A 102,767-nucleotide genomic window follows, 5' to 3' on the forward strand; every position below is an offset into this window, starting at 1 on the left:
AACACAAAAAGCATGACACAAATACCATGTCTACTCTCAATTGGCTATTAATAATGTAATTCAAATTCGTCATTAGCGAGAATTAAACCGAATACCTTTCACTTACAAATTTTATGTTCTATTCCACGTAATAATTATTTTGTTATTCTTCCTCCTTAATTTGGATAAATATTTTAGGACAAGTTGATAACAAATTTTGTTTATGGTCCGCTTGATAACTAATTATATCTATAATCCTTTGATAACAATTTATTTATTTTTAGTTGTTTAATTTTTATATTTTGTTATCAAAGATCGAGATGAGAGTGAAGGAAAAAAATGAAAATAATTCTAAATTGTTCTTTGTATATATATGATTAACACAAATATCAATGTTCCAACTAATATTATACAAAACGAGTTAGTGGTTATTGTTAGTTGTTAAGAGGGAGTTAGTGGGTTAATTGTTAGTTGTTAGGAGGGAGGAATTGATGAGAATCGAACCCGCACCTAGGGGTGAGTTCGAAAAACCGAAAATTGGACCAAGACCGAAACTGCCAAATCGAACTGAACCGAAATATATTTTAATAATAAAAAACACAAAAAAAAATGTAGTCAAGGGGTTTCAAACCCATTCCTGCTTAGTTGAGTGTCTTTCCCTTAAACCATTTTGACAGCAAATACTTTTCTTTAACCTTAGCCGCTTCGTTCCCAATTCCTATCTTTCATCATCCTCTTCTCCCCCCCCTTCTCTTTATCCCCCTCTATCTCTCCCTCTCTCTCTCTCTCTCCAACCAAATACAACCAAAACCCATAAATCCCACCTCAGAAATCAAGCTCACCCACTTCCCCAACCTCCATTTCCCATCTCCCCTCAATTTTCGAGTCAAATCGGCGAAACTCAATCGCCGAGGTAAGTGCTCCAGTGCTATCTATCATTGTGTCTCTTTCCATGCATCTACGATACCTATGTTTTTTTTTTCTTGCTGGTCTAGTCAAATTAGTAAATTTCTGTGATTTATTAGCTTGAAATGTTGAAGCGATGTTATACAATGGGCATGTAAGGATTTGGTTTGGTGCACATTTAATGGTTATGGCTAGTGTGTAAAATGTAAATTCTTCATGTTTCAATATTTACTCATGAAGAACTGATTGAGACCATCTTTTGGTGTGGGGTAATCTGTTAATGTCAATTACTTGTACGTTTATCTTATGTTGGTGATTTTTATATTGGCTGTTGTCGTGATATTGGACATGTGTCTTTGTTGACGATGAGCACACTCTTGATCCTACACTGGCTCAGTCTATCGGGGTAAACACTGATAATCTACTCTCACAACTTGATTTTGGCAAGCAAGCCCTCAGTCTTGCAGAGACTTTAATATCCAGATAAAAAAAAAAAAAAAAAAAACAATTTTCATGAAAAAAACCGAACCGGACCGAAATCGAACCGAAAAAAACTAAAAGGGAAAAAAAAAAACCAAAGAAAAACCGAACCGAACCCACCCCTACCCGCACCAAGGTGCAAATGCATTGTTGTTGTCTGTCATTGCAATAAAGTGTCATCTGCCTCATTTTTTAATTGAATAGTATGAGTTATTAACACTTAGTATTACGATTATTTCTCTCTCTCCAACTCTTGGATTAAAACATAAAATTTTAAAACTTAAAAAATTTAAGTTTAACTCAGAAACAGTCTTTTTGTTCCAATAGTTAAGGGTTAAAATTTTAATCCGAAATTAATAAAGAATAAATTTAGGCCAAATTTTTTTTTTTCAATAACTATTTTCAAAATCAATTTTATGTAAATTATCATATAAAATCACAAATTTAAAACCAACATGTCCTAATATTAATAACGATGACTTTTCACTAATCTCACTATATACGTGTATTTGCTCGTCCAAACTTTAATGATCTAGTCCGCTCAAAGTCAAAAAATTTAGATGAAAAAATGGACGGAAATCTCAGGCGTGCAATCCAAAAGGCGAAGATGCTGGTATTTTACTCCACAACATTACCTGTAAAGATTATACTTTTTTAAAACTGGAAAAAGCATCGTCTGTTTCCACAAACAGATAATAACCTATAATCTATTTTTTCTTTAAAAAAGAAGAAGAAGAAATTAACTAAAGATTTCGCTAAAGCAGTCTATCATTTCAGAAGTCGAAAAAACACATAAAAGTATTTCAATCTCTTCTGATCACCATTGTGTAATTTACAAATACAAAAAATCAAATTCATAACGTACCGTATAAAATACAAGTACGTAACTCATACATTTTGTTTATTTTTTGACCATTAATGTTTTACCCAATCAAGCAAACAAACCAACCACATCGCAGCACGTTGAAAAAAAGTAGAAATAAAAAGTGAAAAAGTAAATCAGAATCAGTCTGGTTTTAATTTTAACCCCTTTTTCTTTTACCTAGAGAGAGGCAAAAGGCAGAAAAGCATAAGAAGCCGCTGAACAATTTACATGGCGAGTTACACGTTACAACCTCACAACACCGACACATCACCCACATACGCCCACTTGAAAGCAGAAATTAATTAAAAACGGTATTTAAACCATCAATTAGCCGAAAGCTAGATTCTAACCACACTAATTAAAAATTAATTAAAAAAAAAAATTAAAAAAAAAAAAAACCTAGCACTCTCTCTCTCTCTCGCTGTCTGAGCTAAGCTCAACAGCCAACTGGCGCCACGGCGGTCTGCTTGACCTTAGGCGGCCTGCCTCTGCCTCTCGGCGCACCGGTAGCCGAAGCGGGAGCTGGAGCAGAAGACGGTGTCGTTTTGGCCTTCTTGGGAGGGCGGCCACGTGGCCTTCCAGTTCCGGAATGGCTCTTGGGCTGCGGTGGGGGAGCGAAAGGGTCCCTGGGCTTCGGGGGCCTGCCGCGTGGCCTGGGCGGCGAGGAGACAGTACCAGGAGGGAGAGGGGTCTTGGCCTTGGGCGGACGGCCTCGGCCCCTCTTGGGCGGCGCGTTGGGGTCGGGCTTCATGTAGTTGTTCTTGACCAGAACGAGCTCGCCGGTGTCCTTCATCATGTTGAGGTGGTGCGCGAGGAGCGCAGCGTGAGTTTCCGGCAGATCGCCGTACGTTGACTCGATGTGCTTCGCGATTGCCGACTTGCTCGACCCGTTGCTGTCGTTCAGGGCCTCGATGGCCGCCATGATCAGCTGAAGGACAGAAAAATCAGTACAATTAGCAAAACCCAGCTGAAATTAAGCGAAGATTAAAAAGGAAAACCTGTTTGGATGCCAAGAAAAGAAAATGAAGGAAAATTGTGGGTACCTCTGGGTACTGGGGGAGGGAGGGAGCTGGCGGCGGTACCAGTGGGTTGTTGGAGCTCTCCATCGCCATGAGAACTTCCTCTAAAGAATCCGACTGAGAGATGGGGACTGAAACCGTTTTCTAGAGAGAGAAACTGAAACCGTTTTCTAGAGAGAGAGAGACTGTTGGTGTTGGTTTGGTGGGAAGTTCAGTCAGGCAGAGGGGATAAGGAAAGAAGTGAGGATTTAAAAGGTTGGTTTTCCCTTGATGATCGGACCGAGGGAAAAAGGAAGGAGGATGAAGAAGAGAGATCCGACGGTTAGGGCTTGCGAGTTTGTGTTACAATCCAACGGTACAAGACCCTATAGCACTGGTCACATGGCTCGATGACGTGGACGAAGGACTCAACTGGGCGAAATGACGTAAGAGTCCCTCAATTTAAAATCGTGCCTTGTCCCAAGCGCTTCGAATAATTTGAGTTAGGATTAGATGGGGCTCTGATGTCCTCACCTTCGCTAGGCTCAGAGGCTGATTGGCCAAAACGGTGAAGGAGGGCAAAATGGTAAAAAGACTTGGCCAGTAGGATGTTGACATCACATCGAAGGCTACGGAGCGGCAACCTTTGATTCTTCCGGGATTCAAAAATGGGTCTTCTCTCAGATCCAGCATCCAGTGCAGAGTGGCCCGCTTTAGGACTCCGGGCTGTGGTCCCTACACCAGATATACTTATCATAATTCCTGGATCAGGATCCTCTCCTAAGCCTGCTGAGTAGGCGATCGTGGTCGTTAAAATTTAATCAAACGGCTATAAATAGAGGGATTCTCTAAAAATTATAATAATTATAACTGTTGGATCAAATTTCAACGGCCACAATTGTCTGCTCAGCAGGCTCAGATTTTAAGGCTCAAGAGAGGATCCTGATCCATATTTCTTGTACCATATTTGTATCACCATTCTCATAGAGATAAAGTCCATAACAAATATCATATAAAATTGTTTGGATTTTTTTTTAAATATCCAACCAATTGTTTATCACACTTAATATATAGGGTTGTGATTCTGACACAGTGAAAAATCCCTCCTTAGCGTTGACTGGTGGGACTAGATGGTAGCACTGGCATATAATTATCATGGTAATATACTAATATTAATCACAACATTTTTATTTTAATATAACAATTTATTTATATTAAAAGCAAGCGAATAAGTTGGTTACAAAATAGCCATTTATGAAATTTGAACTTAAAACTTTATACTCACAAATAAAAAAAATATTACTAAATCGCAGTACTAAAGACAACAGTCATGTTAATATGTGTGGATGCAAATTTCTTCCTCTTTGATCTTGAACAATTTTGCACCTACAAAACAATTAACACCTTAGGTTAAGGCCAAGAGCCTCATGCGCCTACGATGAATAGGGGGCTTTGGCCGAAGAACCTCCGATGCCAAAGTTAAAATTTAGAGAGAAATAGTGTTTAGAGAATTTTGAGATTTTTGCCAAAGTGTTTGAATTGCTTTTTGGTGAAAATGGGAGACTATATATAGGGATAGGAGGTGGCCGGCCTAGCTAGGGTTTTTGGGTTTAATTTAGGTTTAATTAGCCAATTTATTATGATTAATTGGCTAATTAAACATAAAATGAATGTTTTGGTGGTTTATGGGATTAATTGGCTAGTTAATTAGGGTAATTAAAAGGGGGAAATGGTGGAAAAGGTTGAGAATAAGATGGATTACTTTTTGATGAGATTGGCCGGACCCTAGCATGATTTTGGGATGATTTGTTTGCCAATTAGGGGATTAATTAGGCAATTAATATCTTAATTGGTCAATTATTATGGTTTTAAAAAAGGGTTTTAGGAAATATGGAATAAGTATATTTATTTAGCTAATTGATTAGCTAAATAATGAAATAGAAAATATATGAATAAATTAGATTTTAAGTTTATACCTATTTTGGGCACTTTTGACTTGGTTGAGGGATAATTGTTTGCTGCTTGCGCATAGGAATCTCGGTATGCCCCAAGAGTAGTTTTGTCTTATTTTGTCAAAAATTCACGTGTCGCCTTGTGATTATTTTTTGCTCCACAATATGATTAAAATTTTATACACATATATGACCCAATGTTATTGAAAAGCTATCATTTTACTGCATTCAACACTGTATGTTGAGGAGAGCTATAATAATATGCCTCGTTTAAGACTTATTGGCAAAATGGTCTATAAGATTGACATAATTCCTCACTTTAGTCTTTCATATTTGAAATCAATAAAAGTGGTCCATGAGTTTGTTCACCATTAATTATTTTGGTCATTGCGTGAATAATCTCGGTTAAGTAACCAAAATAATTTGACCAAAATAGGGTTATTTTTGTCATTTAATTATTTTCTAACGAATATTTTTCACAAAGTGACCAAATTGATTGAAGACTGACAAACTAAAGAACATATCTATTGATTTTAAATTTCAAATACTAAAATGATAAATTATGCTAATCTCAAAAATTATTTTAGCTAAAAAGTGTTCGTTTAATGACTGTGATTAGACTAAAATGCTTGCTAGAGTCGGTGCATGCTAGAGAAAAAATGAATGATAATTTTTAAAGGCAAAATTAGGTTCACATCCTTATTTTTGTTACTCCATTGATTAAAATCCTATTCATTTTCAATTTTTGATCAAGTTTCTTGGGTATTAATAACATCATTATTTATTTTAAATATATTTCTTTAATGTTAAAAATGTTACAATTAGTATATTTATATTTATGACTAAATTTTTTATCATATATTTTTATTTTTAGTTTGCACCTATTTTTAATTTGCAAATATTTTTTAATTTGTACCAATTTTCTTTTCATTTTTAATTTGTACCCATATATTAGTTTCTTTTTGTGCCTATATTTTTTAAAGTTTTATTTGTGTTTGCACTCATGTGTATATCGTCACGTGACATTGTATATTTAATCAATGATAGAAAATTTTCATATGGTATATTTATGTTTTATGCCTAAACTTTGTGTCATATATTTATATTTTTAGTTTGTACCCACTTTTAATTTGCAACATTTTTTTTAATTTGTAGTATTTTCTTTTTAGTTTTATTTTGTACCCATGTATTAATTTCTTTTAGTGCCTATATTTTTAAAAACTCATTTGTATTCATAATTTTTAATCTTTTATTTGTACCCTAATTTATTTCTAATGTACCCATTCTTTTTTTGTAAAATGTACCAATTTTTTGTAACACTATGAATACATTCTTTTGCCATTTATTATTTATTATTTTTACATAGTTTTTATCCATTTATTCAATCAAAATGTTTGAATTTTTTTTATTGTAACCGTTTATAATAGTATTATAATGAGGGATTTTAAATTTATAGGATTATTGTCACAGCCCGTTCCAAAATATTACATTCGTGGCTGTGAATGGACGAAATTGCCCTTAAGAAATACTAAGTATGTGAAGCTCAAGTTGATAATTATCTAGGTTCCTAAGTTTTGAAAATAAAATGGAATTTAATAAGGATGGAACTTAGATTTTTAGGTTAAAATTTTGTGGTTTAGAGTTGGGGATTGGAAAAGGACCACGTGGGATCCCCATTCCTTATTTCCCTCCCCATTTCCCGTATACTGTCCTTCATACTCTCTTTCTCTTCCTCAGACCTCACTCTCTCTCTCTCTCTCACCCTCTCGAACACACGGGCAACCATCAAAACCACCTAAAACTATTACCAACGCCGGATTTAAAACCACCATTGCACTCCTGAGGACTCCACGATCACGTAGGTACCAGTTTAAGGTAAGTTTCACTTCGAAAACCCTAGTTTCTAAAGTTGCCGTGAATGTGTACTGTTCATGAGCTTTGAATTGGTTGATTTTTAGGACAATCCAAGCTCATAGTGAGCTTAGTGAGGTCCCAAGGAAGCTCGGAGTGCTTCGTTGGAAGGATTTGGACGTCGGGATCACGAGGGTTAAGTTTGGCCGGTTTTGCTTGGATTTTTCCGGTGAGATTTAGTTGTTTTTGAAGCTTAAAAGTAGTATATTGTGATTCTACATGTTGAGGGCTTTAAATTGATATATTATACGAAGAAAATGGTTGAGAAACGAAGGAGAACGAAGCATTTGAAAATTACCCAGTTTCCGGCGACCTCCGAGGCTTTCGAGGCAGTTTCCGGCCAAACCACGGCGAACTAGGTGTTTTGCAAGGTACCATTATCTTTGTCTCTTCAAGGGCTACAACTTTCGTTTTTGAATCACTTGATTTCGTTGAGAAATGACAAAGTTATGGCAATTTGAAAAACTGCCCAGAAAACGGCCGCCGGAAAAACCAGTCCGGCGACCCAAGGAAGAAGAAGGTACTACAGTAAAAATAAAAAATAAAAATAAAATTATTTTAAAAATATGTCGACGTCCGTGACGTCGAGTAGATCACTGTGGTATATTCATATACCTAAATTGAACACCGTATGAGAAAGTTATTGAAGATTGTTGGTTAGGTGTTCAAATAACGTTTTATAGTTTTCACATTTAGGTGAAAATGTGAATTGATGATCCGACCGTTGGATCGTCACCAAACTTTGATACGTTGTAATACGTAATATTTGAGGATTATTGAAACTTACGGATTGGGAATCCGAGTTACGGATCTTCCGGAATTGGAATTGTAAGTCCATAATATAAAATGTTAACCGTCACTTAGTTTTGGAAATTGACGGAGATCCGACCGTTGGATGGTAATGAAATTTTAGGATGTTATCCTAGAGATATATTGTGGACCTCTGGAAGTTATGGATTTAAAATCTGAGTGGCAGATCTTCCGGATCGAACTACGTAGTGACGTATTTTATATAAGTTATATATTCTATCGATATGAATTCTGAGGTTGGATTTGATTACTATTCTAGGCGGCGATCGTCGTGACGCCTTGATGTGTGGTGCTAGGGAGTTGTTGGACGAACTCCAGGTGAGTGGGCAGTTTTGTTTTCCGTATATATATATATACTTAACGTTTTCCCAGAAATTGAAAATGCATGAAATTATGTTTAAAATGAAATGCATATGAGTTATGTGGAAAAACGGGAAGTGAAATACCATGCATAGAATTGATATGAAAAGTATATAGAAATGTGAGTTGAAATGCCATGCATGAATTGATTTATGATGCATATGTATGAAATGGTGCGGTGGACGCACAGATGAGTATTTAATTACTGTTATGATGATGATGATATATATTGAGCTCAAATCCTGCACCATGGTTTAGTGCTTATAGTATTCACCGCATCGCACGCTCGCCTTGGATCCAAGTAGATGCTAGTCGTACAGTCCACGCGGAGTGGGTACGACAGACCAGTCGCGAGAGTGTTAGTGAGATTCCGACTGGTGGGTGACCTTAGATTATGTGCACAGATGATTTATGAGAAGCACTAGAGCGTAACTTGTGTGCAGAAGGCCGGACGGGTCACAGAGGTGACTCCGGTAGAGTGATAATGATAGATTTTGAGCTCTAGGTTCAACCGTATAGGGCTATTAGAGGGCCTACGGTTGATTACTTTCTTGCACCTGATATGATTATGTTGATGCATTCATACCTTATTACTGTTGAGATGATGTGGCATGGCATAATTAATATGAGAAATGTTGAGATGACATGGCATGGCATGATTGATAAAGAGATAATGTTGAGATAGTAAAAATGAAGTTTTGAGAATATATATGTATATTTATATTTTACATTTCTGGGAAAGTATACAGGTTTTACGGAGAGGGGTTACAACGTTTTGAGAAATGTTTGGATTTGGAAAAGAATTGTTTTACTGACCCACTCAATTTTGGTTTTGCGCCCCTCCAGGTTCAGGAATCACAAAGGTGTGGTGACTACGAGGAATTCGACGGTGTTCTGACAGATTGGACAAAATTAGGACTCACCTTCGGGTGTATCAACTTATAAATTGTATCTTAAAGCTTCCGTACTGTGCAAATGGTTACGTCACTCTCACGTGACGGCCAGCATGCCCTCCTTCGGGACGGGGTGTGTTAGTTGGTATCAGAGCATGGTTGCAATCTTGGACATCTTGAGAAGTTCTAGTGAATTCTGTCAGAACTACACCGCCTCGTAGCAAGCCACGTAGTTAGAGGAACTTAGTCTCCCTGATTTAGCGGTTTAGGGGGAAACTATTACTATGGTGATTCAGTCTATTGTCTAAAGGGACATTTTAAGATGGGTAATGAGTTGAACTTGAATCACCTTATGAAATGATGAACCTGAGAGAGCGAAGTAACGGTTTAACCATTTGGAAAAGATGTTTCAGATTATGCAAGTCAAAGGAAATTTCCTTCTGACAAGGGGTCGAGATGACTACCTGGTTTTGGTTATGAATTTGTATCCTGGTGGAAACAGGAGTATGATTTGTTGTCACCGGAGGAACAGTCGATTGAGAATTGTTTAAGGACTTGTTTAAGGAAAAGTTTATCCCTCCGGCATTTATCGATGGTAGTAAACAAGAGTTTACAAATATGAGACAAGGAAGGTGATGATCGAGGGATATTATAGAAAGTTTTCAGACTAGCCTCGTTCCATCCAGATATTGTTGTTAATTTGGTGGAGGTGTTATGTTGTTTTAAGCTGGGTGACAAAAGGGAAGTGGTATTTTGGGTGACCACTATCCATTGTAGTTCTTATCAGGAGTATGCTAGATGTTGTTGAATCTTGAGGACTCTGAGAACATGAGCAACGAGAATAAAGAAGAATAAGAAATGAATGGGAATTAAAAGAAGACGATAAAGTTAATGATTCGTCATATCAAGGATATAGAAAGATTCAGAGCTTCGAAAGAAGTGAAGCTAGAGTTAATTCTTCCAGCTGAGGTTTTAATGTCGCTGGTCAGAGTAAAAGTGATGGATATACAGGTAATCCCAGATATTTGAGACAAGGTGTCTCGAGTAAAGGAAATGTACTTTGTGCAGCAGGTACAAAATTAACACTTTGGGAAGTGTGAAATTAATGAATGTGTTTATGTGAACAGAGGGGACACAGAATTGTGAATCGTCCCTAGAATCAGTTGTACCCAACAGTTTTCTATGACATCGTAGTGTCGATTCAGCAAGTTTATGAACTTAGTAGTTTGGTCGGATTGACCGTGGGTACAGAGAGATTTGATGAGTTATATGTTCAGCCGTACAGACCATGAGAGGTGGATCTGGCTGACGCATGAGAAATTGGTGAGTTATAGGCTCGGCCGTACCGACCACGCGGAGTGGATCCGGCCGACGTATTATTGAGATAAGAGTTGAATCAGCCGTATTGGTCATTTTAGTTGACTTCGGCTGATATATATATATTTTTTTATTATTATGATTGATATTGCCTAGAAAGTAGTAAATAAATGCGGTTGAGACGAGTGTATGTATTTTGCATTGAGTGGCAAAATAGTATTATTATATCTTTGAGAGTGGTTGCCTACTTATCGAGACAACGATGATTTATCAGTATTACGGGCTGCAGACCGTAATATTAATAACTCATTCGTGGATTCGTTAAGCAAGCAAACCGGTAGGTTATTTTATGTTAGTGTTGTACTTATTCAGAATGCTTAGTAGTAATAGAGTATGTGTTGTATCAGTTAATTCTGTTCCATTAGATTGGTTGGTTATAATTGTGACAAGACGGAATGTTATGGGAAACCAGTACTTTCCATCGATCTGGATGACCAGAGATTACTTTTGTAAGTATGCAAAGTGAAGTGAGTTCAGCCATTATTTATGCTGTGAAAGCAAAGAGATTGTTTTGAAAGGCTGTCAAAAATACTTAGCTCATGTGGTACTAAATGATGTTGTTTGGAGTAGTGTGAATAATGTCGAAAGAGTTAGACATTTCTTGATGTCTTCCTTGAAAGTATACCTGGATTGCCTTCAGGCAGAGATATGAGGTTCATTATTGATTTGTTGCCAGGTATAAATTTATATTGGAGATTGGTTCAGGATGAGTTAAGGGAATTGGAAATTCAGTTGAAAGAATTGGTTGATAAAAGTTTTATTCAACCTAGTACAACACTTTTGAGGAGCACCAGTTCGTTGGTGAGGAAGAAAATGGATTTTTAAGGCTATCCATTGATTATAGACAATGGAGTCGGGTAACGATTGAGAACCGTTATCCATGGTGATGTACTGATGTTTATTTAACCAGCTCAGAAGTAAATTGCGAAGATTCAAAGATTGAATTGAGATCTGGTTACTACCAATTGAATATTATAAGTGACGTTGATCATAAGATGATTTCTGGACTTGTTATGGTCCTTATAAAGTTTGGTGATGCTATGTGGATACTCATGCGGTTTTATGAGTTGATGGATGAAGTATTCCAATAATGCCTTGATAATTGATATCATTTTCATTGAAGATATTCTGGCATATTCTGAGCCAGAGCAGAGCATGTAAACGTATTAAGTCGGTGAAGCAAAGATTGAGAGAACGTTGGTTGTATGCTAAATAGCAAATGCTAAAGTTAGATGAATCAGGTGGCATTATGAGATTTGTTATATATTCTTAAGGTATTCAAGTGAATCCTTAAAGGATAGCAGAAATTGAGGAATTGGAACAACCACGAGCTGTAATTGAGATTCGGAATTTCTTAGCTTACCAGGCTATTTTGGATGGTTGTGAAAGAGTTTTTAGTCATTGCTTTGTCATTGACGAGACTGTTGAGAAAAGAGGTTATGTATGAGTGGGAAGGAAATTGTGAGCAAAGGATTCAACAACTGAAGTATTTCCTCACTCATGCACGTATTTTGGTATTCCCAGAGAATAATGGTAATCATAAATTTTTAGTGATGTTTCTTGAATGGTATTGGAGGCATGTTGATGCAAATGTTAGGGTGATTGTATATGTTTCACGACAAATGGAACCTCATGAGATGAATTACCCTACTGGTGATTTGGAAGTCACGATTATCATCCTTGCTGTGAAGTTATGGAGACATTATATGTTGATAAGAATGCAAGATTTTACAAATCAAAAGAGTCTCCAATATTTGTTTACTCGGAAGGATTTTGATATGAGGCAACAAAGGTGGATTGAATTACTTAGTGATTATGATTGTACGATCAGGGTGATCGTGAATTGTTGTAGCTGAAGCACTTGATGAGAAGACTCCAGTAAGAATTAATGCTTGGTACGCTTGCCAAGATTATCTTCTTGTGGATTGGAAATCAACTGAAGTAAAGTTGAGAATTGGAGATTGAGAAGAAGCTCTACTTGCTAATTTTAAAGTTAGGCATTTTTGGTAAGGTCGTACTCGAGACTCAAATGCTTGACGAAGAAATTTAAGAATTAACCAAGGCAGAGAAAGAAGGGAAAAAGAATGAGTACATGATTCGTGAATCAAATGGTATGTGGATACAAGAAAACAAAAAGTATGTGCCTAATGCTGAGGATTTGAAGCAAGCAAATATTGGACGAAGTTCACTGTTCAACTTCTGCAATATTCCAAAAGTAATAAGATTTATCATACCATTCGACAGTTTTATTTGGTCAGCAGATTGAGGCAGAAAGAGATAAACCTTTGGATTGAGATAATTATTTTATGTTTCGCAGTGGAAATGGAAAGATATTACTTTGGATTATGTGTACAAGCTTCCTTGTACACAAGATGGTTATGATCGAATTTGAAGTGATAGTTGGTCAATGTACCAAGTTAGTACAATTACTCCAGTGCTGAGTAATAACTTTTTCCCAGACAGGGCAACGGTACTTAATGTATTTTGTGTTCGATGCGTTGTCGCTAGGTGGCAGAGTCGTCACATGAGATTCTGGTGCAACTATTGAGAATTAAATTGGATTCGACTTGTTAAGGAACCAAGGACGACTTTGGATTGGAAAAAGAAGGTCCTGAGAATTAAGACAAAGTAAGTGGTAAAAGCTTTGTAAAGGAAATCATTCAGTAGAAAATTATGTGGGAGAAAGAGAATCGGATGAGAGAGATTTACCCGAAGCTATTGTTGGAGTATGGTTGATTTAGTTGGTAGCTGGAATTTCGGGGACGAAATTCTATAAGGAGGGGAGATTGTCACAGCCCGTTCCAAAATATTACATTCGTGGCTGTGAATGGACGAAATTGCCCTTAAGAAATACTAAGTATGTGAAGCTCAAGTTGATAATTATCTAGGTTCCTAAGTTTTGAAAATAAAATGGAATTTAATAAGGATGGAACTTAGATTTTTAGGTTAAAATTTTGTGGTTTAGAGTTGGGGATTGGAAAAGGACCACGTGGGATCCCCATTCCTTATTTCCCTCCCCATTTCCCGTATACTGTCCTTCATACTCTCTTTCTCTTCCTCAGACCTCACTCTCTCTCTCTCTCTCACCCTCTCGAACACACGGGCAACCATCAAAACCACCTAAAACTATTACCAACGCCGGATTTAAAACCACCATTGCACTCCTGAGGACTCCACGATCACGTAGGTACCAGTTTAAGGTAAGTTTCACTTCGAAAACCCTAGTTTCTAAAGTTGCCGTGAATGTGTACTGTTCATGAGCTTTGAATTGGTTGATTTTTAGGACAATCCAAGCTCATAGTGAGCTTAGTGAGGTCCCAAGGAAGCTCGGAGTGCTTCGTTGGAAGGATTTGGACGTCGGGATCACGAGGGTTAAGTTTGGCCGGTTTTGCTTGGATTTTTCCGGTGAGATTTAGTTGTTTTTGAAGCTTAAAAGTAGTATATTGTGATTCTACATGTTGAGGGCTTTAAATTGATATATTATACGAAGAAAATGGTTGAGAAACGAAGGAGAACGAAGCATTTGAAAATTACCCAGTTTCCGGCGACCTCCGAGGCTTTCGAGGCAGTTTCCGGCCAAACCACGGCGAACTAGGTGTTTTGCAAGGTACCATTATCTTTGTCTCTTCAAGGGCTACAACTTTCGTTTTTGAATCACTTGATTTCGTTGAGAAATGACAAAGTTATGGCAATTTGAAAAACTGCCCAGAAAACGGCCGCCGGAAAAACCAGTCCGGCGACCCAAGGAAGAAGAAGGTGCTACAGTAAAAATAAAAAATAAAAATAAAATTATTTTAAAAATATGTCGACGTCCGTGACGTCGAGTAGATCACTGTGGTATATTCATATACCTAAATTGAACACCGTATGAGAAAGTTATTGAAGATTGTTGGTTAGGTGTTCAAATAACGTTTTATAGTTTTCACATTTAGGTGAAAATGTGAATTGATGATCCGACCGTTGGATCGTCACCAAACTTTGATACGTTGTAATACGTAATATTTGAGGATTATTGAAACTTACGGATTGGGAATCCGAGTTACGGATCTTCCGGAATTGGAATTGTAAGTCCATAATATAAAATGTTAACCGTCACTTAGTTTTGGAAATTGACGGAGATCCGACCGTTGGATGGTAATGAAATTTTAGGATGTTATCCTAGAGATATATTGTGGACCTCTGGAAGTTATGGATTTAAAATCTGAGTGGCAGATCTTCCGGATCGAACTACGTAGTGACGTATTTTATATAAGTTATATATTCTATCGATATGAATTCTGAGGTTGGATTTGATTACTATTCTAGGCGGCGATCGTCGTGACGCCTTGATGTGTGGTGCTAGGGAGTTGTTGGACGAACTCCAGGTGAGTGGGCAGTTTTGTTTTCCGTATATATATATATACTTAACGTTTTCCCAGAAATTGAAAATGCATGAAATTATGTTTAAAATGAAATGCATATGAGTTATGTGGAAAAACGGGAAGTGAAATACCATGCATAGAATTGATATGAAAAGTATATAGAAATGTGAGTTGAAATGCCATGCATGAATTGATTTATGATGCATATGTATGAAATGGTGCGGTGGACGCACAGATGAGTATTTAATTACTGTTATGATGATGATGATATATATTGAGCTCAAATCCTGCACCATGGTTTAGTGCTTATAGTATTCACCGCATCGCACGCTCGCCTTGGATCCAAGTAGATGCTAGTCGTACAGTCCACGCGGAGTGGGTACGACAGACCAGTCGCGAGAGTGTTAGTGAGATTCCGACTGGTGGGTGACCTTAGATTATGTGCACAGATGATTTATGAGAAGCACTAGAGCGTAACTTGTGTGCAGAAGGCCGGACGGGTCACAGAGGTGACTCCGGTAGAGTGATAATGATAGATTTTGAGCTCTAGGTTCAACCGTATAGGGCTATTAGAGGGCCTACGGTTGATTACTTTCTTGCACCTGATATGATTATGTTGATGCATTCATACCTTATTACTGTTGAGATGATGTGGCATGGCATAATTAATATGAGAAATGTTGAGATGACATGGCATGGCATGATTGATAAAGAGATAATGTTGAGATAGTAAAAATGAAGTTTTGAGAATATATATGTATATTTATATTTTACATTTCTGGGAAAGTATACAGGTTTTACGGAGAGGGGTTACAACGTTTTGAGAAATGTTTGGATTTGGAAAAGAATTGTTTTACTGACCCACTCAATTTTGGTTTTGCGCCCCTCCAGGTTCAGGAATCACAAAGGTGTGGTGACTACGAGGAATTCGACGGTGTTCTGACAGATTGGACAAAATTAGGACTCACCTTCGGGTGTATCAACTTATAAATTGTATCTTAAAGCTTACGTACTGTGCAAATGGTTACGTCACTCTCACGTGACGGCCAGCATGCCCTCCTTCGGGACGGGGTGTGTCAATTATAAATTTCATAAAATATCAAACAATTAATGTCAAAACTATAAAAATAAAAATATTAATAGTAATATAATGAGGTGTACAAAGTCAAGGGACCTTGATGAAACTTTAAATATTATTAAAGTTTTAATCAAAGAATGTTAAGGATTAGAGATCGGATCCAAAATATCCCATTTTAAAATTTATTTATGACGTATGTAATCCCTCTTACACCAATTTACAAAAATTGTGAATTAACATCTTTTTTTAGGCTAAATTATATTTTACCTCATCAGATTTGAGGTTGATTTCAATTCCTTACAATATCTTTAAAACATTTCAATTTCATACATCTATTTATCATTTTATTTCAATTTCATACATATGTTAGAAAATTTGTTAAGTAAAACTGTTAAGTGATGATGTAGCAAATATGTGATCCACATTTGTGCTGACGTGGCTACTACATTTGTGTCACGTGACAAATTTTTTTATTCATTTAAAATATAATAATATTTACCCTATTGAAAAAAAAAAAACCATACAAACCCAAAAACCCCCCGACCCACTTCTCCATCTCCTCCCTCTTCACCTCTCATCCCTTCTCTTTCCCCAGACCCACTCCTCCCTCTTCACCCCCTGACCCCAATGAACTCAACCCACCACCACCCTAGCCCAACCGGAAAAAAAAAAATCACACTCTCTTCTTCCCACCCTAAATCCACCACCATGAACTCGAGCCGAGCTCTCCGACCTCGTGCACCGGAAGCTCAACCATGCAAATGCCTACCATTGTTGTTGCCATTTGAAACTCTGAACATCTTTTGAACCCCCCACCTCTCGATCCATTCATGGTGAAATTTGATAAATTAGGGGTTTCAGCTTGTTGGGGTTTCTGAATTTTTTGTAAAGATGTGAAATTAGTGTTGCTTTTGCTTTGTTTGATGGATTTGGATAAACAAAGCATATTGCCTTCATATTTTGATAAATTGCTTCGTATGGGATTTTTGTTTTTGTTGCTTCATTATGTTTGAGCTGAGGAGGAAGAGGAGTATGACGACGTCGTTGGGTAGTAATGGTGGTGGTTGCTGCTGGGGGTTTGAGGAGGAAGACAGCGGCGGCGGGATGCGGGTGAACTAGAAAAGAAGGTTGAGGGTGATGGTTTGTAAGGGATGGGGGTGAAGAGGGAGGAGTGGGTCTGGGGAGAGAGAAGGGATGGGAGGTGAAGAGGGAGGAGATGGAGAAGTGGGTCGGGGGTTTCTAGGTTCTTATGGCAGCCATGTTAATACAAATGTAGATCCCATATCACTTAACGGTTTATTTAGCAAATTTTTTAACGGATTAATGAAATTGAAATAAAATGATAAGTATATGTATGAAATTGAAATGTTTTAAAAATGTTGTAAGGAATTAAAATCAACATCAAACCTGAGGGGGTAAAATGTAATTTACCCTATACTTTACTTCAACACACGTAAAATTAGGACCTTTGACTTGTTGGGTCTCACCATCCTCCATTGCCGTGCTTGAGTAAAATTACGAATGGATACATTCTTCATTTCTGTCTGGTCAAAAATGCATATGCGTTAATGATCATCGCCGGATCCTTTTCTTAAGGATCCCGTGATCTTACCTGTTCATCGTATATCGTACGGTTAGTTTTCATTAGGTATTATTTGTATTTAATTTTAAAATTTAAATTTTGAAATGATTTCTTACCGCACGATATATGATGAACGAATGAGATCATGGAATCCCTAGGATCTCTAAGAAAATGATCCGGCAATGATCCTTTTCCTTATATATTGAGTTTGGTGTGGACACGTGTCAAATGTCAAAGTGCCTCTCTGGTACATAGCTGACACGTCACCATTTCACTTGTTATTGCCAACTAGCATTGTTATCGGAGATGAAAATTTGAGCTCAGAAGCATAAGAGGAAGCACATCCACTCTAGCTAATGCGGTTAATAGATGGATTGGATGGTAAGCCGGGCCCTTCTTTTGAATAGTTCATTTGAAAGAATTGGAGTTCAATCAAAATTGCAACGGTTAGTAGCATCACTTACCTAATTCATTTCCCTCTTTCAACTTTTTACATGATATTCGAAAAATTTTTACATTTCTATCATGCAAAAATGAGAGTAATCAAAACCTCTTATAAAGAATATAAATATATATACACTCACACACACATATATATACCTATCTTTCCACCGGACGTTTACCACGGGTATCTTGTTCTGGGGCTGCTGCTGAAATGGTTCCGGCTACTGAACTGGTTCCGGCTACTGAACTGGTTCCGGTTGCAGAAAAGCTCGAATCTGAATAACGGGAATTTGATTCACCAGAAGTTCCGGCAGTGGATGAAATCCCTGCTGGCAGGCGAGATCTTCTATATCTTGATCCAGGTACTCCCGGCCTCATTGGCTCTTCCAATTGGCTTGGTTTCTTGGATAGGATCACAACCACACGATGCATTGTGGGGCGGATTGTGGGATCACCTTGTATGCAGAGCAATCCCATCTGAATACACATCGCTACTTGCTCGGGGACTGCTGATGATGCTAATGTCGGGTCCATAAACTCCATGCTTCTCTCCTTCTTGTAAAGCTTGTACGCCTGCAACAACAGTGGACAACGTTTAGGCTTAGCAGTCCCAAAAATCAATCAATTTATCAACCATTCCTTTGATCACGTCACCTACTACATTGACCAAGAACAAAATATTTGGTGACATAAAATTTGACCCAAATGGTGGGCCTAAATCATTGTGATTTATACGGAAGTATCTTCCTGATGCTTGCCATTCAAGAAATGTTCATAGCTCGCCACAGAATTTTCACACCTGGCTCATCAAATGATAGTTTAATCTACAATCTTACCCAATCAAGCAGATTCTGCGCATCAACATTTCCGTTGAACGATGAATTTCTTTGGCCACTAATCAGCTCCAAAACCACAACTCCGAAGCTAAACACGTCCGCCTTCGCTGATAAATGCCCATGCATAACATACTCCGGAGCCATATAACCACTGTTTCAAGCAAATTATAAAGGTCTATGTTAAAATCAAGTAAACAAGGGAGGTCCTGAGTACTTCGACCCCACACACTTGAAATAAAATTCAGGGCACAAGACACCATACTTGGTACCAGCAACGCGGGTATTGACGTGCGTTTCGTCTTCGGGAAAGAGGCGGGCCATGCCAAAATCAGCAATCTTGGGGATCCATTTATCATCAAGTAGAATATTGCTGGCCTTGATGTCGCGATGTATAATACAATTATGCGAATCTTCATGAAGGTAAAGCAAGCCCCTTGCAATGCCACATATTATATCAAACCTCCGCTTCCAGTCAAGCTCCTTCCTTCCATTCGAATCTGTACAGAGACCGTAAAAATCGCTGTCAGTACATTATTTAAAAGTCTGTTGACAATCATTTAACCAAATTAAAACGAGGACAATACGCATCACATAATATATCTATTTTTGCCAATTAGGTGTTAAAGTCATGGGGGTTAACCAAATGGTGTAGATTGTTCTCCATCATGAGCTGGCAAGGTTGTGTCAACAACTCAGAAACTTCTGTTCGTTGCTTGGCTGAAAGAATGTCGATAAGGTGAAGGTCTTAAGATCCACCTCCTTCACAAGTTTTAAATCAAAACTTGAAAACTATGCTTATGATGTCATAATTAACAGGTGTCAAAGTACCTATCAAAGATGTTACTGTAATTGCCTACAGCTAATATAGAAAGAAATTGTGGTCAACAAGTACTTTTAAGAATCAACGAATAAATTAGGATTCAAAGAGCCTTCAAGTTTGACTAAATTTCGGATACAATTCTGGCAAACATATCAGGAAATATGATGGAGTTGGGGGGTAGAGTATGTATGATCTTCAGAACTAAAGCGAATTGATCCAAAATCAAGAAATCTGTACAACTTAAGTTTCTGCTAAATTCACCTAACCAGCGTTTAAGATCAAAATATGGAGTGAGGAAAATGAGGAAAATCTTAGTAGATATGATACTGCAAAAGACTCGTATAGAATCAAATATCAAATATCAAATTATTTGTGCTGATCTATAAACAAAACACCGAACATGGTTGCATTATCTATTGTGCAGGATGCAGTTGCCAAATAATAATCTGATCGTAAAGTGTAGAAGGATTAACGAGTGCTTACTGAAGAGAAGCTTGTCGAGGCTCTCATTTGAGACATACTCATAAACGAGTAGTTTCTCTACCCCGTGTGCACAATAGCCCAACAAATTCACAACATTACGGTGCTGCACACGAGCTAGCAACTTGGCCTCGTTCAAGAACTCTCTCTTTCCTTGATTTGAACTCCCTGACAACTTCTTCACTGCAATTTCTCTCCCATCCTCCAACCTCCCCTGAGAAAGACGCACCACACAAGTTTTAAGACACATTAACAGCCCCGTTTACTTTGTCTCTTGGGAATTTAAGGATCTAGTCAACAAGGCAAAAACTCGGTGGTATGTCAGGTCGCAAGATACATATGTAATCAGGGAGACAAATGTGCTTAAAGTTTATAGTTTAGCAAGATACCTAGTTTAGAACATTACATAAACACTACATTGGCAGTGAAGTCATTTGCGACTTCACCTTTGGTGTAACTTCCTAATGAAGCAAAAGACATACACGTTCAAGACACGTGAGAATCAGGATAACATTCTTCCGTTATATTGTTAACATAATCCTTCAATCTCCGTAGAAATGCACTAAATCCTTAACACCCAAGAAAGCTGCGGATTAGAAGAAAGTAGCAGGTGGTGGTGGTGCATACAAGTGCATGATTAAGTCGATAACTAATCTAAGTTTGTGTTTCTTATTAACTAATAACCATCATCATTATCTAATTAAGCTAAGGAACAATCTTCTACACACTACTTGCAACAATTCTGACATTTTACAAAACAATTTGTTTCACTAAATGCCAACAAAAATATAAATAAATAAAAAGATAATAATTTACTTCACTAAATAATTCGTATCATTAACTATGAAATTATAAAATAACTAGAGAGACGAATTTGAGAAACAAGTTCAGCAGAAAGAAAAAAAATGTGAGCTTGAAAAAACTTTTTTTCCCAAAAATTTCTCAGCAACCAAACAGATTAGTCAAACGAAAACATTAGCAGATCTACCTTATAAACGGGTCCGAAACCGCCTTGTCCGAGCTTATGAGTGGAGTGGAAATTCCTCGTGGCAGCAACCAAAGTTTCGAAAGGAAAAACCTTCTGTTCCTGCTGAGCAATCTTCTCCAAGTCCTCTTCGTTCCGTCCGTCTGATCAAATAAAAACAGAGCAAAAAACACACAAAAACATAAATCATCTGATACAAGCACAAAACGAATGAATTTCACGAAATTGCAAACTGGGTTTTTGAAATGAACGAAATTGAAAAATGGGTTTCTGAAATTCACGAAATTGCGAACTGGGTATCGATTTTCACCTCTTCTGGAGCCGAACCCACAAGTTTTCATAAGATTGTTGAAGAAATTCCTGGACTTGGTCATGGTTTTCTGAGACTTTTAGAACAGCCCACACCCCATAAATGAACACAGAAGAAGAAGAAGAAGAAGAAGAAGAGCAGGTGGGGCTTGTGGAATTTCGTTTTCTGCGAATTAGAAATCATGAACCGTGGGATTTGGAGGTGTTGGAGAAAATGATTAATTGTGTGGATTTTTATGAATCCTGTGGGAATGAAACAGAGAGAGTTTGCGGAGAACGGAACGTGTTGACTTAGATAACCCCACGTGTTGACTTGTTGTAGATTAAGGAGTGCAGTCAAATTTAAATTTGAATTTGAGAGGATTTTAGAAGATTTTAAAATTTAGTTCGTGTCAATTAAAAGATTTTAAAGGATTTTATGATTCATTCAAATCTAAGTGTATTAAAAAAATTAAGATTTTAGAGAATTTTAATAAATTGTAGATTTTGTGGGATTTGAGAGCTCAAAGTATATATAATCAAGACTAAAAAGAATCCAATCTCACCCTAGGATTTCAAATCCTTCCACCAATCCATTCAAATTCTTTTAAAATCCATATGAATTTTGTAGGAGTCTTTAATCCTCTTAAATCCTATAAAATCTATCACTTTTAAAATCCTTTAAATCTCAGTTTGCCTACAACCTCCTAAATAATATTATTTTATTTTTTTTAAGGAAAGGGAAGAAGTCAAGAACGCATGTCCTCCAGAATTAAATAAGGGAACGACTCCTTCATCCATGTGACGGAAGCAGTGAACTGGGAAATGACCAATTTTTGCCTCAAGGGTAAGGGCAGTAAAAGATTAAATTTAGAAAATAAAAGATTTAAAAAATTATTGTTAATTTCACCGCAGTTGATCTAACAATATAAAAACAAAAACAAAAAAAACCCAAAATACTATCAGAACCGTTGATTTCCCATCCCTTGAGTGTCCCATCATGTGGAGAGATTTTTCAGTGTGACCGGTACATGGGGTGGTACACCACGTGTTACTAAATAAATAGTGGGATATGTGTGCTAAAAAGTTAATAATTTAAAAAATAAAATTTACCACCATTCCTATTAAATCACGTGGTGTACCATTTGTGTTCCCGTCACAACTAAAAATTTCTCCATCATGTGCTCGAACTCCACAAACTCAAAATGAACATGGCCCTCACCCCATTTGAGAGTCCTGACGTAGTCCTCAATCATGAGGAAATTCAGTCCCTTTACAATAGGGATTGGAATTCTAGCCTATTGGAAGCCACCGAGTCATTAGACTTAGGAGTGGTTTGGGAGTGAGGTGCTTAAAAAAAAAACACTCATGAAAAAAAGCTGTGAGGGTTTTAGGTGTTTGGTAAACTGAAAAAAAAAGGGCTTATTTTGGAAGCTGCTGTGAGAATAAGCTGAAATCAAAGGAGAAAGCTGAAGCTGCTATTTGTAGCTTTGGAAAACTGGTTTTTTTTCAAAGCACACGGAGCTACAGTGCTCCTTTAATGAAAAGACCCACTATCAGACTGCTTTTTTTTCCAAAAGCACTTTTACAAAAAAGTTTACCAAACACTCTGCTGATTTATTTCACAGCCGCTTATTCTCACAGCAGCTTTTTTTCAAAGCACAGCAATACCAAACCAGTCCTTAAAGATGTGCGGTGGTGAGAACATGTACAAATATAGAAGATGCTCTAAATAACTACACAATTGACAATTAAAAAGTAACTGCATAATTTCACCATTTGAAATGTCCGATTACGTTATCTATAGGGCATTTTTTTTCATAAGATCACATATATTTTGATGTCATTTTGATGTTAACTCTTAGTCTTAACCTAACAGCCTTGCTGAAATTTTCATTGGTCTGAAAACAAAGTAGGTCGGTCCCAAATGGCATTTTCCCCTCCTTGAAAATTCCTTATTTTGTTATAAGTTTCTCTACAGATTTGGTTATTGCCGCCTTCCCTTTTACTTCTTTCAATTTCAGTTGTGTTTTGCTTCGAGTTTGTTGTTGCTCACCCCTAACTCAAAGTAATCGTTACCTTAAGTTAGTCAATTGAAAATTGAACTAACTTTTTGCTTTGCTTGTGTCACATTAATATTTTAAACATTTCAAAATCCCTTGTTTGGTATGTGTTAGCGGTGCTTAAGAGATAATGGAGTTGATCGTAATTGAGAGTAAATTTGAAGTTAGGGTTATATGATTGTGAGTTTTGACTAGAAATCCTTAATAAATCATTGTGAGTTTTGACTAGAAATCCTTAATAAATCAAATCAACTTTCCTAGGAACATCCATGTACGTGTACTTAAAATTGCAGACAGTTCAACAATGATATAATGTATAAAATACTTTGAATCTTTGGATTGCTAAAAATGGCTTAACGTTTGATCGTGAATGCGTTTGGTTTCTCCATCATAATTTTACGAATTTATCGATAAAATATATTTAGTTATGCAAGCATGTATTATTTTTTCTCTGATCAGGTTGAAAATTTCAGTAAGGTTTTAATAAGGCCACATTGCATACTTATCTTGTTGTATAATTTCAACCATCCACACAAACATTTTTACTTCTTACATACCCCTTTCAATTTTCGGTCGTCGAATTGATGAATTGAAGAAGATCAATAACAAAAATTAATAAAGATGTGTATGAGGTAAATATTAGTATGTGAACAACACTACTCAAGAAAAATGAGTTACTTTTGCACACATATCAAATTGTTATTTACAAATTGTAAGTAAGCAAGGAAAATGACTTCTTACACTTATTAATGCTTTTTTTTTTGGGCTTTATGGTCCCAAGATCAAGACTAAGTAATGGGCTGGAGTGTGTACAGGATCGTGTGTGAATAGGACATTGTGATTCATAAGTCCGTGGATTATGACGTCTCATGTGGTGGTATTTATTTATTTATTTTTGGGTGATCAATCGTTAAATTTGTTAGACTAAATGTTAGATTAGAGAGTTGATGGAGTTTGAACTCACACAGTGATGCAAGGACAACACTCATCTCCACCGTTGTGATAAAGGGTCACTTGCCAAGTGGTGGTAATGTTTATCATTTTGTTTGTTGTCGTTTAATGAGTTTAAATTATGAGATTTGTGTTTATTCACTAAACACATCTCGATATTTAAACTTATCTAACGCTGATAAATAGGATAGTGAGTATCACCATCACTTGAAGGTGGTGAACACATATATTCCCATATTAATTACTTTCAAAGTACAAGATTAAACTAGTTTAATACTAAATTAATCGTTGAATATTGGTAGCCATGGATGTGATGATATGCCATTGTTGGGTGGCTGAGAAGATATCATCTTTCTCCTGAAACAGAAGGATGATGTTTTTCGGTCATAGATGTGAAATCATGATTACAACATGCCCTGACCTAATAGCACCGCCGAAAGTCAAGACTCAAAACCACATGTCCGTACAATTACGGCAAGCTCAAATAAGCATCTTCCACACCATAAAATGTGAACACAATTTTATAAGGAAAAGAAAGGCTGTGCAAATATCCAAATTTAATAAGGATTTTCACGGTCCTGTAGCTATATTCTAATCGCGCGTTGTTATGTGTTTTAATTTTTTTACTTGCTATTACATGATTGATTGAGATATTGTCACAATGACGTACTGGTGGCATGAATTATTATTATTATTTTTTTGATAAACTGAGGGGGAGGGGCTGAACGCCGCAAAAACATTAAACTATCTGAAAAGTACAAACTAGACGATTCTTAGCAACCTTAAAATATCATCCAACAAAAGATCACCAATCAAATAAGAGGTTCTTCAAGAAAACAAAACCCCAGATCAAGGTTGTAACTCCGATGAAACTGGCATGGATGTCAGTCTTTTGTGATGCAGAACATGTTCATTTGGATCTATATGCTCTCTTCTTCTAGCCAACCCTAACAAATCTAACAAAAACTCGGCAGTCGAGCAGCAAACTACACACAATGTTATTCCTCACTGAGTATGAATGCAGCTTAATTGGGAACCAAATCACATATATTTAGTTTATGATTTAGTTAAACACCCCTTAATTATGCCTCTGTCCAAAAATAGTATTAGCTGTGATTAGACGACCGACTTTTGTCCTTAGCAATTATCTTGTTGTATTGGTTTCTATATGCCAACCAACCAGTTTTATATCAAAGAAACATCCATGTGATATTGAAAGCGATGTTTCTTCACATTTTCAAATTACAAACGATATTTTATCTTAAACTAATTTAAACAGCAAGGAAGGAACGAATTAAGCGCCCGTGAAAAAGCACATCCGGTCTAGCTAGTATAAACAAACACTCACTTTTATATACTTACAGATGGATACATATAGTATACAAGTAGTAACTCAACTTTGACCCTCAAATAACAATAAACAAATCCCATATGATCAAATGATGCAAACTAAAGATGGTGACAGAGAAAAAGGGGGATTGGAAATCCCCCCCTACATTTTCCTTCACTTTCTTTTCCTTTCCTCCAAACAAAACTTAAGAAAAAGAGTGTCCTAGTTCTGACTGTCTAATAAACTAATGACGCTATGTACCTGGCACTGGAATATCTTTGTTGGGTCTCGATCGCCAGCTTTGCAAGCCAGGCCTTTTCTCCTCACAACATACATTTTGACAGGGTGGCTTCTCCACCTCACTATCCTAATCTACACACTCCAGAAAAACTTGGTAGGGACGCCTGATGAGGTCATTTGTAGGGCACTTCTCACGTAAGAACGAGACCCCTGTATGACTCGCCCCATGCGAGGGCTGCTCTAATAAGCATTCCTAACCGAAGTTTCTCTCCTACGCACATACGCTTCTCATCCCCCTCTTTCCTTCAAAGGTGTTTGATATAAGCGCAGCCCACAAAAATTTGGACTTTCACCAAAAAAACAGAAGAAAAAAAATGGTAAACTAGAATTTGTAGTCCACCATGATGACCAGGAAGAGCCTCCCTCTCCATCCAGGGAATCCCCCCACTTGACATTGTTCAAACTGCATAATTGTGTTTAATGTTCCGCTTATATTCGCAGCTGTTTTACCTGAATGCAGCAAAATCTGCAGTAACAAAAGCCCGCAAAATTAACAAAAAAAAAAAAAAAAAAGGCGTAATTCCAATGCAGTTGAAAGTATCACAGTTTGGAGTTGAAAGGCTTATGATTTTACCCATGAACTCTTTATAGATCGCTGTCCCCCATGGTCCTCAGACGGAGTTCTACACTTCGCAGGTCGCGAAGATGTTCCAAAATTTCTTGGAGGAGAAGTAATCCCTTATCTCCTTTCCTCAAGGAGGAAATGCAGTGCTTTAGAAACTCCCTATCTGCTTCAAGTGCTTGTAGTCTCTCGTACACATGATCAACCTCCTCTTCAATAGCAAGTTTCTTGCTCTCAGAGTCTTGCGACGTAAAAGAATCATACCCTTCTGTGTTTCCATTCAATTCCCCGTCTTCTGTTTTTGTTTCGATGGCATCAAATAACGGAAGAAGCCTCTTTGCCTTCAAGCCCTTGACAATTTTTCTATCTTGATGCGGGAAATTTCCATTCATTTCTTTGGAATGGCCATTTGCAATGCCATTGCCATTTATTTCACTACTAACATCCGAACTTTCATGGTAACCATTTCCATTCTCCAAAAATAAATGCTCACTTGGTTTTATATCCCCGTCATATTCTTCTTCCTCTTCGTTGTTCAAGGTCAAAAGCTTCTCTTCCAACTCCTTGAGCTGGTCTAGAATGGACAACTTCTCTTCCTCAAAGCTAGCCAAAGATTCCTCTAGATACAGCACTGCATCCACCGGGGTGTTTTGGTTGCTACTTTCCTCATGGCCATATAAGCAATCTTCTTCCTTCGATTCGTTATTCAAATCAGTAGAGAGTCCATCGCTATCCTCACCATTGCTACAAGCACCGGATGAAGTCCTACTCTTCGTGCTTCCATCTTTCATTCTCCTCAAAATCATCATTTTCTCTTTGACCTCATAATCCTGCAGTTTCTTTCGACATATTTCCAGCTCCTTTTCGAGCTCTTGCTTTTCCTTTTCCCGCTTCACCATAAGCTCATTCAAGAGTTGCATCGCTTCCTGGTCGTACTCAGACTGCTCTTCCATCATTCTCTGGTACTGCAAAGCTTCCATCTGCATTGCTGCTTTTTCTTCTTGTAGCCTATTTATCATCGCCATTGTCTGGCTGGCTGCCACCGCAGAAGCGCTCCTCTCTTCCTCGAGTTCTGCATATAATTCGTTCAAAGCCTTCCGTTCAGCTCTCAGCGCTGTCTTCAATTTCTCAACTGTCACGACTCCATCACCGCCTTCAGTGTCACTCATGACACTTCCATCCAATGAGTCATCTGTTACCAGTTCTCGTCTCTCGAATAGTAGCATTCCCTTACGAAACTGATGGAGACTGTCTATTGAAGTAGGTGTGTCAAGACCATTATCTACCTCAAGTGAGAAATGATTATCTTTTTCGTTCTCACTCGTTTCAACCGACAAGGTTTTGAATTCAAGTAATTCTTCCTCTGCTTGCTCAGAACCTAACAATGTAACAAATTAAAGTACTTTCAGACACAGTTAAGATTGCGAAACTGCGAACGTGGTTAGGACAAAAGTTGAGGCTTACCATGATGATCGCAATCATGTAGATTGGCAGAACTTGTAGAAGGGTCTTCCTGCTCACACGCATACGAATACAAAAGTTCTTGAGCTGATTGAACTTCGTCATTCTCTTCCTGATCAGGAATCTCTGTCCCTATTGATACCTCTGCATCAGTCTCATCGTTGTGCGAAAGATCCGAATGCAGAAGTCCTTGAGCTGATTGAACTTCGTCAGTCGGTTCCTGATCAGGAATCTCTGTCCCAATTGAGACCTCTGCATCAATCTCGTCGTCGCCCGAAAGGACATCGTCCTCAAATTCTGCACACATTGAATGACAACACCGAGAATTTGAATTTTCTCATCCAAAGAAAACAAAACAAACAGTGTCTATAAGTCATAAGTGAGTCAAATTAAACATGGGTACCTTGATGAACATCTGAAACAATTTCACCATTTGCTATAGCTCCAACTTGTTCATTTTCCTCCTTTGCGCTCTCAGTTTCGCCCGGACCCTTCGAATCAATACCCGAAACCCTACTTTCCTCCTTACTCTCATCGAACGAAAGCAATGCCTCAGTCTTTTCTGGACCGCGCCAACTCTCCACAACCGGTTTCGCTTCTTGCCTCTCGAAACCAATGTCGAAATCCAGTATAACATCTTCACAACCACTACTATTTCCTTGGTCTTCTTCCACCTTATTGTACTTCTGTTTACTCTGGTTTCCAATGGTGGTTGGAGAATCAATCAAATCAACCAGAACCAACCCACTATCGTCCTGATCAATGTAGAACTCCAAATCCTGAGGTCGAATTTTCGGAGATACAATATATTTCGTGGGCTCTTGTTCTTCTTCTATGACTCTTTCCACTTCTTCATCTCCATTGGCTGCAATCTCCTTCTCCTTGCAGCCATAGTCACATACAGAACAAGCAGCAGAACGATCCTCTGCTTCAAAACCCCTATTTTCTCCCTTCTGTTCTTCAACTCCCTCTTCGTTTCCGATCTCGAAATCCGATCCGCTTCGATCCGACCGATCACCTTCTTCCGTATGATGATCATCCCCTGTTTCCAAACTCAAATTCTGTTTCTGGGCATAATCCAAAACCTCCCAAGAGGGTTTAATCACAATACAAGAAGGGTAAAACTTGTTCAAGCTCAATCCGCAGCAAGAACAGTTCAACCTGTCCTCTCCATTTTCAGTGACTTTCTCGTTGCCGTCTCGAATCATCCCAATTTGCTTCATCCATGGAAAAAAAGCAAACTTCTTTGACCATTCTTCGCAATCCGGCTTCGACGAGCAGTCCTCGCACATATCTTGCGATTCTGCTAGTTTCTGGTGATTTGAGCAGTAACCCAATTGGGATATTTCGTTGGCATGAGATTCGCAGACAAGATCTCTGTAAGAATTGTTGGTGTTTCTGGGCCCGAAGATATGATCGAGCCTAGTACACCAAAGGCAGGGTCTTTTGAGGCCAAAGTAATCGGAAAACTTTACGATCAGATAAGAAAATAGGGAATTGAGAAGGAGGAGGATGATCAGAATCCATTCGAGGAGTGCATAGATTAGAACGAGAGTGATCTTGTTGGTGTTTCTGTGCAGCATGGTTGCGCACTTGTTGGCAGCCATTGATGGTGCTCTGTTTTTGGTATATACACAGAGAGAGAGAGAGAGAGAGAGAGAGAGAGTTGCAGATTATCAGAGAGAAATAGAAGTAAGGAATGGCGGTTTGAAATGGAATTTGGACAACAGGAGAAGACTCGGAGCTGAGAAACAAGGAAATATGTGATTGAGTCAAAGAAAATTAAAGAATGTTTTTCAATATCGTCTGTGATATATATATTTTTCTTTTGGAAAGAATTAAATTAACCATTGATGGACAAAAAAGAATGATCGACGTCACTAGATTGCTGTGGAAATGTAACATGGCTTCTACTTGGTATTAAAATATACGAAGTATTCTTTACTTATCATTAAATTGAATGTGACAAATCAAACCAACGAGTTGTTAATAAATATCCGTTAAGATCTATTTAATTTGATAACATCTTACACCATCATCACCACTATTAATTTCATTTCTATATTATGATAATATCAAATTGAACATGTTATTAAAGATACCAATTAACAACTCAATAAGTTAACTTATAACCTCGTGAAATTATGGATAAAATTACGTACGAATACAACGTTGCAATCCAGCCGGCCTTGACAGCTCCCACACCATTTTTTTCAATTTGGGCAACAAAAATGGGGGTGGCCCATCAAGCACACCATTGAGTTGGTGGACCACTCTCAAAGTAAAGTGTGGGTCACATTATTTGGATCCAGATGCTCCAATTCATAATGCAACTCTCATCTCTCATAAAAGCTTTTTCTCATAGATATTCCTCTTTAATTGTAAGTAAGAGATTTTAGATTTGATTCTCGCCAAAGGAAAATTTGAACCACATTATTGCTAGCCTATTTTGAGGTTAAACTCAACCCTCTTCCATTTTAATGTAGATAATATCGTTTGTTTAACCAAAAAAATAAAAAAACTCTTCTTCATTTTTATGTACGCATTTTTTAATTATTTCATTTACTGACCTTGCCTTTGATTTATTTTATTCAAGTACTAAAATTATATAAAAAGAGTAGAGAGGAAAAATGAGAGTAAAATCACTTTCATGTAATATTTTTAATTAACTACTTGCCTTAGAAGTTGTCACTGCTTTTCAATTCTGCCCCCACCCTTTTCATTTTTTCCTAAGCTAGCTGATATTCTTATTTGAGAGTGTTATTTTCAATATTCTGCTCTTGATGTTTCTTTTGAAGAATTGTTTAGGGTTTTAGAGGTAGGTTCAACATTCGAATTTTGGGGGTCTTAGTATTAAAGCACATGTTTTTTTTAGATAAAAACAAAGCATGAAGAGCGCAATAGTTTCAGTTTATTCACCAAGGCATTTCATCAAACACTTGGTGAGCTTGTTGTCGTCAGTCAAACTATGTTGTGCACATATCAATAAATATTGACATATGCTAAAGCAATCTGACGAGTAATATCGATAGAATTTGTCGAGTGTTGTCACGCAACCTGTCAAGGTATGCCTAACAAACATTACATCAAACCCTTGGTATAGGCACAAAAAAATATCCGAACCAAGCATTTCAAGGGTCCTCGTGAGACCACCTTGGTCCCAATATACATCTGCCTCTATGTATAAAAGGAACCAGGCTTGTGACTGTAAACCCTTTCATAATGCTTTTGCTTGTCAAGTTTATATCATGACTTGTTATTTCTTAATGTACTGTTAGCACTAGTAGGATTTAGCCCACTCTATCTATGAAACCCAGCTTTCAAGCTAGATTAGGGTTTCTTTCTGTGTGAGTAGCCTTTGTACATTTCCAATGACCATATAAGGGTCGAATAGAGTATATGCAACTGAGTTAGTAGAATCTGATTCTTTGGGTTTCATATATTAGGGTTTGTGACATGTTGGAAGCCTACCATTTTTTTTCCAACTGAGTTTGCAGCTGAGTGATGGGGGTTGTTTTTGGGATGGCAACTTGTTTGGAGACTACGGGTAGATAAGTTACTGGTAGAATCTGATTTTTTCGCTCTGTATCGTCGGTGTTACAAGCTGTTGTTGAAACCACCCTTTGGGTTCTATTATTTTTGCTTGTCGAGAGTTTGCTTTCTAGATCTTTGGCAATACGAGCTATGACATGTCTACAAAGAAAAAATTTATGTGATTGGTTGGTTTAGCTAACTATAGTCTTGCTCTAGACCTAGGAAATCATCATTTTGATAATCCTCCTTATTTGAACAATTTTGTTCGTGGTGATTGGCTTGCGATGTCTAGGCCTAGAGTTATTTTTGCTTAGTTTGTTTAGGCTATAACTATAAGCCCCATTTTCAAAAATAAAAAAAAATAAAAACAAATAAAATTAAAGTAAAGCAAATTTTGGTTTCTTGGTAGAAATACTGTCACAATAGTCAAGCTTTGTTTCAAAAGTTGATTACAAGTGTCACTTTTCCTTTATTACAATCTTTAAACTTTAAATTTTTTGACCAAAAAGACAATTGAATCTAATTAATCCCGCAACTAGTAAACTACAACGTATACATTGTTAGCAGAAAAAAAAAATATAGAAAATTTGATGTACACCAAAAAAAATATTGTCGTAAATCTAAGATGTCTATGAGTAAGGTAATACAATTGACTACGTCTGCAATCATATGCGTGTGTTCTTCATTTTCTTTGTGTTTCAATAGGTAACTCCATTGATCTCTACATGCGAAAATTACATCTTTTAGTTTTTTGTTTTTATAAGTAAATTCCATTGATTTTTTTAATAAATGCATATTTAAACTGATACATATAGGGGATTTAAATTTGAATTTTTTTTAACAAGATTTAAATTTGAATTTTAATGAATTGGCTAGATAAAGGTCCAACGCTTTTGAAGCGGTGTCTCAAGCAATCGAACTTCAATACTAGCAGCAACAATGGAGATCAAACTCGTGGCAGGAGGTAAAAGCAAGAAGACGAAACGCACTGCGCCCAAGTCTGATGATATCTATCTCAAGCTTCTCGTCAAGCTATACCGTTTTCTTGTCCGGAGGACTAGAAGCAAGTTGAATGTGGTCATTCTTAAACGTTTGTTCATAAGAAAAGTCAACAAGGCACCCTTTCTCTCTCGAAGTTTATTAAGTATATGCAAGAAAAGAACAACAAGATTGTTGTGGTTATGGGGACTGTCACCGATGACATTAGGGTTTATGAAGTTCTGCAATTGAAGGTTACAACACTGAGGCTCACTGAGACTGCGACAGTAGGAGAGTGCTTGACATTTGATCAACTTGCTTTGAGAGCACCATTGGGTCAAAACGGAGTTCTCCTTAGATGTCCTAAGAATTCTCATGAAGCACTTCTATGTAAATGGCTTTGAATTTTGAGGGTATTTAGGTCTATTCATATGAGTTTTTTGATATATTTGAAAGTTTTTTTTATAAAAAGTGACATTTATGAATTTAGGTGTTAAATTTTGGTTATTAATGATAAATACCCTTAGCAAAATTTAGTTTAAAAATGCGCCTTTAAATTCAACGTGTAAAGAAAATAAATAAGCTCGGTCAAGATTTACACGGGTCTATATGAAATCATCAACAAGACAACAACCATATATAAAAGGAAAATGCACCTTTAAATACAGTACATAAATAAGCTCAAGATTTACAAGTAAGTTCATTCTTAATTTCTCAAACAAACAAAAAGATGTTAAATTCAATTTCCAAAATTACATCCAGCTAGAACATTGTTTTGATAAACGAAATACTAGTATGTAATATAATACATACATACATACATATATATATATATATGTGTGTGTGTGTATATATATATATTACATATGTGTGTGTGTGTATGTGTGCACGCCTAATAGCTAATTTTGAAATCGAACATTTCAAATTTGACGACTTAGCATCGATCCACATCGCTGTATATAAATTGAAATATAAATTATGAGGGGACCCGTGGGCATCATGTACATAATTTGCGTGACAATAAGGATATCATTAATTATACATAAATTAAATAAAGTATTTAGCTTAATTTTTTAAATTAATTATATATAGAAGGGACCCTAGATATCTATATGCCAATGGTAGACTCCACAAAATTTGCATATAAAAACTGCTGCTTTGTTTCTGCGTTTTTATTGTGGAATGATCAACAACTAAAATCTGTAAGTGGTGATGATGGAGATGGACCCTCGGCTGCTAGATCTACACTCGAAAGTGATCAACTTTGCATTTAGTGAAAGAAAAAAATTATCATCAAATGTGGACTGTGGACAAAGATGTATGTACATGATCATCATATCGCCTCAAAACTACGAGAGATTTTTAGAGTATTTGGAACATGGCTGGTACACTATATGTTATTATACAATTGGAGGGACACTTACCATCCTGTGTTACAGACTCCATATATACCGCACCATATTCTGAACACACTAAAAAATCTCTCCAAAACTATATTGTCGTACAGTACGAAGGGGTATGCATGCATATGCTTTTATTTACAACACGGGTGGTAAAATATCATGCATGTCCAATTAGTAATTATATGTGTACAATTTCTTCTAGCAAATTAAAAAGGAAAATAAAGAATTTACAAATCATAGTTAAGTTCCCTTGGAATTACTGTATGTGCATGTTTGTCAGTCCTAGGGTTTCAGATCATAGTTAGGTATCGATCCCTACTAACTTCAGGGGTCGAAACATTATTGCCAACATTCCAGACATCTTTGATATTCTTTTGGTTCTTTCGACAACCAAATTAAGGTTAATTCGTACGATAAAAAGGAGCAGTTTTAGGATTTTTGCTTATAAAGCTAAGGATCCTATGATTAACACAACTTAAAGACAGTAAATCATTTACATAAAACAGCTGTACAAAAAGAGTAATGTTTTTTAGACTAATTTTTTACACAAAATTTGAGAATTATGTAATGTGTCACTAATAAGAAATAAGCGCATTAATCAATACTTAAATAATAATCCAATCATCAGCGACCACGTCGTATAATTTACAAAATTTGATCTAAATAATTAATCCTCCTAATATTACCCATACGCAAATTACGGGATACCACTTCTTAGTCCTAATACTAAAAGGAATTCAAGAGAGAAAGGGAAAGAGAATCGCCACGAATTTGTAGTATTTTTGTGTTTGTTAGGGTTTGCGATGGTAATGATGGTGATTTGAGAGTGTTTGAAAATGTGGGACAGACTCAGCATGTATATGCAAATGCTGCATGGCCCCTTCTTCTTCTTTTGCTTTTGTTGCCTGCCTGCCTGCTATGCCGATCTGTGCTCTTTCACCTTCCCTCCTCCTTTAACTTTCTGCTCCTTCCATTTATTTGGCTTTTAATAAAATATATTCCCCACAAGCTCCCACGCTCAACCCACGACGAAATAATAATAATAACAATAATATTAATCTGAAAACCCTTTAGTTATAGGCTCCTATCTACTACTATTTAATTTACAACAACAATATTTAGTAAAACACATATATGTACTTCTACGATATGCATATTTTATGTTTAAAGTGTTGACCAGTTAGTAAAGTAATACGACACTATCTGTTATCTACTTCAAAATATGATAAAAATGATTATTGTTACAAAATTTAATGAATCGAAAGTCGTTTGGGAGTTTAAGCGTTATCGAGAACTATGAGAAATGTGAATGCACTTCGTCATGTTTCAAATTTCATGCGCAGTGCAGCACTACTTATTCGTGGACGGTGGGAGAGCCTGCCCGCCCAAAAAATAGATATCTTTGACTACGTGAACCAAAAGCAAAGATGAAGCCGTTTTGGTTATATATTTACATTTCTTTCACGCATGCATATTGCATGATATATAACGTTAAGACAAAAAAAATAAAATAAAAATAACATTATTAATTTTCAGAATCATCGACTGGCCAAAAAAGGAAGATCAAAATATTGGGGCGCCTAACAAAATTAATTAAGCAGAAATCAATTTGAGTATGAGATTTAAACTCATCTAATGATGATAATTAGGTGATGAGCATCACTATCACTTGAAGGTGGTGAGCAAAAATATTCAATAATTCTACAATTTAGTTACCAGCGGCATGTGCTCTACTCTTATTTCCTTTTTTCTTTATCTCTTATAAATGAGTAAATTGTAGCAATGATCCTTTAACTTTAACTCATTTGGAACAATGGTCCTTCAACTAAAAATCTATTATCATTGGTCCTCAACTCATCAAAACGTGCAGCTATGATCCCTGAACTAAAAATTCATTACCATTGGTCCCTTAACTTTAATCCAACTGAAGATATGATTCCTCAACTTTAACCCATTTGGAGCAATAGTCCCTCAACTTTAACCCAATTGTAGCAATGGTCATTCCAACATAACTCATTTTGATAAAATTCTGATAAAGTTGACGAAAATGACCATATCTACACGTTTTGATGAGTAAAGGAATCCCAATTGTAGCAATGGTCCTTTCAACATAATTTATTTTGACAAAATTTTGATGAAGTTGATGAAAATGACTATAGTAATGGATTTTTAGTTGAGAGACCATTACTCCAAATTGATTAAAGTTGAGGAATCATTACTACAATTTACTCTTATAAATTTGATGGTACTCATTACATGATTTACAAATTCCGAGCAGGAGACAATATTCAGTAAGGCAATCTGACTAGAGAATACTTAGTAGCAGCTTGACCAACGACTCTTGTAAAAGGAAGAAATTTTATTCAAACCAATATATTGTCCCAATGATTCTCTACCGAAAACGTGATGACGGTGTCACTGACTACAAGAGACGGTCCCTCGTAATAAAGGACGAGAGTTCATGCATTGTGAGTTGTAATCTACTTACGGCCTGATTGCATAGAGTCTCGAATACAATGGAACCCCTTCCTTTGCGAGAATGTCTAACCGTAAGACTACCCTGCTACAGTGTCATTCCAAGCAGGGGCCGTGGCTGCTCTTTCTTGTTTCCACGTTTTTCAAGCTCTGTTCTTATTTTCCCCCTTTTACCCAACATTTTTCTTGTTTCTTGCTAAAGAAAAGAGAAACCCCACAAAGGATAACTTTAGTAAAACTCAATTGACAAATATTCAACATTTACCATGAAAAGAATTTTGTTGTTGTCATGCAATTTTAGTCTAGTCTTTTATGAGCAAGCTCGTCCTTATCATCGATTGCTAATTACAGATATAGCTCGTGGCCCCGTGATATTCCTTTTTCTTTCCTTTTCTTTCGGGCTAATGCCCTGTTGTGAACCAAAAGAGAAATTATGGCCTTCAATAAACACTTTTTTTCTTCCCATAAAGCATGAATTTCTAGAAATTAAGAAATCAAACAACACACCATACTCCAGTACTAAGATTAAAAGAATTAAGCCGCCTACCGACATCGTTTGTCAAAAAGATCGAAAGAATCACCACATGAGAGAACTCCAAAAATACATAACCTCTTTCTTTTGATTAAACAAAATTACAAGAATTTCTAAAATGTATCAACTAATTATTACATACTTCACTATTCACTCGCCTGACTTTTACCCCACTTCTTATGTTCATGCTGTCAAACACCATCCATCTCACAAAACAAATCCAAACCCCGTATGTGCTACACTCGCCAAATACACCAAAACCAACGTCGCTGCGCTGCGTGGATTACACTATTTCAGATGATCAAAGCATGTGTCCTCACAGAAGGCCAGTGCTTCCAAATGGATTGCTAGTTTGCGGGTGAGGAGCAGAGTTTGCAGGAAATGCCCCAAACCCAGTAGTATCACCAAAAGGATTTGTTGCGCCCATCATCACATTCGGCTGTGGCTGCTGGTAGGTTGGTTGGAAATGACCAAAGGGGTTGGACTGCTGTTGAGACATTGCCGCCATTTGAACTCCGGGATGGGGAGCAACATTGTTTGAAAAAGCAAATGGGTCTTGGACCTCAAACGGATTTGGAGCTGGAGATCCATAAACAGGTTGCTGAGATGCCCTATATGCTCCTTCATCGTACAAGCTGTTCAGAGTAAGTGAGTCTAACCCACCAGCCTGACATGAACCAGAAACATGTATCAATCAAATTGCAAGCCACTATCAGAATGGCAAAACTTCTACAAGGAGAGGTATAACAGAAGCCCGGTGAGGAATAGTAAATGATAAAAAATATAAATTTTAAAAAGCATGGTATGGGCCTACCAATTGTCTCTCATTCGGTGCTGAAATGTCGGTACTTGGAGTGGTGACCAAGGCAAGTTCCCATCCAGTAGGATCAAAACCATTTGTTTGGGCTGCACTAGAATTGAATGTTGGAGCTGCATCTGCAAATAAAAGCGGGAGAGATTAAGAGTCATGGAAGCCATAAAATGCCAACTTATATAAATAAATAACAAAAACACGTACCAGCTTCAGATGTAATTATAGCTAGAGCTAAAGCATTTCTGTCCTCAATCGCGGATACATCAGCTGCACTATAATCCAATCCCTGAACCCACAAAAGAAGATTGGTTGGGGTGAAAAAAAAAAAATAGAAATGATTGACACAATGGGAATATGTAAAATAAAAGAAACAAAAACAGAGTGAAACTTTAACTAAGTCAGAACTGATAATCTACCAGTAAATCTCCAGTGGCCATGCTACTTTGAGGAGGTGGAGGTGGAGGTGGTGGCGACAGAGGAGCTTCTGTCTCAACATTAGACACAGGCACAATGTCTAAAGCTGGTGGCTCGGATTCATCACCAGACAATTTTCTGTCTTCCGAAGGTTCTTCTGGTCTATATGTCAAAAGCTGTCCATAATGAGCAGATACAAATTATCTATACATGTATTTCCGAATAAAATTCCATTGGTAAAGAACTGAACTGATAAAACTCAAAACACTTAGAAATTTCCCTAACAAAAATAGAAAAGGAATAAATACCAACCAATGTTTCATTTGGAACAGTCACAGCCCGCGGTGCCTCTCTTATATACTCTTCCATTGTTACGAGGAAGGATTGCGGAGGCTGAAAAGGTTAAAATACAGTACTTGGCATTAGCTGAGAAAACTGCAAGGAAGGAACTTAAACAAATACATTGGAAACTTAAAAGACCTCTCTCAAGACTGGAAACTGGAAGTTCCTAGCAAGTTCCAATCCTTTGCAAACGTCATAAAAATCTGAGAGACCTGCAGCCTGCAGTAAATACCAAGATATCTTTAACAGAGCAGCAAACATTAACTATTTGACCTTAGATCATCCGTAACTGATGCTGTAGTAACCAATGGTGCAGATGTTTACCTGCTGACCAGCTCGTTTATAAACATCGAGGGCTGTAACAGCTTCATGTCTTGGCATCTCAAAAAACTGCAACAAACTCAAATTTGAGAAACAAATAGCCATTGGTAACATAGTATTTGCTTATTATATATCATATTCACCTTATCGACAAGATTTATGATCCCATCATTAATGGAACAATAAATTTTAAAGCTCTCTTTCAATACCTGAAAATACAAACTCAAAAAGGTCAGATATGAAATCAAAGATAGCCCTTGTCCATTGTTAAACTGGCTTTAATAGTTTTAAGGATTAAAGCTTGCTTTCAGCACTTGAGACTCCGTTTATAATTTAAATACATTGTCATGTCTGAGAGAAACAAAACAAAAATGGAGATGCAGGACATACCAGGGCCAGAGCATACTGTATAACATAATTGATGGAAGCTGTTCCTTCTGGCTGCAAAGTCAGAAAGCAAAATCAATCAATTTGCACAAATGTATAAAAATGGTTGTACAATAAATTTACAGAAATATAATAATGTATCACGAAATGAATATTCAAACACGTTTGAGGGAAACAGATCAACCACAAGTTCCAAATATGTTACCCGGCAACCAATAAGACGATACAGAAGCTGCTGTAAGGCAGGCAACTGCTCCAACAGCTCTTCACTATCCAGTTCTCGGGTTCTACTATATCCCTGTTAGTAGTTAAACACAGGAAAGAAAAGTTTGTGAACCCTCATAGAAAAATAACTTATTTTGTATATAAAAAGAAAGCATCTTATCACCAAATCCTATCTAGTAAATTAGTAATGAACCATTAAGATTTGATACCTTCTCCTGCCCCTGGGCAGGCCTTGGAAGACGTTCAGCTTCAATGTCATACCTCAGAACCTTAAAGCATTCGAGTCGTTCCTCCAAAAACAATGCATAAGTACGCACCCATGCAGAGCAATCCCAAGCTGCAGAAGAGGAAAAGGAAAACAAAAGGAAACATTAGTTATCCTCAAGTTACAGATGTGTTTGTGTTTCTTCAATTTTGTGTTCAAAATCAACGTCATAATTTCAATTATTTCAACTAATAGCTAATAATGAAAATTGACATGCCAAAGATGAGAAAGAATTCAAGAGATTAAGGCATTTGAAATTCACCAATGGGGCTGGAATCGTCTTTGAAATTAGAAAGCTGGAGAATTCGTCCTCTCTGAGAGAAACTTAGAAGTTCTTCTCTAAAAGTAGGATCGCCTTCCCTCAAGGTCCTATGGATAACTATCAATGTTTTCAAAGCTACCTGCCAATGAAAAACACAAATATAATACAAACCAAGTTTAACAGGAATCAAAACATATGTATACATATACATAAGCATATTAATCCATAAGACAATGATGATATATATACAGCCAAAAAGAAAACTATCATATAAGTGTTCCATCGTCCCTTGTAAATTGGGACAACATTGAACCAGACCAGTAGAAGACCAATTATTTCACTTCAAAATAGTTAAAAATACATAAACTTACTTTGTCTGAGCGTAAAAATAATCCTTTGCACAAAAAGATCAAACAGCGGCATCTAGTGGAACAAATGGGAAAATGAAGAACCGGTAAAAGTGTAGGAGCCTAATGTCGCTATTTAACTGTACTGTCATTGAGTAACACAACAATACTATGAAGTGATTAACATGGGCACATCTACGCGGTTTATTAAAGCAACCAAGTATATTTCCAAGCAAACTCGAATAATATAGTATGGCATGGTAAACAACAATATTAAGCAAACCCCGCTTGAAATTCAAAGGGAAATAAATACATTATTAAGTCCAATACAAAATCAAAATTGAAATGTATGGCATTGCAAATTTGCAATTGAAAGGGGAAGCACGGCATACCGTCCAATTATGGGTCTTGCTTAATCTTCTCGAAAGAGCATGAATGCAATAAGCAACATCCGCCCGTGGCCGAATCGACGATGTGGCAATCAGAATCTCTGCATCCAACAAAACACCCCCAAATGTAAAAATCACATCTTTGGATCAAAATCCAACCACCCATTTGATAAAACAACGGATCTGAAAATTTAGAAACTGACTTCTGAGGTGTCTCTCTTTGGGCGGGCACTCGACGTGGTTGGTGGCTTTCACTATCGCAACATCCAAATCCTATTTTTAGAGAACAAACCCAAATCAAAAAATCAAAATTCAATCCCTTCCGATAACAAAAATCTTATCTTTTTTTTTTTTTTTTTTTTTTTTTTTTGCTTCTAATTAATTTAATCAACGGAGATAACGGAGATAAAAGAAAAGGGAAAGGAATTGGTACCGCGTAATCGCTGTTGACGTGGGCAAGGCCGACTTTGGTGGAGTCTTTGAGAGCGCCGTAGGCTTTCCTCCACGTCTGAAGCGTCCCCATTTCTCTCTGCTTCTTCTTCTACTGTAACACCCCAATTCCTCCACCGCTCGGATCGCCCTCTCTCTCTCTCTAGAAGAATACACGGTGACCTGGCTTGCAGACCTTGTCTCTCTCTTCTGTCTCTGGCTCCCGATGGATTGGGGAAAGAGAGAGGAAAGCAAAGGACTATGAAGAAATTATGCGAAAGAAAAAGAAAGAGAAGAATTCAAGAGCGACAGGCTGCAAAGCAGAAACACTGGAACGGTGTCGTAGTGAATTCGATTTTCCGTTTTTATTCTTTCCTTTTTCATGTTTTTTTTTTTTCCTGAGGAGATGAGGGTATTGGCTTTTTAATTTTGTTTTATTTTTTGCTCGAAATTTAATTATTATTTTTTGATTGAAATTTATTTATGAAAGGCGATGGAGTAGGCGAGGGGAGGGAGAAACTTTTTAGCGTATCAAAAAAATGTATTTAATTGAGAATTTGAAACAATTTAATGGATTTATAAATTCATAGATTTTTATAGAGTTTAATTGATTTGTAGAGATTCTATATAAAATTTTAATTCAATTCTCTCATAAATCTCATGGAGAGATGTGAAATTTGTGGATGTTTAAAATACATTACGAAATCTCTTCAATTCCCTCTAATTCCTCAACTTTCTCAAATTCTTTAAAATTAATTTCTAATTGAATACATCTTGAATATTATAAACTTCTTTAAAATCCTAATTGAATACACCAAGATTTCTAATGATTTTAATAAACTATCTTAAAATTTTAATTAAATACGCATTGAATTTCAAATAATCACTTAAAATTCTGATTGAATACCCCTAGATTCATTAAAATAATTAAAATCTCTCAAAATCTTAGTTGAATACACATCCCTTGGTATATCATTTTATGCATCAAAGTTTGTTTCTAACGCATTGAAAAATTGATCGAGAAAAGGGCAGTTGGGTTTTGGCGGCCTGCTTTTGGTGTGCGTCATATCACACATAAAATATAATATGATTAGTGTCTCACATTCACCATCATTACAAGCAAGGGACGTATACTCCTTTGAATGATTTAATATAGGAGTGTGATATTTACACATCGTATTTTACTTTTCACATATTTTTCTAATTTTTTATCGTCGGATCGGATGAAATGAAGAAAATCAACGGATAAAAATTAATAAGAGATGTGTAAGAAGTAAAATAGGGTGTGAGAATAACACATCCCTTAATATATTGTATTTATACTCTTTATTGACAAAAAAAGTTGTTCTACCATTTTTTATTTTTATATAGTATGCTTTTGCATCTTCGATTTGTGATGATAGTTTTGAACTAGCTGATAGTTCAAATTGTTGTTCTTGTTGTCTTGGTTACTTCGGTTGAATACAGATTATGTTAGATTTAATATTGCAAGTTTTTTAATTGTTTTTACTTTAACCATTAAATTTTTGGTAAAAAATACAATGACAAAAATGTAACGATCAAAACTCTCAACTATAAAAGATTAAAATCCTTTTGATTTTGCATAATTTAACAAGAAGGATGAGCTGTGGACTGAGTTTGCATGTGAGCCAACTCACTAATTCCACCATATATTGCAAAGAAATTTGTTGAAAATGTATATATATTCATATACGGCACGTGCATCTTGTTCCCCTGTCACGTGTCAGCTTGGTTTGACAGATTTTTGGTTGGGCTTTTGTTTCCAAAGATTCTGCATCCAGAAGTTTAGAACTGCTGAACAGATAATTGTCCAATAAACAAAAAATTTGACCAAGAAAGTCCGCCCACCAACAAATTGATTTTTATATCAATCAACCAATCCTTGCAGGAACCAAGGTCGAAGATGAAGACTTGTTAATAAATGTATTAGGTAGACGTTCTATTCATGCATTGAATTATTTAGAATATTTCGTTGGTACGGAGCCAAGCTCGAGTCTTGGAAACAACCTTTTTGTAAAACAAGAGTAAGATTATGTATAATAGATGTTTTTCTCAGCCGCCGTCAAGCGGAAAGCCTTGTTGGCTTGGGGTCGCCGTTTTTAAGTACTGAGCGGAGCTCCTACCAATCTACAAAGAGCAATTGTAGTGGAAGTAGAACTTTACGTGACAAGTTTACATCATGAGGTCATCAAGAAGTGGAGAGTTTAGCTTGATGGCCCCAGAGGCCACTAACTTGAGAACACTTTTGCCTACAGCAACAAACACACAAAAACCAAGCACATGTAAATTCATCAATGATTTACAAGATTGCAGGTAGCAGCAAATCGTGCACAAATCAACAAGCGATCCACATCGTATCAAACAGGACCTTAAATTTATCAATGGCGGGCGGGATTCATGGATTCAGGACGACAGATAGCGAAAGATGAAGAGGCGGTTTGAGGTGGTTATGAAGAGATAATGTGATACCGAAGCTCTACTAGTTCTAAGCGGAAACTCCTTTCGCTCACCCACTCTCCGGTCTCGCGGAGCTTTTTCTCCACGGGCCCTTCAAACTTGCTAGGGAAGTTCATCATAGACATGTCGGGACAGAAATAAACAGGGGGTAGTACAGAAGGAGAAAAATGATGCGCCGAAACGATTCCTTTTAACCACCAATTTTTTTGCATTCTGCTTGTATAGTAGCAGGGCAAGGAGCTTGATTACAATCAGAACATATACTACGGCATCTGCTGCCCCGGTACACATTTAAGTTCTCGACAGGAATTAAGCTCGCCCTTCAATTCAAGGGCAGACTTCATAGTATAAAGTTTGGTAAAAATGGACAAATTATCTCGTAACTATAAGGTTTGGCACTGTCTCCTTATGTAGGTAGAGTCCTCAGCAAATGAAGTGCCCGATTCCACTGTGGTCTTTGTGATAGGACAATTCTCTTCAAAACGGGAACTGCTCCAGCAGCTATAATTGCCGAATGGTTCTCACTGTCCATGCTCAGATTATAAAGTATCGCCAAGCATGCTTCAACGGCCCTCTCACTCCCTTGTTCAATCAGTTCGACCAAAGGAAATATACCTCCTTGGGAAGCAATGGCTCGAGTGGAATCAACCACCCCTTCAGAGATTATTCTGTTGAGTTCCACAACTGCAGCTTCCTTTTCTTCTAGAAAGAATGAGGTATTTAACTGCTCCATGAGTCTCGGAATGGTCTCGTGGAGAGTTACTTCCATGTTGATTGGGTCCTCGAAATCTAGTCTGGGACCAGAAAGAGAACCAAGTTTCACCAAACAAGCAGCAACCCAATCTTTGTTGTGAAGGGGGATATTAGACTTCAGGATATCACTGAGCAATTTGGTGAAATGCGCGGAATCTATTTTTTGGCAGAACTTCTTAGAGTCGAGCAGTTTTGTAAATAACCGGGATGCTGCTGATATAGCATGACCAGCTTCTTCAACTTCAAGGGCGTATTTTTCTGGCTGTTGATTATATACTTCTGATTCCGTGTCTGCTAAATACCAAATACAAAAAGTTAAATAAGTATCAAATCTGTGAACAAACACTATTATTACTTACCTTCCAAGCAGTTTTACTATAAAGGAAAAGAATTTCCAGTACCTTCAAGAATCTTTTGCTGGAAAACAACATCTAAACCAGATTCAATATCCGCTGAAATGATGGTGTCCATGCTTGGGTCAATAACTGCGTAGAAATCAAGGATAGAAGTAGCTTTTGTTTGCAAACTCGGGGTTGGGGTCTTTAATGTCTCAACAAGGCGAGCAATAACCCCAGAGTCAAGCACATTTTTGCTATACAAACAGAAGTCAAAACTTTACTCGGTCTTTTTTTTAGAAGAACCAGATAATCATGCACTTAAAAAACAGTGAAGCTTAAACATTTGCATTTTGCGTGAAGCTATAGTAATACAAATTTTGCCTTAAACATATGATAAAATGGAGAAAAAAACAATTCCAAGAATTATAAGGCAGTTAAGCATCATAATCAACAACAACAACAACAAAGCCTTTTCCCACAAAGTGGGGTCTGCTATATGAATCCTCGAACACCATTGCCCTTGGTTCTGTGTCAAGTCGAAGCATCATAATCGAGCACAGAAAAATAAGGAGGGACATCAAACCTGGTATTAGTTTTTGACATGGACATATTAGCTATATCTCCAGTTATTTCCGCGGAACCATAAGGACCCCTAGCTGCATCCGATCCCTTTTTTGATCCATTTCGTCCATCATAAAACTGGAATGAAACAACATGCTTGGTGAGTCAATTGATAACTCTAAGGTTTCAAATACGTTATCAATAAACAATTGACCAACCTTTGACTTCATTTCTTTATTAGGATCTGAGATCCGGGCAAGAATATCCAACGCCTGCATTACATCAATTATTCGCGTGATTAACTTAAACTAGAATCACTTAAAAGATTTAGGGATTGACTAAAAATAATACGATGAATGACCTTTTCCATCAAGATGTCAGACATCTGTGGCTGCTTTAAAAGATTAACCAAAGGATCCCTAACACCTTCATCTTCAATTAACTGGCAAACAACATTACTGCATCATTCAAAACAATAAGTTTATCAGCTTGCAGAGGCCAAGTTATTTGTCACCTCATACATTTCCCCTGTTAATTTAGTTCTCAAAAGGATTTGCATTTTATTCAAAACATAAAGAAGAGACTTAAAAATAGTGAATGCTTAATTACCTGACAGACAACCTCTCTAGTGCTCGAACTGCCGCCAGTACGATGGCATTATTCTTACTGTCTAGAAGCTGTACTAAAAGGTTAACTGCCCCAGCTTCTCTGAATGCTATCCGTATATGTTCATTGATAGATGCATCAGCAATTGCCTCCGCAGCCCTTGCTATTGCAGACTCGTCTTCAAGTCCAAGAATCAAAACCAATCTAGCCACACCATCTGTCCACGGCAAAAGTGTGAGTTGTTTACCGGTGGTTAATTCAGACTGTTTTTTATCATCTTCCAGTTCAATGGCCCCAATACGAGCAAGAAACTGTTGCTGTGTCCGTCCAACAATCGCATTCATCTTGGCTTCCTCTATATTTGCGTTTTTTTCATCAACATGTAACCCAAGGAGTAATTCAGAAGCACCAAACCTGGAGGGAGTTTTATAAGTCTGTTCAATCTCCATACCATCTGGTAAACTAGGCCATGAATACAAACCCGGCCTGAAGGACTTATAAGCAGCTGAACCAATGATGGGGACGGGAACCAGACCTTCCTCCACAACAAGAATTCTATAGTACTCATCCTTACATAGTTCTAACAAAGCATTTCTTGCCTCCTTTCTAATTACTTTTGATCCTTCAACGTCAGTTCTTAAGAGCTTTGCCTGCATCATTAAAAAAGTGAATTAATCCATAGGTATCACATAATCAAAAACATTAGAAAAGGGGGATTTGTAACTATGATATAGTGATTGAACTGCTTAATACTTTGTTTCACATGTGATGTATACAAGATAATCCCAAATCAACTACTACGTATCAAAAACCATGGAAAATGAAAACCGGTACACTTAACAAAAGCCATTTGATCCAACTTGAAACTAAATCTACTACAACAAAAAATGGAAGGGGAAGTCTCACCAATTTTGGTATAACACCTGCTTCAACCATAATGCTGTGACTAAAGTGACTTAATGATAAATTTGCCAACACCCCTCCGGCTGCTTCCTTCACCTTTACGTCCTCATCATCCACGGACTTAACAAGTAACGGCAAGACATCACCGTTTGCAATTTTCCCTCTGAACTTCTCATCCACAGACAAGTTCCACAAAGTACATATAGCTTGTTCCTTCACCTGCAGAAATGTTACAACAACCTACGTCACTTTTCTACATCAAGAAAAATGTGGAAAGCAATTCCACGAGCGAAATACCCATCCTATACCTCAGGTTCCAAAGACGGTCGATTTAGCAACCCGGTTATCTCTTCAATTGCTCCACTCTGTGCTACCACATCTCTATACAAATTAACAAGGGATATCGACCTTAAAAGGCCGGCAGCAGCTTCACACGCAGAACTAGACTCTGACCTCAGCAAGTTTACAATGAGGTTTATGCAGCCAGGAAACTGCATAATGGCTTCGACATACTTCTTTCCTCCAAGTGAGTATTTCCAGAGTGCCACTATTGCCTGCTCTCTATCAAGGGAATCATTATCCAGCCCGAGCATCCGAATAAACAAACCGACATACCCATCACCCAGAGAAGTACTCTTTATCTCTTTAGTGTCCTACAAATCAAGAGTGGCGAGAATCAGAATATCAAATTTCACATTTCATCCTCATGAAATATAATCTTCTGGGTTGAATTGAATCCTCATGAAACATATTAACCACTAAAAAGATTAATGCTTGATAACAATGGAAGTATGGAGATGAAATCATGCAAACTTACAGTGGATGGTTTAAACTGTTGTGGGGTGGCATCTGCCGCACCGCCGCCGTCGCTATCACTGACCCTTGTGAGGAATTGGCGGGAAGATCGTGATTTGAGGTTGAGGCATTGGAAACGGGTTGAAGGGAAGAAGAGTCTCGGCCTTCTGTTTCTGGGTCTGGTGGGTTTAGCTGCAATGACTTCCATGTGGATAAGGGTGTTTGAGATGGAGAGTGAGGATTGGAGGAGATGAGGCTGCTTCACCGTTAACGGCGGTTGGGCTGCCGAGGCCAACATCTTGGTCCGATTGAGGCAGAAATTGGAAAGTTGCAGACTTGCAGTTAGCTTTTGGGGTTTAGAAGAAGCTTTTCCAGTTGTGGGATCTATTCAAGACTCAATCTTTAGATCATTAGATGGTTTGAGTTAATTTGTTTTTTTTGCTTTTTTATTTTTTTTATTTTTGGTGTTCATTTATATTGGTAAATATAAGATACTTCTATCTACTCATCTCTTTTTTACATCCATACAGATCTTGTTAAATTCGATCATTTAATCATATTTTTAATTTATTTGATCTGACGGTCAAAACTTAAGATTTAGCAGACAAAAATGAGCGTATAAAAGCACCACCATTTTAGTAATAATAAATTATTATTATTTTTTTCGCATAAATGCTATTTAAATTGTAGTTAACAAAATCGAACGATTTTAATTATGTTACGTACGATGAAGAGTCGTTAATCACGTGTACGAACAAAATAAATACACTAGGCACACATTGAGTTTCACCCAATTATACTAGTCACGTGGCGATATTCGTTCATTATTTTAACTTTATTCGTCAAGAAACTCCAAAGCATTTTCTGCCATGGAACTCCAACCATAGGGATAAGAAAACACAAAGACACAGAAACAGAGCACTAAAATGACCTGCTCATTCAGCTTCCAAATCCCCCAGGCGCTGCCTTCTCTCGGCCGTTCCCGGCGTTCTTCTTCTCTCCCAATCGCCTCTCAACACAGACAGCCCGACAATGTCGATCCTCAAAAGGTACCAGCTTTCTTCCTTGGTTTACAGTTTCCATTCAAATTTTATTCAGATCATTAATAAAGATCCAAACTTTTGCTTTTTCAGACAGTCGGAAGCATCAGTCAAAAGCCAATTGACTGTTTCCACCTGAAGAAATCGAACTTGGCAATTCAAGTTGGAGCAGTTTTGGCCACCGTAAGCCACTCATCATCTCTACTTCTAATCCTGCTAACCCTTTAAACTTAAAAGGTTTTCGATCATAGAAGCGCTTTTTTGGAGAAGCACTTGAAAAGTAGATGCTTCTTCAAGAAGCATTCTCAAACTCCTCCGGGAATCATTTGAATTTTTAATACAGATTTCAATATACTTCTAGTAAAACACTTTTAGCATAAGCGCATATGAGCAGAAGTTTTTTCTACATAAGCATTCCCAAACGGGTCTAATTAGTGATAATTTGGTGTCGAACTCATCCGGAACTATCTCAGCAGATTGAGCAGCCTGCATTTGCCGTCACCGGAATCAACTACGAGGAAGATTTGACATGGGTTTTAATACAGTCCGGAGTTGTTGCCTTCTGGTACTTCCTTATCATGCCGGTGAGTAATTCTTCTTCTCTTTGTACTTTTATTTTGTAACATGGAGCTTTTGAGAGAAGCACTTTTGTGTGATTGCAGCCAATCATCATGAACTGGCTTCGGATTAGGTGGTACAAGAGAAATCTCCTAGAGATGTACTTTCAGTTCATGTTTGTCTTCTTATTCTTTCCTGGGTAAGTGACTTTTCTATCATTTGGGTTTCTTCTTGATTCTCCTAAACCGCCACTCTAATTTGAGTAACTGATTTCCGCACATCCCTGTTTATCTCCGAACTTTCGAATAAATAAATCAAATGCGAATGAAGAGATATAAACATGAGCATCCGAGTTCAAATCCTCTCCCCAGCGTCGAGATTTCAAGTACAAAATGTTGTGATTCAGTTATTTTCTCCCATTGTGCAGAGTAATACTTTGGGCACCATTTCTGAACTTCAGGAAGTTCCCTCGAGATCCATCCATGAAGTACCCTTGGTCGAAGCCAGACGACCCTGACCAAATAAAAGCTGGGTTTCTAAAGTACCCATTTGCAGAACCTGAAGAGTACTCGTAGAAAATACAGATGTATTTCCGTACGCTGCGACGGATGCAGTTGAACATGTACAATGTTATATCTCAATGACACATATTCGATACATATAATGAATGTAACGAAGAATCAAACCTTAAATTCAAATTCCTTTTCGAACAAAACACTAATCCGAGAAAGCATATCTGTATCCGTCTCAAAGTTCTCATGAACATATCGCTGGTATTTGTAGATGTTAGCGGTGAATAACTTCAAAAGGATGTAAATAAACATGAAAAGTTGCACCGAAAACAAAAAACTCAAAACCAAATTAAACCTTGGAGCAAGTATTGACCTTCAACTACGCCTAGTTCTGTATCCCGTCGGGATACAGGTATAAATAGAGCTTCCTGTTCGTCGCCACCTTATTCTGGAGTAAATCAGCAGAACTTTTCTTCATCATACTCAGTTTTGTAAGACAAATTTTTAAGTCGGTACTTTGCACCGTCATCTTCTAAACCTGCTTCGCTCATCCTGCTAAGATGGGATTTTCAGAACTGGAAATCACAGTTCATTCAAAGAAAGAGCTGATAGTCGCGGGTAGTTTCTTCAACTCCAACTCCCAAGATTCCATGTTCGGGGACATGACAGCAGCACCAACAGCCAAGGCTACAACAGCAAGGGCCAGAGTCTTCTTGCACCCGATTCCCCGTGATAGCTTTCCCAATAATGTCTTACAATACTTGTCTGCTTCCTTGCTAAGCTTTTCGCGGTGTACATCCTCTGCCTCACCAGCCAATGCCTTCTTATTCTACAAGTAATAGTAGTATTCAAATAGCATAAAACAAGTTAATTAATACTTCGCGTATGACTAAATCATATAAGAAATTGTATACAAATATATACAATTAAAAGTTAATAAAAAGTACAAAGTTACCTTGCGCATAAAACTTTTGAGAGATTCCCTCATAGGATCAAGAGGAGAGAGGTTTGCAGAATGTTCCTTCCATTGGTTAGAAAGTTTCTTCAGAATAGCGACACTCACTTCTAAGTTTTCCTCGTAAACCTTGTCCTGTTACCATTTGACGCACAACACAGATATCAGATTGTTAAATTCACTAACGGTGCTGTTTCAAACCCAAACATGAATGCAATGATGCTGATGAGAAGCAGAATATCTCACCCACTGCTTGAAGCAATCAGCATGTTGGGTCAAACACCAAATGAAAATTCCAGTTGCTTCATTGGATAGCTCAGGTATACCTGCGTGAAACAGAATTATCTCAATCCCATTTTAAGAAGCTACGATTTTTCCCTACTTATGAAACAAAAACTACAATACAAAGGAAGTCAAGAAATTTCCGTACTTTCTCCTGCAGCTTTGACAGCAAAACTCATTATCTGCTGTGAAACTTGTTTCATTGCTTTGCTTCCAGGGGCGCCAGCTAGAGCGACCGCTTTTAGGGTTGGATATATAGCCTCGAACCTTTCGGTGGCCTGTAAAAAATATCATGCGTAAGTACAGTACAATGAAAATAATTTATATTAAGTGAATCTGCCCTTAATAGTAATTACCTTTACTCTAGCTGAATGCCCGGGAAAGGTAACTCCCATAAGTATCTCTAATGCAGAAGGTGGCACCAAACGCTCCCCCTTCCTAACAGCACTATTTACTAAAATAGTACGAGCCTTGGGCATAGACAGAATTCTGCAAACAAAGTAACAAATTTTAGAGTTGAAGAATGTAAAGGCAAGCAAAAATGTTTGAAGCAATAACCATCTTTTAATACCTCTCCACTAGCTGCAAAACAAGATCCCGGGACTGTGGATTACTACTTTTTCCACAGACTAGAGGCAACACATTGCGGGCCCATGCATGCAACCCAACAGCGAGGTCCCCTTGACTAGCCTACACAAGACATTTTTGACATCGATTAACATTACTATAAGAGCTAATGTTATTTTTCCATGAAGAAAGATCACTAAAACTGGTATTATATTGTTAACCACTTACCTGAACTATCATCCATATAATTACTGGAAGCTTATCTTGTCCTTGATACTTTGAATTTTCTCTCAGTGTTGGCAATATACTAATCAAGACATCGGGTTTTCTTCGCAATACCATTGCTACAACCACAAATATCGCAACCTGCGATTTCAACAAAATTCAAGTTTGCATCAGCAGTCGACGAGTACATATTTGTGAAGTTACAATTGCAAATTATACCTTAACATTAACAATGAATATCAAACATTTCCTGGACAAGTAAAACACGAAAGCAAGGAGAGGGGAATTACCTGAGATTTTGAAGACACATTCTGCACAGCCTTCTTGCCCTTTGTGCCGGAAACTTGGCTCACTAGGTCTGCAAGAATGCTGTCTAAGGACCATAATATAAAAGACCCAAGGGCCTCAACGGAACGCTGGTTGATCCAGTCAACTGATGTCTTGTAAACATCTTCAGAAATATGAGAAAGGGGGATCTGTTAAAAAAACACCACCAAGTGATTAGGTTGTCCAGGAGCATGCACACTTAAATTTGCTTCCACCAATAAGTCATTAAGCCCCATAAAATGGAGGCCACAAGCAAGAGAATCCGTAGAACAAGATATGTTACTTGCCCTAATTATCCATCTCGCAAATATCATCCTTATCATCACAGTATGTATATTAGATTAGTGCACTCTTTCAACAAATTATAAATTATCCACCAACCTATTCGCCTTTGAGGCCATAAATACCACCTCTACCATTACCCGAAATAATACGCACAGTTGTTTTCGGGAAGGACCGGAGTTATATTCAGAAGGAAGTATGCTGAAAATCGTAGGAACCATATGGAGAAGCCCCAAAAACAACAGACAAACAGCTAATCTCAACCAAACATCCAACAAGATCAACGAGGATCAAATTTGTTCAAATATATAACTAAGGAGAGAGAAGCTTTCCACGGATTTGTTTGAATATATATCTAAAGAAAAAAGCTTTCCGCAGATTTATTAGAATACATATCCAAAGAGGAAAGCTTTCGACGAAATTTTTGATATCATTAATATAAATGCCATTTGAAATATTGAACAGAAAAGAGCATAATGCACAATGGTAATGGTTCACATGCAATTCAACCCCGAAAACAGATATTCGACCTATTAATCAATGCATCAGGTATTTAAACGAATAAATTTCAAAACTTACATCGGCAAGCTTGGCCACCGATGACTCCTTGAACATCTTCACCCATGGAAACTGAGAGGCAGACACCGCAGAGAATGCACGGCCGAAATAGTCCGCGAAACGCATCAGCTGTATGTCCTCCTTCGACTCGTACGACGCCTATTGCAATTCAAAATCCCCAAATCAATTAAAACATTTGGAATTTTAAATCGAATTCAGTTGAAAACGAATAGATCGAGCTAGATCAGAGCATAAAATTCACCGAAATGTCAATGAGGAATGCAGCGAGATCGTTCGCCTCGTCGATCTTAGCCGCCGCCTCGGCCAGCGTGACCTTAGGCTTCTTCGGCTTCTTGGGCTTGGATTTCTTCGCCTCCTCGGCCTTCACGTTCTGCGCCGCAGCTTCATCATCGCTATTATCCCCATCCTCGTCGTCGGACCTGAGCTTCGATCTCGCCGGAGCAACATCGTCGAGGTCGACATTGGCCCTCTGAGCTTCGAGAATCCGCCGGCGCCGGTCCTCCGACTGTTTCTCCAGCGACCGGAAAACGCCGTTTCCGTTGGCGCTCGCGATGCCGGGGACGAGCTTGTTCTGATTGTTGATTACTTCGGCGTTCGATTCCTTCTTCTTCCTCGGGCGCTTCGCGGTGACCTTCTGCCAGCCGTGGTCGTTGTTGGCGTGGGCGTGATGGGTACTGCTGTAGTCGTTTGCAGCGGTGGATGCGGCGTCGAGGTGGTCCCCGTTGGCGATTGATTCGAAAGCTGCAGCGTGATTTTCTTCCATGATTTGGCTGTTGGTGTTGAATTTTCTCAGGAAAATTGAAAGAGAGAGACAGAGAAAGGAAACGGAACTGGGAAAATTGAGAGAGAGAGAGAGAGAGAGAGAGAGAGAGAGAGAGAGAGAGAGAGGGAGAAATGAATAGAAAGTTGGCTGGTAGGAGTGATTTTAATGGGGTTGACTGGATGAATCTGACCCTTGATTTAAAATAAAATTACATCAAATACCAACCGTTTGGATTTGTAATCCGAATCTGAAAATAATTAGTAATTGATAAATCAATTAGTCCTAATCTTTTTCGTTGTCGGATAATTAGTCCTAATCTTTTTCCAATTAACTGGGAATATGGGTTGGTAATTGGTTTGCCATATTTGGTATTACCTACTATTCCAAAATTGATTTAACTCATTTATTAATATCATAACACACCTCAAACACTCTATAATTTATAAAATTGATTTAACTCATTCAACGGTGAAGTGACATTTACTTTGTTGGGATGACATGTCCTGCTAAGTAGATATGTGTTGAGCAACTTGTTCAACCCTAATTAGTCAACGATATCACTCCGAGCAGCGGCTTAACCACTTTTACGTCTCGTCCTAAACTTTTGCTTTTGATTGGTGATTGACTTGTGGCCTAATTAGTGTCTGAGTAGGCCTCCTCCTAAAACCTTTTGCAATAAAGTTGTTAGTCTTTCCACATGTCTTTGGTTGTTGAAAAGTCCTTTCTATTGCTTAATCGGACCAGGCTAGTGGTGGTGCTTGGATGTGCCCTCTTTATAATTCCACTGGGCCTTGGGTTTCTTATTATTTGTTGGGCTTTGACTTTTATTACCTCTTTTGAAGTCTCTTTCTCGGCCTGCACTATTTTAAGGGTCGAAAATGACCTTATATTAACAACTATTTTGTTGTGTTAATAACAAAACTATTTCCTTTTGGTCATTTGCCAACAATGTTCGGATTTTGTAAAGTTGGATTAATGTAATGGGGGACAACCTTTGCTTAAGAGGCAAAACAGGTGGACCAGTTTATGGTTAGTCATGACCTCGCAAAGCAACTCTTGATTACATTCGAGTAATCTTCCTCCTTTTTTGTTTGTTCTTGATTTACTAATTTTTGAACGAAATTTGTAAAATTGAAAGAAAAAGAAAGAATAGCATTTTTGATGGAGTAAAATGCATCAAGAACAAACACACAAACAACAAGGTAGAGGTTCTAACTCGAGTTCAAACTCTCACGAATTCATTATTTATAGTCGTTTATTTTGTTTTGTCGTACGGTTTGATTCAGAAGAAGAAAAAGTACATTACCGCTTCTCTCCTGGTGTGACACCACAACAGCATAGAAAGAAGGATTAGTGAACTGTGCCGGAGACATAGACAATTGTAAGCTTCACTTGGAGACTTTGAGTTGCTATGCGACTTTTTTGCTTGCCATGTCGAAATTGGGGGTTTGATGTCGTTTTGTCCTCCTTTGTTGTTGTCGTTTGTTTTTCTAGGCTGTTTGGATTGGGCCTCGTACTTGTGTTATATATTGCTGTCGGCCCGAAAACAAGTAAAGAAAAATGAACTTCCATATTTACCCATTTGGCTTATCGACAATTGCAATCGTGTCATAACCTAGTGCCACTGCAAGTCGCCGATCAGTCTTTCTGCGAACTCTCGCCGCCCCAACAGCCTTGCTCTGCCGCCGACGCCCCTCCGTCCTCTCCCTGTCAGACTCCCGCCACAGAAGCGCCGCCGCTGAATTTGGGTCCTCCTCCTCAATCGTGTTAGCTCCTTTCCTGTACGGGGTAAGTTTCTCACTGGCATTATAATCCTTCTATTTCCTAGCCTCGTCGATCTCGCGTTTCTTCCTCTCCTCAGCCAATCCCATCTGCAACGGAATCTAGCAGAGAGGCTGTCAAAAGACAGCCGTCGGATTGCTGTGCTTCGCGCCACTCCTTCTCTGCGGGTTTGGTTGCTGTGCTTCGTGGGGTGGAGCTCGTCGTGGCTTTCCACCATTCATGTTAGAGAGGTCGTCAAACGAGCAAGCCTCCGAAACCCCTTCATCGTTTTGAATCCCTTCACCACCAAATCCCATTTTAACCGAACAAGAAACTCCAAAAGCCCATCATCTTATCCCCTTCACTCCCTAATCCCATCATTGGCTAATCCCTTGGAGCCACCAAATTCCTCATCCAAACGAATCCTTAGGGATTAGGATTTAGGGTTTAGGGTTTAGGGTTTAGGGAAAAGCTTAGCTGAACTAAGCCAAGTTGTTGCATTAGTTATTCCATTTGAGCTAGAATTTGTTTGTTTTTTTCGCCCCAGCGGTGTGAATTCGAAACTATAGCTGCGTATTAGTAAGTGATAGAATTGTATCAAGAGAGTTCCAAATGTGAATTTTATGAATTTAATTACTGTCTGTTGACCTGTTGCGTTTTTATGCGTCCCAAAGTGAATTCGGTTCATGATTGATGTTGTACTTCTCTATAAACGTATAAATTTTGTGTGCGTTTATTTTTTATCGGTGATGGTATGTAGGGGATATGTTTTACTTTCTCAGCTGTTTGGAGGTGGGAATTTTGTTTTTTATTGTATGCTGAGCTGACCTTCAATCTCAATGACCTGAAACTTACACAACAGGTTATCGAGATGCCTCGTAAGCCGGCAAGGCATTGCAGGTATCAGCCTCTGACATTTTCCCCATTTGCGCGTCACATTGCTCACGTTGCCTCCGGCTTCATGGACAACCGCCGAAGGCATGGCAGAGACCTCCCTGAAAATTCACTACCTAATTCCACAGGTATTACTAGGTATCACACTATAATTAACCCTCCTATGTGTTAAATGCTTCGGAATGGACATACGTATCTCTCCTGTCATGCTTTTCAGGTAATGGTTGGATAAAGAGACCTTCGGAAATCAAGAAAGAACAGTCCACGTCTTCTGATGAAGAAGAGTTTGATGTGAGAAAATTCTTCTTGTACTAATTTTCCATGTTAATGGATGGGGAATTCTTACTGTATTTGAATACCAGAATAACTGAGATACAAAAGTGATTACTCATTCATATCGTATCTATTAGTATTTTTATAAGAATTTGGTTCTTATCTTTGAAGGGAACTGTCCAAGCAGATTTTGCTTTCTTTGATCCAAAACCTGACGACTTTCATGGAGTGAAGATGTTGCTTCAGACATACCTTGATGATAAAGAATGGGATTTGAGTGGTTTTGCAGACTTAATATTGGAACAGACCACTGTAGGAACTGTTGTTAAAATAGAGGATGATGAAGATAATGGAATTTTCGCTCTTGCTACTGCCCTTAACTTGGAAAGATACAAGGCAAGTGATCTATACTCTTATTTAAGTAATTCAAATGGCTACATCATTCTGCCATTTATCCCTAGATCGGCATGTTCTTTAGCTTTACATAGCTTTTTTCCTACTATTTTTATCTTTTACAAGTGACAGTTTATATTTTGGCTCTTCCTTTTCCTACTATTTGGATCCTTGAGTGTGTTTATTTGATTCTTATTAGGGCCATAAATGTATTACGGAGGTTAAGGAGTTTCTCCTTAAAGTATGTCAAGAGAAGGATGTGAAAGATGACCTGAGATCACTTTTGGGAAAGGAAGCAAAGAGTGTGGGTCTTTTGGTCTCTCAACGGGTGACAAATTTACCTCTGCAGCTCTTGCCACCTCTTTATGATGCGCTCTTTGATGAAGTCTCTTGGGCTACAGAAGATGAGGTTAGATTCGATGATATAGGACTGATGAGCTTATGTCTATTTTCATACATGCTCGGAACAAATTCTTCTAACTAACATTTTTTTGTTTCACCTTTTGTAGCCAACAGAGGAGCTCCAGAATTTCTTTCGTTTTAAGGTTTACATAATAGTCAGTAAAGTCTACAAGGTATGCCATTTAAGCTGAGTTCTCTCTCTCTCTCTCTCTCTCTCTCTCTCTCCATCTATTTATTTCGTTTCTGGATGCAAAAATACAGCTAAGAAATGCACACCAGAAAAAGGGCGTGAGTGTCAGTGAAGAGCCAATAATATATATAAAGCCAGAAGATGAAATTTTTCACGAGGTACTGATCATTTGACATAAGCAATGTTCCATGTTCCTTGCGTTTCATTCACTAATTGTTTTCTTAAGTGCATTTCAGCTGAGCACCTGGTCCTTCGAGTTTCCTTTGCACACTGAGCAACCAACTCTTGAGGCAAGTAGTAGTATTGGCAACCTGTTGATTTTTTATATATATCCTGAAGTTACTATATGATATGTCAACAAGGATTGAAAAAAATAGCTTGGAGTATTACCTGGACCATTGCTATTAAGTCCACATCCCACACTTCTCTCAAATAGGTCCTAGCATTTTCACGACACCTAAACCAAAGTACCTTGCTGAAGACATTCAAACTATCACAGATATGTCTAACTTTTGGTGATGCAATTAAGGTTGATTGCGTGGTTGCATGTACGGCTTGATCGTTGTGATATTGTCGTCTTAATGACAATCTAACCATTTCTGTATATTTTTCCTTTTTAACCATGCAGCTAAGAAACTATCAGCAAATGGGACTAGTCATGGCTGTTAAAGCAGACCGGATCCCAACGTTCCGACAACAGATAAAATCTCTAGTAGATGAATCATGATTCTAATTGAAAGGTTTAGCAAATTCTTTAATTAAGTGCCTTATTTATCATCTCTAAACTCGTCTTTAATGGATGCCATGGTTACTGAGATCATCCTAACTGCATTATCCCGTTGCAGGTGTCGCAGGTGCCTAATTTTGATGTCTTTCTGCCCGTGCCTGAGACGGCCCCTCACTAGGTTCATCTAAAAAAAGGTGAAACAATGAAAAGCATACATGCATTGAGGAACTTGTCATGTCATGTTATTATCTTTGAGTTCTATCTGAATCGAAAAGGAAATGGCAAAACAACGAAACCATCTGCATTTTCTTAGAAGTGGAACTTAGCTATAAGAACAAAGAAGAGCACCATTTTTGTAGAACTATTTTGTTAGTTTAAGATTTTTTTTGGGTTATAAGAACAATATACATGGATTGTTTTGTTTGAAGTTCTATGCACACAGATAGCGCATAATTACATACACAATGTAGTCGATGCCTTCTGTCCAAACCCCCCCTTGCTCAATTATTTTTTTTCAAATTTTAATTTAATTTTTGAAGTATTACCCTTTTTAAGTATATTTTTAATATTTTTATTAAAATTGATATTACTATTCTAAGCTAGAATAACGAGATGGGGACGGTTTGAACTCGGAATATAGTGCTTCACATGGTTGATCAATTGATTTAGTGTTATGATTTGTTTTCTTTTGCCTTGTTTCTAGACCTCTAAATTTACCTCACACAAAATGCAAAAAAACTCGAATTTAATGCACACTATTTTAACAAACTTGACTATGTCAAATCTTCACATGTCGCAAGTTTTAAGTTTCCGTATTTCTTAATTATCATTTTAAGAACCGAAATCAACCATATATGATAAACATGTCACATTGACACAAAAACTTGCACGTTGGATTGGATAGGTTCGCAAAAATTTTACCTAAATTTATGTACCAAGCATCCGATTGACAAAATATAAATGTGGATGTCTACATACTTGCCACTATCCATAAACAATTTGTTAGGTTTTTGTTTCGTTACTTGGCCTATAAAACAATGAGCAAATAGAAGGAACAAGTGCATAAGGAGAGAACATACGGAAAGTAGTACGGCTGCCCTGAGGACATTGGCACACTTACCGAATCTTGTCAATATTGTGTTTTATTTACTTTACATTTCACTGCACACATATGACGCCCACGTCAGTATCCGCCGCCACAGCTTCTGGCGGTGTTGGGGTACAAGGTTCGGTCTTCGGACATGGCGGATAATTCTCATAAGCTTGAGAAGCTTGAAGAATTCACTGGTTGTGTTCAGGAAGATGGACTCTCTCTGCTCGCTTCCGACACCGTTCACTATAACCCGTCGAATCTGTCGACGTGGGTCGAGAGCATGATGTCGGAGATAAACGTCCCGCCTTCTAATTTTGATCCTTTAATGGGCGGCGTTGTCGCCGGTATACAGCCTAATCAGCAGCAAGTCCAGCTCGTCGACGGCGCGTTTTTAGCTTCGGAGAAGTCGTCCATCTCCACCGTCGATTTCCAGGGTCAGCAGAAGAGCAACCCATTAGCACATCACCTCTCCAAACTGTAATCGAAGACTGCAAACTTTAAAGAGTTTTTTTTTTTCTTTCTTTCGTCTTGTTTTTGGTCGTAAATCTAAAAAATGTGCTTAAAATAATTGTTTTTAGTTGTAAACCTGGAAGATGTGCTTAAAGAATCGATCTTTATTTTTCACATTTACTTGCAAAGTTAACTCAAATAGTCGATGGCTTAGTGTGTGCGGCAATCTATGTCAATTAGTAAGTCGAGTTGAGACTTCAATTTTAAATAGTGACAATTATCATTCTATCAAACCGTCAGATGCTTGATACTATTACATAAGCATAGCTTATTTAAATTTATGAATATATAGTATAAATTATCTTATAATCTAAATAAATTTATCATTACGCAAATTCATAATTGTGTTTTATTTACTAAAGAAAAGAGAATATGCGTTTTTCAATTGGACATGCATTATTTGGGAACTTGAAATTCAATCCATGTGGTTCTTGCCCAAACAATTGACTACCGGAGGTTAAAGAGTCCATAGTTTGGCAAAATTTTCTTTTCTGGGCCTCTAAATTTAATTTAAACAAAATGAAAAAGGACTCTAATTTAATGCACATTATTCTAATAAACATGACTCCGTCTAGATGTTCGCATGTTGCAAGGTTTAAGTGTCCGTCTTTCTTACTCATTAATAACCGAAATCAACCATATATGATCAAACATGTCACTTTACACAAAAACTTGCATGTTGGATTAGTTTCCACATTAGTGAAACTTTGTCATCGCTAAAAAGCAAAGCAAAGAAAAAAGAAAGATTGGATAAGTCCAGGGCCGGTCCTGAGAATTTAGGAGCAGTAGGCAAGTTGAGTTCTATGACTTCCGTCTTTTTGTACATTGATATGTATAAAAAAGAATTATCTAAATACACGAAAAAAGTCTGTTTCTACATCAAATTTTATCAATAAAATTAAGATTCAAGGGATAAAGAAATATAAATATTACTTAAATATTACAAGTTTCGCATTTTTAAACGTGAATGTCTAGTTAAGTTTACGTAATCTAATTTTTTAACCAATTCTTTTTCAATTGACAAAATAGCTAACTCATTCAATATTTCTTGTGACATAGTTGATCGAAGATAAGATTTGATCAACTTTAAATTTGAAAATTTTATTTCCACATAAGCTATTATAACTGGTATGATTAACAAAAATCTATAAGGACTCAAAGACTCATAGTTTGTAAACTTTTTATTTGAACAAACACAAAGTTTGTAATATTAACTCATATATATAATAATAATATAATAAATAAATGGGGGCCCTAGGCAGCCTGCCTACTCCAACTATCCTCAAGGCCAGCCCCGATAATCCACATTAATTTTACCTAAATTTATGTACCACGCATCTGATTGTAGAAATATTTTTAAGTATCATACAATTGGTTAAATACTTGCAAAAAAATTTTAACTACTTGTATTATGATTTTTGATGTACCGGACCATGTTTATAGCACACTGAATTTTTTTTCAATTATATCCAATTGGGCCCGATTAATGGTGAATTAAAATGGTTAATTAATAGTAAACCACGACCATAATGAAGAGATGCATTAACTTTCCGACGCGGCAATCACTTATGGTAATCCTTGTATGCCCCTGAATCTCATCATGTCAACATCTTAATTAAGTGCACATCAAGCCACCTAATCGATAATCAACAACGTTAATAATAATACTTAAATGGACGTGTCCTTGCTAAAGGAACAGTGTTCTCTTCCTTCTCTTCCCTTGACCTTTAACTAAGTAAAAGTAAAAGTAAACCCCGTAATCAACTAAACTTTTCACTCAAATGAAATCACGTGACTTCTCTTTTTAGATGTAACATTGTTGTATTGATAAATGTAGTTGCTACTGTAGACATCGAAATTTCGTAAATAAATGTTGACCGGTAAATCAAAGTGTCAACGCTCATGTATTACATAAATTTTACACGTAGCGTGTGACTCAACGAAAATTGAAATGAGTTGGAAAAGTCATCAAATAGGACACGTGTCAACACCTGGCAGAAACGACTTATTTCATCTGGAATATTATATTCAAAATTAGGCCTTGGAAATTTCTATAAATACAAGCCTATTTCATTCATTTAAAGGAACCAATTCATATTACACCTTGAAGCTCTAAAGCTCTGAAACTCCGAAGCTCTCAAGCATCCAGGTTCCCGAAAAATCAAGAAAGCCTTCTTCGTTCTTCGTTCATCGTTCTTCCAAGATCAAGCCCCGACGGCCCTTGAAGAAAGTGTTCTTCGTTCATCGTTCATCGTTCATCCTAAGATTAAGCCCCAACGGCCCTTTGGATCAACAATCATCCACCAATTCAAGATCAAGCCCCAACGGCCCTTGAAGAAAGCACCATCGTTCATCATCCGTTCATCCAAGATCAAGCCCCGACGGCCCTTGGATCAACAAACATCAACAAATCCACACATCCAATCGTTCTTCAAGATCAAGCCCAAAAGCCCTTGAAGATCCGTTCATCACTGTTCTTCAAGATCAAGCCCAAAAGCCCTTGGAGATCCGTTCATCACTGTTCTTCGAAGATCAAGCCCAAAAGCCCCTTTGAAGATCCGCTCAAATCCACCTTCAAGATCAAGTCCACAGCCCTTGAAAAACGTTCATCCTTAGATCAAGCCCCACGGCCCTTTGGATCAATCGCACATCCACAAATCAACACCTTACGGAGATCGAATCAGAGGATCAAAATAGAGAGAGATTGTAACCCAAAATCATCAAATACAAATATTTGTTTGTGCACGTTGTTCTTGTCTCTTTCGTTTCAGGAATTTTCCGTGTTTACAAATTGGCACGCCCAGTGGGACCATCTCTGCCTCTCATCTCTTTCTCCGTTCAAGAAATTCAAGTGCACTTCAAAAATTAATGGCATCAAGGAAGGCTCAAACTGTTCCCGCAACCGGCGCAAAGAACAAAAGCGTCCTCGTCGCAACTGGTGTCACTTTGGGCATCACGACTCGAAGCATGGCAAGAGCTACTTCTGCCACCTCTTTCACCTCTGCATCAACTCTGCCAAGGGAACAAAAGCACCCAAGGCACGAGCCTTTGATCACCTTAGCCTCACTAAGGGCACCAAGGGGGGAAAGCCCAAGGAAATACTCCGAATCCATGCTCTCCGATGCCGATTCAAGCGACAGTTCAGCCATGCAAGTCATGACCATTGGAGCAACTTCAATCGATGAGCAGCTGGCTCAAATGAATGAAGCAATCGCAAGGCTAACCCGAACTGTGGAAGAAAAAGACTTGCAAATTACAGCACTAGTCAACCGATTGGAGGCACAAGACGGTGATAAACCCGACCCAGATGATGATCCACTAAAGGGAGGAGCTGGCGGAGACGAAGAACCCCCGGTGAAGAAAATCGATGGGAAGCCGGAGCCAGACCAAGCAGCGGCACTCATGGGATCTCTTTCTATCCAGCAGCTGCAGGAGATGATCACCAACACCATCAAAGCACAGTACGAATGAAGCTCACATACCTCCTTGTTCTACTCGAAGCCCTATTCTAAGAAGATTGATGCCCTAAATATGCCAAGGGGTTATCAACCACCAAAGTTCATGCAGTTTGATGGAAAAGGAAACCCAAAGCAGCACGTTGCACATTTCGTCGAAACTTGCAACAACGCGGGGACGGAGGGAGACTACCTCACCAAGCAGTTTGTGCGCTCGCTGAAAGGAAATGCCTTTGAGTGGTACACGGACCTAGAGCCTGAGTCCATCAACAGCTGGGAGCAATTAGAGCGGGAATTCCTCAACCGCTTCTGCAGCACCCGCCGCACTGTGAGCATGCTAGAGCTAACGAGCACAAAGCAGTGGAAGGACGAGCCAGTCATTGACTACATCAACAGATGGCGCACTCTAAGCCTCGACTGTAAAGACAGGCTCTCGGAAACATCTTCAATCGAGATGTGCATCCAAGGCATGCAATGGGGTTTGCAATACATCCTTCAAGGCATTAAACCACGGACTTTCGAGGAATTGGCCACTCGCGCCCATGACATGGAGTTGAGCATCGCCCATCATGGGAAGAAGGAACCGATCGCCGACTACAAGAACGACAAAGTTCTTGGGCCAAAGGTGGAGAAGGCTACGTGGAAATCCACCAAAGAAGCAATGACAGTCAACACAGCTCCCGTCAAAATCCCTACACGAGGCAAGGCGATTCAAAACGAAGCTTTTCATGATCAAGAGATGCGTAGACGCACTTTGAAGGAGCTTGAGGAGAAGACTTATCCATTCCCCGACTCTGATGTGGTTGCCATGCTGGATGACCTGTTGGACAAGAAGGTGATCAGTTTGCCTGAGTGCAGACGGCCGGAAGAGATGAATCGTACCGACAGTCCAAGATACTGTAAATTCCACCGCTTCATCAGTCATCCGACAGAAAAATGTTTCGTGCTGAAAGATCTCATCATGAAGCTGGCTCAGAAAGGAATCATCGAGCTAGATCTTGACGAAGTGGCGAAGTCAAACTATACCACCTTCACTTCTGGCTCTTCCGACTCAAAGTTTTCACCTCAACCGCTGGGGGCATCGTCCAAGACAAGCAAAATTGAAGGATGGACTCAAGTCACTCCTAAGAAATTGCACAAGAAGCATACGTCTCCTCCACAAGTCCGCCAATCGGAAAGGGGGCAAAGCAGCTCTTGTCAACCTTCAAAGCAACGTGAACGTGTTGAAAATGAGGAAATTTCGACACATAGATCGTCCATCCCCATCACGATGCGTGATTTCTTTCCTGAAGACTTCTTCAACTACTCAGTCAAGGCTCCTTGCTATGAAGATTGCGATGAACGACTCTCTCAGATCGCTTGACGAACCAAAGCTCCTTGTTCGCACGAGCCTAAACTGCACGAACCAAGGCTCCTCGCCTGCACGAGCCTAAACTGCATGGCACAAAGCTCCTTGTTCGCACGAGCCTAAACTGCACGAACCAAAGCTCCTTGTTCGCACGAGCCTAAACTGCACGAACCAAAGCTCCTTGTCCGCACGAGCCTAAACTGTAGGACACGAGGCTCCTCGCCTACACGAGCCTAAACCGCATGGCACAACGCTCCTGATCCGCACGAGCATAAAAGGCGACACCAACGCTCCTTGTCTGCACGAGTTGAAACTGCGAACGACACCAACGCTCCTTGCCTGCACGAGCTGAAACTGCAACACGGCACCAAATGCTCCTTGTCTGCACGAGTTGAAACTGCGAACGACACCAACGCTCCTTGCCTGCACGAGCTGAAACTGCAACACTGCACCAAATGCTCCTTGTCTGCACGAGTTGAAACTGCAAACGACACCAACACTCCTTGTCTGCACGAGTTGAAACTGCAAACGGCACCAAAAGAAAAAAAATATATATGTATGTATTTGAACTACGTTACGACTTGATCTCTTCTTTGGAGGGGTACGTAGACAGCTCGAATATTCAAAATTTGAGTTCAGTCACACCAAAATAAGGAATAAAGATTTTATTAAAAGTTAAAAAAAAAATAAATGTTTTATGTATTTACAAAAAAAAAAAATATATATATATATATAAGTGGCCACAAGAAGCAACCCCTTTAACCAAAATACTACAAGCGGCTCCCAGAGCCCAATCTTTCTGCAAGTCAAAGCCCAGGCCTCTCTCCAATTTACTGGCCCAGAAGCCCAGAGACCGGCTGATGCCATAGGCCACGCAAGAGGCCCATTCTGCTTCTTCTTCGTCGATGGGATCGTGTTGATGACCCTCAACGCGCCGAATTCGTCAAGGTTCTCAAAACTCTCCCAATTCATGACTCCATCAATCCTCCCTCCCAAGTCTCTCTGTATTCTCAAAGCAAAAGCCAGCTCCGATAGCTATAGATCTAGTTGGCTTCTCTAAGATGGACGATCGGACTGCCGTGCAAGAAACTGCCTCCGCCGGCCTGCAAAGCATGCAGCACCTACCTCTCAAGTCTTAAGCCATTTTCTCCTCTCCCACTCTTACCCATTATATAAATGTTTACAGTTATACACAGACTGAGACGCTTTTTAGAGAGAGGGAGAGAGAGCTGTGATTGGAGTTGTGGTTGTCTGCTTCAGTGTATTAATTTGATCACTCTCTCTTTTGATTTTTGGGATCCAAGCAGTGAACTTTTCATCTGTTTTTTTTTCCAATTTGTCTAATTTCTGAGATCTGCTGGAGAATTGGATCGATTTGGGTTTATTTTCAATTGGGTTTCCTGGATTTGAAGAATTGGCAATAAAGATCGGTTCTTTTGATATTAAGATCTTGGGATTTTGGAGTGAAAAAAAGTTACTGCGATCTTAGACATGCATAGATCTTGTTGAGATTGAACAAGAATTTTGAGCCATTGTACACATCTGAGCAAATGAGAAAGTGGCAATGGAGTCAGAAGGAGAAACTGCGGCAAAACCCATGAAGAGCATCGGGGGTAAGGTCTGCCAGATCTGTGGGGATAATGTTGGGAAGACTGCAGATGGGGAACCATTCATTGCCTGCGATGTCTGTGCCTTTCCTGTTTGCAGGCCATGCTATGAGTATGAGAGGAAGGATGGGAATCAGTCTTGCCCTCAATGCAAAACCAGATACAAGAGGCAATTGGAAGGAAAGCAGGAGCTGATTTTGCAGGAGAACAAGAAGTTTACGAGGGTCCTGCGTTTCCAAATGATGCAAGTGATGAAGCAGAAGCAGAAAATTATGCCAACAACCTAGTTGTGGAGAACCCGTCGGATAGATCACCGCATTCGGAGAGTGAATCTGAGGCAGAAAGCTTCGAAGAATTTCCTGAAGAAGACCAAAAAGAAGATGCAGATGAAGACTACGGAGCACTGTCAGATCAAGAAGACAATTCCACTGAAAGCTGCTTGAAAAAGAGCGACTCTGAAGACCTTTTAAGCACTGAAATAGATTATTCCAGTTCTGAAAGTATTGACATGGAGAATGAGGAAGGTTCAGATGTTACTTTCAATGTATGTGGGGAAAGGTTTCATGCCCACAAGTTAGTACTGGCAGCTAGATCTCCCTTGTTTGAAAAAGAATTTTTCGATGGAAATGAAGTGGAAGAATCTCATCACTCGGCCCAACCACGACCCTTCATCTGAGCCATCAGACTCCGTAGTTCCTGCACCCGCCACAAGTCAGCAACCCAAACGCCCTGAGCAGCTTGAAAGATCAGAGTCCTTGCTTGCTAAGCAAAAGTGTACTGCACCCATCATTGTTTGCCGCAAAAGGAGCTCCATTTCGTCAAAACCTTCCGCGGCTGCTTCTAGCTTTGGTCAGACTCTCAAAGGAGATGAGAAGAAGAAAGCAGCAGCTCCGGCGAAGCCTAAAGTTGCAGCGAAGGAACAAGTGTTAAGGCTATGAACACTTGGTGGTTTTCGTTGGCGGCGGCGACGTCCTCCTCTGTTCTCCTCACCACTGCGCCGCTGCCTACAACTCCAGCTCTGCCACGACCGGCAACCATCGTCACAATAGCTGCGGTAGTCGCGAGCAGGACTCTTCATCACCATCTCTGCAGCTTTCCCCTTCTGCCATCAGTTCCAAGCAGCAACGGCGACGGCAAAGTCTCCGACATCAAGGCTGCTCCGCTCTTCTCTTGCACCCTCCTCCGTCTCTCGCCTCGCAGCTGCCACCAACTTCAAAGACCGCTGTCAAACGACTAGCCGGCCGAGAAGCTCTTCCTTAAACTCCAGCTCTCCGTCCGTCCTTGCTCCGCTCCCTGCAAATTCCCCAGCCCATCATCGAAATTTATACAAAAAAATAATAATAGAAAATGGAATGGTGGATCAAAGATGGGGTACAGGCAGATCAAAAGTTTCTGGTGGTGCATGGGCACCATGTGCAGAAAGAAAAAAAAATTGTAAAAAATAAAAAAAATAAAAAATAAAAAATAAAAAATAAAAAAAATAAAAATAAAAATAAAAATAAAAAATGATGGAACTTGGTGCATTCAGCACCAAAAGAAAAACAAGAAAAAAAAAAAACAAAGGAAAAAAAAAAAAACAAATGCATAAAGAGAAATAGAAGGTCCATTTTATTTATTTTTCAGGAAATTTTTACATAAATTTGCATTATACATACCTTAAAAAAAAAAAAAAAAATCAAATCAAATCAAATTTACAAGAGGGTATCTTCAAGGACGATCAGGTGCCGCCACACCACTCGGCGGAACTCCAGGAAGATGAGGCACCAAAGGTTGATCATTTGGAGCTTCATTACGCGGTACAGCCCCAGAAGACGAAGGCAAATGTTGTTGGAACAAACCCACAAACCTTCGATGATCAAGTAAAATCTGACCATCATATTCCTGCATCTGGTCAATTTTCCTCTTCATGTTTGTGGCATAGTTGTGTGCGAGCTTGTGCAACTGTTTATTCTCATGCTTAAGCCCTCTAATCTCCTGTTTGAGACTCATCACTTCAGCCGCCAACGATTCAACTTGACGGGTTCGAGCAAATAGGCGTTGGGCCATGTTGGACACAGAACCCGCACACTGCACACTAAGAGCCAGGGACTCCTTAACAGCCAACTCATCAGACCGCCTGGAAAGTAGTCTGTTATCTTTGGGAGTGACAAGGTTCCGGGCCACCACCGCAGCGGTCATATCATTCTTCATCACTGAATCCCCAACGGTAAGAGGACCAGTGGGGGATATGAAAGATGGGCGCCATATGTTGTCTGGAGAAGGCGGGATTGCCTCTTCACCAAGATTCAAGTCAAAACGACGGTCGGAGGGTCCAGACATTTTCAAAGTGTTGAAGGAAGAAGAGATCGGACAAATCAAGATCTTAGAAGTACAAGAGGGGAGTTTTCACAAGCGAAAATTCAAGTGTGCTTTGAAACGAACTGCATGCCTCTATAAAAAATCAGCACTCGACGGGATTTCAGAGATCGAAGAGGCGAGCTCAGAATTCGAAGAGGCCATTCAAAAATCGAAGAGGCAAGCTCAGAAATCGGAGAAGCATCTTGCTTTTCCAAACGCGTCGGCACCCGTCACACGCAAACTCAGCTTTGCGAAAATCACGGGCAATTTGTCGAAGCGCCGATCCCAGATATCGAAGAGGCGCCAATCTTTTTCAGCCACGTCAACACCCATCACACGTAAACTCAGCTTTGCGGAAATCACGGGTAATTTGTCGAAGCGCCGATCCCAGTTATGGAAGAGGCGCCAGTATTTTTCAGCCGCGTCAACACCTGTCACATGCACACTCAGCTTGGCGGAAATTACGGACAATTTGTCGAAGATTTCTGATAAAGAAGAAAACACGTGAAGCCTTACTGTTTAATCACGCGTTAGTTGCCGATATGAGTGAAAGAATAGTACCTCTACAGGTATTAAGGGACCTCCTATAACTGTCCACCTTCACCTTCCATAGCGAGGCAGACATACAGAGCCTTTCTTCATCTCCAAAAATGCTTTCCCAACGAAACCTCTCGAGTCATTCAGCGTTCCTTATTCCTTGGGGTACCTCTACATGCCAATGACTCCAAAGCAAAAGTATCTCATATCACCAGGGTAGAAAGCAAGAGTATCTCATATCATGCGTTCTACCTGTCATTTCCTTTGTCCTTGTTCTTACCTACAAAGACAAGGATAAAGAAAACAATATGCCGGAACTTCCACTCAAACTCGGGTAAGGAACCGACTGCTTGGAACCCTTCCCTGATTGCCTACCTAGCACTGCTCTCGAGTACTTGTTTCCCACTGCTGCTGTACTTTCAAAGAAACTACCACATCTGCTTGGAGGACAGATAAGGCAAGTGAAAATGATACCTTGCAGCATGTGGAGACAAGGTGCAGAAGGAACAAGCAGAGAAGAATGCGGTCTGCACGATCAACTCAGCAGAAGGAGTCCGAACTGAGGAACTCGAGAAGCTGCCACATCTGCCTAAAGGAACAAGCAGAGAAGAATGCAGTCTGCACAGTCAACTCAGCAAAAGGAGTCCGAACTGAGGAACTCTAGAAGCTGCCATATCTGCCTGAAGAAACAAGCAGAGAAGAATGCAGCATGCACAGTCAACTCGGCAGAAAGAGTCTGAGATGAAGAACTCGTTTTGACCCTCAAATTCTTGGGTTGACTTACTAGGCGTTGTGGGCTGCACGTGTCGATTCACCACCCTTGAATCAAATCCTTAAAGATCAAGTCACCAACTGGAAGAAGAGTTCATCAATCTTGAAGATCATACCGTTGACCAAACTGCTCAGGTGTGAATTAGAAAGATTGAACAGAGCAACAAGTCGTCACCTTCACCTCGTGCCTGCTTGTCATGTGTTCGAGTCAACCTTCAAGAATCAAGCCTCGACGGCCCTGGAAGAAATCACAAGTCCGATTCAAGATTAAGTGTCTACCACCCCTGAATCAAAACCTAGTTCAAGAATAAGCTGTGGAAAATCAACAATTGAAGGAATCCAGAAAATCCTTCAACCCAGTTCAAGATCAAAGCTGTGGAAAGTCAACAAGCGCAACAAAATACGTGCCGATTCACCCACTACCAAAGCCGAAGATCATCTACCACATGAAGCTCCTTGTGGTCCAATTTCAACCTTCAAGATCAAGCCTCGACGGCCCTTGAAGAAATTTCAAACAAAAAGTTCAAGAACAAGCCTCAACGGGCCTTGAAGAAATCTCAAGCCCAATTCAAGATCAAGCCTCAACGGCCCTTGAAACAATCTCCAGCCCAATTCAAGATCGAGCCTCGATGGCCCGTGGATCGACATCTACAGTAAGGGACTTCAAAACGCATCTCCTACACGTGACAAGCACATGTATACGACGTGCCTTGAAGTGGGGGCATTTGTAGACATCGAAATTTCGTAAATTAATGTTGACCGGTAAATCAAAGTGTCAACGCTCATGTATTACATAAATTTTACACGTAGCGTGTGACTCAACGAAAATTGAAATGAGTTGGAAAAGTCATCAAATAGGACACGTGTCAACACCTGGCAGAAACGACTTATTTCATCTGGAATATTATATTCAAAATTAGGCCTTGGAAATTTCTATAAATACAAGCCTATTTCATTCATTTAAAGGAACCAATTCATATTACACCTTGAAACTCTAAAGCTCTGAAACTCCGAAGCTCTCAAGCATCCAGGTTCCCGAAAAATCAAGAAAGCCTTCTTCGTTCTTCGTTCATCGTTCTTCCAAGATCAAGCCCCGACGACCCTTGAAGAAAGTGTTCTTCGTTCATCGTTCATCCTAAGATCAAGCCCCAACGGCCCTTTGGATCAACAATCATCCACCAATTCAAGATCAAGCCCCAACGGCCCTTGAAGAAAGCACCATCGTTCATCATCCGTTCATCCAAGATCAAGCCCCAACGGCCCTTGGATCAACAAACATCAACAAATCCACACATCCAATCATTCTTCAAGATCAAGCCCAAAAGCCCTTGAAGATCCGTTCATCACTGTTCTTCAAGATCAAGCCCAAAAGCCCTTGGAGATCCGTTCATCACTGTTCTTCGAAAATCAAGCCCAAAAGCCCCTTTGAAGATCCACTCAAATCCACCTTCAAGATCAAGTCCACAGCCCTTGAAAAACGTTCATCCTTAGATCAAGCCCCACGGCCCTTTGGATCAATCGCACATCCACAAATCAACACCTTACGGAGATCGAATCAGAGGATCAAAATAGAGAGAGATTGTAACCCAAAATCATCAAATACAAATATTTGTTTGTGCACGTTGTTCTTGTCTCTTTCGTTTCAGGAATTTTCCGTGTTTACAGCTACTACTAGAGGTAATATCCTTAAGCAATATAAAGGATTAGGCGAGTTGGGTTACATATCATAATTTAATCGTTAAAATGGTGAAGTAATTTATCGTGTTTCTATACAAAGTGACTAGAAAAACCAACCCAACAAAAAACTAAAACAACTTATAAATTTAAAGATGAGAAATGCTAAGGAGATTCTCTGAAAATGAAACTCTTCATGAACCGTATAACATTTGACAGTTTATCGTCAAATTCTGCGCCAACATATAAAATATAGTACGAAAAACATAAAGTAGCCGACAGTCCATGAAAAGTCTCACGTTTGAGATAATCTCTTTAGCATTTCTCTTTGAAAAATGAGGAGCGATTTCTACATTCTTTCTCCCTTATGCATTGCTTTCATGTTTTTCAATTAATTGCAATATTACACTTGATATACAAGACTGTATTCCGACCGTCTAAAAAATACTTCCAATCTAACATCTGAGAAGATCCTCGAACCAAGAAAAATTTGAAACTGCCCCAAATTACAATCAAATCACGGGCCCGTAGAGAAGTAAAAAAGAATCAAAGGCTGCAGAGCCTGTGATTTATTTTTTTATTCTCCCCCAATAAATAAATAAAAGAGGTAAAAATAATTTTGTTCATGCTTATCTGTTTGTGCTTGAGGAGCGGTAGTAGTTCATTGGAGGTCGCGCCCCCATCACAGAGAGCAACTTTTTTGATATTTATTTTCTAATTTTTATATTTATTTCAATATTCCAAAAATAAAGAAAAATGAGAAAACAAAAAAATACTATAACTGGCAAGGAGGCATCATTATTATTCTGAACCCCCTCTGAGAGCTAGCTGGTAGTGGTGGAAGTGAAAAACCAAGCAAACCTTCTTCCCCAATCCCCAATGCTCAGATTCTTCACCCATTCCTAGCGCTCTTTGATTTCCGAGCCCTACCCATTTCTCGACTCTCAATTTATCGCAAACCCAATTCAACAAAACTGGAAATTGATTCAGAAAAATGAAAAGGGAGCACCAGACTCATCAGCTGAATCAGTACCCCCCGCCGCAGTATCCAGACCCGTCCATGGCTTCCACCTCCGCCGGCGGCGGCGGCGGCTTCTGCAAGGCCAAGATGTGGGAAGACGAATCCCAGCGAATCGACGGCGGGATGGACGAGCTTCTGGCGGTGTTGGGGTACAAGGTTCGGTCTTCGGACATGGCGGAGGTTGCTCAGAAGCTTGAGCAGCTTGAAGAATTCATGGGTTGCGCTCAGGAAGATGGACTCTCTCAGCTCGCTTCTGACACCGTTCACTATAACCCGGCGGATCTGTCGACGTGGCTTGAGAGCATGATCTCCGAGATAAACCTCCCGCCTCCTAATTTCGATCCTTTAACGGGCGGTGCCGTCGCTGGGATGCAGCCTAATCAGCAGCAAGTGCAGCTCGTCGACGATCCGTTTTTAGCTCGGGGGGAGTCGTCCATCACCACCGTCGATTTCCCAGATCAGCGGAAGAGCAAATCCATTAGCACATCACCTCCCCAAACTGTATTCGAAGACTGCAACTCTTCTTCCAGCTACTACGACTTCAAATCTATCCCCGGAAACGCCGTGTTCACCCAAACCCGCCTCGATTCTCCGTCGCGGGAGCTCAAGCGTCTCAAATCCTCATCCGGGTCTTCTCCCTCCGAGCTCCTCTTCAACCGCCCCGCCGCCTCCTCCCTTCCACAACCACAACAACCCATCTCCCTTCCCGCCACCGCCGAGTCATCACCAACCCGCCCAGCCCTCATTGTCGATTCGCAGGAAAACGGAGTCCGACTCGTCCACGGACTCATGGCCTGCGCGGAAGCCGTCCAGCAGAACAACTTCAACCTCGCCAAAGCTCTGGTGACCCAGATCGGCTACCTGGCAGGTTCACAAGCAGGTGCCATGCGTAAAGTTGCCACCTTCTTCGCCGAAGCTCTGGCCCAACGAATCTTCCGAGTCTACCCGCAGTCGCCGATCGACCACTCCTTCTCAGACATGCTGCAGATGCACTTCTACGAGACCTGCCCCTACCTGAAATTCGCCCACTTCACCGCCAATCAAGCCATCCTCGAATCCCTCCAGGGCAAAACCAGAGTCCACGTCATCGACTTCTCGATGAACCAGGGGATGCAGTGGCCCGCTCTTATGCAGGCGTTGGCGCTCAGACCCGGCGGCCCGCCCGCTTTTCGGCTCACGGGCATCGGGCCGCCGGCTTCGGATAACTCCGACCATCTGCAGGAGGTGGGTTGGAAGCTCGCCCAATTGGCTGAAACCATCCACGTCGAGTTTGAATACAGAGGATTTGTGGCAAACAGCTTGGCCGATCTTGACGCGTCGATGCTTGAACTCGGACCGAGTGAGGTTGAGTCGGTGGCGGTCAACTCGGTCTTCGAGTTGCACAAGCTGCTGGCCCGACCCGGCGCGATTGAGAAGGTGTTATCAGTGGTGAAGCAAATGAAGCCGGAGATTGTGACCGTGGTGGAGCAGGAGGCGAACCACAACGGTCCAGTGTTCATGGACCGGTTCAACGAGTCGCTCCACTATTACTCGACCCTGTTTGACTCGCTGGAGGGATCGGCGAACAGTCGGGATAAGGTGATGTCGGAAGTGTACTTGGGGAAGCAAATCTGCAACGTGGTGGCGTGCGAAGGGGTGGACCGGGTCGAGAGGCACGAGACGTTGGCCCAGTGGCGAGCCCGGTTCGGCTCGGCAGATTTCGTCCCGGTTCATCTCGGTTCGAACGCGTTCAAGCAAGCGAGTATGCTGCTGGCGTTGTTCGCCGGCGGAGATGGGTACCGGGTGGAGGAGAACGACGGGTGTATGATGTTGGCCTGGCACACTCGCCCGCTCATCGCCACCTCGGCTTGGAAACCCGCTTATAACTCGGTCATGGCTCACCGAGTCGAGTAGCGAGTTTAGTCAAAACTCGGTTCCATTTTTTTTGGGTGCAGCCAAACACACCCTAGCGGTGGTGGGGTTATCGAATGTGTCGTATTTCTGTGATATTCTGAGCTGGGTGCGATAATGTGATTGAGATTGGGACACCCAAAGAGGCCCACCATTTAGGTCCATTAGCAAATTGTGTCTGAGAACACCTTCCCTCTCTTTCCTTTTTCCTTTTTTTTTTTTTACTTCATTTTGTTGGGGGTTATTTTTGTGAAGCAAGAGGTGGATGTACGAATGTTTATATTTGATATATGGGTTGGTGGGAATAATAAAATAAATAACCCTTTTTCGACAACTATTGCCCATTGTTGTGAGTTTTTTTGTTGGGTGGACAAATAGTTGCTGTCCACTGTGTACGTCAAGTGATTAAGAGTGTTTAATCTGCATTTGAAGTTACCGTGTTTGAATCATGTTCTGTTAACATTACATGTACCAACTCGACGATTTCAAGAGACTTATAATTCAAGAAGTTAAGAGTGTTTAGTTTGCATCCCTTTAGAGTCATGTGTTTGAATCAAACTCGAATAAGTGATAGCAAATGACTTGTAATTCAATCGACTAAAAGTGCTTTCGAAATCTTGTGTTGAGTAGGGTAAGTTGCTTGTGGCTTTGATGATGGAACCGAATTGGAAAAAAGGTTCAAGAGCAGAACACTATTTGAACCCTGAGGTTATGATCTATGTAGGTTGGATTCCACTATCCACTGCCTATTGTTGTAGGTTGGGATAAGATTGTACCAAAAATAGTACTAGGCTACTGTCGCGCTTCATGTTATAAACATGGTAAATGTCTAGGGACAAATTATTAATGAAATTATATTTATGTGAGTCTTGTCGTAATGGAAATAATCATACAAAATTTTAATGAAAGTATATATATGTGAGTCTTATCGTAATGGAAATATTGTTTTTTTGTGATGGAAAGATCACGGTTCGAATTGTAAAAATAGCATCTTTGTAAAATAAAAATAATAATAAAACTGTATACGATGCACATTCAAACCTATTTTAACAAAACATAAAGTATTGTTGGCTTGGGACCGCCCCTACGTGTGCCGTGTGTGAATTTAATGAAGTGTTGCAATAGCTTTAGTACATATGTGGAAAATTAGCGTTGCAGAATCCTCCTCTTTTTAGGTCATGCAAAAAGAGGAAAGAAAGCACAATCATAATTCATGAGAGTTTACCAAAAAAAAATTATAAAAAAAATTCATGAGAAAGTGAAAAGGCAGGCCAACTTCAATGTCAAACTTTTCTTCCCTTTTTTACGACCACTTTTCTCAAAAAAAGTTGGCTTTTATTATGTTCTTTGCTGCGATCTATCTCACTTCTCTTAAACTTTACCTGAATTAATATTCTCTCTTTCGGTTTTCCTGAAGTAACAAATGCAATAATTCTCTTCTCTTTTGTTAGGTTACTGCCATTAGGGGAATATATATTATGTGCATATAGATTTTATTTTAAAAAAAGGCATAGTTGCTAGCAATAGTCTACTATTCTAAAGGCCGAGAAGACTCACGAAGTTATTTTAACTTTTTTCTTGAGAGATTTTTTAGTATGCCGAGAATACAGTCCGGTACAGTACAACTATAATTTATAACTAGGTTACGACTATAAATTATAGTAGAGGGGATGAATCATGATGTTATAGAACTCAACTTTTGTATTCCCAAACTCTCTTGTTATTACATGGGGTGAAAATAATACCATGTTCATGTGCTCACTCTAATATATGTCAAAGAGATCATAGATGAATTTATTTTTTAAAAAGAGCACGAGTTAAGCTGTAAAGTGTAAAGAATATCTTTGGTAAGGGGAGACCGAGTGAGTTTTGGTGAAATTAAAATTTAAAGATATCAAATATTTTTGTAAGAAGTATCATATGAATGACATGGTTCGAACATCCTCACACAAATTTTTCCCGTGTATGTACTTATAGCGAGAAGGTACGAGGGCTTTTCAGCCGATTGATGAAGTTTGGGGAGTATTTAACTTTATTATCTCATTCTCTTTCAAATGATTGATGTACTGCGTAGCAAAAGTTACCATGAGTTGGTAAACCCTAGCAAAGGCAATAAATATACATACATACATACATATATATATATATATTTATATATATGCTTTGTACTTTGATAATTACTAGCTACAAAACATACAAACTGCACAATAGTTTACAATTTAATTAGTTTGTTTTAATTATTCACAGTCAAGCAAGTTGAAGACTTGAAGTTGGAGGAGTTTACGACTACCTTTTCAACTTGAGATTCTAAATTTTGTAACCCTACGGTTAATAACTTATTGTTATTAGTAGTCTAAATTGTCTGTAATGGCCAGGCCAACTAATATTATATGAGTCATTGATTTGATTATGACTAAGATTGCCTAGGAATATCAGATGAAATGATATAATTTAAATTTAATTTGCATCTCTTTCTCAATTAATGGTATGATACAAATAATCAATGGCGGATTCAGGAAGTATTATGGATCCAGGAAGTATTATTGGGGGTCAATAAGAATGGAAGGCACAATGCAAAAACTTTTTCGACAGAATATCATGCAAGATATTTCACCGAATCTTGATAGGCCTGAGGTCGTTTGTCAAGCTATATTGCACACATGTCGACATACCAACAACTTGCGATTGAGTATGTTAACTGATGCTAATAGTTTTTGAACGAGCATGCTGACTGATACCAATATATGACAAGAGCCCATTGAAAATGCCCATAGCAACGCATACAAATGCGCGAGTCTAGCAGCTACCTTGCCCAATGCCCATAGAGACAATTCGTGGAGCAAACTGGAGGACAACTTTTAAAGGCATCTTAGAATTTCAAAGGGCAACACCCAACTCTTCCTTCGAGCAATTGGAAGACAACTTGGGGGGATCAAGTGAGCCACCTTGCCCCAAAGTGGATCCACTCCTGTAGATAATGCATACAAGATTTCATGTAGTATATTGGTAATATTTTGTGTGCCAAAAGGAACCCACCACTAATTACGGGGCTCTCTTTAATTTGAATAACTTCGATAATGTCATCTGTAGGATACCAATCATATCAGCACGATACTATTTGCATTTTGATATGATCTAACATGCGAGAGTTGTCCTAATCATGCTATTTGCCAAAACTTCTCTCCAAAGTAGTGTTAGCTGGACTAAGCTTGCACACATTGAAATTAAAAAAGAAACATATCAGAAATTATGAATGGGGAATTGGCATAGCACCTAAATTTCCTTTCATTTGTGCATACATATCGTATTATATTTTAGCCACCTAGATAGGACTTAAAAGTTTTGTAATTATACATGCATGTCACGTAATGCTGCATGATAAATATCATTTAAGGTTCAATCACAACATATAAAAATCCAGAGTCCCGTGCGGTCCTGCCCCATCTTTTGGGAAGATATAATTTTAAAAGGATTTATTATTTGTTAATTAACATATAAATCATAGTTTAATTAAGGGAAAGGGTCAAGAACTTTTGGTTTTAGGGTGTAAAAAGGAGTAGATTAGTGAGAGAACGAGAGGGAAGCACTAATGCAGATAGCACCGCTCTTTATTTGAAGATCACATCATCCATTTGAAACATTTCATGGGGGGACCTAAAATATTAGTAGCAAAATACAGACGTGTTCTTCTTCTACTTATTTTTTTACTTAAGAAAAAGTATTATGTGCTGGAAGTTGGTATTGTTGTTCAAGAATGTAAATGGATTTTTAATAAATAAAATAAAATATATAATGAATGGTTCGTCCGTCCTATTGAAATTGCAGCGAGATATTTTTTTATATAATAATTATTGGCCTTTTACAAATGTATTTTTTTGTCTAAATATAGAAAGTTTAGAGTACCAATAATGATTCTCAAAAAATATTTATACACATTAATTTTTTTTAATTTTTTATCTTGTGCACATTTGTTGGATTGAACAAATCAAAGAAGAATCAACAGTAAATTAAGGAGCGAGTGCAGAAGGTGAAATATATTACTTTCTTTTGCGATAGAACTCTGTACATGTTTTGGTAAGTCATAATATACAAGTTAAAGACAATATCAACGCTCGTAAGTTAGTAGTGAGCCGTTGATCCGTTAACCTAAAATTTTGATAAGTAATAGTTAATTATTTTACTTAAGGAAGCCAAGTCAGACTAAAATAGCTAGCAATTTTGTGTTAAGAAGCCAGGTGAGAGTAATGATGGAAGCTTGGAGGAGACTGACTGGTCAGCTTCAAATTCTTCAGGGTTAGCCGCATTTTTCAAAAGTCGGCCGCAAACTTGCTTCACAAACATTCTAGTTAATTCCATGGATAATGAATTAATCAATTGGATTTATATGTGGAAATCGGAATCTCTCGTACGTTTTTGGAACAGTTCTTTGCATGTAGGGAGATCCTGAATGCGACGTGAGGTCTTAATTCTTGCCTTTTTAAGGTTGGCTTTGAGAGATCTTTGACCATTTTGCACTACTCTCCTTCCTTCTCCCTTCCAACTTGCCAATTTCTTCACGTTTTTCCTTCTTCCAGTTGTCACAAAAAATCTCACCTTCTTGGAAATGCACCACTTGGATGTTCTATATTGATTGAGACCAAGTGAAATTGCTAATCTGAGAGTAATTTCACTTCATATTCTTTCTTACAAATTGACCCAAAGGAAAAAGAAGAAGAATCTTTCTCAAAAGGACTTGGCTTTGGCCTAAAGACTAAACCCTAGTGGAAATTGAAGTGCCTAAAGTTTGAAAAGTAGGGGACTTCTTTAACTTCTATCCATGATTGAGATTTTTGTATTCGAGCGATATCTTACGCTACATTAATCTTTAACTTTAAAAAAAGATGTTCAAACTTGAGAGGACTCTTAATAATTTGACTAAGCTCAAATCCGTTTTATCCACATTCAAGATTTCAAGTAACATACAACTAGAAGTATTTTGTACTTCTGTTTTATATTGATGTGTGCTCTTTTTGGGTCACTGCCTACCTTGTGAGCCGAATTCTATATGCTTGTAAGCTGTGGCCCAAAATCGAATTTAAGCTCATAACACTTAATTGTACGGTATGAAATTGGTGCGCATGATTGCACCGCGTGATGAAAGTGAAACAGAGAAAGGAGCACAGCCAAAACCTGCAATCTTAAAATTAGGATTTACTTTCATGTAAGTTTCAAATCTAATAATATTATATCAAAATGTTAAAAATTCAATCAACTCGTTACGTGTAAATCATTTAATAAAGAGACGCGTCCACTTTCTTGTTGATTAAGACTTGATGATCCAGGAGAGAAAGTATATCCATAAATTGCAGATCATCTCAGTCTGGAAGAGTTTAAAGCAAACAGAAAATTCTGGCCCCAGATGCCCAAAAAAAGGAAGAGAGGTTCGTGGCTTTTCTTTTGAGACGGGAAGAGATGGAAAATGATGGAATAAAAAAAAAAATTGAAAAATTTGAATTTGAACGATAAGTGTATAATAAAAGGTAAAGTAAATAATACCAGAAATGATATTTTAATGTAAAAATATGGTTTTTGATTAAAATGAATAGTACTGTGAGTTTTTCGTTAAAGTTTCCTAAATAAGAGATTTTAACGAAACACGTTTTGGTATTATTCACTTTTAACGAAAATGACATTTTTACTTTAAAAAATCAATCCTAATACTAGCTACTTACAACATTTTGATTAAAATTCAAAAAATTTAAATTTTTTTATCAGTTTTGCTTAAAAGAAAAGAAAATTGTACGATAAAGATGTACCGTTGTACCGTCATGGTCCTTAACTTATAGAGACATGACGCACTGTGCCTGTGAGTGGTACTCAGTTTGACAGATGTACCACCGATTTAGGGTAGGAACAGAGATGATTGTTGCTGTCAGATATCAGACTAGTGTGAGGCTGTGAGCTTCTTTATTTTGTGGCCATTGAAATACATCGTGACCGATATAGCCGAGGCTTCTGGTATGGTGGGGGAATTCTTTCCTGCAACTGATCACGTGGTGGTGAGAACATACATGATAATGAGTTGAGATCCTATCCAGATCTAACTGTTCGGACAATGATGAAGAATTTGGACCGTTTAAGAGAAAGGTAGATGCAAATTTCTATGTTGTGTGAGATGAGTTAGTAAAATAAGTTAACGAAAATTGCATCTTTTAATTTGAATGATCTAGATTTCTTGACCCTTGAGAGCTGAATGGTAAGATCCAAAGAGGATCTCAACTCAAAATGATAAGGGACTTGTATGAATTTTGTGTTTCGTTCTAATAATGTATTATGCGTTGTTGATCGGGTTGTCATGTTATCAATGAACCAATTCAAGTAAGTTATCCTCATAAAAAAGAGATGAATAGCTGGTGGCACTCAACATTTTGTCGTGCATTTTTGATAGTTACAAAAGAAATAATGATACACAAATCAACAACGAAAATATTACTATGAGTTTAGTATAAGCTAATCAAATACTCACATTTATTTGAATTTTTTTGAGTTTGAGCATATATCAGTTACTCACATTATAACATTTTCGTTACGTGAAAGTCCTCAACAACAAGGGGTAGTGGAAGGGGAAATTCAATAAACACCGGACTCCAATTCGCAAAACAACAAATATGATTATGGTAAAACCGTGAAAGTGAGAGTGAAACTCTATTCGGTAATTAACTAGTTGTGGTGCTTGGTGAGGAAGGAAAGCATAAATGTTGGTTACGTCATTATTTCCCCCCACCCCACTCCACCCAATGTAACCATGTAATTGATGGGAAGTAGACGGGCGTCCCACTGGATAATTGTCCGATTAGGTTCGGATGATCAAGATGTGTTTTGGGTGAAAGGTAGTAGAAAACGAGAGATGATCCTCGTCAGATCCTCATTGTAATGATTTCAGAGATTATATAATTATATCCATTTATCGTACATTGTGCGATCAGTTTTCGTCAGATACTATTTATATTTAATTTTAAATAAAAAAATCTACAATGATTTATGTCTGCACGATAAATGAACGTGATTTGAAGACTCCATAAATCCTCACAAGAGGATCGGCGAGGATCTCACTCATAGAAAACATCAGTATGACAACATGATAGAGTGACTAGTTGGACAATTTCACAGGTTACCTAATTTGTGCACGAAAAATTTGTAGGAAACTTTCACGAAAAGTTCTCGGCATTGTTCACTTGAATGAAAAACCACATTTTTACACTAAAAAATCAATCGTGGTACTATTCACTTTACCTTTTATTTTGTCCTTATTGTTAAAACTCAAAGTTTTCAAACTATTTTAATTAGTTTTCCAAAATTTGTATTTATATTAAATCGTATGATATACGCTTCTCTCCTGAGGATTTTCTCGAAAGACAGCATAGAGAAGGGAATAACACTTGCATAATAATTAAGCTTGTTTAATTGATTAAGCTAATTATTTGACACAACATAATGTAGGGCAGGTTTAATCGATTAGGCTAATTATTTGAAGGCATAATTCGCATATGCCTGGAATGTGGAGTAGATAATGAGAAAGCGGCTTAACTTCAAACTTGGCGGAAGAGCAGTTTCAATCGTGAAACGCTCTGCTCTCACTAAATCGTCTCACATCACATGCCCCGAAACTCAGCAGCTTCCACATGCAGCAATTATTGTATGATGACAGCTTATTTCCCCAAAGGAAAATACAAGCCAACTTCATTTGTTTTAAAATGCTTAGAAAATTGTTACCCAAAAAACATGCTTAGAAATCTATGCTCTGTACACCACACCCTTGTATTTTTATCTAAACCGGCCCCACATGCTCCTAGTTGATGTGTGTGGGTGTCACCTTAATCAGACTGTATATTATGAGTGTAACTCTAAGGAGGTTGTATAGTGTGGGCGGGAGTCACCCTAATCAGGCAACTCTACCTGGCCACACTCCTAGTCTGTGTCATCCTAATTAGGTCGTATAGTACTCTCACGCTAATTTGGCAACCCTACCCGAGTTTCACCCTAATCAGGCTACTCTACTCGGCTGTATGCTCATAGATTGTGAGTATCATCTAATCAAGCAATCCTACTCGAGCGTCACCCTAATCAGGCTGGGTAGAATGCGAGTCACCTTAATCAGGCAACCCTGACCGGCCGCACATGAACACTAGCTGTGAGAGCCGTTCTAGTCTGTCACCCCTACCGATTATCATCACATGAAGGTGATAAGTTTGTGAACTCATCTTCTTGGAAGATTGTTTAATGAACTTGCAAGGAGCATCGAAGTCCCCCACACAACGAAGAGACGACACTCGACAATTTACCCACGGCATTATGTCAGAAAGTAGAGACCGCCAACGGCATAATTAGGTAGCACAATTGTTTTTTTTTGTTTTTTTTTTGTTTTTTGGTAATGGGGTTACTTTATTAGTACTAAAACACAACATAATTACATAACATAGGCCCAAATACATAAACCAGAAGCAAAAGATGGACCTACGTAGCAACCAAACAGCTCAAAACTACGTTTTGAGCCCAAAACAGAAGCACACAAACAAACCCTAACAGCTACCTCCACCCGCTGCCGCCGAAAGCGCCGCAATAGCACAACGAGCACGAGCCTTCACAGCCAACATTTGCTAGGAGCACAGCCAAATAGCACCTCAGAGATGGAGAAAAAACAGATTTCGTCTCCGTCTGATAGCATACCGCAGATCTCAACCACCAAGTAATAGAAACCGAAGAAGCTTGTGGGATTTCCACAAGCAACACTGCCAAATAAGGCAGACAGGGAGGAGAAGGTGGTGGTGTGACCACCCGAGCTGGTGTAAACACCGGGAACTCTAGGCACCTTCTCGTTGAAAGGCTGCAACAGATCGCCGTCCATGGAAGACAAAAGAACATGCAGATGAAGGTATGGGTGGGGGACATGCAGATGGGGGGTGGATGGATGGGGATATGTTGATTGGGAAGGGGGAAAAGAAATCAGATCCGAGGGCTGGAAAGCTCAGTGGCAAATAGGGGTGGAAAGGCAAGAACAAACAAGGAGGAAAACTGGGGAAACCACCAAACATCCAAAAAGCAGAGGCTGCCACCGACCCTACACTGAAATAGGGCCGGCGGCTAGAGGAGGAAATTGAGTTTCTTTGCTGCTCTCACACACGGGTAGCACAATTGTTTAATCATGAAAACGAAAAACAAATCCATTGATTAATGCAACTGAACCGAATCAAAGTTACAGCGCAAGTTCCTCCAATGCACACTCAAGGAAGTGGAAGAAATTAAACATTACAACCAATCTGTAATTTATTCGAAAAACAAAAACTTGAAGGGACAAAAAAGAGTGCAGCCGGAAAGGATATGAGCGACCGACTCTGCAACTAATGAAGAAAGCCACCAACAAAAACTCAAACAAAAACTAGATAAAGCAAAAACTGATCTCCATTTATTCCCATTAATTGAGAAATTAAACTAATGGGAAGAGACCTTGAGATTGAGGGACTTGTTGATCCATGCCTTCCAGCTCCCACTACCCTTGCGAATAATTGCAGCTGCTGGTATCTCATCCTTCTCCATCTTCACTGGCTGAGGCTTCTTGCACAGCATAAAGTTACGAGCTCCTTGCGCCCCGATTGTGTCCCACGGGCTCAGAGCTGCAAACGAATTTGCAAACACCATCAGAAACCAATCTCGGAGAACCACATTGAAAAATAATGCATAAAAACAGAACCAATTTTGACTATGAACACCCAATACTATTCAACTTGTATCAAAACTAAGACGTGGGTTTTGAAATTGGACAGATGAGAAATCAAGGGTAAGATTCAAGTCTTAAAATTGGATTGACATGAATCGAGAACAGGGTTAATAAAATCTTGAACAGTTCATAAGTGATTAGATTGGTAAATTCAATAGTGATAAAGGATTGGTTAGTGTTAGTTACCTTCAGGTCCTACGGCGGGGCAGTAGAGCAGGAAGTCATTGAGATCGGAGCCAAGAACCGGGAGGCGCCCCTCACGCGCATAGGATTTCAAAGCGGTGTCCATGACGGCGGCGACGAGCTCCTGCTCGTTGACAACGAAGCGGATCGGGCCAGCACTGCCGAGCACAGTGATGCTGATCAAGAGCCTGTTGCCCTTGGCGGTGCTCTGGTTCTTCTTCTGCTTGTACAGCAACATCTTCGTCGTTTTGTTATCGAAATCAAATAAATCAATCGAACAGCAAAAAGCCAGACAACACAAAATCTAAGTTTCTTTTTTTCTTCCTAGTTCCCTCTTTCCCAACAAGTTATTGATTCAATTCAACAAAATAATCAAAAAAATCGACGGACGGCGGCGGCGATCAGTGAAAATCCGGGTGCGATAATCAAAAACGGACGATGAGAAAGAGGAAGATGGGGGGAGAGAGCTCTGGTTGCAGATTTACGGGTCGACTCCGAGGCAGCGGTAGTACCAGCCTTCCTTGCAGGAGCCGAAGGCGAATGCGGACGCGGCGGAGATCGGGAGGATAGCGCTCGCCCTTGATTGTTTCAGGGAGCGCATGAAATTACTGCCGCTTAAGATTTCCACCATTCACAACTTGCTTGCTTCGAATCGTGATGTAATTTTGATAAAGGGTAGAATACCGTGAGTTTCTGGAGAGGACCAATTGGAACCGTAACAGGAAATCCGATCGAAAGAGGAAGAAAATTGGGAATTTAGGGTTAGGGTTTCGTCGAGTACAGAGGCGGCTCTCTCTCTCTCTCTCTCTCTCTCTCTCTCTCTCTCTCTCTCTAATCAAATCCTCTGTTTTGCTTTGAGCTTTTTGTTGAGATGAAATTTTGGGAGAGGAGCCCCTGCTTTTATATTTGCATTTCGGTTTATTCCTGACTTCGTTCCGTGGAATGATTGGGTTTGTTGGGTGTAAATTTTACTGCCACCGACTTCCCCAAATTTACCGCTTCCTCCTCGCGTCTTCCTACCGTCATACCGTGTCAGTTTTTAACCGTTGGAAATTTTTTTTTTTTTTGGGTCAAAAGATAGGCTTTATTTATAATCTAATTGAAATGTCTACATCTATAGCAAGAATATTAAATAAAAACTCAAGGTCTATATTGTCCTAAACAAATGGACCACCATATTTGGCATTGGCTGATTTTTTCCGATTAGTAAGGAGCTACCAATTTCCCATTAATATTCCAGTCATAACTTTTCACATTTTGACTAAGAGACTCTTTGAAGATGTAACTCTCTATAGACTTTCTCTCACCTTATTGTTTAAGGTTAATTTTTGTTTGAATGTTACAAAATATTGTGCTAAAAATATAAGGTATCAGAGAGTTCACGAAGAGTAGTACTTAACCTAATTACACTTTTTTTCTTGGTGAGCAAGTCCAGAAGAAAACACCTTTGAACTGACCAACATATATCGTTTTGAGGTATTGGTTAATTTTTTCCGATTTGTAAGGAGCTGTCAATTTCTCTATAAACTTTAATTTTAGCCGATTACCTCTTTGAACTTTATAATTGGCTAATTTCCCTCATGAACTTTAATTTTAATCGATTATCCCGTGAACTTTTATTATTGACCAATTTCTCTCTGAGCTTTAATACCCCCTAAACCCTAAAACTCAAACGGAAAAAGGTACAAAGAGAACTAGCGGAAGAAAAGAAGAAGAAAATAATAATTTGTTGTCTGCATTAGGGATAAAATTACTTTTTTTTTTGCAATTATAAAATTAAAGTTAAGAAGAAAGTTGGCTAATAGTAAAAGTTTAAGGTTAATCGACTAAAACTAAAGCTCAAAAAGAAAATTTGTCAATTACAAAAGTTTGTGTGATAACTGGCTAATATAAAAGTTCATTATAAAATTGGCAGCTCTTTACAAACTCAGGAGGAGGATGGAGAACTCGACAAATACCTTTATCGTTTTTTCACTCTACTTTGTTAGGATAAAAAAAATAAGATAAAAATGCGTTTGGTTGGTGGAATTAGAGAGAAATTATTGGATCTGGTATTTATCACCCTTGGGATGAAAAATTAAGAATAAAAAATGGAAGTAAGAGTATTCGTAAACCCTTGAGTTGAGATGAATCATGTATATGAAAAGGTATGAGCAAGACAGTTTATGCAAATACTCAATTGAAAATGACATTATTATTATTATTATACTCCTATATAAAAATAAATAATATTGAACACTATACAAGTTTTTTCCTCGTTTTCTAATATATAAAAAGGACATTTCTCATATGCGATGTACGGATACAAACTGACCTACCCAAAACGCACCAACCGTGCCTTGGTGGGCAAATGAGAGAGAGAGAGAGAGAGAGAGTGAGAGATGCTGAATTATTTTGTCTAATACTAATTTGTCTGGGATAAGTGGGTGGCATGGGCTGTAAACCTTTGACATAAAAGAGCATAATCTCTTTGACCCCGACTAATTAGAGTTAAGAACATGATCAAGTGGCATTTGTTTAGAGTGAAATTTAGGTATACAAAAGTCTTGGTTTCTTGGTTGCTTTGTCGACTTATAGTCATTCACAGTTGAATTTGATATTAAAGGTGAAGATCCAAACATTAAAGACACGTTCAGTCCTTATTCAGCCTTAAATATGCAATCCAAGGTGAGTAATTATGTATTTTCTAATTACTTGGTGACTATAAGTTGGCGTTGTATCGTTTTTTGGTAAATGATATATATTTCTTGTTTGTATGTTTCTCTCATGACGGTAAACACACACAAAAATATATATACAGAAGATTGGACTCAAGATTTTGCCATTTGTTAGCTTGAAAGCTGGCCAGTAAAGTTCATGCCACGAAATTGCATATATACATATACATATATATATATATATATATGTATATGAGGTAGGATAGATTTGATGAGATTTCATGGTGTTCTTAATCTGATGGAGATATGAGGTAGGATAGATTTGAACCGATATTTCTCAACGATGCTAAAACAGCGACATCACAACACAAGATAATTTAAAGGCGCCGTGGATGTGCATACAACATAGCAAATGAGTGATATAAGCCGTATACGTGGTCCCTCTGAAGAAGAGAATGCATGCATGTGTTAACATCTCAGCTCTTCCCCACATGTCTTGAACAATTTCCATGTGACTATTGACAGTATATTGAAAGCCAACTTTTTTCGCTCTAGTTTCATATTTTTTATACGTAAATTAAGTTAATTGGCCAGAGCAATGACGTACTCATTTAAAATATAATTCGAATCCTCTTTTTTGTAGATTAGAAAATGTTTGTTTAGATAGCACTTCTGCTTATCCACGTTTTTTTCCTAAGTGTTTCTTCCTTTGAGAATGTGTTGACATTTTAACTAATTAAAAATCTTTATAGAAACTTATAAGTTATTCCTAAAAGACAAACTTAGCAAGTTTCTTTTAGACAAGTTGTTCAACTGGAGATTACGGGTCAACATAATGTTGAGGGAGAAATGTTAAGGGGCTCTGTTAAAAGTGAGATTTTCTATGGTTTATTTGTTACTTTATGTTTTTGACATAATATTTTGGCTTGTTATAGTAACACTCCACATTTGTTTTTTCAATTAAAATTTATCTTAATACATTCCACATGTATTTTCATAATTCCCTCACACCCCACACTCTCAACATATATCTTAAATTTTCTACATACATCTCATACTCTTCACAATAGTTTCTTTCTTCGGTTTTTGTCTCTGCTACGTACCATTTGATACAAAATCATTCACGTCATACAAGGATCAATTTGCTCAACTTTTTCCCTTACATTATTGTTTAGTAACAAGGATTTGCTCAACATTTTTCTAACTAGTGAACATTGATTACTGAGGGGGTGTACCCCAAAAATGACAATACATTTTAACCTTCATCCACTTGTGACGGTACATTTTGAACAAGGTTTGGGCCCCAAGTTCAGGCAGCCCCACGAAACTGGAATTCACTTCTCAATGTTTGAGGATACAATGTTACTGAAAGTAGTTGACTTGGATATATATCCTATAGATGTGCCCTCCTGCCTACGATAGATCAGAGGGAAGCCCCGTGTCTATAACAACAAACTCCTAGATAACTCAAACTGTTTTAGAAAGAGAAAGGTGAATTCCAAGTTAGTCTTAGGGTTGTCAAGCAGATTCTTTGGGTGAATGGGATGAGGTATGAACTACATGAGATATATGGCATTGGTAATTCAGTTGAAGGTGACGTGCACAAATAATGTGTAATTTTCATGTCTGAACCATAAAAATTGACGTAAACTGTGATGTATCAGGGAGTCCTTAAAAAGTTCAACTTTAAGAGAGTCTCTTTAGCATTATCGTGCTAAGGTTATGAATCGGAGTGATCAAATTGTAGGTATATAGTACAATAATATGATATTACTTGATACAAAAGGTGCAACTTGAGAAGGTTCATGTGACCCCTCTACGCCTATATATACATGCATTCGGCCAACAACATTTGTCCCTTCAATGGGCCAATACGCCGTCGGACACGTCGGACAGTTAGACTTGTTAGTCAAATTCCCAAACGAGCCGACCCAGGCATGTGATCCAATTGAAAAGGTAGATGGGTCAATCCAAAACCTAATATACACAAAATCATAGGCCGGCCCAACCGAAATCCAAATAGCGACTCACTCAAGGGGTGGCAAAGCGACAAGGGCGGCGGACCACTTCCAAACCCTTAAGTCAATTTCAGCAGTGATCGGTGGTTGTGTGGTCTGTCTGTGAATGGTTGCCCTAATGACATTTCCACCACTTTCATGCCCTTCAATTCCATGCAACGCATCCTCGTAAATATCTTCTTATCATATCATATCTTCACCAATCCAGGAAAAAAAAAAAAAAATCTCAAAAAAAAAGAACCAGGAAGTTGTTATTGTTATTGTTTTCGCGAATTACGATGAACAACATCCTCGGACTTCTCCGGCTTCGGATAAAGCGAGGAATAAACCTCGCCATCCGCGACGTCAAGACGAGTGATCCGTACGTGATGGTTACCATGGGATCGCAGAAACTGAAGACGAAAGTGATAAAAAGGAACTGCAACCCTCAATGGGACCAGGATCTGACGCTTTCGATCACCGACTTGGAAGAACCCATCCATCTGCAAGTGTACGACAAAGACACGTTAACCGTGGACGACAAGATGGGGGATGCAGACATAGGCATCAAACCCTACGTCGAGTGTCTGAAGATGGGGTTGGACGCGGACGCCCTCCCGAAGGGCTGCGCCCTTATGAAAGTTCTGCCCAACAGGACCAACTGCCTCTCCACCGAGAGCTGTTGCGGTTGGGAAAATGGCAAGATTGTTCAGGACATGATTCTCAAACTGCGAAACGTCGAGTGCGGTGAAATCGTGGTGCAGATTGAGTGGATCAACCTTCCTGGTTCTAAAGGTTTAGAAGGAGTCTAGGTACAACATAAATCTGTTTGCTCTCTTATTTAAGTGTGTTTTGTTTAATGTATATCTATGTTTCAAGCAAGAATGCCGTGCGTGTCTTGTGCTTGGGATGACTACTTTTTTGTATTTTCTTCCATGTGAAATTATATGAATCATGCAACGCTACTTAAATACTCAATTTTTTTTTGTTTTGTCTGAAATATTCGCTTTTGGAGTTTCTGCAAGATCTTTGGGCACGTTGAGTGGACCGAACAAGATAGGATTCCGTACTTCAGACTGCTTAGGCTAGGATTAGATTCGATAGGTTGTGCCTTTTGTCTATTCTTTGGTCTAGACTAACTCAACTGAATTTGGATTAGATCGAAAACCTACCTGCATTTTGATCGACCCACGCTGCAAACTGGAAAAATAAATGAAAAATTATTGGCGGGGACCAAATTCATCACAATTTTCCAATGGCTAGAACGTCTCTGAAACGTTTAGCTTATGGTGAGACCAAACTACCACAACATAAAAAGGTTTTATGATGAGAGATTAAGCGGTTCTCTTTTGCTTCAATTTGTTTTAATTCGGTTTGGATCATATTTAATTAGTTAAGAACCGTGGACTGAGCCATGTGTAGCCAGTCTAGTTCGGTTTTTGAAGGTTTTAACTATTTTTCGTCAACAATCAATTGGTCAGTGAAGATGCATATTGGGACCTTAGTGGTCCCAAGACCACTCGGACCACTCGGAGTTTGAGAAATATACATATGAAGATCTTTTGAGGACTCTCCAAATATTTGGCATGAGTCATTTTTATGCTTAGTGTTTGACGAAATACTTCTCTCATGTTGTGTCGACAACACTCTTGTTCTCTCAATAGCATTCATTAGATTGCTTGTCATATGTCAATATCTGTTGACATGTGTGCAACTTGGTTTGGCTGACAACAACAGGCTCACTAAGTGTTCAATAATGTCTCAGTGTGAATAAATTGATTTTTTTTTTTGTCTCGCGTTTTGTTTCTATCTAAAGACCTTTCGAATCCTGGATCGGCCACTAGCAATAGCACCAAGAATATGCCATTGCTTCTTATGGACTTGGGAGAGAATCATCAATAGCACATCTTGTAAAAAGAAGGGGCATTGCCTTGACTACAAGAAGAAAGAAGCAAAAAATCTGGGCATTTGGAATTTTTGTTCAAAGATATTTATTTTCTTCCAAGTTTTATTTGTATGGATATTCAAATGTAGGGCTATAGTTTATTGAGGTATCTTATCTTCCAAACTTGTTTGTTTGGTCCCAAAATCCCCCTCTTCAAAACAAGCATTTGAAAAAAAGAACCAAGGGCGCCAAATTGAACACTACTCTGAATTTGTTTAATCTCATCGATGGCTTCCACTTCAACTTATTCAACAATTTATTTGCAAACAAATGCTCAAAAACTATCCTTCCCCTCAAAGCCAGCAACCAAAACATCCCACACAAACCTTAGCTTTCCGTGCTCATTGCAATTCGCTACTAAATTTGTATGTGTGAAGTCTTCTAGCACTGCCTACAATGAAGTTGTGGTGGATGAAGAGATGGACAGAATCAGGAGGCTCCAGAACGGGTCTGATGTTCGCGGTGTGGCCTTGGAAGGCGAGAAGGGGCGGATTGTGGACCTAACACCAGCGGCTGTGGAGGCCATTGCGGAGAGTTTTGGTGAGTGGGTTATCGACGGCTTGGAGAAGCAGCAAGGACAACTTGTGGAGAAAGTTAGGGTGTCCCTTGGCAAGGACCCAAGGATTTCAGGACCAAATTTGAGTGTAGCTGTATTTTCGGGACTAGGTCGTGCAGGTTGTTTGGTATTCGATATGGGACTTGCAACTACACCGGCCTGCTTCATGAGTACAATTTTGCCTCCATTTTCCTACGACGCTTCCATCATGGTATAATATATTCAGCAACATCTACAAACTGGCACTGTTTACACTAGTAAAATGTAAAGTTAGACTAGGACTTATGAGGCATTTCCTAATTTAATGGGACGGGACCATAAGTCTCCTTTCCTTCGGGGTCAAGGGTGGATGCTTACTTCTTGTGACCTTAAGAGCTTATCTCGCCTAATTCTTTACTTAGAAACAAATCGAGGCATGTTAAATGTGAGGTTGAAATCAGAGTTCCTTCAAGTCAATTCTCATATCACATAAGATGTAAAACAATTACTATGATCATTTGATTTCGAACGTTGTACTGCAGATGACCGCATCTCACTTACCCTACACCCGAAATGGTCTCAAATTTTTCACCAAGAAAGGAGGACTAAGCTCGCCAGAAGTGGAAGACATATGCAATAGAGCAGCCCGAAAGTATGCCAATAGGCTCGCCAAAGTGTCAACATTGCTCAATGTCCCTCCATCAAGAGTTGATTTCATGAGCTCGTATGCAAAGCACCTCCGAGACATTATCAAGGAGAGAGTTAACCATCCGTTGCATTACGAAACTCCACTCCAAGGATTCCAGGTTCGGAATTGAATTAGCTATCAGGAAATGAATTCCGCACACGTCTTTTCTCCTACTGCGCACACCAATTTATTTATATCTCTTGATTCTTCATTGATTTATTCACTCGGAATGATGACTAATTGCTTTTTAATTAATGCAGATAGTAGTGAATGCAGGTAATGGATCAGGAGGATTTTTCACATGGGATGTGTTGGATAAGCTTGGGGCAGACACCTTTGGCTCTCTATACCTTAATCCAGATGGAATGTTTCCGAACCACATTCCCAACCCTGAGGACAAAACAGCTATGGCGGTAACCAGAGCTGCAGTGCTAGAAAACTCTGCTGATCTTGGGATTGTATTTGACACTGATGTGGATCGCAGCGGCGTTGTGGATAACAAGGGCAACCCCATCAATGGCGACAAGCTCATTGCTTTGATTTCTGCTATCGTATTGAGGGAACACCCTGGAACCACCATAGTGACCGATGCGCGTACAAGTATGGCGCTTACAAGATTCATCACGAATCGGGGGGGTCACCATTGCTTATATCGTGTTGGTTATCGAAATGTGATTGATAAGGGAGTGCAGCTTAACAAGGAAGGCATTGAAACTCATCTCATGATGGAAACATCTGGACACGGTGCTCTTAAAGAGAACCATTTCCTTGATGATGGTAATTAGCATTGTTGTTTTTGCATGTCTGTTTTCTACTTCCTTAATTTTGTTCTAATTTAAATTCTTAGGTAGCTTATTTATCGTGCTCAAATTAAATAATTGTTCGTAGGAGCTTACATGGTGGTAAAGATCATCATCGAGATGGTGCGAATGAAGCTTGCAGGATCAGACGAAGGGGTTGGAAACATCATAAAAGACCTTGAAGAACCGTCAGAGTCCATAGAGCTGAGGATGAATGTAATTTCTGAGCCTAGATATGCAAAAGAAAAGGCAGTGGAGGCCATTGAAATGTTCCGAGAGTACGTTGAGGTAATTGTTTTGAGCAACTCCTTATTAGCTCATGCAAAGTTCCTATGACTCTCACGTATTCAACAACTCTTCACATCCTTACATTATTTGATACGAAACACACATCGACTTTTAGGAGGGGCGGCTTGAAGGGTGGGAGTTAGATTCGTGCGGAGATTGTTGGGTGAGCGAGGGCTGTTTGGTAGACTCAAATGATGCGTCAGCTGCTGCCGTTGACGCACACATGTACAGGTGCTGTACTAAATACATTTGAATTTGACGTTGTTTGAATTTAATCATAGCTACATTTCTTTAAATTTTAATTAAAACTTGTATATTTCAGAGCAAAAGTATCAGATGAGGAACATGGACAGCATGGTTGGGTGCACATTAGGCAGAGCATTCACAACCCGAATATTGCAGTGAACATGCAATCAACTGCGCCTGGCCGTTGCCGAACAATGACAAGAGTTCTTCTAGATAAGTAAGTCATGTTGCTCCAAATTGACGTTCACCCTGCTACGTATGCAAATTCATAGAATGGTAAATAGTAATGTTCTAGAATGATTGATTCAATTGACGATACGTTTCTTTGCAGATTTCTCATAGCAAGCGGGATGGATAGATTCCTTGACATTAGCCAGATTGATAAGTATGCCAAGAGTGGAAATGTAGGCTGAGCTGCTATAATCTACGGTGAAGTTGCTAGCTAGGTATACAAACAGATGGATTACGTCACAAAACTTATGTATAATGTAGGGGTGTGATATCCACACACCCCATTTTACTTCTCACACACCCTTCTAATTTTCGGCCGTCGGATCGGATGAATTGAAGAAGATCAACGGATAGAAATTAACAAGGGTGTGTGAGAAGTAATTTGGGGTGTGTGGATAGCACACCCCATAATGTATATATCTGCGACTTATAACGTGTGCCATGTCGAGTTATTTTTCGTATTAAAAAACAATATGGATGTCAATCTCTTCATGCCGAAAACTGTTGGAATTGTTGGATCGCCGGGCCCGTCCCACTCTAACAACACTAATACTGTCCCCACTTAACCACCTGCACAATCCTCAGGTGTGGGGTTTTATCACAAAAGGCCTCGGTATTAGTTAGAGTGGGGTAATACTATTTAAACTTCTTTAGTTTTCCCGTCCCACTCTAACAACACTGATACTGTCCCCACTTAACCACCTGCACAATCCTCAGGTGTGGAAAGGCCTCGGTATTAGTTAGAGTGGGGTAATACTATTTAAACTTCTTTAGTTTTCTTCACCCCACCGATGTGGGACAGTTTAACACTCCCCCTCACGTGTAACCTCATTTAGTGGTTCACACGTGGAGATCCACATCAGTAATTGAAACTCAGAGGTCGGCTCACGTTGGGCCCACTTGTTTTCAATTGGAACTCAGCGGTCGTTTCTATATTAAGAGTTTAGACTTGTTTCCTTCCGGGTGGTGACAAGCTCATTGGCTTGCACACAAGCTCGTTGGCTTGCACGGGCCCGCAACCGTGGGCTCTGATACCATGTTGGAATTGTTGGATCGCCGGGCCCGTCCCACTCTAACAACACTGATACTGTCCCCACTTAACCACCTGCACAATCCTCAGGTGTGGGGTTTTATCACAAAAGGCCTCGGTATTAGTTAGAGTGGGGTAATACTATTTAAACTTCTTTAGTTTTCTTCACCCCACCGATGTGGGACAGTTTAACAAAAACATCATATAACAAAATCAAGCTGTTATTTGTGAAGGTTTTGGTTTCCCCCACTACATTGCCTTGTATCCGTTTAAAGATGATGGCGATTTACTGCAGGACGCAAGTACTCTTGTCTATTGTAATCTGTTGAGATTCGTATTTCTTGCTGATCGTCTTCATCTTGTGTGGACAAGGAGTTTGCGTTACTGCTACGCGATGAAGTCGAGCCAGTAAACATACTGTCATCAATCACTTCCCTTCCCTTCCATATGATCTTAATATTGCAGCTGGTGTCGGGCGCATTTCGTAGAATCTGACTGGCTATTCCACTTCCTTTCTTGGACCTCAGTTTCCTCAGACTTGATTCGGTGGTTCCAACTACTAGGTTTCTTATGTTTTGAGTAGGAATAAGGTCTAGGAGTGCCTTGGCAACTGTATCACTCTCAACGAGCATAATTTCAGTCTTAACCTGTTCCGTTAACGTCATATTCATCGACATACAGAGGTTAATCAGTACTAATAAACTTGTAATTAAATAGCTATAGAGGGCCTGTATTTTGGAAATCTGGTAATACCTTGGCAGATGAGCAGGCATCAACGTATCTGTCAAGGAGCTTCCACCTCCTGTCTCTTTCTAGGGCCATGCAATTGTTCACCATCTTTGGACTCACTGTATTTTTGGAAGCATTCCTACTGCATATCAGAAAAACCAAGACAGAAATATCTCTTACTAATCATCGATTAAATGATAAAATTAATTAAATGCAGTCATAACCCTATGGTTAATTAGTCGCCTTTACAGCTAGAAAATCTGTGTAATCTGAAATTTGTGTTGAACTCCTGTAGTGTAAGACTTTGATGGATTCAACTCGAATCAATAACTTGTGCAATACACACACGCAAGATTATGTCAGCCCTTGTATCACTCTCAACTTCGAAATTTAGTAATCAACTAAATTATAAAAAGAATAAAATATATATGTGATAATATAGATCAAATGTATGAATCATGACATCTGAGTCATCTGACTATACAGCACGCATGTTCATTGTATTAGGCTCTTACAATTTGGGATTGCTTTAGGAAAGGTTAAAACCGCTATATGACAACCAAAAGAAGTTTTAACTGTGATTAATAGAAAACGTAAAAGTGTTTCAAGGTCTTAGCTAGAAGCCTAGAAGCGCTTTCTGAAAATTGAGGACTTGAACATTTACTAAAAATAATTGACGTGTTTTTAATTAAAAAACACTTTTAGCAAACACGCTAATGAACTTACAAACAAGCCTTCCTCATCAGACCTCGCTCCAACTGACCGCCGGGCGGCGACATGCACACGCAAACACACAGAGACATGGTTCATGCCTTCATGGATAGAGAGATGCCCGTGAATTAATGCAATTGACGATGATGAGAAGCTGAATTAGATAACTGAACTTACAAGGAGAAGGAACAAATCGCATCGGTGGGAAGACATGGACGATGACTATTAATGGTGATTGATCATGATCATGAGTCACTGCGGCGCGACTCAGTGTCCAGAGAAGCGCATCCATGCTAGACTCGCTCTTCTGGCCCCCAACTGCTACATAGTATTGATAAGGACCTACCTCTTCCTCTCCCTTAGAATTATTCTTAAAGTTAAAATTAAAATCAATGGAAAACAAGCTTTCATCATCATCGTCCTCCTCATCTTAAGCAGCTTCTAATTCTTCTTCGATGGAAGTCAAGGCCAAAGGCAAAGGCAAGGGCAAGGGCATCCTCGTCTCTTCCTTTGCCATCGTCGTGCTTATAATAAAAGCACCGTTAAACTGCTGGCGACCGACGTCGTATGCACCAGCAACCAAGCCCAATTGTTCCAACTCCGATATAATTGGATCTTTTGAAAGAGGCAGCAGAAAAAACTAGAAAGTGAAGCAGCCTGGCTAGCCAGCTCGAAAAAAACTTTGATTTGTATCCTTAATTTTAAATTTCAATATATACCTTAATTTTTAATTTAATTTATAGTTTTTTTTTTTTTTTTTACATACGTATGTCAATTACATGTCACTTAATACTACACTATAGTGGTATTCTTTTCACTTAATATGACTCGGCCCATTAAAAAGTTTAGCCCACTCCATCACCCTTAGTGCAGCAAATAAGCTTCTTCTTCTTAAAAAAAAAAGCTAATTGTATATTTATTTTATGTTTTAAATTACTATGTGAAGAATAATAATAGAGTTTAAATAATCTTTTTTGTTCAATAATATTACTCTCTTATTGATTTTAAGTAATTCCTAAATTTTAAAATATTATTTACTCTTATTTGAATTTGTTTAAGGGAATTTTAACGAAAAGCTTTTGGTACTGTTCATTTTAACGAAAAACCACATTTTAACGCTAAAATGTCAATCCTATTACTATTCATCTTACCCTTTATTTTGTTATTTTCGTTAAAACTCAAAGTTTTCAAGTTATTTTCATTAGTTTTCCTTTTGTTTAAATGTATAATTTATAGCATGTAGAAAGAGTTATCTTAAATAATGACAAGAATTTCGATCAAAATATTAAACAAATATGATTTCAATTCAACGATTAAGTTGAGCATGTACTGGAACTAAAATCACCATTAATTCTAAGGAAAACTAATGAAAATGGCTTGAAAACTTTGAGTTTTAATGATAAGGACAAAATAAAAGGTAAAGTGAATAGTACTACGTTTAACTTTTTATTGTAAACATGTGATTTTTCATTAAAATGAATTTAAACTTTTCATGCCGTTTTGTCTTTTGCGTGTACGCAGGCATCTAGGAATTTACCGTGTACTTTGTTGTGGTGAGGTTTCTCACTTCATTTCTGTCTTTTTATTTGCTTTGAAAGAGATTCTTTCCTTAAAATATACAAAAGAAAAGGACTGAAATAGAATAGAAAACGGATCCAAATGGTACCTCTAAGTATATTCATATGAAATTATGAATTATAACGTACTTAGCACAAATTATATATATATATATATATATATATATATATATATATATATATATTATTAGAGAAAACGAGAGTTCGAAACTATTATAATAAATTTGGAGAGGAAGAAGTTTCGAACTGGAAAGTAAGCCAACACTTCTATCTATTAGGATATTGGACCACATATGTAGTGACACACCCCGATCCTAGAATCAAGGCGTGCTGGCCGTCACGTGAGCGTGACGTAACCAAAAGTGCGACGCGGAAGCAATAGATAAGAACATACGAATAATAAAAAAAAACCAGATACTAGCAGAATAACCAAGTAACGTGCTAGAATAAGTTTAAGTGTGCAACACACATATTCAGAGCCTAAGAACTAGATGCAGTCAAGTAGGACCATAACTAGATTACAACACCCGTAGGTGAGTCCTACATTTATGTAGTCTGTCAGTACGCCGTGAGGATCCTCGTGGGCCACCAACGCTGCTAACTAGAACCTGGAGGGGTGCAAAACAAAATTGAGTGGGTCAGTAAAACCAAAGTTTTCCAAAACATTTCATTTAAAACATTTCTAACCCCTCACTGTAAAACTTGTATACTTTCCCAGAAAATAACATAATAGTATATAAATCCTCATATATCTCAAATCATCAATCTATCACAAATCCAGAAATATGCCATGTCATAAATGTCAATAACGAAACATGGATGCATCAAAATAACAGGTGACATAATGAATCAACCGGAGACCCTGCAGTTGGTCCTGTACGGTTAATTCCATAGCTCAATATCCAACCCAGCCGGAGTCACCACGGTGACCTGTACGGCACTACTCTGCACATAAATCGGAACTACCTAAAGTAATCTGTACGATAAGAAAGGTGTAAGAATACGCTCTAGTGCTTCTCTCATCAATCATCTGCATGCATAATCTAAGGTCACCTACTAGTCGGAACAACCTCTAGTGGTCTGTACGACTAGCATGTCGGAACCCTCTCATGGTCTGTACGACATGCACCTACTTGGATCCAAGGTGAGCGTGCGGTGCGGTGAATAATATAAGCACTAACACCAGGGGTGTAGGTTATGAGCTCTCAACAATTCACATCATCAATGATTCACATGAATAACATAAACTCACCTGATACTCACCTGTGCGTCCACAGCACCAGTTCACATATATATATGCATCAATATCAATTCATACAATTCACAATATGCATGCATGGCATTTGAAAACATATTTTCATATAAATTCAATTTATAGGAAAATCAATAGTATATAGGTATATACGGAAAACAAAACTGCCCACTCATTGGTAAGTCGATGGGTCGTAACCCCCGTGACGTCCCTGGATGCGCTCGTCCTCGGGATAGGTGTCACCTATATGCGAAACAACTATAAAAACGTTAATTTACGCACATAACCGACAATTCGTAATAACTTCTCATACGGTGCTCAAATTGGGTATATGAATATACCACATCGACCTACTCGACGTCACGGACGTCGAGAAATTTTTAGAAAAATTTTCTGAGGCTGCACGCGCCCCCACGCGCCTGGACAGGCACGGGTCCACGCGCCCCCCACGCGCGTCTCCTACCTCGGCTCGCCGGATTGGTTTTTCCGGTGGCCGGAAAACTGGAGATTTTTCAATCTCCTTGTTCTCCGTCATTTCTCAACCATTTTCTTCGTATTTTATATCAAAATGAAGCCCTAAGCATGTAGTTTCACGTTACACTACTTTAAGGCTCTAAAAACTACAAAATCTCATCGGAGAAATTCCAAGAAAACCGGCCAATTTCGAACCCAATGATCCCGACGTCCAAAACCTTCAAACGAAACACTCCGAGCTTCCTTGGGACCTCACTAAGCTCACTATAAGCTTAGAATTCCCTGAAAATCAACATATCACGATTGCATGAACAGTGATCTCAAAATGGGTTTCGGGTTTCACGTGATATCGAGGGTTCTAAGTTCTAAAAATTGCACCAATGAACTCACAAGGTTGCAAGGATTCACAAACTTACCTTTTTGACGTCGATCCGTGAAAGTTGGAGGGTTTTGGTGCCTCGTCCGTACGAGTCGAGAGGGAGAGAGGAAGAACTGAGAAGGGGAGAGAGATAGAGGGCACGGGGAAAGGGACAGGGTGTCCCGTGTGTGTGTGTGGTCCCTCAAAACAATTCCACCCTTATTTTCCTAACCACATAAATTACAAACCAATTTTAATCCAACTTAAAATATTTTCCAAAAGCTTGAAATATATGAATTTAGTCCAAATAATATGTCACACACACACATACCTTAATACCCGTCAAGGGTAATTCCGTCATTTCGCATCCCCGATATATAGAATCCCGGGACGGGCTGTGACATGTAGTACAAATTGGAATCTATAAATATATTCATTATAACACGGTATAACTAATTCACATGATGCTCTTATTTTGAGAACTTGTGAGAGTGAAATGCATATTAGCCACAAGATTATATTAGGTTAGATCGAAAGGATTATAATACTAAAAATAATATTGGTATAAATTAAAAAAAAGGATACAAATTATAAACAGAAATATATGAAGAAAAAAAACTAAAAATATATATTTAAAAAAGATTAATAAGTTTTTTATTTTTAAAATTGCCATATAATGACTTGTAAATAATCTAACATTCCAATCATGACATGGGGAAAAGTCAAGAAACTTTTATCAAAAATGAAAACAGAATAAAGTTTTAATTAATGAGAAAGAAAAATGAGAAATAAGAACCTAGTTTATCTTATGAAAATGGTAATAAGAGAAACATTTTTGGTATAGTAAGAGAGTAAATTATTAAACTAGTATTAATACACTTATGGATGAAACAAAGGGATTTGGATCCTCTCCTGAGCTCAACTTGCTAAGTCTCTTAAGCAAATCACACGGATTGTTGGATTTTGATCCAATGACTACAAATAGGGGACATCTCTAAAAGTTATAATAATTATAGTCGTTGGATCAAAATCTAACAGCCTGTGTGATTTGCTCATGAGGCTCAGTAGGTTGAGCTCAGGAAAGGATCCAAATTCGAAACAAAGACAGGTTGGGGTAAGTAAATGGGTGGGACAGTCAATCAACTGACATTCTCAGTTACTTAGTTTTATATTGAAATATGAGGGTAAAAATTGGAAAGGGATCCTCTCCGGATCCCTTCCTTCTAATTTACCAAGTCTGGAAATTCGGGTCATTAAAATTTGATCAAACAACTAAAGTTATTATAATTTTTAAAGTGGACATTTGTTTGTAGCCGTTGGATTAAATTTCAATGGTTCGGATCTCCGAACTTGATAGATTAGGAGGAAGGGGTCCAGAGAGGATCCCTTTCTGTAAAAATTGCTTTTTGATTAAGATCAGACAACTATTAAGGATTGACTTGTTGTGCGCAATATATAATTTAAGAATTTGGTGTTACAATCATCTTAAACAAATCTTGCTTTATGTCCCCCACTTACGCTTTTATTCAATCTGGAAAACCACGGTACAATATGCAATTTCTCGTTTGTCAGCTCGGACTGTACTGATTATTTCAGTCGGATAGGATAAATAGTCGTCGGATAATACTGACTAAATTAGTTGGACGTTTGGTAATTGAATCGGATTAATTTCTACATCGGATAATACGTCAGATTATAATAAATTTTTAAAAGTATTTCACAGAATAATTGTTGTTAAAATGAAAAAAATGAGAAAAACAAAGAAAAACAGAGAAAAAATGAATTAAACACCATTACAGAAAAAATTAAAAAAATAAAAATAAAAAAGGGATTAAACATCACCATCTTCCCCACGGAGGAATATGTTCTTTGAAACCCAGGCAACCACTACTCCAACAACAAAAAAAAAAAAAAACCAGCCATTACACCAACAGAAAAAAAAAACCCAGCCAGCTTTCGATCTCGTTGCCACCTTCAATTTCTTTCAAATTCAGAAACCAATTAAAACCTCCAAATTTGCAGAAGCAACCTCCAACAGAATCGATGGTCACTCGTGCACCCAGCAAACTGCAATTTTGTGCTTTACAGGGAAATTGGTGCCGCTGCTCTCTCTCACAGCTTCTAATCCATTGAAACTAAAAACCCATATGAGATTTCTCCCATTCTGGTTTGATCTGCCACTATAGGTGTATGAACAAGAATGGCGTGAAGTGGTTTCGATTCGGCACCTCTGGTTTTGTGTTTGTATCTACTTGATGTTGATTGGTAGTGAGGAGGGAGAAAGAGAGAGAGCAGTAATTCCTTGATTGAGGAGTTTGTGATGCGCAAGAGCGAGCGGTAGCATGAACCCGACTAATTATACAAACGATTTGGGGAGGATAAGGAGCCGTGTGTAGGGTGTATTAAATAAGCAGAGGCGGACTAATTATCCGGTGGCTATTTAATCCAAACGGACACCAAACACCGTACTCCGTAGTATTAGTACTATCCGATGCCTTATACGGTGTGCCAAACAGACCTTAGGGTCTATGAATAGATTTCCTGTCTGTAGTGTTCCGTTTTTCCTTTCCTCATTATATGATCACCATCGTATTTCAGGCTCATTAGTTCTTGATGTATTTTAGTCTTAAGAACCTTAAACATCTAATTAAAACATATCATCATTTTTTAAGGCATGCTTTTCTTTCTTCTGGTTCTGATACACACACACACACAC

General features: G+C 38.7%; 13 protein-coding genes and 2 long non-coding RNA genes across 18 annotated transcripts; 7 read left to right on the forward strand and 8 right to left on the reverse strand.

The window, feature by feature from the left end:
• Positions 1–2,352: 2,352 nt before the first annotated feature.
• LOC114822185 (HMG-Y-related protein B-like) lies at positions 2,353–3,507 on the reverse strand. The gene is made up of 2 exons (XM_029096409.2): positions 3,274–3,507; positions 2,353–3,158 (listed from the first exon to the last, which is right to left on the reverse strand). The coding sequence occupies exons 1-2, from the start codon at positions 3,340–3,342 to the stop codon at positions 2,667–2,669; spliced, it is 561 nt and encodes a 186-aa protein (XP_028952242.1). The 5' UTR covers positions 3,343–3,507; the 3' UTR covers positions 2,353–2,666.
• Positions 3,508–7,132: 3,625 nt separating this feature from the next.
• LOC139192811 (uncharacterized) lies at positions 7,133–9,298 on the forward strand. Its single transcript, XR_011577221.1, has 4 exons — positions 7,133–7,260; positions 7,346–7,462; positions 8,161–8,219; positions 9,108–9,298. It is a non-coding gene; the product is annotated as an uncharacterized lncRNA (long non-coding RNA).
• Positions 9,299–13,522: 4,224 nt separating this feature from the next.
• LOC139192810 (uncharacterized) lies at positions 13,523–16,038 on the forward strand. The gene is made up of 5 exons (XR_011577220.1): positions 13,523–13,731; positions 13,815–13,936; positions 14,022–14,138; positions 14,837–14,895; positions 15,784–16,038. It is a non-coding gene; the product is annotated as an uncharacterized lncRNA (long non-coding RNA).
• A 1,965-nt stretch (positions 16,039–18,003) lies between these two features.
• LOC114822043 (cysteine-rich receptor-like protein kinase 43) lies at positions 18,004–21,746 on the reverse strand. The gene is made up of 6 exons (XM_029095967.2): positions 21,428–21,746; positions 21,121–21,260; positions 20,136–20,346; positions 19,095–19,329; positions 18,833–18,983; positions 18,004–18,569 (listed from the first exon to the last, which is right to left on the reverse strand). The coding sequence occupies exons 1-6, from the start codon at positions 21,489–21,491 to the stop codon at positions 18,153–18,155; spliced, it is 1,218 nt and encodes a 405-aa protein (XP_028951800.1). The 5' UTR covers positions 21,492–21,746; the 3' UTR covers positions 18,004–18,152.
• Positions 21,747–25,743: 3,997 nt separating this feature from the next.
• LOC103425502 (myosin-binding protein 2) lies at positions 25,744–29,882 on the reverse strand. Its single transcript, XM_008363584.4, has 4 exons — positions 28,476–29,882; positions 28,076–28,369; positions 26,624–27,989; positions 25,744–26,515 (listed from the first exon to the last, which is right to left on the reverse strand). Exons 1-3 carry the CDS (start codon positions 29,677–29,679, stop codon positions 26,635–26,637), a joined length of 2,853 nt encoding a protein of 950 aa, XP_008361806.2. The 5' UTR covers positions 29,680–29,882; the 3' UTR covers positions 25,744–26,515; positions 26,624–26,634.
• A 7,182-nt stretch (positions 29,883–37,064) lies between these two features.
• LOC103451560 (putative clathrin assembly protein At2g01600) lies at positions 37,065–41,577 on the reverse strand. Its single transcript, XM_070815580.1, has 15 exons — positions 41,194–41,577; positions 40,964–41,033; positions 40,764–40,861; positions 40,025–40,163; positions 39,707–39,834; positions 39,478–39,570; positions 39,276–39,326; positions 39,029–39,094; positions 38,889–38,954; positions 38,703–38,783; positions 38,535–38,615; positions 38,225–38,398; positions 38,013–38,094; positions 37,809–37,930; positions 37,065–37,661 (listed from the first exon to the last, which is right to left on the reverse strand). The coding sequence occupies exons 1-15, from the start codon at positions 41,281–41,283 to the stop codon at positions 37,311–37,313; spliced, it is 1,692 nt and encodes a 563-aa protein (XP_070671681.1). The 5' UTR covers positions 41,284–41,577; the 3' UTR covers positions 37,065–37,310.
• A 2,274-nt stretch (positions 41,578–43,851) lies between these two features.
• On the reverse strand, positions 43,852–48,059 carry LOC103451562 (uncharacterized). Of its 2 annotated transcripts, none has more exons than XM_029095662.2 (9): positions 47,646–48,059; positions 47,137–47,481; positions 46,832–47,047; positions 45,929–46,575; positions 45,681–45,777; positions 45,538–45,591; positions 45,342–45,457; positions 44,822–45,012; positions 43,852–44,711 (listed from the first exon to the last, which is right to left on the reverse strand). In XM_029095662.2, exons 1-9 carry the CDS (start codon positions 47,919–47,921, stop codon positions 44,074–44,076), a joined length of 2,580 nt encoding a protein of 859 aa, XP_028951495.1. In that variant the 5' UTR covers positions 47,922–48,059; the 3' UTR covers positions 43,852–44,073. The 2 variants fall into 2 exon arrangements, with proteins under 2 accessions (XP_028951495.1, XP_028951494.1); XM_029095661.2 differs by having other exon boundaries at positions 43,852–44,714.
• Positions 48,060–48,334: 275 nt separating this feature from the next.
• LOC114821976 (NAD(P)H-quinone oxidoreductase subunit L, chloroplastic) lies at positions 48,335–49,936 on the forward strand. Of its 2 annotated transcripts, none has more exons than XM_029095664.2 (5): positions 48,335–48,672; positions 48,757–48,846; positions 49,137–49,247; positions 49,326–49,420; positions 49,649–49,936. In XM_029095664.2, the coding sequence occupies exons 1-5, from the start codon at positions 48,550–48,552 to the stop codon at positions 49,794–49,796; spliced, it is 567 nt and encodes a 188-aa protein (XP_028951497.1). In that variant the 5' UTR covers positions 48,335–48,549; the 3' UTR covers positions 49,797–49,936. The 2 variants fall into 2 exon arrangements, with proteins under 2 accessions (XP_028951497.1, XP_028951498.1); XM_029095665.2 differs by having other exon boundaries at positions 49,140–49,247.
• LOC114821975 (uncharacterized) lies at positions 49,886–53,886 on the reverse strand. Its single transcript, XM_029095663.2, has 10 exons — positions 53,192–53,886; positions 52,951–53,088; positions 52,053–52,238; positions 51,766–51,903; positions 51,542–51,660; positions 51,327–51,459; positions 51,119–51,248; positions 50,935–51,014; positions 50,689–50,823; positions 49,886–50,562 (listed from the first exon to the last, which is right to left on the reverse strand). Exons 1-10 carry the CDS (start codon positions 53,711–53,713, stop codon positions 50,323–50,325), a joined length of 1,821 nt encoding a protein of 606 aa, XP_028951496.1. The 5' UTR covers positions 53,714–53,886; the 3' UTR covers positions 49,886–50,322.
• Positions 53,887–55,293: 1,407 nt separating this feature from the next.
• LOC114822120 (protein BCCIP homolog) lies at positions 55,294–58,780 on the forward strand. The gene is made up of 10 exons (XM_029096230.2): positions 55,294–55,501; positions 56,337–56,496; positions 56,586–56,659; positions 56,813–57,037; positions 57,234–57,443; positions 57,544–57,609; positions 57,698–57,784; positions 57,863–57,916; positions 58,255–58,366; positions 58,472–58,780. Exons 2-9 carry the CDS (start codon positions 56,346–56,348, stop codon positions 58,351–58,353), a joined length of 966 nt encoding a protein of 321 aa, XP_028952063.1. The 5' UTR covers positions 55,294–55,501; positions 56,337–56,345; the 3' UTR covers positions 58,354–58,366; positions 58,472–58,780.
• Positions 58,781–72,035: 13,255 nt separating this feature from the next.
• LOC114821933 (DELLA protein GAIP-B) lies at positions 72,036–75,125 on the forward strand. The gene has a single exon (XM_029095434.2). The coding sequence runs from the start codon at positions 72,680–72,682 to the stop codon at positions 74,597–74,599; it is 1,920 nt and encodes a 639-aa protein (XP_028951267.1). The 5' UTR covers positions 72,036–72,679; the 3' UTR covers positions 74,600–75,125.
• Positions 75,126–83,767: 8,642 nt separating this feature from the next.
• Positions 83,768–85,610, reverse strand: LOC114821951 (uncharacterized protein At4g22758). Its single transcript, XM_029095542.2, has 2 exons — positions 84,537–85,610; positions 83,768–84,246 (listed from the first exon to the last, which is right to left on the reverse strand). Exons 1-2 carry the CDS (start codon positions 84,769–84,771, stop codon positions 84,065–84,067), a joined length of 417 nt encoding a protein of 138 aa, XP_028951375.1. The 5' UTR covers positions 84,772–85,610; the 3' UTR covers positions 83,768–84,064.
• A 3,717-nt stretch (positions 85,611–89,327) lies between these two features.
• On the forward strand, positions 89,328–90,165 carry LOC114821950 (protein C2-DOMAIN ABA-RELATED 7-like). Its single transcript, XM_029095541.2, has one exon. It carries the CDS (start codon positions 89,487–89,489, stop codon positions 89,997–89,999), a length of 513 nt encoding a protein of 170 aa, XP_028951374.2. The 5' UTR covers positions 89,328–89,486; the 3' UTR covers positions 90,000–90,165.
• An 881-nt stretch (positions 90,166–91,046) lies between these two features.
• Positions 91,047–94,421, forward strand: LOC103419276 (uncharacterized). The gene is made up of 7 exons (XM_029096410.2): positions 91,047–91,899; positions 92,210–92,473; positions 92,616–93,132; positions 93,244–93,443; positions 93,559–93,674; positions 93,766–93,906; positions 94,021–94,421. Exons 1-7 carry the CDS (start codon positions 91,360–91,362, stop codon positions 94,100–94,102), a joined length of 1,860 nt encoding a protein of 619 aa, XP_028952243.1. The 5' UTR covers positions 91,047–91,359; the 3' UTR covers positions 94,103–94,421.
• A 654-nt stretch (positions 94,422–95,075) lies between these two features.
• Positions 95,076–97,055, reverse strand: LOC114822186 (U-box domain-containing protein 37-like). Of its 2 annotated transcripts, XM_070815099.1 has the most exons (4): positions 96,568–97,055; positions 96,406–96,491; positions 95,704–95,821; positions 95,076–95,597 (listed from the first exon to the last, which is right to left on the reverse strand). In XM_070815099.1, exons 2-4 carry the CDS (start codon positions 96,480–96,482, stop codon positions 95,220–95,222), a joined length of 573 nt encoding a protein of 190 aa, XP_070671200.1. In that variant the 5' UTR covers positions 96,483–96,491; positions 96,568–97,055; the 3' UTR covers positions 95,076–95,219. The 2 variants fall into 2 exon arrangements, with proteins under 2 accessions (XP_070671200.1, XP_028952244.1); XM_029096411.2 differs by lacking the exon at positions 96,406–96,491.
• Between the last annotated feature and the right edge of the window lie 5,712 nt (positions 97,056–102,767).

Source organism: Malus domestica, chromosome 16 (genome assembly GCF_042453785.1).
Source record: "Malus domestica chromosome 16, GDT2T_hap1".
NCBI lineage: Eukaryota > Viridiplantae > Streptophyta > Magnoliopsida > Rosales > Rosaceae > Malus > Malus domestica.

Coding starts and splice junctions, on each gene's coding strand:
- LOC114822185 (XM_029096409.2), bottom strand. CDS start 3,342: ATGGCGATGGAGAGCTCCAACAACCCACTGGTACCGCCGCCAGCTCCC. Junction 3,159..3,273: donor CCCTCCCCCAGTACCCAGAG/GTACCCACAATT, acceptor TCTGTCCTTCAG/CTGATCATGGCGGCCATCGA.
- LOC114822043 (XM_029095967.2), bottom strand. CDS start 21,491: ATGACCAAGTCCAGGAATTTCTTCAACAATCTTATGAAAACTTGTGGG. Junction 18,984..19,094: donor ACCCGCGTTGCTGGTACCAA/GTATGGTGTCTT, acceptor TGCTTGAAACAG/TGGTTATATGGCTCCGGAGT. Junction 18,570..18,832: donor CGCAGAATCTGCTTGATTGG/GTAAGATTGTAG, acceptor CTGTTGTTGCAG/GCGTACAAGCTTTACAAGAA.
- LOC103425502 (XM_008363584.4), bottom strand. CDS start 29,679: ATGGCTGCCAACAAGTGCGCAACCATGCTGCACAGAAACACCAACAAG. Junction 28,370..28,475: donor TGTTTCAGATGTTCATCAAG/GTACCCATGTTT, acceptor CAATGTGTGCAG/AATTTGAGGACGATGTCCTT. Junction 27,990..28,075: donor ACATGATTGCGATCATCATG/GTAAGCCTCAAC, acceptor TTACATTGTTAG/GTTCTGAGCAAGCAGAGGAA.
- LOC103451560 (XM_070815580.1), bottom strand. CDS start 41,283: ATGGGGACGCTTCAGACGTGGAGGAAAGCCTACGGCGCTCTCAAAGAC. Junction 39,327..39,477: donor ATCGTCTTATTGGTTGCCGG/GTAACATATTTG, acceptor CTGACTTTGCAG/CCAGAAGGAACAGCTTCCAT. Junction 38,784..38,888: donor ATAAACGAGCTGGTCAGCAG/GTAAACATCTGC, acceptor TATTTACTGCAG/GCTGCAGGTCTCTCAGATTT.
- LOC103451562 (XM_029095661.2), bottom strand. CDS start 47,921: ATGTTGGCCTCGGCAGCCCAACCGCCGTTAACGGTGAAGCAGCCTCAT. Junction 47,482..47,645: donor AACAGTTTAAACCATCCACT/GTAAGTTTGCAT, acceptor CTTGATTTGTAG/GACACTAAAGAGATAAAGAG. Junction 45,013..45,341: donor ATGTCAAAAACTAATACCAG/GTTTGATGTCCC, acceptor CTGTTTGTATAG/CAAAAATGTGCTTGACTCTG.
- LOC114821976 (XM_029095664.2), top strand. CDS start 48,550: ATGACCTGCTCATTCAGCTTCCAAATCCCCCAGGCGCTGCCTTCTCTC. Junction 48,673..48,756: donor ACAATGTCGATCCTCAAAAG/GTACCAGCTTTC, acceptor TTGCTTTTTCAG/ACAGTCGGAAGCATCAGTCA. Junction 48,847..49,136: donor TTGGAGCAGTTTTGGCCACC/GTAAGCCACTCA, acceptor GAACTATCTCAG/CAGATTGAGCAGCCTGCATT.
- LOC114821975 (XM_029095663.2), bottom strand. CDS start 53,713: ATGGAAGAAAATCACGCTGCAGCTTTCGAATCAATCGCCAACGGGGAC. Junction 51,661..51,765: donor TTATATGGATGATAGTTCAG/GTAAGTGGTTAA, acceptor TGTCTTGTGTAG/GCTAGTCAAGGGGACCTCGC. Junction 50,824..50,934: donor CTGATTGCTTCAAGCAGTGG/GTGAGATATTCT, acceptor AAATGGTAACAG/GACAAGGTTTACGAGGAAAA.
- LOC114822120 (XM_029096230.2), top strand. CDS start 56,346: ATGCCTCGTAAGCCGGCAAGGCATTGCAGGTATCAGCCTCTGACATTT. Junction 57,038..57,233: donor TTAACTTGGAAAGATACAAG/GCAAGTGATCTA, acceptor GATTCTTATTAG/GGCCATAAATGTATTACGGA. Junction 57,610..57,697: donor TAGTCAGTAAAGTCTACAAG/GTATGCCATTTA, acceptor GCAAAAATACAG/CTAAGAAATGCACACCAGAA.
- LOC114821933 (XM_029095434.2), top strand. CDS start 72,680: ATGAAAAGGGAGCACCAGACTCATCAGCTGAATCAGTACCCCCCGCCG.
- LOC114821951 (XM_029095542.2), bottom strand. CDS start 84,771: ATGTTGCTGTACAAGCAGAAGAAGAACCAGAGCACCGCCAAGGGCAAC. Junction 84,247..84,536: donor CCCCGCCGTAGGACCTGAAG/GTAACTAACACT, acceptor ATTCGTTTGCAG/CTCTGAGCCCGTGGGACACA.
- LOC114821950 (XM_029095541.2), top strand. CDS start 89,487: ATGAACAACATCCTCGGACTTCTCCGGCTTCGGATAAAGCGAGGAATA.
- LOC103419276 (XM_029096410.2), top strand. CDS start 91,360: ATGGCTTCCACTTCAACTTATTCAACAATTTATTTGCAAACAAATGCT. Junction 91,900..92,209: donor CCTACGACGCTTCCATCATG/GTATAATATATT, acceptor GTTGTACTGCAG/ATGACCGCATCTCACTTACC. Junction 92,474..92,615: donor CTCCACTCCAAGGATTCCAG/GTTCGGAATTGA, acceptor TAATTAATGCAG/ATAGTAGTGAATGCAGGTAA.
- LOC114822186 (XM_070815099.1), bottom strand. CDS start 96,482: ATGTCTCTGTGTGTTTGCGTGTGCATGTCGCCGCCCGGCGGTCAGTTG. Junction 95,822..96,405: donor CTGATGAGGAAGGCTTGTTT/GTAAGTTCATTA, acceptor TCTGATATGCAG/TAGGAATGCTTCCAAAAATA. Junction 95,598..95,703: donor ATGCCTGCTCATCTGCCAAG/GTATTACCAGAT, acceptor TTAACGGAACAG/GTTAAGACTGAAATTATGCT.